The sequence below is a fragment of the Scleropages formosus genome, chromosome 11, assembly GCF_900964775.1.
Source record: "Scleropages formosus chromosome 11, fSclFor1.1, whole genome shotgun sequence".
Lineage (NCBI taxonomy): Eukaryota > Metazoa > Chordata > Actinopteri > Osteoglossiformes > Osteoglossidae > Scleropages > Scleropages formosus.
The window spans coordinates 9,916,609-10,060,787 of NC_041816.1; the positions used below are offsets into that span (position 1 = coordinate 9,916,609).

A 144,179-nucleotide genomic window follows, 5' to 3' on the forward strand; every position below is an offset into this window, starting at 1 on the left:
GAGATGTGGGATCGCTGTGAGTCACATGTCGCTGTGTCACGTCCAACCTGAGCCTCCACTGTACCTTACTGGGGGTCTTTACTACTTTCTATTACAGCTGTCTACTACTACTAGTGCTGTCTCTTGTTTCAGCTGCAGCAACATTTTCCAATGTAATTTTTCGCTGTTAGGAGCTCTAAGAGAAGAACGTGCATTTCCATTCCCCAGCACGTGCACCGTCTGTCTCCAGCGACAGGTTCTGTGCGGCGGGGGGGGGGGCGACCGCGCGTTCCAGTCACAGAACAGCGCCCGACACACGGGCTGTTGCGCCGCCACTCTGGCGCAGGGACTCGGTGGCTCCATCTAGCGGTCATGCGTATTGTGACAACGCGCCCAATAAATACCATTATGTGTACAGCAGTTTACATTTACTGAACCCGGAGCTTTTCTCCTAAGCGACTTACAATGTTCAAGTTACAACTATTTACCCATTTACACAGCTGGGTAATTTTACTGGAGCAATTTAGGGTAAGTACTGTATCTTACTCAAGGCACTACATTACCAGGTGTCCCACGGTACTGTACTTCACAGCACAGTACTGACCTCTGACAAGTTTTAAAATATCACTCTTTCACTGACCTTACGGTAAGACCAGTTATAGTTAATCAAAACATTCAGTGGCTTAAACTGCTACCTTAACTACCCCATTTACTAGAGAAACTTGGAAACTGGAGGAATTTCAAACTGAAATTCTTTAGAGTATTTCTGAAAACTTAATGCAATCTGAAAAAGAATATGTTATGTAAATATTGAAAATATGTGCGCCAACACAGCTGACATTGGGGCTCATTAAAATGCTGTCAAATAAATGTTAATACATTCTTTCTACAATTACACATTTATTTAGCAGACACTTTTCTCCAAAGCGACTTCCATTGAACTCTATGTAGTGTTATCAGCCCACACACCTTATTCACCAAGGTGACTTACACTGCTAGATACACTACTTACAATGGGTCACTCATCTATACACCAGTGGAACACACACACTCTGTCACTCACTCACACTTTGCATGGTATTAGCAAAACAACATAAAACTTTACAAAGACCACACTCGAGGCATGTGGCCTGTTGTGAAATCTAAGGCCAGTTGTCCCATCCTTTCAGTACTTTTTCATTTTGACAATGTGAGAAAACTCCGCATAACCACACATACTGGAAGTTATACACCAAAAACAGTTTTTATTAGTTCATGCACAGATTTTTGGTGATGGTAGGTCAAATACTGTGACCATTCAAATCTATATATGAGTGACAAACGATATGAGCTGTGGTAACAAGAAATATCCACATCTGAAGGGTGGGCCTGAAGTCCCCCGCCAGCAAAAACAAAGGAACAGACAAAGCTGCTTAAGAACCTTGGTCCAGCTCCAGAGAGACAGATGACAAGAGGAGACAGCAGCCAAGATGAACCTCCTTCTACAGGACCACCGTGCTTCACATATTCACATGTGGGCTTCTAACAGGCGAACAGGCACAAAGGATGTCAACACACAGCCACAGTGGGCTCTGCTCCTAAATGGAAAACACTCACTTCATATAGTGGCCACAAATCACTGCACTGACAGGGATCACACCAGCTTTCTATTGTTTTCTGAGTGCATTATTTTCATTGCATTTATTCACTGTAATTTACATTTGTGTAATGGGAGCAATTACTATTAGCACAGCACACCCCCTGGAACTGTTTTTACAGTATATACAGTACCAGTCAAAAGTGTGCATCCATCTGGGCAAACTGGGCGGTACTGGTATGGGACAAACTGGATAAAACAATGAAAGCAAAGCACACAACACACATCTGTGGGAACTGCTGCAGAAGAACTGGGAAGACATGCCTTTTCATTTCTTGACCACACTTGTTAACCTAGTGCCTCTGTACTCTGTATTCCAACGTTGACTGGTACTGTACAAATACACAAACACACATAGTTGGCTAGTGAGACAGAGGTCACTGTGCAATATCTGGTTGTCAGACATGTGTTTCACCCTCATAAAAGTTTGCTTGCAGACGTTACAACACATTAAACATAGGCCACAGACTCCATGAGAAGTCAGCTTATTATTCTGATTTACACTGCCCGTAAACCAGAATGGAATCCAAACTGTCACTGGGAAGACAGACGGTGAGAAATTGTTACACCCATACACACCAGCACGCTCGCACACAGTGCAGATGTTCCAAGCATCACAAATTTAAGAGATGAGTTCTGGGATTCATATTAGTCCGTTAATTGGGCTAACAGGGCTGATGTCACGAAAGAGATATGTCCAAAATACTCATTGTGAGGAACTTTGGAGAGACTTTGCTATAAACCACACAAATTAATGTTGAGTTAAACAAAACCAGATGGCAATGGTAAAATATACTTAACAGCAAAGAGTGACCATGTTTTCAAACTGTGGAAAGCTGTATTACCTATGGTATTCAGATATGTTTTCAAATAGTATTTATTGTGAGGAAAAATGGTTTTCTCAAGGTTGTCTGGTGTCACACCTTTCTTGTATCCTTGCATCAAGATACAATGCAATTATTAGAAAACTTACATTATAATGGAACTAGACAATTATTGCAGTACAAATTCAAGCTTTCTGAAGAGCTTGATAGAATACTTTATTTCTTCCTCTCAAAATTGCCACTCATTTTCAAACTCTAGCATTGTAGGCCTGGATTCACTTTTGTGCATCTCCTGTACTCCCCCAATATACCCATTAACTGCTGAAAGTCCTTTAAAAAATTTTTTTTTTTAAAAAAAAAAAGGTAAATGGATATTTTTTCCTGTCATGAGTACAGCTCTGGATTTATCTAGCTCACAGACAATGAAGTACAATGAATACTACTCATCTTAGGAGACTTAGCTGCCACTTTTGAGATGCTATGTGGACACTGAAAGCTATGAAGGGTAAAAACAGTTCACTGTCTGTAAATATGCTTCCTTCTACGAGATTCCATAGCAGTGACTATAAATACCTATGATTAATATCAGTTCTTGCCTTCATGCTAGAAGAAACACATTGCATCTGTTGATCAAATGGTCACAGATGTGTCACTGGAGATGACGTGAAGAACCCACTGTAAAGATAAGACTGCAACTTGAAAACAGTATGCTGCTATCACACTTTATTAAAAATAGAAACATGTCATCTTCCATAGTACTTTTTATGATACAGACTAAAGTGGTCCACCAATATAAATTTTAAAAAGTTAATTCGGGATCTTCCATTACATAAATTGCACCCTTGTGGAGAACTTATGGTTTGGCCAAAATTTGCTTCAGCAGAGTCCATGGGGAAGAAAAAAATATCCTAACAGGATTGTTAGCTTCAAAAGCACATTTCAGCATTGGCAGAATACAACATGGTACAAGAAATGGAATGCACCCATGAACACAGTGTAAATATGCAAAAGGGGCTGAGGGGGCGGAAATCACATTGTGACAAAATGGGCACAAAGAAAATAAAGGGGGAAAAAAGAACAACACATGTTAAGACAAAGAAATGCTCATACAATTTTGTTAAAAAAAAAAAAAAAAAAAAAAAAAAAAACATGGCACATTTATTGCTACATAAATGTTATATACATATTTTTCTGTTACAGGCACAGAAAAATTTCAACTTCTTGTGGCTGACTTTTTGATGTGCATCAACGATACCTTGATTTTTGACACAGGTAAAAGTGTTATCAACCAACGGTGGAGACTTGTGACCTAGGTTAGACGCACACCATCTGGACCATTGAGCTTGTACAATACCCCATACAAACTAGACTGTAACTACAATCCTACTATGCTTTTAGGTTGCTATTTGTAAATTTTTGATAATAATGGATAGGTTATGGTAAATAACCCTATACCTTTACTACATAATATAGTAAAATAAAGTAAGAAACTTTTTTTTACTGAAAACTTTCGATTTCAAAAATCTAGAAAGAGTAATATTTAGAATTCAAGAAACTTTCTTACAAGATTATTGTATAAAAGACTAACTACAATAAAAATAAGCCAAATGTTTTTTTTTTTTTAATTTTTTTTTTTTTTTAATTTTCAAGAAGGAAAGCTTGTGTGTATGTCAGACTAACTTATCCAATAAAACAAAAACAGAATTAAGAGGGGAAAAAAAAAAAAAGGAAATGAAAGAAGTGACAGGGCAGGCAGTGGAGTGGAACCTTCCAGAGACATTTCAAAGCTCAGAATACTGAAGTGTAAAACAAGGCCACATATAAAATCAGGGAAAATATATCATTACTTCCCAGAGTGTGTCTGCATGGGACAGAGGCCTAAACAATATCTTGAAAAATAAGTGTTTTGTTCATGTTACCTTGATTACTTTGGATGAGGCAGCCTTTGTCTAAGTGAGCAAAAATGGAAGACAGCAAATATAGACAAACTTCATTGAAAGTAAAGTGAAAGTTGAGAACAGACAAAGAGCCAAATAAACAAAGGATACACATGCACGCACACATTATAAAACCAACCACTCTTTACCCTCAAAGAAAATCAAAAAAATTGTTCAGTGCTGCTTTTGTTCAATTTTTCACTGTCTGTTCAAGTGGGCAGCTAATTCTCTGGTTCCAATGCCCCACACCAGGGAAGGAGGTGGCATTATATGCACAGGTTACCCATTCCTCACTTTAACTGTATTAAGTACTTTACTCTTTGGAAGAAATAAGAAAAAAAAAAAAAAAAAAAGCCATCCATAACTTAAAATTCCCCTCTGCTTATTCACACTGGTCAACATAAGCTTTACTAATGAAGCCTAAAAATAATTTGCAGATGATTACAAATAAAAGTGATAACTTGTATTTAGAATAATGTACTTTTGCATGTTTTACACTTGTTGACAGGAAAAAAAAATTATGCAGTAACACTTTCATTCAGGCCAGATGATGTTATGGTCATCGTTTTGATTATAATTCCTCTCAAAAGAAACCTCTGATACCACAGCAAAATAACATAACATACGTACTTCAGAAAATAAGTTTAAAAACAATGACTACAGCCAGTCATGTAACCAGAAACAAAAAAGTACACATATAAAACAAACTGCAATATCAGAAATGCCTTTTTTTACACTGAACACTATATGGCAAAAAATAAAAAAGGTAGAGAGGCTCCTTTACATCAATTAAGACAGTAATACAAAGGTAGGGAATGCGAAACTGTTTGCTCTCTCAAGGTTTCTCTCTGTAATGAAGCTGCTGCAAGAGGCACCTAGGGTTGCTCTCTAAGAGAAAAGGCCTGGGAGTGTATGGTTGGATGTGCTACGCTGCCAAAACAAACTTTCCATGGGTAAAATCTGAAATGCAACAAAACATTGTTAAATGGCAATACTAGGACAAAGTAGGGGCTTTTACTCCCAAAGAAGCAATTCTGAAGGGTTACGTATGACATTCCAGACTGCAGATAATCTTTTCAGTTGATCACATAGCAGAACTACAGTTTGCCATTCCTCAGACACTTCAGTCACAGAGATCCCAGGCTTGGACAGTCCTAACTGCTGCTTCTGCACTCCACAGCATTGGCCTTTTGCTCTTCATTCTGACTCAGAACACAAAGCACAAACAAAACCAGACAGACAAAAATTCATTATATTTGGTTATTTGCTGTCATCTGTGGAATGAATTTAATTATTTACTTAAAAAAGCTTTGTTTTCCTGAACTAGCAAAAGCAATAAGCATTCCTTTCTGTTCATTCTAGATGCATTCAGACTGGGATGAAGAAATTTGCATGTGGCTCTGTGAGTGAGACCAGGGCTCTGGCAAACTGGAGTTTAACTGAAGCACTATTAGCCTCTAAAAGTAATGTGTTAACGTTCCCTTTAGACAGACTGTTTTTAAGTTCAGTAACACAATAAATAACAAAAAACAGAAACAAAAATCAAACAAATGTGGTTACAATGCATTTGTCAATTCATTCAGGCACAGGTCCACTCCTACACACGGAGTGGAGAAGACGGCCTCAATCTCCGATTGTTCAGATGCAACACACTTGTCAAGAGTGATATGTGTTGAATTTTCTTTTAAACTTGTGGGCAGAAATTCGCTGATCAACACAAGGGAAATTGTCATAGGGACCTGGATGCCAGTTTTATTCAATCTCAGGATTGCTTTTGCTGGATTTTTGCTTCAAGTGGTTTGTCTTCTCAAATTTTTGTCACAGATCGTGAGTCCTCTCTGTCCTCAGGAAGCAAGGTCACCCATTCTTTATCAAACGGATTTAGATGGTTTCATCTAGGTAAGAAAAAAGTTTTGTTCACATAAATGCGTTAAATTCCTAATGATCAAACTGTAAATTCACACAACTGATTAGACTGTAAATCACACATTCTTACCCACAATACCCACTACTTAAGACATATCAAATTCTAAATCAGCTCAACTTTTAGACCAACAGTATATTATATTCCTTAAGTGGTAATTTTAAGAGGGTGACCTGAGATAAGGATGCACCACAATACCTGTGGGCTGCTCACAGGTGGCCCATGGGATTGGCTGTGTCAGCCAGGCCAGGATGGACTGCTGAATGTGCCTGCTGGGGGTCCACCGACACTGCTGACACCTTCTCCTCCTCCCTCCTTTTAAGACAGGCTGCTTTGGGGTTTAGGTTCCGTTCTGTAAGATGATCAGAAATAAACATTCATCACTAGCCATCATGAAAAAATAAGCCAAACCCAGCTAGGTTCAAACTTCAACCCAACCATCACCTTTTCCTCTCCTTTCACTCCCACTGGTGAAATGTATACTCTGAGAAGCAACTGGCCCAGTCTAAGATGCCTGTGCGCCGAGCTGATGGACTCACCTCGGACCTGCTGCTCCAGGCTCAATATTACAGCGACAGCCTGGTGCAAGATGAGCAGCTTGGTCTGCGGCTTCTCACTCTTGAGGTGCAGCTGGCACATCCGGCCAAGCTCCTTAAAGGCTTCATTGATGTCTCGTACCCGCAGCCGCTCCCGGGCGTTGTTGGCCATCCTGCGCTCACGCTCTCGCTCTGCTTTCTGCTCCGGGTTTAGGTCCTCGTCTTCATTGATGCTGCTTCAGGGCGGGCAGAACGGGACAGGCATCAGTCTGCAGCCAAGGCACAAGATCACAGAGAGCGCTCTAGTGAAAATGCAGCTCTACCTCGTTCGAGTTCCTCCTCTGGGAGTCTTGACATCCCTCTTGTCGCTTTCATCATCGGACTTAACGTCATCAGAAGAGTGATTCTCAAGCAGGTCATCCTTCTCCTGGCTCTCCACCTTCAGCTCCAGGGCACCTGCTACTTGACTAGGCAAACCAGCGGCAAGACCTACAGCATAGAACACCACATTAACCCATTAAAGAACAGTCAGTGACTGTGTCAGTGACCTTCCTGACAAACACCTTTATTTCCACTTTTATCTCTAATACTGTAATATTATAATTATATAAAACAAACCCCTGTAAATGTCACTGCCAATATTCCTATATATTTGTGAAACACTTCTGCTTGGTCCCATGTACATACAGTGCTTCAGAGCACTAAGCCAAAAAAGATCATGCCAGAGACCGACCTCTGAGACCATCTCCCTGGTGGTTGAGTTCTGTGCTCGGAGTGGGCCCAGAACTGGACAGTCCTGTATGGCTGGAAGATTCATCACGATGAGCTCCAGTCTGAGGGATGATGGGAAATCACGAGAGTGATGACACAGTGGGAAAAATCCCAGCAATAATGATAAAAAGTAACATGTTATTGATTTCACTGCAGGGAAATACAAAGCTGAAGGTTTCTTCCACCAAACTCTATTTCTTTATGCAAAAGTTGTATTTATACCATTGAAGCAAAGATGATCAAAATGAAAACATTAAACAGAGGAAACTATGTCAACGTGATCTCCAGCTCCAAACATCAAATTTAAAACAAATAAGATGAGCCAACTGCACGTAATGGACCTCCTGGAGGACAGTGTTAGAAGACTTATAAATGATGGATATGTTCATCTTATTCAGTGCGCTGCACAAACACTTGGGGGTGCTTAAGTGCCACGGTGCATCAAGCTGCTCGTAGGCAGTTTCTTACACACCCAGGGCAACCAAGAGGTGGTAGTGCTTAGGCTGCACTCACTTATCCAGCACACCAATACTCCAGGGTGTCAGTGAATCACTGTCTGTCTCACCAAGGAAAGTTGTTTAATAAAAAAATACATATTGTAACTTTTAAATACGCTTTATATAGACATATGTACAATAAAAAAAAGACTATTACATAAATAACTTCTGAAGTAAGTTAGTTACATGTGGATTTAACACACCCTGCATACTGCTTTATCATGCTCAATTTTCTGGTAGAAATACTTTTATGCCGCCAGTCATTTTCAACATTATGCGAACATACAATTAGTCGTTATTCTGATTTCATCCTTTAATTCTGCCCTTTTCTAAACACAACTACAACACAACTTCCCTTACAAAAGGAGAGGAAAAAAACTCGCAGTGCCATGTCACTCCACAGTGGGGTTTATCATATGTCCTTCAGCGATCTCGTTTCATTTTTGGGAACACATGGAAGTTTGAAAAGAGAGACGGTTGCTAAAGGCCCGTTCCTTTCTGCAAAGGAATTTGACTGCAAGTCACTGTTGGCCTCTTAACCTCAGCGACCCTCCCATCCCCCACCTGCCTTCAACACACTAATCTCTTCTGCAGTCTCAACAGGTGTCCAAACAAGTGTCTTTGTGTCGAGAGGAGGAGTAGGAGGAGCGTGCAGTCTGGGGGCAAGAGAAGGGTACATCAGGGTGACGCTCTGGATAGCTAGGAATGAACACACTGCCATTTTAGTAGCTGAAATTCATTAACATACAGCTGAGGACCTACACAGTTACAATACTGGGTGGAGACTGTGGCTTCATTTCCAAAGTCACCAGAAACTGTTTCAAAGGCAGGGAATAAAAACAGCTTCAGTGAAATGAAAAGCTCAGGCTGAGGAGCTCACAGAATCACAGAGGCATCTGTCTGAACACAGCCTCAATTCCCACAGGCCATGTGGCCACCGCCAAGCTCTGTGCTCATTCAGCCGCCACCTCCCCTGTACGGCTGCCCAGGCATAACCAGTGCAGCATCCCTTCAGGACAACTTCTCCGCCACCAAATGTCTGCAAGAAACCCTTGCCAATAACTTTTCTGACTACAGAAATTAAAGTAAGCCTAAACGGTTTATGTACAACTCACTCCTGAAAACAGTAAGAATGGGCAATAATTAATAAGTATAAATTAAATAAAAATAAAAGGAATGACTCCTCTCTGCTATTAGAGTTCACACAACACAATTTTTTAAGAAAAGGGGATAACAATTTAACATGCAGGTAATGTCTTCGTACCATCACACTGACGTCACTTGGTACAAAAATGCGTTAAACAGGTATTCTGATTGATGAAAATGAGAATAAGTACGAGTATATGACCTTCCTAGACTCTTCACTGGTCCTAAAAAATAAAGCACATCTGTAATGAATATAAACAGCTCTGGTCTTGTGTGCTGCTTGACCAGAAAACGAACCCACTGCGGGTAAAATGACCAGACCCAAGTTTTCAGACACATAATTACATTTACATCACAGGCAAGCCTGGGCCTCACTCTGCAGGACCTGCTGCCTGAATTTTCAGCTTTCATGATGAAGACGTTTAAACACCCGTGCATAAAGGTCTCCGTGAGACCAGCAGGTGTCCATACCAGCCCCCCTTGTTCCCAGCCAACTTCTGAGAGGATCAATTTTACTGTCAAATCGCATTTAATCCAAAGAGATCTAAATCTAGCTCCTCTCCCATCCTAGCCTGGCCTTCTCTCCATGACTGATTTCCACATTTCAGGAAAAAGAAAAAAGATGGGCTGAATTATTTCATAACGCTGAGGGATTAATCTAAAAATTGCTCCCTAAGTTGCTACTTCCACTACAGCTGTGCAAAAACCCTCTTTCTCTTGGAGAGAAACAGGGCTGAAATGGAGGAGTGTAAACACAATGCATAGTGCATCCAACGTTGTGTTCCGCTACAGCCAGCATTGAAAACCCCTCAGGGTTTTTGCACAGCACACCAGTGTTTTCCAGACCCCAGTGAATGAAACTTTAGCCGTGCAGCCTGCTTTTCCCATTTGCTCTGTATATTCTACTTCTGCTTTGAGGAGAAAATGCTCTCTGCCAGCCGTGACACATGTGGAAAATATGCAAGTATGAGCTGAACTGTTCTTCATAGAGGAGACTGTTTCTCCACATGGCTATGGCTCCATTTTACTAGCGACAGATTTTATTTTCCTACAAAGCACATACAGACACACACCCACAAAAGAACAAAATTACCCATCAAGTACACACCAATGTACTTTTTTTTTTTTTTCTTTTTTAAAAAAAAAGCTTGGTAGAAAACTACATGGTCAAGATTTTTAAATGACTTGGTATTGTTACTCCTAATTTTTTTCCTTAGTTGTCACCATTACCACAGCATCTGATGCATTTTAACAATTGGTTACTTTTACTGGAGCAGTTCAGAGTACTATAGCAGTAAAACGGAGAGGGACTGAGACCAGTAGCCTGCAAATCTATGTCCTTACCTCCCACTTCTGATGCAGATCACACTTGCTATTTTGTGTTTTGTATTGAATATTTTCGATATATAGTTGCATATACAGTACATGTAAATAACCTGAATATACAAAAAATATTTCAAATGTACGTTTGGAGCCAAGAAAACTGTTACAATAGACCCAACAGAAACATTTTTCTATAACACTCTGAATAAGAGGGGTAGTCACCATAGCAGGTGTCCGACTTGGCACGAGCGCAGACGCAGGATAGTTTGCGCCGATGGCAGCCATGGACCCACTATGCGCTTGTCCAAGAAGGCCCTGGATGTCACTAGGCAGGCTGGAAGTTGAGCCTACGGCATGGTTCCGTAGCACATGGATGGCATCATCTAACCGGTCCAAACGATCTTCCATTCGAGACTGGAGGTGGGAGGGGATTTGGGGCAGATTAGCATGAGCAAGTCAAAAGGATGAAAAAACATTTAGTTTTGAAGATGATGATTACAATTGACAAAAATGGAAGTAAAAATAAAAACAGAAACCCATGAAAAGACTTCAAGGCACACAAAAATATTGACGAGCAAACACTTAACACTTTTCATCCCGAAAAAAACAAAGAAAAAAAAAACACCTGACCTCACACACATTTTTAGTACACAAGAATTACCTGTTTAAAAAAAAAGTCATGTGGAGCACTATGACTACAGTCACTATAGAACCATTGACTTATAAGTGCTTAATGCTTATTAGTAAGCTGAAATAGAAAAATAAAATAAAATTCTTCACCCAAGTGGTAAATTGTGATCAGGCAAATTTGTGAAAATGGAAAAAGAAAAGATATGGGAATGTGTAAAAGCAGGCATGAGTGAAGGATCATCTGAAAGCCAGCAGTACCTCGCAGACATCCTTTAAGAAAGACATTGCATCTTGGAGATGCTCATGAAGCTGCTGATGGACTCGGTTTTTCTGTCAGAAGTGGGACAGGAGCAGGACAGGAGGATACAAGCACACATTTAGATTACCGAGAAAGGAAACAAGGAAAGCCAAGAGGTACACCAGCGCTGACATGTTAGTCCTGTTAAAACAACCCAGGAAGCCCAACTGCTTTTCATACCGCCAGCACGATTCATTCCTCTTAATATTGGTGAGGGCACAATAAATAGAAATTAAAGTGCAACTCCCACGGGCAAAGCCAGCATGTAAATATTTATCCTCACACACAATAGTGGGAAGGCATGCTGAACAAGTGGGGAAAATGGGGTGTGTGTGAATGAGGAGTGATCTCCAGCACAGGGACTTCTCATCCCCAGCAATCCCAGGAATCTGGGAGCTGAAGCTGGTGGGTGAGACAGGGGGTGGGGTGGAGAGAACAGCAGCTGTCTCCACAAGGCCAGGCAAGAGGACCAGGGACTAAAGGAACAGATGGTGGAGACACACCCAGAGGGCCAGGTATTGTTCCGTCTATGTAACGCTATCCTGCCATGCACCCCCGTTGTGCCCTCCATTAACCCAATCCACTCTTGTGGCTGTCCATTAAAAAGTGCTCAGGAATGTGGTGTGGAGACGGGGTGTTTGGCTCACAGAGAAACAGAGCAGTCTTACCAGGGGGTGCAAAGAGTTCTCGAAACCTGGGGATGAGGGGGTCTGGCCAGCAGCGCGGGGCCACTGACTGGATCCTGCAGAGAGAACAATTCCCTTTACAATTCAGGTGGCTTCCTTCCACAAGCAAATCATTGGCCTAATCCAGTCAGCCTTTTGTGGGAAACCAGAAACAGAACCACATCAATTAACAAGATAATGAGAAAGAACGCGAGTGCAACAATGTGGGCGCAAGTACGGGGTTCGGGCTCGGTTTGCCAACTTTCTTTGAGGAGCTCCATGAGTGGGCACTTCCCCACTAGCGCATCTGACTCACGTCTGGATGAATCAACATGGGCTGGACATAAACATCCCCACAAACAATTGTACACAGCACAAAACGCAGCACATAACCCGAGTTTTGTACACCAGTTTCAAAACAATATTCAAGTAATAATAGAACTAATGAGCTGCAGATGAACCTCAAGATATTTCTCACTATTAATAAATTCTCTATCAAACTTTTCACTTACTGGGTATGTCTCACTCACGAATCAAAACTGTGGACAGTGATGACCCGTCTCAAATATGGAGTACTGGATCTTCCAATATGTCACACCTCATCTCTTCTGAATTAAGCAAAAATAGAAGTATGCACATCTGGAAGTCACACTGAAAATTTTGATGTCAAAGGTTTCCTCAGTGGGGAACGAAGTGGGATTACTGCCAAATATAGCTGTATTGCTCCAACTGGAAAAACACAACAGGAAACAATGCATCACACAGAGGCTATGGTGTATATAAAAAGTGTGCTCAAGTGTGTCTGCTGCAGCCCGACGATTCATAAACGTTCTGCTTATTTACACAAAGCCGTGTCTGTGGGCCAGTTCTGGTTCCCAGTCCCCATCAGGGCCACCCGCCCTCCATTTCTATTCCATTGGAGTGATGCCAGTTCCTCCTTGCAATTACTGTAATCTACAAACACGAACTTTGTTTAGGTTGTGGGGTTTTTATTTGGAGTGGTTTCAAGGTTGTTAACAAGTAGTTTCACAGCCCCACTCCGTTTCAGACAAAGTTCCTCTGAAGTACATGGAGATGGACTTGGAAGGTCTTTGCAGGGCCACTTCTATTCTTTGCTACCAGAGTACAAGTAGAACCCACATCTGACAAAATTTTTCTCCACCACAACATAAAAAAAGGCCTTTAATTAAAAATCTATTAAAAAATAATTTTAGGATTGGGTATGGAGAGTTTACACTGTACTGTATCAAGTTTTTCATTGGATGAATAGCAATCTTTAATACCTACTCGCTTACTGGGTTACTGGTTGAAAAATAAATCTGGATTTCTGGTAAAGATTTGAAACTGGAGTTTCTTTAAACACTTGGCAATGGTAAAGAGTAATTATGACTGTATTAGGGACCCAGCCCCAATGAACAGATGAATGCTTTTAAGATTAATCTTTGAATCATGCCAAATTTTGCAAAATATTATAAATATGGCTCAGTATTCATTTGCAAACAAAGGATACAAGGATTTAAAAAAATCATAATATTACGTCAAATTTTAATCGTTGGCATGAAAAACAAAGTAAATGGGTGCCTTTAACGATGACTCAGTTTCCCTTTAGTCCAAATAAAGCCACATGTATAAGCTTATTTAGATTTATTTGTAGTTACTTTTGTAGCACAAAGAATTTTTGGTTTTCTATTCTGACCTGCAAAGGTAGGATCTTTTTTGTTCTTTATATGAAGAAAAAGTATTCCAGACTGGATATGGACTTTTCAAAGGAAAGCAATGTTAAAGTTTTTTTTATCCCCTACCCAAAGGGGTGGCTCAGACTGAGCAAGTGTAGAGGTACAGAGACAGGGAACGCTACTCCTCTCACACAAGCTTCTTTATTACCCAGTTTGGCCTGGAAACAGCACAGCTCAGCAACACTGTCATGGCTCATTCCTCCTTTCTTCCCACAACTGTGTTCTCAGTGTAGCATTAATAGTCACATGACCATAGTAGGGTCACATGACCATCAATACAAGAATACTGGTGTGTGTGTGTGTGTGTGTGTGTGTGTGTGTGTTGGCTACAGAGAGAAAGACAGAGGTACGGAGAATGAGAAAATGAATATTGGACAAGGGATAATTGACCACCACTGTGCAAGTTTTTCAGTTGGGGGCATCAGGCAGTTCAGTCAATATGCTCCCCTAACAAGGCTTTTGCTGAACCTGAAAACATTCTCGACCATCTTAGAAGCATCTGCAACTAAAGTGGTGCTCAGTCCTCGTAGAGCCTCTGCTAGGCTTGACCACAGTTATGCAACATAGAAACACATCTTAAAAGGTGCTTTAAATAAGCAGTTGCTTGCTGTATTCATTTACTGTGTCCATATTCCCCTGAATACCCATTGCAGTCAAGCTATAACATCTAATGCCAACCAAGACAGCCAAAAATACTGTGGCGGGAGGCTCCCACACTGTCAGGTCTAAACCCTAAGAATGTCCACTGGCTAACACAAGCTGTGCATTACTCTCTGCCACATCTCCATCAAGAGGATCTGTACTAAAATCATTCAATGCAGCAATGCCATTGGATCCCACAAAAATAGTCAACAGTAACATTATGTACTTTTAATTTTTGGGAAAGCAGATACGTGATCCATTATTAAAGAGCTGGGTTTGTGTTTTATTAACCCAGTTGATGCATTTGTGCAGGGCATGTTAAAATGTTAGGTTTGGATACAAAGTTTCTTACAGTTACGTACCCATTTATACAGCAGGGTACTCTTACTGGTGCAATTCAGGATAAGTGTCTTAATGTGCACTACGACAAGAGGGTAGATTCGAAACGGGGACAATCCGGTCTGAAAGTATTAGCTCTAACTACCATGCAGTTACATTACTAAATAAAATAGGTAAAAATTTGTATATGAAAAAAATAAGCATGAACAGAAATACTGTAATTCAGACGTGTGGTGCAGGCTTGTGCAATGTTGTACTGTGTGCTGAAAGAATGGACAACCATTTCCTCCATAAAATCACTAACATATGGAAGTTGAGATAACCCCCATGCTCATCTCCATCGGCAGAGCGTCATGCCAACAACCCCCACCCTGACTTGGACTCTCAGTGGAGACGGGGCAACAGCTGAAGAGAGAGCTACACATGTCGCAGCAGTTGTCACCACCACATCACCTTATGTAGAGAATCAACTCAAAGGCTTACAAAGACAACATGATGGGTTTTCACTACAGACTTTACAGACCACAAGTAATTTCAACACTCAACAGAGTGATAATGTGTTTCTATGCTGCCTTCTCACTCACTCTGCCAGGGTTTGCTGATTGCCAATTTAGTGCAGCTGACCACGTAAATATGCAGATAACCTGCCTGGGTTGTGACACAGGTCAAAGGTAGAAGGCTAACAAGTACAAGCATGGTGCAAAAGGACCATTAAAGTCAACATGCTGAACACAGAAATAAAGTACAACCAGTACTTTGATCATTATTTCATCGGTAACAGACTGCTATTTCTCACATTAATGAAAAGTAGGGAGATTGAGTATGTCACTATCACCATCTAAAACACAATATTTATATTAAGTATATGTGAAATGTATACAGGTGTATTTAATACTTAGGAATGGAAAGGTTTAATATTGGTACAGAGAGACACAGTATATTTATACAAAAGCTGCTACTTTAAGATCTCTCCAACCAAGTCTTTCAGCTGGGTACAGCAGATAACCTGCAAGGAATCTCTGCACCCCCACTTGCTCCCTGGCCCTGGCAAACACTTCAACAAGTGTCTACCTGCCCGTCTATGAGGGGCACAAGCGCTCACCCCTGTACCTGTTGTGCCCACTGTTCCAGCGAGGGGAGATGGCGAGCCCACAGGTGTGGAGGGGTTAGATGGGAAACTGCTACTGGTGTGGTCAGGTGAATAAATCTGAAATGAAGAGGAAAAAGAGGGAGATGGAAGACAAAGAAAGAAAGCCATCAGTCATACAGTGCATGAGGCCCATAAAGAGCAACTTGTCACTTCTCGATGCCTTTAATAGTTGCCACTATCGCCCTTCAGCTGGCTTGTAGTCAAAATTGGCTCATCAATTCTAGCCTCTTTGCTTCGGAAGAGCCTGCAAAGACGCCCACGGCATACAGATGGGACATCTCAAATGCAGGGAAGTGCCTCCCTACAAGGGCTTCAGAATCCATGTCACAAAAACTCATTGTTACCTAGTCACATGGCCTCTATCCCTCCTAGTCACCACTGCTTTTTTTAAACATTAAGAGTGCTTTTGAAATCACAGAGCTTGTTTTTCCTCCCACCCATGTTTCTCCAGCAATACCATGCCAGCACCAAGAAGTAATTTTTTTGTCAAATGAAACAGCAGAATTGAAAACATAGTAAATAATATTATCACTTCAGTAAAACTGGGAACATACTGCTGATTACAAAACTCCTCTGTTGTCATCATGGTATGAAAACCAGTTTTAATCTGCAATTAAAACATGGTGCAAAAATTAAATTATTTAGTTGTAGATAAGGGTGGCACAGCGGGTTCAACCAGTGTCCGCTGTGTGGCAGGTCTGGGGTTCGAGCCCTGCTTGGGGTGCTTTGCTGTGGATTGGCGTCCTATCCTGGGTGTGTCCCCTTCGGCCTTGTGCTCCGTGTTGCTGGGTTAGGCTCTGGCTCACCGCGACCCCACTCGGGACAAGTGGTTGTAGACATTGGTTGGTTGGTTGGGTTTGTTGTAGATGAAGAAAGACGGGTGTTTGTCCAACTACGCTCTGTGGTGCTGCTGTTGGAACATCCACTAAACTAATAATGATTCTGAAGGGCCCCTTCTCAATTTATCACTCCAACTACCATTGATGTGCTTCTTCCAAGCTAAGACAATCTGAAGTCCAATAAAACCACAGGCTACATAGGTTGGTGCTGATGACAGACCAACAGCTAGCTGTGCAGGACACAGAATGAAACCTGCCTTGTCCGTCACCCTCCACATCCCAGAGTGAGGTGCCCTGGAGTGCTTCACGCTTTTACAGTGAGAAAACACCAGGCATCAGAGTTGTTGCCTGGAACTCAAGAGGCATTCCGTTAAAGCTGCCCAGTCTGACAGGCGTACTGATAAAAGCTCTCCTGATTCTACATTTGATAAAAGGGGGATTTTGCCACACAATGGACGACATCTTATGGAAACCAGGGCATTACACTCTGATCCACCTAATTAACTGTAGGACAAATAGCACAGTGAATGGACTTTTCACTCAGCTAAGGCAACAGGTGACACAGGAGGGACAGGAACGACTCACAGAAAAACAAAGCAGATTGCCTACTTGAGTTTCAAAAACAGAAACATAGTTATTACTCATAATCTTAATTGATCCTGGAATTCTGTGCATCAGTCGACCACGGAAAATGCTGCAGAGAACCTAATGACTGGAGACTGCTGTTACGCAATGTCCAGATTCTGAAATGCTTATTTGAAAATGTTAACTGTAACACTTTGAAATTCAGCTGGACATATAGCATGGGTTCAGCTGGTCTCTTTCCATGTCCTCAGCTGTATTCAAACTGCAACACCACTCATTTCAAGGCAAACAGAGAGGCTCCGCCCCTCATTGGTAACGCTCCGGCAAGCAACAGGGGGCCAATAAGCAGAGCTCATTGAAAAGGGAAGCTCACAAAAGCTACACAAAAGGCAGCCTGCGGAGGCGAACCGCAGCGCTCGTAAATCCCATTCCCCACCCCCCAACAACACCCTCCCCCCGCCTTCCCCAACCCACCGTGTCCATGTCACAGCAGCTTTGTCATGCTAATGGTATTGAGTCTGAGAATACAAAAAGACTTAATTTGTGATTACCATGGCTCCCCTCTCCTCCTTTTAACGTGTGTGCCAGTGTGCACACTCTTGCCTGTTCCTTATTAGATTTGCTCTCTATCTTTTTTCTCCATTGTGAAAAAAGGAAAGCCATTAACAGTTTTTTTTCTATCCAAAGTGAAATGCTTGTTGCTGTACACTGTATTTGAGTCTTAAGAGGTGAAAAAATTTAAGACTTAATCACAAGAAACAGTACCAAATGACACGGTGTACTCTCCCCGTTTGATGTATTACAGAAACTGGACCAAAGTCTGCTTCATTCTGAAACCATGTGAAACCACAAAAACTTCTCCGAACAATATCTTGGACCAATAATATCAGAGGAACTGCTGTCACCCGGTTGGTGGAAAAGGTGAAAAATTTCTTGTTTTCTAACAAGATGAATCAGTCAATAAAAATTTAGGCAGAAATTATAATTTTGTGAATTTTTTTCCAGAAATTTCATCTTTACTCAGACTACAGTTATTCAGACTTTAAATTTAATCACACAGTGTTGGGTTCAGCAGTTAATAGCAGCCTTAACAAAGGTCAGCACCTCTGAAGTCGGAAGCAGGGCATTATTCCACTGTGCGCCTCCGTTTCTAGTAAGCACTATCCAGAGCTTAAACTGCTTTATCCCAGGAAATGTGTAGCCTGCTGTTTCTGTTAAAAAGATTGAATGCCTTTTTAGTCACACTGAGGCACTCAACAAAAGGGCAAAATAACCTCCCATTAATTTTTTTTGACATTAAACAGTTTTGAGAGATCAGCTTATCAGCAATAAAGGATCTGTGTTACAGAATCAAATGCACAAAATGCAGTCTGTTTCACCAGAACACTGTACATTGACACTTCTGGTTCTTCTATTCTCAAACACTGAACCTATGCATTTACCATCTACCAAGAGTCTGTATCACTCTGGTCTTCTAACCTTCCAGAAATGGTGGATGTTAGTCTGTACTGATTCACAGAAAAGAAAGTAAAGCAATACATCAACAGCTGTGCCTGCATAGAACACCTATAAAGAGATTCATCTGGTTTTCTAGAGCAAGCACAAGACAGTCAAAATCCTGCTGGTCTAGTAAACAACTGTGAACCACCGCAGCCATCTCTCATTTTGTCCAGACACCTGCATGGTTTCTCTATCAAACCGGTGACATAAAATATTGTGAAGAAAGTAACTGCTGAAAGGTGACAGAAATGACTGTGGATAACAGTAAAGAACTGAAGACAGTGGTACTTACAGAGGCTAGGGCTTTGCCCAGAGCATCTCCAGTCTGTGAACTTCCAGTGGCATTCCCACGGTTCCCTGCTGCAAGAAATTATTACAGCAAAAATTTCTGTGAATATTTTTGTGCTACTGCTACTACATCTTCAAAGAAGAAGTTGTGATCTTGTCAAGTGTGTGTTCAGCACAGGCTTGTGTCCTGCTGGTCAGTGCTGCATCCTACCCATGACACTCTCAGCACCATTGGGAGGAGAACTGTGTGACACGGTGACATAGGGCGAAGTGCTGGTGCTGCTGCGGTGGAAGCTGGACATGGGAGGAAGACTGGCGCTCACGTCTGTTGGGGAAACCGAGTGTGGAGGGTAGTTCTACAGAAGAGAGAGCCAAGGATTAAAATCACATCACATGTATATTGGCAATTATTTCAGGAAGGTGTGTTAAATACAAGTAACTGACGTAGAATTTAACAATATGCTCAAAAAAGGACAGAGCTGGACGGCAAAGATGCAGTGTGTCAGAAAAGCCTTGTTTTGAATGGCCTGTCTCTGTAGGGGGGCTTAGTGACAAGTATGTGGGCAAAGGAGCCAACAGCTCTATGTCTGGGTTGAGCAGTTCCGCTGACAGAGCAGCTGCAGCTGCCATTCCCCAGAGCCCCTCTCCAGCCAAAAGCACTAGGGCAGATGAGACACTGATACACACAGGAGGCCTGGCTGTAGCTCGTGTAGATAATAACCAGACATGGTTGTGAGAAGGAGAAAGGGAAAGGACAAAGTGCACATGTGATAAAGGTCTACGATATTCCCAGAAGTTTTGCCTCAAGGAAAACAGGGATAGCAATCTGCACTGGTGATACATTTAAACTGGAGTATGTTAAAACACACAGACACAAATATACAGACAGAAGTTAATTCATGCAAACAGACACCAAAGCAGATTAAGGAAGAAGTACACCTGTATGGGGTTGTTTAACAAACACAGACTGAGAAAGCTGAACCAATCTGTTTCCCAACTGTAGGGTAAGTAAGATAAGCAAGCACTGTAAGTAAAGTAAGTGCTATGAAGTTGAATTTGACTCATGGTGACCAGTTTGTTTTCTTCTTCCAAACAATTTTCAATTGTGAACATGGGGACAACATACAAACTCTGCAGTCCTTGAGCCAGAATGGAATCTACAGTTGAACGTGCAGCTCAGATACTCTCCGGCACCAGCGTTACCTGCTGTGTCACTGTGACACACACTCAACAATCTAAAAAAAAACTTCCATTAATAACAGCAACAGCTACTTGATTAGTACAGATAACCAGATCTGGGGTAAACTGACCATGCACTCAAGCTCACAGCAGGTGAAAAACACTAGTTGCAAACTTACCAGTCGCTCATGTGAGTGCAAATTGCCATAGTTTCCTGACTGTGAGCCCCCAAGCATTCCACCATAGCCAGGCTGGCTGATCCCGTTAGATGAGTTCCAAGGGTCAGGGGAATTGTGAGACCCGTCTGAAATACAGAAATACATATATTTAGAATTTCAAGTACACTTCAAAGCAGAAATGTGTCATGAACTGTTGAGAAAAGGTTTTGGCAGAGAATACTTGGTCTGTAAGTCTCATTTAGGAAATAAATAAAAAAATAAATAAATAAAAAAAAAACAGAAAGTGATTCCTAGGTACCACACAGACCTGTACTACAGTCCAGGGTTAGAGTAGATGCTATTCTCTGTGGAACCCAGGCGCAGAACTCAAATGCTTGATGCATCCCCAAAGCAGCTGAAACAACACTAAAGTCTCAGCCCAGGGAAAGGGTTAGGTCTGAGACAGTGCAAAAGGGCTCTGTTTCCATGGAGACTTGTTCAAATACCATCACAACTGAACTCTGTCTGAAACGTTATTTCTTTTATATAGTACATATATGTAAATGTAAATTAAAATTGCTTAATATTCAACACTGCACAAAATAATTATTAGAACTATGCAGATATTATTTTTGGACTCGCTGACAAGTGTAACAGTGTTAACTGTTCACCTCCTCTCTAGCTAATGAACCTTATGTTGGGAGTCTGAGCTCTAGAATTTGAGATGGATCACCCTATACAGAGATCACCATGGGAAACAGAGAGCACAGAGAATAGTCAGACTTCAGCACCAGTTTCACAAACTGATGGTGGAGGATAGTTGGACAGCCATGGCCTCTTTGGTGCCTCAAGGATTTACAAGGAAGAAAGAATGGTGTAAAGGACTGACAACAGAGTCTCTTCTTCATACCAGATGATGTCTGATGAACAGATTTTCTCTCACTCACCAAAGAAAGTGCTTCCAAACATACTGCTGGGAGGTTTGGGAGATGGGAACGTTGGAGAGTCTCTGTTGAAATCATCCGAATTTGGAGATGGTGCATAAACCTGATGGAAAGATATACAATTTTGGCAAACATGCAAAATTATGAGATAATTTACAGCATTTCTGCAAATGAGGGCAAATATTTATATAACTAAATAGTGTTTTTAATGTTTACTACATGTTTAAAAATTAATTTATTCTGAAAGCAACTGAAGTCTCAGTAAGGGAACACACACACAGAAAACAACGCTGAAAGGAAAACAAGTGTATGCACCAGAGGGCTCATTCTGAACAGAAAGATGACAACTTAGCTGTCTGCCACTGGGTCAGAATTTAAAACAATGCACAAACCTTGGATCAAAGGAAAACTAGAAAATAGAGAAACACATAAACAGCTGCATCGAAAATCTCATTTTGCTAGGCTTTTTCCATAGAGAATCTTGTCAACCGGAAGTCATGCTCCGCAAAAAAGTGAATGAAGTTGTGGTTCACAAACTTTGGTACAGACTACAGTCATGAAGGCAGGGCTACAGCTTCAACAGCAAAGTCCTGTACAAAGCACTCTCCTTTTAAATTCATTCACACAATGGACCATGAGCAAGCTGAGTATGGCTGCACTGAAGCTTCTGGGGGATGTGTGGAAGTAACAACAAATGATGCAACAAAGACTACAGATACCATAGTCTGTGGGCACTAACAATTACTTTATTATTTATAAATAATTTATTTATTCACCTATTCAAAAACAACAAATTTGGGCAATACAGTAACACCACTAGAAAATATCTTCAAAGTTAGAGGTTCAGACTGTTCTGGATTTCAGTTTCTTTCTGAATGTTCCAGGCACATACTGGAATATTACAATAACTCGTATCTGTGAATTAAGCACGGAGCAAAGTGAACGAAGAACAGACCATAAAGAAAGAAAGCAGAAGCACAAAGAGCCTGTGGTGCTTTAAGTGAAACGAAACAGAAATGCGACTGTGATGCTTGCACGCGCGTGGACGTCAGGCCGAGTGGGGCGGATCAAAGGGCCCTGTGCTGGAGCACCAGTGCGCTGGGCCGCGACTTCACTCGCTCCAGATGGAGGCGGGACAGCCTCCCTGCACCACAGAGGGAGCTGCTCTCTCTCTCTCTCTTGCTTTGGGATCAGGGTGTAGCACAAATTAAAGCCAGAGCCCTCCTTTCGCTCCCGCTGTAATGACCTAATTTTTTGTCCTCACATGTGTGTGGGATGGACACACAGTACCACCCATTTCAGCTGCGTAACACGAGCCACTTGCAGTAAATGATGTTCTTCCAATGGCCTTGGGAAAATAAACTGAATAAACAAACCGAGAGTTTTACACAGACCAGGAAACTGTACTCAGGGTTTTTTTTTATTATTATTATTATTTCTAAACCAAACCATATGAACACACCTGCAATAACATTTTTTCTTCCGTTCGCTCCATTAACAAGCATTTACTGAACCAGTCCTGCATAAGCTCAAATGGTATACAATGTCAGAGCACTCATGATGAGTCTAAAGTTATCCGCAGCCATCATATCTGCGGCACTATAACAACACAGAAGCACGCACATGTATACATCTGCCTAGCATGTTATGCACCTGCCCTCTGTCTTAAGGCTTTGATGTGGTCATGGAAATAAACATGCGTGTTGGGATGTGTGGGTACCTGAGCTGGTGGGCTGTAAGCCTTGGTCAGCACAGATAATCAGCTGAGGGTATGACTCACATGACGATGGAAAAGAAAACTCCCATGGCAAGCGGGGGCAGTCCCCAGGCAGTAGTCCCCAAGCAGCAGCCCCAGCTTTGCCCTGCTCCAAGGCTAAATGGGCAGCATATGGCAGTGGATAAAGCTAATTGTCCTGCTTAGCCTGGGCTGACCAGCAGAGCCATTAATGAAGGCGCCTCAACACCAGGCACCCCTGAGATGGGGGAGGGGGTGGTTAAGGTGGGGCCCCATGCGCCGCCTCATGAGTCACATCATCTCAAACCTTTTCTAAACCCAAGAAATACATATTCTGCTTTCAGTCTGCAATATAGAAAATTTGAAATTCACCATAATTTCAATTTCATTTTTTAAATATCTTTAAACTCAAAGGAGCAATCTGATTTACCTACCATATGAAACAATGTATATACTATAAAAATAATAAACAGGGATTTTCAATGTCATTCCTCCCTGTCACCCCAACAGCAACTTACCCACACCACTACCAAACTGGATAATGAACAAACAAAGCTAGAGAAAACAAACAAGGTTGTAATATAGTACCTCTTTACTTGTCTGAAAATGGCTCAGAGTTCAACAGTACATGAAAATTTAAGGAAATAGTTTAAAAACAATGCGCTGCAAGTGACAGCCACCTCTCTCTCTCTCTCTCTCTCTCTCTCCCTATGTATATATATATATATATATATGTATAATATATATATAAAATAAATGTTAAAAAACAGCTGCACCCTAGCAGTCCATCACACTGAAACTGTATCTTTACCAAATTAGACATGCAGCACATCCAGACCTGGAGCCTGGATCTTTAAACAATAAATCACTTTAATAAGGTGATACCAGTGTCTTCAGGCACAAGACAAAAAAAAAATCTAGCTATGTTCTACATTTAATGCAAAGATATCAACTTGTGTATTTAAACTTTACACACAAAATTTATATTTCAAACAAATATAACCATTTGGATATGAAACAGATTGCAGTGATGTAATCATAGAGCTTTTTTCTACTTAGCACAAGAATAATGTAAACTTTTTCATCTTACACAATAATTACAAGAAAAACCTTTATTTAATGAATCACTAACTGGAGACAAAATAAAGCAGTTAAACCATAAAACTCCAGAAGTTGGAAATATCAGAACCATGTACTACAGACTGTAAAACTGTAGGCAAAAGCACAGCAACCAAAGATGAAAGTGGCACCTGCATTTTGACCACTGCTTATAAACTTCCCTCTGAATATTGAAAAAAGAACCCAACATAACTATTTATGGTGTATTTACCAACTACCCCGGGTCACATGGTTTGACTCAGACCAGTTCTGTCCACATGCTACCAATTTTCTTCCGTCTTCCTGTCTGTGATACATGCCTGGAAATACTTAATATAAAAAGATCAAAGCAGTCCTTTTGTAGTGCATGAACAAAGAGAACTGTCACAAAGCAGTACAAGAAAGGATAGAACAGGCTTGTGTGAAGTCATTCCGCCATTAAAACACACTCACACTGGACATCAGGTACAGCTTTAAGCTGATGTTTAAGCGATGCAACCAAAATTAGACTGACTCAATATCCATCCACATTTAATATCATATTAAAAATTATTCATTAATTCCACAAATTTATGCAAGAAAAACAAACTGATTTCCTACCTAACCCTTTCAACCTCCCCCACCCCCAAATTCTTTTTTTCCGTAACCACACCCCACATCAGGCAAGATGTCATTTCACAGACACACTAAATAAAAGGTTTATCTCCATTAGCTTACAGCTCCATTCCCTCTCCCATCACTTTAAGCATAGGACCAGTGTGGGCGCTGTCCCCATTTCACTCCATGACACATTACAGGTTCTACACCTGGCCTCTCCACACCTGTGGCTCATTGCCGTTTCTTCATGACAACCAGAAAGGCTGCTTATGGACACACTGCACACACAGTCTCATACACAGGCGCACATGCACAAAGACCTAGAGGCACACACACAACAGTAACTGAATGAAGTTTTCAGAAGACAGTATCAAAGAGAGTGTTACTAAGATGAGGAGAAGCGGTACTGGGCTGCACGTGGAGTCAAGAATGTTGATTAAAAGCAGATGGAATAAGAGCAATGTTTGTGTCTGAACCCAGCCTGCTAAGAGGAAAGTCTAACCTGAGCAGGCAGCCTCATTCCCATAATCATTTCCAGACTCATGCTTGTTATTATTTCAATTTAGCCTCAGTGCTAACAAACCAGCCAACCAAAACAAAATCAAAGCTACGAAAACTATTTTTTCTCTATTCCACTGATTGACGAAGTCTAAAAATGGTGGGGGGGGGGGGGGAACTGTGGTAAACTTATTTAAATTCATGAGATCAACTTCTCCAAATCAATGGATCTTGTCAGCAATGTAACTTTTCAGAGTCAAATGACAAGTCTGTACTGAAGGGCTGTCAATTTTTGTTTAGTTTCACTTATCAAACAATGTTGCCTTCAATCAACTTGACACAGGGTTGCAGAAAGCCTTCTTCGGTAAGGGTACAAGAGGAGAAATGTCATAGCCAATGAAGAGCAAATAAAAACAAAAGAAAACATCACAGAGTGGAAACCAAAACATGAGAATACAGCTAAACCTGTAATCTGCTGCTGGACTTGAGATGGAGGCGTGTGAGACTCCTGACACAAGCGCACACTCCATTTCCACAACTGAAACTCACGCAGAAACATCCACATGCAGACCGGCACTTTACAAAAAGAAAAATCCACTCACTGATTTCCCGTTGTAGTAATACATCAGAGAGTTGCCGCCCATCCCAGGCACAGGGTAGGCACAGTACATGGTGGCTTCAGCAACTGCAGTGACAACTTCAGCAGGTTCAGGGCAACAAACACAAACAGCCCTGCTCCCAAGACACACATCCAACTCGTTCAAAAAGACTAATTCCTTTAGTCCTGGCCCTGCACACATGGATCTACTCAGAGGGAACTTATGCAAATCAGGTCTGAACCATTCCACACAGCAGTTGGGGGGGGGTGGCGGTTCGAAGGAGGGATTTATCTGTCAGATCCCCCCCCTTCCTAAGCCTCATAAGTGCTGATGCACACAGGAATAGGAGGAGAGCAAAGAGAGACACAGGGAGGGAAAAAGCACAAAACATACAGCTGGATTTACCGTAAAGCGGAAAAATGCTGATTTTCTGGTAGAAGTCTTGAAGAGATAGAGCTAAAATTATCCGAATTAATGAGCAAGCTATTATTTATTTGCTTTTTATTAAAACCCAACTAAATGGCTGCCGTGTGATAAATGCACACACAGGCTTAATCCCGGGCCATTTAATCTTGTGTTACTGTTATAATTAGATCAGAACAGTGCTGGAAAGTCCCACCTCGACACTGCCATCTGGCCTGGTTTTAACTTGCCCCTAACTCCACAAATTTTCCAATTAACAACTGATCAACAATTGAACACCATGACCTCTAAATAAGCAAGACAAATGATAAATGAGGAAAACTAGGTGCCCCACCTCTAATCTCAAGTTTATCATAAGTGTTCCTTATTTACTTTAATACTGTATCGTTTGGGGGGAAAAAAAAAAAAAAAAGCTGCAGTATACAATGGTAATATGGGTTGTACTCACACTGCAGCAAAATGCATACTTTACGCATACTTGACGTTTCACAGTTTTATCATTTTGATGTCTTCGGCATACATGGAGGAATGTACATGTGCATGCATGAGAAGTATCCCCACTGCGTTAGCTATGCTATGTTTCCTACTGCTTGACTGCTAACTTTTGACTAGACCAAGGTTGTCAACACAAAGCTATGAGAAACGGACAGCAGCTGATGTTACTTTCTCTCCGTTCTCAGAGGTTCTTTCAACCTGGTGAACGTACTGGACGAACACACTGGTATCACTTTAAAACTGAATCCTTTTCTCATCAGTGCTTTAATGAAAACAGCCATGGTTAAGATGTTTTAAGAGTAAAACAGAAAGCCCAGATAACTGAAGCAGAAAGGGGACAAAAGCCAAAAGGGCTGAAGGCAAACTTGATATAAAAGACAATTCCATGCATCTGAGCACAGTATTAGTACAAAAATAAAAACAGTATCCTGAGTGCAGGAACAAAAAAAGTGGAGATTTGTATTTTGTATTCTGCTGTTGAATGTGAAAAAGTGGTTTTGCTCTGGTGTGGACATGTGAGAGCCAAGCTCAGCTGTGCCTTTCTGGGACAGAAGACCTTCCTCAGCTGCCTCAACAGAGTGTCTTTCCTCGGCCCTAGCACACACTAGGCAGCCGACACACTATCATTATCCGGTTCAATTCTGAAACATACGGAAGAAGAAGAAGAAAGATGTTCCCACCACATACAACACCCCTTCTTTTTAACAGGCTGTAAAACACTGTAATAATGTAATTTTATTTTCAGATGGAGGTAAGTAATATTTAAGACTACAGCTTGCTGTATAAGTGATTATATGGTTAGCAAATGGGTTTCATTAAGTAATGACAGCTCACATATTCCTTGAGACTGCGATCATGACACAGTCCAAACATGCTCTTTAAACATACACTAAAAGCCACCTACAGGGATATAAATATCAGTAACTTGTGCATTAGAACAAACTACTTGCAACAACCAGATGAATAGCCTGTTCATGAAGGATCAAAGAATTTCTCAAAGGGGGGTCTGCTGGCACCACAATTTAGACCAGGCACTCAGCTCTCTGCTCCACACCCAGCCGCTCTGCTGAGGTCACCACGCTGACCATAGCACCTCTGCCTTGTGTAGTACTACTTCAAAGAAGGTCTGGTGAACTGAGCTTGCGTTCCCTCTAATTTCTTGCAGCATCCCTGGAGTCACTAAATCCGACATTACATAAACCCATAAGGCTGAATTGGAGAACTTCTTGTGTGTTATACAGCCAGTTTTCAAAATTAAGCATTTACAGAGACAGAACATATGACTAGATTTAATAACTAGATTTATTTCAAACATACAGGCTATTTTTATGTTGGAAAAAGGGGACAGGGCATCCAACTTCACAGCCTCGTATACATCTGAAGGAGTTCGATGGTCCTCCCTTACACCACATGACCTCATTCTCCTAATTCCTGAGCTCTGTAGTTCAATGGCCAGGAGAACATTGAGTTTATTTATGAAGCAGTCTGTCTGGGTCTCCACCAGTCACACATACCCATCTTCATCCTATAGAGGAGTTCCTACCAGACTTAATCCCCTACTTAACATCTGCTGGCCTGGCTTTCTGGCTTGCCTGGGCTGGAGAACAGAGCATGAGGCTCTGTGCTAAGACCCCCCACCACATGCACCACCAAGTTGGAAGGTCACCCCCACAGTGCCCCAGTTCTGCTAGTGTTTGCTGTGGAAGTTCCCCACACAGCAGGCGCCCTCTTCTCGTCACTTCACAATGCGGTTTATCCCAGCCCCCACTCTACAGGCCATCGGCTCAGACAGGCTCGTCATCGTCTCCCCAACTGCAGTCTCCCCCACTGGAGTCCGTGTCAGCAACAGCACCAAAGCTTTGCTGCTCTATTTAAAAACTTTTTTTTTATATAATAGTAATAAGAGAGTTATACTCTTCTATAACACACACATTTACCCAAAACAGCAGGTACAGTAGCCATACCAACTGTCACCTGAACATGCCCTCAGGACAAACAAAAACACAGGTTTTGTACCTTGAGAAACAGCCATACTCCTAAGCGTTAACATTTTTACATGTCAAATGCTTACATTTGCGAGAGATTTAAAAAAAAAAAAAAAAAAAAAAATTAAAAAAAGAATGTAATATTTTACTGTCATCTTTTCCTCTCAGAAACACAAGGCACACAAATATATAAAACAATACAGAAGCTTACTGTTGTCTTTTTAGCTACAAACAATAAAAACGTGTTTACATGTACCTGTTGAACACAACAGAAGAAAACACATCCCTTAAAAATTATGAAAGACTTCCACATCTATAAAACATCTGTGTTCTCACACCAAGTGCTCAGCTAAGGTAAGAGCCTGAAGTCCACTGGCAGGTGCCACTGCAGACACCGTCTGTCTGGCACATCATTGTACCAAGAACTCAAGAACAAAATCCCCATTTGATGTACCCTGTACACCAACATCTAACAAAATTAGCTACAGTCACATCTGACTACGCAACACACTGTATTTACGTAAGCAGTAAATGTTGACGCTAAGCAGAGGAGGTCTGCTCTATGGCTGTCTGCTCGTGCCCTACACTGATTTAAACCAAGTGAAGTCATTTACAATTGCTTGGAATGTGAGCGTTTAAATCCATGCATTCACTTCTTCCCACTACTCTTTTAGCTCTTTTTCCAAGATGAAAGCTAACCGTCTCTCAGTTGTTTACTTTACCTGATTGGTAATCTAAGCCATTCACATTAACTGTACATTATAAAAGGCTAAACAGAGGGAGACCCATGGGTCATCACAAAGAGCCTGTTTCTGTTCAGCATGGTCTGAGTCAAGATAATGGACATCTATCTAATCAGAGATCTCTAGACAGCTGAACTGCAATCAGAGAATAAGCTTTAAAAAAAAACTGCCCCCTGGTGGCAGATGGGCAACCTGTAGAGCTGCTCTCACATCTGGCTTTCAGTAAGGGAGCCTTTACAGAACTTTCAAAAAGTACAAGGATTTCATTAAATCATTAGACAGAAAATACAAAATGAAAAGAATTGGAACTTTTTAAAAGCAGAAAAAATCTATACCAAAATCTTTGTTGGAAAGGGTTTTTATATAACATTTTTCTTGAAAAAAATCAGTTTTTTAAATTGTTTGTGCATTAACTTGATTATATATTCCAAAGTTTTTAAAAAAAGAAAGCTTGCGCAAGAGAAAAGTATAAACAAGCAGAAGGACAGATCACTTGAGCCTACTTATTAAAGCTGCATTAAAAGCCCACCTTCAGTGGAATTAGAACACAAGTATGTTGTCAGCCTTTTAAGTCAACAAATCCCTTGTCCACAAAAAATGTTCTCCAAGTTCTTGACCTTGCAGTATATGCCAAAACTTGAAAATAACCACCAAAAAGGAGGTTATCTGCATATGCTTGTGTGACCTATAGGTGGCTCTCTTAATCAAAACCCACATTAACCTGGATGCTGAATGAAAAACCCAAGAAAGAACAAGGACTGTTTTGGTTCATTACACACATTCTCATAAAATAAACATTAGCTATATGTGTCATTCTGTCTGTGTTATTTGATAAGACATACTGCAAGCATCACCTCTGGTCACAGGAATCCCAGATTTCCTCTTTTGGATGCCCATGTCTGTCGTAAGTACAACTCACAGAAAGAGTTTTGTCTGAATGATGTGTCAAAAGCAAATGACAATCTTTTTGTCATTCACAGCCAGGGTTCTCGCGTCCCTCCGGGGAATTCTGGTCCCTCAGCATCCATGTCTCCCCTGTAGCCTGCCACCGCTAACCGAGCAAGTGTCACATAAAACCACGACACCAGTGACAAGGAGAGCAGGTCACCAAAAAAAGCTCAGCTATTTCCAAACCAGTCACTCCCTCCCAGCTAGACATGAAGGCAGCAGAAGGCAGAACTTGCTCCCAGAATGCACCATGGGTCCATGGCCCCTGCCACCCTGTCAAATGGCACTTCAAAACAGAGGCACACAAGCTGCCTCTTTGCATCCTCCTAGTGAGTTTTTCCTCAGTTATTTTTATTTCTATTCCAGGTGAGAGAACAAGAAAAGGCCGAGGGCCACACAAACCTAACACTGAAACTAGGTGACTCTTTTCTCTAAAGTGACTTACAATACTAAGCTACTTACAATTGTCTAACCAATTATACAGCTCAGCGATATTTACTGGAACAACTTTGGGTTAAAACATTAATCAAAGGTACTACTGTAGGATGTGGCATTCGAACCTGGGACCTCTGCACTTTAATCACTACATTACCTGCTGCCCCCATTTAAAGTGTGTTGACGGGAATTAAAGAGTGGACTGCTATTTTGTAATAGACGGAACAATGCGAAGAAGCCCTTTTGTTATTTTGAACAATTTTATGTAAATCTTTGTTGTCTTAATGTTAATTAAACATTATTCATTTGTATTTATTATTTCAGAGTGCTGAATTAAATGGTTTAGTCATGGATATTAATGCAGAATGCTAACATGTATGTAAATCATGTTAAACACATTTTCAGTGTAAAGGCTTAACACATTTCAGTGTTTCCCATGGTATCAAATGTGAATATCCAACTTCGTCTATATGGCTGTGAACCGGGGGGTCCTTGAAAGTGTCAATGAAGTAACATTATTTGTGGGTGGGACCAGTGCGGACACAGTTCTTCACAAAACCGCAAAATACATTTTCTGACTGCTGTTTACTTAAAGAAAGGGGACAAGCAGATGGATTTTTATTCACAGCATGGTTTGCCAGTATAATGAAACACTAACAGCAGAATCCTATGTATGCCATATTTATAACTAATTACAACCAAGTCACATAACCGTAGCTTGAGCAATAGCGGTAGCTTACACATTTTCCTGTACTAACCTGATGAATGCTTCAATTGCAGGGCAAAAAGGTGCTATTCACAAAGACACATATCTGCATGTGGCCTATGCTTCTGACAACATGCGTGCATTTACAACATAGCTCTGTAGCAGTTTAAAGACACAATAGGAAGACGACACAGCCCCCTTTCGCCTATTTATATTTTCGTCAGCGACTGCGGAGCTCTCTACATTCAGGTCTGTATGTGCAATGTGGACCCTCAAGGACAGGAGCTAATCAATCTTGAATTGGGCTCATTGTCACTGAGCTGATCAGCAATGCCTTCACACTGGGAGAGGAGCGAAAGCAATATTTCTCACTCACTGACTCTCACGTGACAGCAGCACTTGCACAGCACTGCACTCCTCACAGATGCACGTCTCCACAGCTTCCCCATACCAGTCACCCACAATGCATATAGCGTACATAAACCGCTTCCACAAGGCATGCATTTAAACACTGCAGCACATTAACAGCAAATGCCAGCTGGCCTCTCCTGATAGCCTTCACATATCTTCCTATAGAGGGCACGGATTTAGTAAAGGCATGTTGTGTCTTTCCAAAGGGATTAACACAAATATTTTCAATCTACATCCATTATCACATTCAGAATCGCATAAGTACTCAAATGTAAATTGCTGGAAACTATTTTTATGTCTGGAGTAAGAAGAAAAAAAAAAAACAGCCCTGAAAAACAGATAAGTTTTCCTGGTCTGGGAATAATGATGAGAAGCATTGTGTTCATTTTGTTTATCAAGCACTTACTGAAAGCTGTGGTGGCACCCAGTGCTTACGCAAGCAGAAGCTTTCAGGAGTGCCTGCAGCTGCATTCCTGCCTACAGGTAGGCTGGAGGCTCCGCACACAGCTGACAAGCCCAAGAGAAGGTGATGGGCGGGCGGGCACATTGGCCACACCCAGCCTGCCGGGGCCAGATACTCAGAGCTCTTGCGCGACATACATCCCTGTGTGCCATACCTGCGCTTTAGCCAGACTTTGAGAAACGAGCAGCGGTTCATTGCCTGCTTCAGTGCTGCACCATTCAGGATTCTGATGGTCTGAGTTAGGAGTCACAGGAGCACACCTGCACCTATGTGTTAGGTGCTGACAAATAAAAGCAGTGCGCCATTTCCACAACAAAGAGATGTGTCCCGTGAGGCACACAGGCTCTCCGGAGTCTTTCCACTTGCTTGCTTAAGTGGGAAAAATACTTCACTTTCCCCTGACAGAGGGATTCACATCCAGTCTATTTTTAAAATGTAATCCAACATAAATTCATGGGATTGTTTCTTTCCCCCTCCACCCATTCACATTCAGTAGTGTGCCACATTTAATTCCTCAAAAAGTAGATACAATAAGTCAATAATGATTTTCACTCCCAAAAGCAAAACCCTCTCATCAAAGCCCTTTTTTGTTTTCCGAGGATGAATCTTCCAGCAAAGTATGGGATCTCCACAAACTAGTGCTTTCAAAGCTTGCTTTGGTACTTGAGCAGTAAAGTTAAGGCAAGGCTTAATAAAGGCTTTGAGAATGCACCAGGGTATAGGGGTCGAACAATATGACTGAATGATTTATGCATATTAATAACCCCCAGCCCGGGCGGTGGTACGCTTGAGCTCCTCACTTCCTCAGAATCTTAATGTCTCTAGCTCTGCTGGGATTATTACACATGGAAATTTTTTAGATTCCTGCCTATTAATCTCTGTCTGTCCTCCTGTTCAGTAACATAATGACTAATTAAACATCAAAGGGTCGGTGCAGGAGATCCGCTCTGGCAGTTTAGGTCTCTTCTCCTCCTTTTCCATCCTCCCAGGGGAGGCATCAAGGAGGCCACATTGTGACAAAGGCAGAGCCCACAAATCACTTTCTCCAAACACACTCACAGAGACGTCCCGGAAAACAATGCTTGATGGGGGGCGAAAAATAGAGTCTGCACATGTAGATGTGCACTAGAGAGACAGACAGAAGCCTTTGTGATTCTATGCAGTGACACGCCACATGGCAACTCCTATGGAGGTGCCATGAAACACTTAAGGTGTTGTGACACCGAAGATGGTAGCCCCCATTGCGAATGTGGGGTTGACTTCAACATGAGAATGGGAACATGGAAAAAAGATGTTTCACTCACAGATGACGGCAGCCCAGGGGGAACCTTGCGTATTTTCTTTGTTTGTAAAGGATCTGCAAAGAATTTAAGTGAAATTCAGGCAATACAAAATATCTTATGCATAAAAATTCACAGTTCCTGAAAAGGACTGTACTGAACTGGTTGAACATACTTCGTATTCCATACAGTGGTACTGGAAAAAACAGCAGTAGGTATTTTGGTGTAATCTCTATTTCTGTAATTGAAGTCAAACTGTTATACCATTCTAACACACTTTTAACAATGACTTAGCAAAGAATAAAAGTTCAAACCAAATCAGTTACTAAAATAAAAGGTAGAAATAACCATATGAATCTGTATTAAATTATGACTTAAAAGTTTGATAACTCTTAATAATGCAATTTTTTTTTGCTTTTTTATATGTCCAATCTGATTAAAACATCTTGCATTTCAAGCAAGCAACCAAGATCTTCTCGAAATCTGATGAGATGATGAGAAACTGGCTGATTCTGACCAAGTGGAGTTGATTCCTGAAGAGGCCGCCTTCTTGGATTGGTGCCAGAGAAGGAGAAGAAGGGAGGGGCAGTCTTTCCTGCTGCGGCAACAGGGGTGGGACCAGACAGCCCAATATCTGTGCGAAGACCAGACTGAAAGACATAATGGGTCATTAGAACACACAAAGACATAACTACTGTTCATGTGGCACAGTACAGGCTCTGCCGATACCAATAATTATATCCATCATATGAAGTAATTTCACAAGCATGACTAACGGAAGCACATGGATGTCAGTTGGCCCCCGTGTCACTTTTTCCAAGGCGTACCGGATCTATTTTAAGCAAATAAATAATGCACCCCTCTGTCTGTGTTTGTTTGCTACTTCCTGCTGAAACATTTTCACTCAAGGCAATTTTTAATATTATAAACTATGTACTATAAAGCAGAAAATAGATGGGTTTAATCATAAGGCATCATCAGATAGGTTTTTTTAACGGAACAGTACTAAAACAGAAATGCAATCAAAGTGCCTTAGAGCCTGGCTGGCAAACTATGAATAAATTTATACCTGATGATTAATACATTGCTGGATCAAAAGTTATCCAGTCTGTTTATCCATATCACTTCTCAAACTAGAATAGTGAGATTTACAATTATAAAAGTCAGTGTATCGTTTCTACAAGTATTTTTGTTCAATAAAAATGAAAGCACCACTATATTCAAGACCTGCACTTCTGCAATGGGCCACTACTGCAGCCCAACACATTTATAGTAACAAAATCAGTTGCTTGATATCTCTGCTTCCTACAATTGTATGACAGTGAATGAATGACTTCTGCAATGAAATTTTTCACTCGATACGGAGTCTTGTTTTATGCTGAACAGAAATTTACCCTCATGGCCTATTTTCACTAAATTTACAATAAAATTACAATAACATTGCAAAAGTGTGGATGAAAACTGGATTCGTTAAGACATTCTTTGAGCATTTATTAATCTATTTACACCACAGCCAGTCCGAAAGGTAGCATTACTGTAATGAGTCATGGAGATGTATGATGGTAATGACAGATGTTTTTCTCTGTGGCTTCATGGTGAAATTGGTTGGATCAGGTCCTTGTGTACGGTTGTTGCAATATACGCATGGGATTTAACATCTTGTCCTGTGTATGTTGAATGCATTGCCTTATTGAGTAAACGCAATCATACAAGAGAGACATATGAAAAATAGCACATAGGAAGTAGCAGAAGAATGTCCTATTTTAAAGACCCTGTGTATGTGCTCGCGCATCTTGACTGAGACACACAAAGAGTCAGATAGGGTGGGTAAGAGTAGGGCCAAGCAAGGTGAGGGCTTATGACACCATCTGATGTGTGGGCTGATGGTGCAAAGGACACTGATACGTCATGGGACAATGAATTTACTATACACCCAATGGGAGCTAACCGGCCACTAGACTGCTATACCTCCATCTTCTCAGCAGTATCTAATTACTAGAGAAGCAACTAGGAGAGGGAAAGTAAGCCCTGAACAATGTCCGATAGCAGTGGATTAGTAAACTAATCCAGGTATGCTGAAGAAAAAAGCCTAAGTGCATCAGCTCAGCATGTTGGGACAACCTCGGGAAACCTAACGGACCTCTGACCCATATCCACTCAACTACTCAGCCATCAGCAAACTGGGTTAGTGGGGCAATTAAGGCTCTGTCTTAATTAGTGCAATCATCTGCTTGACCGACTATCCTAAATGTGACTGACAAGCTGGGCAGAGGAACAAGAAAGCATTAATAGTTCTGAACTTCACACCCACGGATATAAAGTGAACTCAACAGGGACGAACTGTCCACAGCTGGACTTCAGAACTAGGCTACTGACATCTAACAAACACCAGAAAGGACATAGTACATGTTGCACTGAATATCTGCAGGCCAGCTGGAACCAAAAAAATGACATACACCATACACAAATGGGCATTGAATATGGGAAGAATGTTTTCAAACTGTTATTCAAAGAAGACATTCCAGACAAATAGGACACAAAATGGACTTAGTGGACAACTATATCTACTAACAACACACACTGATTACCAATCTGATTATAAGTTTGATGTGGATCAGTCTGATCTTACTTTTCTCATCAAGGTAAATACGAGTGTTGACTAAACATTTTTCTATGTGTATCAAAGAAAACACAGAGGGAGAACACATAAGTAAGAAATTTATAATGTGTGTGACACCCTGGTCTTAATCTTGCTAATTAACGCTGATTAAGAACAAAAATGCTTATATATAAAATAAAGCAAGATAACTTGATCTAGAGGGACTTCCATGGATTCATGTAAGGTATCGTGTATGGCTGGGTGACTGGGATTTTAGGATTATTTTTCTGCCCCTTCTATTGCTTTTTTCCAGCCCACACACTCTAACTGGTAGCAAATTGGTGGCAGTGTTACTGTGCCGACTGAAAGCAAGTTCTGTTTCAAACAGTTGACTTTGCTTTGTTGTTCCCATATAATTCTTACAATATCAACATGTAGCGTATGCCATTTAATCATTTTAACATACTGTAAAAATTCTCCATTGGTTCAGACAATTCTCATTATCCAAACCGTCACTGATATTCAATATGTACTTGTAACCTCCTTTAACCTCATATAGATGTAACAGAAACTAATCTGTTATAGCATGAATTCATACTGTCGAAAAATAAAGTTAAACACATGATAAGCACCACAAAAGCCATACAGTATAAATCAATGTCTTAAATGGGAGAGGAAAATCTAAAGCTTTAAAAGCAGATTATGAACACATACCAAACACCAAATATCTGTCATATATTTAATGTATTCCAAATTATGGCATATATCTGCCATGAGCTATAAAGTATTTTGTAAGAAAACATTACTAATTCAAAACTTAAAATCAATTTCAAAATCAACTATACAAAATCTACAGGCATGTGACAAAATTAGTTACTGGTATTCTTCTTAAAGTTACTGACTGAATACATGTAAAACCAACAGGAATTTTAACGATTCAATCTGCCAACGCAAAATAATGTGAAATTGTAAACTCATTAAATTTATGAAATTGAATGTGATGTGATAATTGCATATTGAGATTGGCAGTTGCCTGAATTAGTTGGGATCAGATTAGAAAAACTTGGATTTGTCACAGCAACAAAGTTTACATTGATACTCTGTGGCAACATGACCAAAATACACTCTTATTAGATATTTTTGGCCACTGTTTTAACAAAACCAATATCCGTGTTAATGTCACCCCCAGCAACATCTCAGGAGCTTACCAAAGGTTCTAATATAGATATATTCTACATCCTTATTTAGTGGCATTAGCATGAAGCCTATCAACTTGTGTGAAAATCAGACTGAAGCATGACTGCACAGTCTGACAAATAAACAGAGAGACAGAACAGTTTGGAGTGACAAGCTGTCAGAGAAAGTACTATACTGACACTGACAGCCCACGACAGAGCGGCTTGCCCCACCTTCGCTTGGGGCTGTCAAGTCCTTGTAGCAAAGGTAAATGAAAGTCAGTGTGATTCACCAGCTATCAATATCACTCCTTTCCCAATGCCTTCTAAAATCTCACAGTGAAGAAGTAAAAAGAGGGATCAGAAGTGCCAATTAGGAGTTTAATCTACACACATTAAAGACATTTTACATTCTGATAAGCTGGGTCAGAATTATTATAGTGTTGATTAAACAGATTTTAAATCAAGAGAATCCTAGTTAAGGCTCATGCATAATTGGACTGTGGTTCCATGAAACTTAAACCATAATCTTTGATTCATAAAAAAAGGAAAGGGAAACAATAAATGTTTCAGTGAAATAAAGTTTAAAACTACCACCACCGTGTCTGTTACAGAGGACATCAGCTGCAAGCAGAACCCAACTGCCTTGAATGACAAAGCAGCATAACATACCAGACCCCAATACTGAATACAAGTGACATAAACAACAAAAACCTCCTGAATCACAAGTTTTTGATGAAAAACCCTGACTGAATGATCATCTTTTGCACCAAAAAAGCCGTGGAGGCTCAGGGTGATAACGGGAGTCATCTGTCAAACATTTCCTGTCACAGCAGCTGAACAAGACTGCCTCAGAAATAGCAGGAAAAGCAGCTATAGAATGAAGCTCTGACCCAGACAGCTCCTCTCTTCACACCAGACAATCTTATTCCCTCCTTCGAACTGGGCGTTCAAGTTTTACATGCACAGTACTCCACTTCCTGAACACTGCCAGAACCCTGAACCACAGGTCCCCAGACAGCACATACATACAGACAATGCCACTTTGTGAACATTTCACTACATAATGGACGACCAGGTTTTACTTTAAAAAAAAAAAAAAAAAAAAACCCATTACGAAAATCAATAGCAATAAAAAAAATGTATTTTAAGGATACTATACAGAACAATACTTGTATGCATCACATAATGTGTATTTGTATGTGCTAATGTTTGTCAGAAGCACAAAGCGTCCGGGAGAATTTCTACAGCTGGCTGGGTACTGTACAGCACTAACATTCAGCAGGAAATCAGTGAACACATCTTCCCAGCTCCCCCGCAGCAGTTTCCAGAGACATACGGCACTTGTGGATTGCCCTTCTTTAACAATTCTGTTCAGTTTGCCCCCCCCCCCCCAGTGTTGTCCAGGCTGCACACATGTACTCAAACTTTTGACTGGTACTATACATCTCTCTGTAGCTGCACTAAATACTGGCTTACGGAGGCTGGTCTGTGGACGTGAACACAGTGCAGGAATGGGTGCTGCAGGCAGTGGAGGGCCACAGCTTGCTAGAAACTCCACATACCTACCTTAATAAGACCTGTCTCCCAGCATGTTCACATGATAGAATAATGCTGTTGAACCAGTCACCTCGCCTTAATGTAATGACAGGCCTATAACGGATGGCTCATTCTGCAAAATAATCTGAGGCAATTGTGTTGCTGTGAACTCTGATAGATTGCATGTGCGCAATTCCTATTCTTGGTGTAAACGTCTTTTTCCTGCCTTTTCCTTATTGAGTTTCTTGGGTGGATCATTATTTCCAGCACTGGTGAAGGTTATGAAGCCAGTACAAAAGATTCTTTAGCTCATTAAAAGATAAACAAGGTCGATAATCTTTCCACCTGAGACAGTTTTGCAAGGCTGCTGTGGTATGACTGTGAGAGTTCAGCTGAGTGTCTGGAACACAACTGAGGGGATGGCGATGACGACCAGCAGATTTATACATTATGAATATAACGCTTTCATGGTCTGCATTCCTCCCATATTCCCTCTGAAGGAAAAGAACATTTTCATCCTTGCTGTTTTTTTTTCCTGCAACTAGACAAATGGTGTCCTAACCAGGCTTAGATCTCAGTACCTGCAGGATTGTAGAATTCCCCTTTCCCACACCAAATGTCTACAAGGAATTGTACCTTCTGAAGCAGTTTCATAACTGAAGAAGAAAGTATTATTTTTTTTAATGCTTCAAAATATTATTGTGCTTTTCACACTATCTGATTCCAAAAATAGGCTTGAATAGTTTTTCATGTTCATTAGAACTCAAAGTTGTGGCACATTGACAAAAACACAAGCAATAATATTAGAGCATGGTGAAACTATTGGTCATCAAGCTCAAAGTTTCTGCAGTGCTGTCCATTCACTTAATTACACCTAAAAATACAATAAAAGTATTATACCATCATTATTCACCAGTACTCTGCTTTAGATGTCAAACCAAGATAAAAACTAGGTGCAAGATAGAGAAAAACCTGGGAACAGTTGGTAGTGGAGTGGTTAGTACTGCTGCCTTTGGACCCAAAGGTCACTGGTTCAAATCTAGTCTCTGACTGTAGTACCTCTGAGCAAGGTATGTACAATGAATTGCTCCAGAAAATTTACCCAGCTGTATAAATGGGTAAATAATTGTAAGTACCTTAACATTGTAAGTTGCTTTGGAGAAAAGCATCAGCTAAATGAAAAAAACGTAATGTAATCAGTGACAACTTAGGCACACTTGTGTACAGGGATGTACTGTATGTATCAAAGAATTTCACTTTTCATAATTTACTATAATATTTTTTCAATTACCTTTTTTTCTTTTTGGAGAGGTACTAAATTACCGATAAAATTTCCTGGGCGTACTTCTAAAGCAAAAATCATATTAGATGGCAGGCAGTGCCATTCCACTCATGAGTTGAAAGTGCATTTTGAAAAAGAGATGCAATACTTACTGAGCATGTCGAGATGCTAGGCTCCCGGCCATACGCTGGGAATGAAGCGCGTTCTGTTTTACCTGTAGAGACATAAGGAGGAACAAACTCAGACTGGTACCAACATGATAGGCTCAAGTCCCAGATTAATTCCCAAATAGCCTTCCCCACCTTAAAAAAGCAATGTATTTCTAAGGTGAATTCTCATATCTAAAACACTAATAACCATTAGTTTCACTGGTAAACATTTAAACATTTCTCTAAACCTTAAAATTGACATTTATGCCAACATATCACCAAAACCCTTAAAAATGCACTCAGTTACTTCAACAGTAAATATAAGTTATCACAGTACAAGGCAATTTTCCTTTAATTACCCTATGCTAATATATGGCTGTCTTATCTATACTTTCAGCTCCTTCATAGATGAATTTTGATCCGATTTTCTCCACAGTCCAGTGACATGATTTTCAGCAGAACTGGTGACCGAGTTGCCCACAGTATGTGAACATGTACATCACACTGTTCCATGCAAAAATGCCAAAATTGTCTCCTATACTGTCACTACATAATTCTTACAGTATGCGCTTAGGTCCTTGTAAATGCAAAGAAACTCCTCGCACAATGAAGGAGGGGTATTAAATGAACTTCATTATGAAGTCAAATTCCTGAAAATGGGTGAATATAAGGTATTACCATATACTGATGAACATAAGTATATAAGCATTGCTAAGAAGATTTTGATAATTCATTCAGAAATTTGCTCTGTATGCAAGGATCTTATCACATACAGTATTTTGTGTTAAATCAGAACAAGCAAAATCCTCAACATTAACCTTATACACCTGACAGAAGGCTATCAAAACCTATCATTTCTTTATATAGACACCAAAAGGCCACTATAAGATGGCTGTCTTTCCTGTGTATGGAAAAACATTTAATCTGTGTTTTCTTCAAGCCATGCACTAATAGAGTATCAATCTTGTTAACGAAGGCCTCTAATGCACTGGGCAATGGTTCATTGCTCCCTATCGTCACAAAGATCTATGGAGTGGCCTTATCGCTGAGATATTGATTGTTCTAACAGATCTCACTGGCAGACTCCAGGCGGAAGCGTTCCATCAATGTCAGGCATCCCAAGCGTGTTCTTGTAGAGTAGAGCCTCCAAAAAAATTATGTAAAAATACCACCAGGAGGGCAAATAAAGCTAACTCACGAGCATGAATCATGCTCCTCATGTTATCTAAACTCAGCAGTTTTACTCCTATGGAAAATATGTGAATAAAATGATAAACAACTTTAACAACATCATACGTTATTTTTGTCAGATTTTCAAACATTTCTACAGCACATGGAGCATTGATAATAGTGTTTACTCTGAGGAAAGGTAAATATTTTACTTAGTAAAAACATGGACAGCAAAGATTGCTTCACCCTTTGTGATCATAATTTATTTTAAAAAAAAAGGGAGAATTATTTATTGTGATACATATATACAAATGTTTCTGCACGTTTTTGAAGTAATAACATTTGTTACAGCAACTAAGTCCACAACAAACGAGACAAACGAAGTCATAACGTCTTTAATTAGAAATGGTTTTATTCATGAACTCCACAGGAGTTGGTACTTTTCATTTGCTTCTCATGCTTACCCACCCACACATCCACTGCAATGGGAAGAGATGCGGCCTAATACAACTAAGAAGGTTAGAGGAAAAAACCTTTTTTGTTTCTTAATCCACCCTGAGCAGCTCTTCAGCACTATGTCATCCTAAATTCGTATCAGCTCCATTCATGCTTTTCCCTCCAAAGAACCGCTGCTGTCAGCCCATGAAATATTCATCCAGTGCGTGTGTTTTGTCACAGGCTAACACACTGATGCTCTGCCTCTTCATGGCTCAATAGTGAATAATTCATTGTAGGGTTTTTTGTTTGTTGTTGTTTGATTCAGGGCCAGGGCTGCTTGCCTGCCCCTCTCTACAGGTTTCCAGGTCGCTTTAGAGCAGCCAAGGCCTTCCATTTTTGGGTTGAACCAAGCCAGCAAGCCACACCTTATGAAATGCCAAGGGTCCCCTACACAAGCTACAGCCTGCCCAGAAGCCTAAGCAACACAACACTCAATTACCTAAGGAATCACACAGCAAACTATAAGGTGTGCCAGCAAGTATGAATGCACAGAGAGCAAATCATGCAGAGGAGTGATAAGATACTCACGTCACTTCATTACAGGTCAGTACCCTTGTACCTTTTGTTACAAAGATTCAAATTTAAGGACATACAAAACATATACCAGTTTGTTTTTTTATTATACTTTCCTCAACATTTTATCATCTAAAATCTCTGCGCTGCAAAAAAGAAAAAAAAAAAAAAAACCTGACCTGTATTTCTGCTTTCTGCCATTAGAGGGCAGAAAAACATATAACAGAAACTCAAATGTATTCCGGAAGCGTTATGTATTACAGTTATATACGAAACTTTTACAAAAACTACACAGCAGATAGAGGTGTGTGTCTATTGTTGCATTTCTTTGATTGGAATGTGAAAATGTTCATATGTTCTCTTCCTCTTTTTCCATGGCACACAGTAGGCATTTAAGGTGACACACTTTTTAATATGTTCTCTCCATATCATCCTCTATTACACTGTAACTCACCAGCCTTTCTTTTATTCTCCTGTGCTGATTAATACACAGGAATCATACAGCACAGTCCATCTTAAATAAAACAGAATAATCCACTGAAGTGGAGGCTGTGGAAATGATTTCTGTTTATTTTCACTTATTTTAGTGTAGACAGTTGCTTCATATTGAAAAGATAATAAACAAGTACCCACTAAAGGTTGTATCCTGTTTCATGCTGTGGGTGTCCAGTAAAAAGGAACAGAGACTCTGCACTGTATGAGTTATTGATGAATGTTAATAAATGTGACTTAAAAATAAAACAGACAAATATTTAAGCAATTTCAGCTTTATCTGATGATTTTAACCAAATGTAATCCGTGGAGGGGTGTTGAGGGATTGAGCCCTGTTATTAAACTTATTATGATGTACTGGGTGGACTTACAGACAATTCTGGTCCCAACTGCTTCTAAGATTAACTACAAATGTAATCACAAGACCTGTTCAATTTCAAATAAAACAGCAAAATGTAACAATCCATCTCAGAAACTGTCATTTAAAATTTAGATCGTTGTCATTTGTGAATGTTCCTAAATTATAATATATAAGCTGAATTTTCTCTCAATTATTCTTCGAATTCCAACTTCTTAAAATACATAAACTTCAGAAAAGTTAAAAATCAACACCATAAGACAGCCTTTGAACTCCAGTTGCATTTTCTTTAGGTGTCACTGGCAGGCGTCTGTGCCAGGCAAGCAGGCTGTGAGGCTTGTGCCAGCAGGCGCAGCTGCGAAGCCACTGCCCCCTCCCGTGACACTCCGCTCCCACTCCTCCTCCCCCCAGCCACACTGTCCTCACGGCATGCCAAATGACTCATTCAGTTAAGAGGGATGAGGCAGTGAAACAGGGATGCACCAAGCTGCAGAGAGGACAGAGAGTAACCTCAAGGTCCAACTTAGAGGTGGGCAACTAACAGGTGTCTCCAGTACTACAACACCTTCTTCTACTCTCCGTGTCCATCCTTCCCAGTGACCTGTTCTGCATTCGGTCTGTGTGTGGAGTCCACAAGCCCCTCATGAACTGACCTGCAAGTTTATAGGTCTTATCATTAGGACATGGCCCATAACATAAAGAAAGGTATGCAACTAATGGTGTAAACTTTTTTTTTTTTTTTTTTTTTTTTAAAAAACATGGTGCCGGCACAAGGCGACGTGTTGATTGCTTCTCCTCGCAGACTTGTTAGTGTATATTATTTAGTTTGTGTCACTGTCCTTCCAGCCAGTTTATTCTCTTATTACTTATGACCGTCAAACACTTCTGCAAATACGTGAAACAGTGCGATCAGACGCAACTCTTAGCGTTAGAGAGCTGAACTCGCTACCTTCACTCTGCCGTGAACAGCATCATGACCGCGACCCACCTGGGACCACTCAGAAGACGAGAGCTTGGAAACAGGACCGCAGGGCCGGCGTACAGGTGAGAGCAAAACGCCGTGGGCTACGACCTCCGATGCCCAGCATTTTCCTGTCCAACGTTCAGTCTCTGGACAACAAACTGGACGATCTCAGAGGGTGACTTAAATTCTGAAGAGACTTACAGAACTGCTGTGTTCTCTGCTTTATGGAGACGTGGCTTGCCACCAGCACACCGGACCACGCGGTCCAGCCTGAGGGCTTCTCAATCTACCGCGCAGATCGGACTGGTACATCGGGGAAAAAATAGGAAGGGGCGTATGCTTTCTTATTAACGACGCATGCTGTACAAATGTGGTGAGTGATTGCACAGAACTGCACTACGGACCGTGAATACCTTCTGATCAAATGCCAACCGTTCTACCTCCCCGGGAGTTCTCGGCTGTGCTCATGGCCGCAGTTTACATCCCACCCCAAGGGAACACACACAGCGCTCTGAACGAACTGTACCACGTCGTCACTAAGTACGAGAACAAGCACCCAGATAGACTGTTCATTATCTCTGTGGACTTTAACCAAGCCAATTTCAGGATGTGTACCCAAAGTACCATCAGCACATCTCCTGTCCCACCAGAGGTTCAAATACCCTCGACCACTGCTACACTTCACACAAAGGTGCATACCGCTCCCTGCTGCGTCCACACCTTGGGCAGTCAGATCACGCCTCGATTCTGCTGCTCCCGGTCTAAAAGCAGAAACTGAAGCGAGAGGAACCTGTGACGCGCACTGTACAGCGCAGAACACCAGAAGCGAAGGAAAGGCTCCAGGACTGCTTCGACTCTGTGGACTGGGAAATTTTCAGAAACTCATCCTCCCATCTGGGCGAGCATGCCACAGTGGTCAGAGACTTCATCGGGTACTGTGTAAATGTCTGCATACCACATAAAACAGTCCGCTCATTCCCCAACCAAAAACCGTGGATAATAGCCGAAATCCGAAATAAGAGCAGCGCGCGAACTTGCGCATTTCAGCCCGGAGACATGGACGTGTACAAGAGCAGCAAGTACGAGCTTCGCATAACCATCGCAAAACAGGAATACAGCAGAAAGGTGGAATCAGAGTTTAACTGCACTCAAGATGCACGTAGGCTGTGGCAGGGAATCCAAACATTAACAGATTATAAACCACAGATGCAGACATTGGCAGGTGCCGCTCCATCTCTCCTTGACGAACTGAACGCGTTTAATGGCCGCGTCAAGTTCGAGAACAAAGACCCCCCCCAATGCGAATTCCTATAGTGCTGAATGACCCCAGTGTCACCGTCTCTGTGGCAGAAGTAAGAAAAACCTTCAGCCGAGTCAACATCCGCAAAACTACTCCGGATGGAATTTCAGGACAAGTTTTAAAAACATGCAGTGAACAACTGGCTGCTGTCTTCATGGACATATTTAACAGCTCCTTAAAAAGCTCAACTGTACCCACTTGTTTCAAACACACCACCATTATCCCAGTTCCTAAGAAAAACAAAGTGAGCTGCCTTAATGACTATCACCCAGTGGCAATGACCCCTATTGCAATGAAATGTTTTGAGAGGCTGGTGCTGGGACACATTAAGGACACCATCCCAGACACTTTGGACCCACTGCAGTTTGCCTACCATCACAACAGATCCACTGAAGATGCAATATCACACACACTTCACACCATTCTGTCTCACCTGGATAATAAAAACTGCCATGCAAGGTTATTATTTGTGGACTACAGCTCGGCATTTAACGCTGTCATCCCAACCAAGCTGATCCGCAAACTACTGGGGCTGGGCCTGAGTGCCACATTGTGCAACTGGATCCTGGATTTCCTCACCAACAGACCCCAGCGTGTGCGGCTTGGCAGTAATACCTCCTCCCCACTGATCCTCCACACTGGCACTCCGCAGGGAAGCGTCCTGAGCCCAGTGCTGTACTCCTTGTTCACACATGAGTGTGTGGCCAGTCACAGCTCCAACACCATCATAAAGTTTGCTGACGATACCACCATTGTGGGTTTGATCAACAACGATGAGACGGCCTACAGAGAGGAGGTGAAGCTCCTGGGAGAGCGGTGCCAGGACAACAACCTCTCTCTCAATGTCAGTAAAACTAAGGAGCTGGTGACTGACTTCAGGAAACAGGAAACGGTTCATGCATCCATATACATAGGAGGGGATGTTGCAGAAAGAGTCAACTGCTTCAGATTCCTAGGGGTCACCCTCACTGCCAAACTCACATGGACTGATCACACAGCATCAACCATCAAAAAGTCCCATCAACGTCTCCATTTCCTTAGGCATCTGAAGAAAGCCCGGATGTCCACTACAGTCCTTACCACTTTCTAGAGGTGTGCTGTGGAGTCCATCCTCACAGGGTGTATTACATCCTGGGGTGGCAGCTGCTCCATACAGGATAAGAAAGCCCTACAGAGGGTGGTCAAAACAGCTCAGGGAATCATCGGCACACAGCTACCAGCAGGCCAGGACACCTATACCACACGCTGCCTCAGAAAGACGATGCGCATCATGAAAGATCAGAGTCACCTCAGACGGGCACTTTTCTCTTCTCTGCCATCTGCAAAGCAGCTCAGGTCTATTCAAACCCGCACTGCTAGGTACAGGAACTGCTTTTACCCCACTGCTGTAAGAGTATACAACACTAACCAATGTGCCACCTTTAGTAACTAGAGTTGGACTGCTCCTCACAAGCACATTGGTAAATTACACTGTCACTTAAGCATTCTCATTCTCACTCTCTCATTCTGAATTCGCTGGCTGTCAACTGGTATTACTGTTATTACTGTTACCATTATTTATTGCTATTGCACTACTCACTGTCTTTGTCATTGTTTTGTTTGTGCAGTATTTCTATTGTGTCTGTGTTTGTCCATAGTCTGTGGGGAAGCATTCAGGAGGAATTTCATGATACTTGTACATGGTATTTGTATCTATGACAATAAACTTGAACTAACAGAGGTGCAAACACACATGCACATACATAGAGGCACACACAGGGTTGCATGCACATATGTGTGCACACATTTTTGTGGCTGATGCAAGGTGTATTTGGGAAATCAAATTCACTTCTTTACTTGAATGAACATCCTTTGGGTTCGTCACATGATACTGCTCCTCGGCAGTAAACAGAAGTAGAACTCCACACATAACCACACCTAATTAACATTCAGTTCACATGGCATCAGGGGAAAGTGGAAAATAAAAGTAAATATAGTGACAAGCAGAGTGACTTGGATTAAGGAGAGGAAAAGATAAAGAATACATATATTCTAATCAGGGTAGGATAATTGACAACTTACACTTACTTTGGTCTCCCAAAAAGTTTAAAAAAAGGGGGGGAATCATCCTTCTATTCCAAGAATGTACTCTAAATATTCTTAGAAATGTTTCTTAACCTGTCTAATATAAGAAGTCATGACACTGACTAATTTCTGTATTAAGCTCCTTCCCCACAGAAGGTAACAAGTAATTAAAATGTCATTACAACATTAACAAAAGCACTAAGTAACCTGCTTAATATCCCTACTGCCAAAGTACCAAGTCTTGTTTCATTGCAGCCTGAAAAATAACTTAAATTACAGTTTTACACAAAAATTAGTCTTAATACATAAAAGTTAAAAATGTATATATCATGAAAAAGAGAAATTTTTTGTCAAGAGTCTATGAAAAATAAGTAATGAAATTATGAGAAGATGGTAGCTTGTATTCCAGCTGTTTATATTAACTTGATCAGTATTTACTTCAATAAGTACCTTGGTGTTGGTAGTAGTCGCTCCATTTGTTTATCTAGCCAAACCCATAAATTGTGTATGGTCCTAGGAAATTTTCTGGATACAGACATGGAAGAAACCACAAGACACAGGTTATCCACTCAAGAAAACCATGGGTCTTTAGTTTAGCAGGGCACACAGTTAAGCTTCTTGGCAATTACAATGCCAGTAGGTGCTCCTCACAGTTTCTAGTGGGCTGTGTAATATATACACATATATATACACACACACACATTATATATATTATATATATAAATAAAAAGGTACTTTGCACCAAGACCTTCCCTTCTTTTCTTGAGAATGTTGACTGCTTACCCTGTCTAACTACAGGCTCCTGCTGTGAATCATGCTGTATGTCTTCCTTGCGGTCAACAAGTTTCCACTTCTGCTGTTGACCAGTTAGGATTCCCTTTATTACAGGTCATGCTTGATTTAGGACATATGTGACTTACAGTCTCAGTCAGTGTTTGGGTATTTAGCAAGACTGCAATTTACAACATGTCTTTGTATTTTTACAATTTGTATTTTACAAATTGCATTTTTGCTGAGAGGTATGTCACTTTGGAGAAAAGCATCTGCTAAATGAATAAATGTAAATGTGTACAAAACTTTTAGTTTAGGATTTTCATCATGTTATTTAATTTAAAATGGCTAGCAAGCAGCTTATGAGTGTTGTGGTGCTGAGAAGAAAAAGCAAAAGGACAGATTTAGAAATTAAAGTGAAAATGATACAATACAGTATTAAATTTTCGTGCGGTATGTTATTGTATATTATTATTTTATCAATGTGTGAAATTAGAAAAAATATATAGCAAAGCCCTATTATAAAATGCAACAATCATGCATGTTACATTTTACACATGGATGTCACACAGAAGGTGATGACTACCTGTACCTTGAACTGATTAAAGAGCTCACTATAAATAGTCATCTGCCAGTCCTGGATGCAGACAACATTATTGACCTTGCTAAAGGCTCACAACTTAATACATTTAAAAAATGAGTCTGTATACATGGGATTGCATAACTGCTCATACTACACATAAATATTCTTCTTTCCACAAGTTAAAACTCAAGTCTTCTGAATGCCCAAGTTTCTTTAATAAACCATGTTTAGACAGCCAGAACAAGACACAAGCCATTAAACTGTAATTGTCTCTTATGATCCACTGAAGTCTGAAATGAGCCTATCCATCAAAGCCAACTAACCTGCTGCAAGAAAAATCATTACAAAAAACAAGAGACCAATTTCAAATGAGCTGCTCCATGTCTTGTTTATTACTGCCTAATGCAGGCCTACATTATCAGAGCACTGAATTCTGAAGAGCTTTAATAACATTACCGCTGTCCACATTCGCAGCAGGTGCAGCCAGGATAAATGAAGCAATATTCTCCAACTGCTCCATTATGCCATTCCTTTCTCTGACAGTTTTGGTTTGCTTTTTTAATGAACAGCCAAAAAATTTCAAGCAGAATGGAAACCTTGAAAATGGCTTCATGGTTCTCTCAGCTAGGGGCACACAAGAGCGAACACACTGGACAAGAGCAGCACTGGTAACTACTGCAAACTTCCGACACACAGCAATGCCCACTGAAAACAATTCAGTTCAATTACAGCCACTATAGGAACTGATCTAGAAAGTGTTTACAAGGACAGAGCCCTGCTGAGTAATTGACTCCGATAACCTAGTCAGTTCAACTGCTAAATATCTTCACATTCCTGTTCTTTTGATTTGGGAAATGATGCGCTTCAGACTACCACAGAGACTCATTACAAACTAATAGGATGGATAAAATTTAATGTTGTCCAACAAATGTAAATAAAGTCATAGTAAGAATCCAATTTTAGCATAAGCTTTGAAGCGTTTTATTTAAAAATGTCTAATGTACAATTAAAGTGCCAATGACAAATCAGACTTGTTTTAATTATAACACACATTTACATTTATTTATTTAGCAGATGCTTTTATCCAAAGCAACTTCCAATAAACTCTATTTAGTGTTATCAGCCCACACACCTTATTCACCAAGGTGACTTACACTGCTAGATACACTACTTACAATGGGTCACTCATCCATACATCAGTGGAGAACTCTCTCTGTCACTCACACACTATGGGTGAACCTGAACAGTATGTCTTTGGACTGTGGGAGGAAACCTATGCAGACATGGGGAGAACATGCAAATGCTACACAAGCTGAGCTTGGATCAAACCCACGTCCTCTCACACCATCCAGGCACTGTGAGACAGCAGCCCTACTCACAACTTAAAATTGCCACTCATTGTTAGTGGCCATAAACAGTAGACATGACAAAGCACTGCTACACTGAATGTGACATCATGGTGCTGTTTTGATACTGAGGCTCAATGTTCCAGGTTCCTCCTGGGACCAATTCATTACCCAGGCCACAAAAACAGCCAGCTAGCACACATGTTCTATAGCCTAGCAGCAATACATTCCTTTGATATTTGCTCGTTGGCAAAAAACTCTTCTCAGAAAGACCTGCATTCCATGTCTTAAAGAAAGGACACAAACTGATGAAGTACAACAGCTATATTCATAAAGACCTTTTTTTTTTTGTTCCCATACACATGAACCCAGCTTGGGCTCACGTTGGTGTGCTGCAAGATCTGCAACCCTGCCACAATCCATTACCCCTGTCAAGTTAATGTTCCATGTTGGGCCATATGGCAATGCTACATGCGCAACAAAGGAAATTCCTTCAACTTGTTATAATCAGCAGTTTCAGCTGTCCAAAAAACTGACATAAACAGCTTTATTGTGTTTGGTGCATTTTCTGTTAATATCCATGGCAAAAACAGGAAAGGGGACAGGAAAGGGGGGAGGAGTGCTGCTTTGGGTATTCTGATAGGACAACAAGGCTAGCACAAGAGACACACTGCTGCAGTCTCATAGAAGTTTCTCCCACACAGACATTGTGTTGCTACTCACCATACTGGGCAGCAGTGTCATGCTGGACTGCCACTTCATGTTCGAATCACATTCGGCATAGCCTTGTCATCTCTCCTTCTCCAAGTAATCACACCACAGGTGTCCTTTAGCCAGAGCTGCTGATGTTTCAACAGGTCATCTACTTTGAGAGCTAGTTGGCTTGGAGGAAGTATAAATGCTTGTACAGCCAGTTCTGACATACCCCACATAACTGTCTTCTTCCACTGCCCACATCCTGTTTGCATCAGGAGACTGGCAAGTCTAAACTGAGATGGGTCAGGGTAGGAACTCCATACAACACCCAAAATACCATCAACTCACATAGAACTTACCATCACTTATTAATTATAGCTTTGTCAGCAATATGATTACTCAAACAGCTCATGCAAATGTTAATGAGTTCTTATTTGCTTATTTTTTTTTTCCTTTGTTGAAATGTCATTGATTATTATATTTTACAATGATGAATGCTACTGCTGATATGATACACAATTAGTCATTAGGTGGAATGAATAGATCAATTAAACAGAAAGACTGGGATTAACAGAAATCAAACAAGGAAGGACCAAAGAGGAAGAGGGAAAAAGCACAGACTTTTAAAGGTGAGTCACACAGTTTATAAAAGTAAGAATAAACGGTACAGCTGCCTCCGCCCTCTCCCCCCATTGGAGACCTTTGCACACAAAAAACCAGTATCGTATCAGGTTTCCAGTAATGACAGTGATTCTATGCGTTGTCCAGGATCAAAGACAACCTTGGGTATAATACACATAATTTAGCCTTGAAGCATGTCTTTTAAAATCAAGTACAACTGCCCTCCCATGTGCTTCAAAGGACAGCAGATTTTGTCTTCACGGCTGCTTGTACCAGATCAGCGTTTTTTCAGTTTTAAATATTTTGCCTTTGTGGACTCAGGCATTGTGCCCTAGCCTATTCAATTCCCAATACTGTTTAAAGAAAGAAAAAAGAAGAGTAGGGGGTGTTTTCATTTGGCCTTTGTGGTTTCTGAGCTTAAGTATCCTCCAGCCAATACTTGCTATTCAGAGATTTTAAAATAAATAAATAAATAAATAAATAATAATAAAAAAAAAAACTCACATTACTGCAGACCAGATGGGAACATTCCACATGACCAAACCAATCAATCACCTTGGTGGGACGCAGGTGCAACACAGCCACACGGCAGCGCACCATTTCACAGTCTATCGGGCACAAACACATGGCCACCAATCAATGGCCCCCCCGAGGACCTACGGGAGGGGGCAGGCTCTCTCGAGTCCCACTGGCTAACGGCTGATGACTTCATAATCACACATCCTGGGTCTCACCGTAGGACACTGACCAGCCGTCTAATCGTTAATGTGTGAACACTAAATGTGTTGTGGTGGTAGTGACAGCACGCTGGTCACATACGGACTTTAGTCACATGCAGGAGCAAGACTGCGCCCGTGAATCCACTGAATGGAAAGAACAAGAGGACAAGGACAAAAAAAAAATCCAAACAAAAAATGTACTTAAGAGCCTTGGAGGGGTACAAAAGCTTGCCTTAATATCTCCGGAAGGATATTTCAGTCTGCCAAAGATCAATGACAACATTATTCACTGTGCCACATCAAAGATCGTGTGCTCAACTGGTATCCACAGCATGGCAATGGTTCAACAGCAAGACATCAGAGTGCCCAGATGAAAGATGAGGAAGGATGAGAAAAGGTCAGGAATTTTGATCCTGCCCTCTGTTACGAACCATCACGGGTGTATTCTCTTACACAAAAATCCCAGACAGCCACACGGGCTGGGGAAAGACGGCACAATCAGAGTTCTGAACAACGTGATCAAAATGCGAAAAAGCTAATACAAAAGCAAAACAAACAATATTGTCAACAGCAACCACAAGTGAGGCTGGCATGCATGCAACGACACTTTCATAGCTCGTGGAATAATCAATATGGGAAAAAAAAAAAATCATGGAATGTTTTAAAAAAATAAATTCTCTGTTTTCATTAAGCATTTAATCCCCCCCATAGCCCCCCGCAACAAAGCAAGGCCCCAGCAGAGACCGTCGGGTATCAAATGAGCTGCATGAGGTACTCCTTGGATAACACGCTGCTGAGTGACAGAAGCCTGTCCCCGCCTACAACCTCTGCATGGCTTCCAATTATGGCATACTTAATAGCAGGTCATTTATGGAAGCACTGCCTTTATCTTCCTCCCACTCTTCCTCTTAAGTACCAAGCAACCCACCAAATCCAGCTCCCCAAACTCATGTAAACACCAGACAGGCATGATGCAAGGAGAGCTGGAAGAATACCAAAAACAGAAGAGGAATGGAGACAGTGTTTGGAAGGAATGAAATATGCCAATCGGCTGAACATGGACGATGTGATACAGGAACACGTGTGGCCATAAATGTGGAAATCAGACCAAATGAAAAGAGAAAAAGATAAATGTATGTAAACATGACTCACAAAAACATAAGGCTTACATTCAATTAAACGCCAGTGCCCCAGGCTTAGTAGGGTAGTAATGAATAACAGAATGCACATCTAATAAAGATTTGATATGAATGAACAACACAAAGTGGAGGAATTAGGAGGTACTCAGGGGAGACATGCTAAACCCTGCAGGCTGTGTTATATTACACGGAGAGTGGCTTCCGTGGATTTCATCTGCATGACTGCAGAAAAAACATATTATAATGTTTATATGTTGCTTCCGGGGCAACCGTTAAGAATTTATAAAAAAAAAAAGAAAACAATTATGTTGATTCATTGGCTGCACTCATTGCATTTTATGAATCAGAGCAAGTCATTTATAGTGGCACTGCAGCCATCAGGCATGCACCTTTCATCAGGTGTGTGGAGTTGGTAAGCCTGAGAGGCCAGATCCACAGTGCTGGAGCAAACACCTGCAGGACTCACCCCATGGGGATCCCCAGGGTCTCAATGTTCCATGAAACGTGGGGGAATCTACAGCTCTGACATCACTCTCACTGCAGCCTGGCTACTCTGTAGCACAGCCACATGGCCACACCACTCTTGGACTGGATCCATTAATATACAGGATTTCAGTAAGGATTCACAAAATATTACTAAGGTTGTCCAAGGCAAATGACAATTTTAGGTTGTTATTCTGTTACTTAAAACAATTTTAGCCATTTACACAACTGAGTATTTTTAAATGTGACGAGTCAGGGTAAATACATTAATCAAGTCTACTGCAACAGGAGCAGCGATTCAAACTTGACCTCTTCCAATGACTAGGTGACACACTAACCACATTCTACCTCACAAAACAACAACAAACCTTCTAAACTGTACAGACTGGTTACGCCTGGTCTAAAAGATAGTTAGTGAAGGTGCAAAGCATGGAAACAACAAGAAAAAGCAAAGACACACTCTCCCCATCTGTGTAAAAATCACTTCCCAATCATTGGGAGATAACTTGACTTTGACAAGGCCTTCTGGACAAAGGATCTACGTGCTCCAGGGTCAAATCCATAGGTCCCAAGCCCAGAAGGCCCAAAGTCTCTCACAGTGGGAAGAGGTTACAGCTTAGTTCTCAGTCCGAGGGACACTCTTAGGCAGGTGTTCCACACAAAAGGAGTTACAGCTAGCTGCCTCAGATGTCAAAAACAAGCAAAGACGATTCATTTGTTCCATCAGTACAATTCCTTCCTAATGAATCACCGCCCTTCGATTCAGAACTTGAACAAACGTGAACAAACGCAAACATCTTTATTGGCATCAGCTGCCAGTAAGTGCCAGGCTCTCTTCTACTACACAAAGAGGTCACTGCTAACCTGAGTATGTACTCCTAACTAAAAAGACTGGATTCCTTTTGTTTGGCCTGCAGAAAAATACTGCGGAAAATGGTTACACTTTGTTGTAATTATCTAAACAATACCCGTACTACTACAAAAATCCTTCCTTAGCATTATTTAATATTGCCACACATGCTGTCGTGAAAAGCTTTTTCTATTTTAATAGAGACACAGATATTAGTGGGTAGGAGGCCTGCTGTTATGGTACTGCTTTAAATTAACATGGTCTGTATTTGTTGCTGTGGATACAGATTAGACACAGAGAAGAGAACAAGCAAACGAGGGATGCAGCAAGGAGGGGCACTACTAAGCCTTTGGGCAGATGTTTTCTGGAAATTCCTGGATTCTTTTCCCCTTTTAAGAACTAATGAAAATATGTTCCATTGCTATAATTACTGTTATTTCTTTCTGTTCTCAAAGTGTGTGAAGATACCCGTGCTTAGTATGGTTCCACATTTCAGAATGACTACCCTCAGCTGTGGATATGGCCAAGCAAGCCTGTTCCAGCAGAAGCTACGACATCACACCATGGACGAACTCCAGCAAGCTCCACACCCTACTCTCTCAGGCACTGGACAGTCTAGCAGAACCTACGGTGAGGATCTGGACTAAACAGGACCTGCTCGACCCTCTGAACCCCACCAAGACCCAGGTCACCTTAGTCCTGCATAATGAGTGTAAGGCAGGAGCATCAACTGACCACCGCACCTGCAGAACCCGGGGTGCTGCAGTCAGCTTTCTCTGGTTTGGCAGCTGTGCTGCAGCTGCAACAACATCGTGAGAGACCAGCAATACAGCTTCTATCGCTAAATTTAACAATTATCGGCACTTCATGTGTCAATAACCTGTACAGCTACACAAGATAAATGTCATACACAAAAAAATACTGTAACAGTTGGATTCTCAGTTTGAATACACACACACACACCATATGGGTGATGCCACTCTTGCTGTCAATTAAGTTGTCACATTGCACAAGGAAAAAGTCTCATCTTGTGCTTTTCTGCTGCTAGACCTTTTTTAAGTATTATTGATCAAAGCAATACATTTTATGCAAAGTAAAAAGAAGCAGTTAGTGCAGTTACAATCATACACTGTACAGATATACTGCATATAAAATACTGTAGGTCAGTTACACTCTGTTAAACTTGTAGGATTGTGACCTCTCCAGTGGGGACAGACTAGACATGGGTCCAGAGTCTCAGCACAGGAAGCTGTAGTTTCCTCTTCCTACTCTGTGTAGCCTCCCTGGGAGCGTTGTCAAGGGCAACACTGGGGGAGGGGCTAGGCGCAGGCTGTTTATGTATGTGGGAACAGGAACATCAGGCTGCAATGGCAGCTGTGCTGGAGACAGGATGGTAATGGGGGAGAATGGGGGAAGTGAGCACGAATGCTGGAAGAACCCAGAGCAACACCTGAGACCCACACACCAACATACAAACGGTGAGCACACCTGAGCTGCACCTGACCAAAATCACTGTCACAGTAACACACGAGCAGGGGAGGAGGCATGAGGGCTGCTCTCAAGGGAACACACAAGGAAAATAATGCAAGCAGACACATGCTTAAGCAAAAGAGCACGTCTGTGCAATGTGTGATTTGCTGCACTGGAAATAACCCTTAAGGAACAATTATAAGGACTAAAAAGCATGCAGAAAGTCCTGAAAGGCACCACATTTCCCACCCCAAAGGGCTGTACAAAAAGCAGGCAAATAGAATCTGTTGTTGCCACTCCCCTTCTTCAATTATAAAACCCAAGGCTATGTAATGTTCTACCTACTTTGCATGGTCACAAAAAAAGCTGCATAATAAGATTTCTAAGAAAACCCATTAGTACATATGCGTTTGCTGTGAATTAGGAATAAGTATGAAGACAAACTATCACTTAGTTGCTAAAATTATGAAAGCCATTATTAGCATTTATGGATCATACTGATTAAAATTTTTACATAAAATTAAGCACACCTCTGTTTCCCCACCCCCCCAAGTGCATATACTTAAAGACACAGCTTTCTCCACAAATGCATCTTTTGTTTTCATTGGATGCATGAAATACAACATTAACAAAAACAAAATTACAGTAACTTTTTCCATTATTCATCATCCGGTATGACAATCAATATTTCTATGATTACAATCACATTAATGATCTCATTAATTCATGAAAGAAATTAAATATTTCACCCTAGGAGACCTTAAACCCTGATGTTAGGCTATATATGGCTCTAGCATCTTGACTTATGTCTGCAGAAGTCTCTAAATTTTTACCAAGTAATCAAAACAAAAGCAGTCTAAATGTATGCAGAGTTTAAAAAAACATGCATAAATAGAATCCCAATTAGAGAACTAAGGAGTCCTACTGTCTGACATGTCTGCAAGGCTGTAGAACACATTTTAATACTTTTTTAACATGACAAGCCATTAATCAGCAAATGAAGAATTAGTGTTCCATGTACAGTTCTAAACACAGATGAATATGAATAACTTAAAAACAAATGATGCCCAGTGAACAACTTGAATATCTTCAGAAGTGGCTCTGCAAAAATTAAATAAAATGATCAAGGCACTAAGAGAATATGACTTTTCTCTATGACACCACATAGTTACCAGAGCAGAGCCACAAGATGCAAAGCAGTGGCACAGCTATCTAAAGGACACCTGTGTGTAGCATTACCTTCTCTATTAACCAAAGTCAGAAATTTCATCTGCTGGGGGAAACTGTGGGCATTCAAGAACTTTTCCAATTTGATCATGGGCACCATCTTCAACAATTTGTGGAGGGACCCTGGCCATCAGTGTGTAAACATCCTGCCAAGATGAGCTCAGCCTAAGGCTACTTAGAATGTTAATGTTCTAGGTGTGTTTTTTTAGGATCGTGATGTACAGAGTCATGGAAAGTCTCATAATTTAGTAAAGGTGAACCCTCATGTCTTGAGATCAACAAGGGCAGATTATACTAATACAAAACACCAGACGCAGGTCTGAGGAATGTGTCCGTGTATAACTACAGGTCAGCAGAGATAAAAATACACGGGCACGTGGGCCAAGCCAGCGGACACACATTCATCTTCTTAGTCGGAGCTTCTATTAATTCACCATGGAACTGACACACACGCACACACTATTACATAACACTAAAATTAGCATTTCAAGCAAAAAATATGCTGCAATGAAAAGGAAAAAAAAATAGAGACAATTCTCAGCAAAGTTCTCAGATGCCCTTGTAAAGACATCTGCTCCACTTTCTTCCTATGTTTCTCTATCTTCTTTGATGCAAAGTCATCAAATCCACTCCATATTAAACTTCAGACTTGGAAGATGCAGCTTCAGGGCCAAGGCTCCAATAGCACTGCCATTTCATTCCAGAGCAGCAGGGTTCTCTGAGAATCTAAGGAAAACATCAGAGTCATTGTGGATTTAGTACAGAAGACATGGCAGTGCACTAGTGAGGATGGAGTGGATCTATGATTTTTTTTTTTTTTTTATATGCCAAGGGTAAGGCAGAGTCAAAAAAAGGAAATTTAACAGTAGGTTCTTGTTATAATAAGAAATTACCATCCAATTAGAGATGCAGCTAAGAATTTATATGCAACATACTGTACATATATGACATCCTGTCTTAGATCCCAAAAATTATAGCAGTACCCGACATGCAATGCCTCTGCCTCTCATGTCCTATGTACACCATGCAGAATAAGAACACTCCCACAGATCACGTCCCATTGTTTTTCGTTTTTCATCAGTGTTCAGCTTCCCATGGGAAATACTTTTCACTGTTATTACTGCCATCAACACAGGACTGTTTAACAAAAAGATCAGAGATTAAACAAAAAAAGTGCCAATGATGCTCACGTGTCACACACACAGAGAGCATAGGAATTTCCCCAAAGGCAAGTTGCAAAATTAATATCCTACAGGTCATTCGTCACACTGGCTCCAAATGGCTTTCAGAAACCATGAAATAATAGAGGACTTGGAGCACTTTAAAAAATTAAAACGGAAAGAAAGGAAGGAGCTCAGCTGGTGTTAAACACACCTGTGCTGTACTATAGGTCAACAGCTACCATTAAGCACTAAAAAAAGAGCAGATCAACGTAGATGAAGTGTTAAGAGCAACTCATTGACAATGAAGCCCAAAATATGTTGTCTGTTGTGCATCAATGAGCACAAATTACACAGTTCCTCACACTGCTGTTGAACCCAGAAATTCAAAGAGTTTAAAGGCTAATATATATTTTGTTTTTATTCCTACAAATGTATTTATGCATTTTTAAGACTTGTAAGAAGGCAGAGGTACAACTTGCATTAGTTCTGAACATTCTTTTTAGTAGTTACATTTTGGCACTTTTTATGTCTTTTATATACCCACAACTCTGATCTAGTGCTATACTGCCACAGTGCTTTAAGCATGGCCCATTAAATTGTACCAGCAACTACACTATCATGGAAACCTAAAACAATATGTGTGTGACCATAATCTGTTCGACTGCTAAAAGCTACATTTGCTGAAGAAGCAAGATTTCCTGTCTGTGCGCACATTCCTCATTAATCTAAAGCTGGATTAAATCTGATCAATACAGCTGCAAAACAATGAATCACAGTAATCGTCACAGTGCACCGTACAGGAAGTGCCCTGCACGTTTTAGACACTGCCTGTGGTTTTAAATGAAGCGCAGTTCTCTAAGGATGCACGTCCCTTTCAGGTGCACCACATTACAGCTGAGAGAGGCAGCAGCAGCTTGGACCAGCCAAGGTCTTCTGTGTGATGCCTCCCCGCAGACAGCACATAGCACCACGGGGTTACACATCCGCCAGCAAGCAGACGTGTGGGTCACAAAGGGCCAGGCGTTGGCAACACGTGCCGGGAGCAAGCTGACTACTGAGCCCAGGGTTAAGAGGATTGGAACAGGGCTGTGGCACGTGGGGACAGACTGGATGACCCCTTAGCCAGTGGTGGCTTGAAACAAGGCCTCCAGATTTGCCATGGAGGGCAAAGGCTCACAAAAAGACAAAAGCTTACAAATGATACTTAAAATGAAGTAAGAGAATAAATTTTGTTGAGTATTTGATACAGTATAAATACCTGAGTGGGTGTTGTCGGAATGACTCATTTCATTAAATATAAAAAAAAAAAAAAAACCACTCACTATTTCAATGTGAAAATTTACTTTGCCAAACCAACTTCAAATTTTTTTGTTTGCAAGCCCTAAAATAAATTTCCCTCTTCACAAAAGATTCAAGCTTGACCTTTACATAGAACCACCATTCTTCAAGCTGAGTAGCACTTTCTAGTACCAAAAGCAATTAAAATATTGTGTCAAATAAACAGTCATTACATACCATCTGCTAGGCACTCAGGAAAAAAAACAAGTTCATTAACACACACAATGGCCGACCCTGAGTAACCTCAAGCTGTTTTCAACATGCTATAACCCTTCTGATTATGTACCCAGGCCTAAAATTTCCATTCTTTACTGTTCACATAAAAACAACAAAATGAAAAAAGATGCCATCACAATGGCCAGCAGGTCTCACTAAGAACTTCTTAAGATTTCTTATCTGAAGCAAAGCTGATTTGGAGGTTCACTCAAACACTGCAAATGTTGTCACAGTGCTTACCAATTCCAACCCTCGAAGTCCATAAAACAGTTCAGTGTTGTTTACTTTTTGCTTTAAATATTTTGCCAGTGATTTGTAATGTGGTCTTAAGAGCAAAAAAACCCATAAAAGCTAGGTGTTTGATTATTCCAGAACAGTCTTACGTTCTCAAGTAACTCTTAACACTATGCTGTGTGTTTATATGTATCTTATATTTCATATATATATATATATATATATATATATATATATATATATATATATATATATAATATATATATCTTAAACGAGCTGCTTTCAGCTTGCAGCACTGAATTCCTGTTCAATGCAGCGCTATCCCTTGGACACTTTACACCGTTTTGAGAAACATTTCTCACAGCAAAACAAAGCATTAAAATTACACAAAAGCTTTTTCCTTAACTCAAAGAACTGCAGAGGCAAAATTTATATTTAGGTAATCCACTTTGATTACCATGGTTCTGTCTTAAAACAACAGCAGTGAGATCACACAGAAATGGGTCATGTGCACAACGGCTTCCGGGTTTTTGCTGCAAGTGCCAGACATGATCGTAATGCTTAATCGTATTACAATTTGTGCACAGGTTCCACCTCTTTCATTACTCAATAATAACCTTTAATATTTAATTTAATACAGCTGCTCAGGAACACATAATTCCATTTCAATCCCAGATCTTTCTGCAGCAGCTCCTTTTGATAAAACCAAGAAGATTGCGCAATCTAAGCCTGAAATAAGCTAAGGCAATTTCGAGGCAGAATCAGATAGTCCAATTCCTCAATCACTGTTGTGGAAGATCATTTGTATATTCTGTTATTTAAAGGTATAATTAGATCAAGAGCTAGGAATGTAAAGAAGTCAATCCACGCTTCATAATGTATGCATGAACATACACATCTCAATACTGAGAGCAATAAAAATAAAGACAAATTTTGCCTCATTCATGTTTCAGCACTGGCAGCCATCCATAATATAAGCACCCTGCACAGGACCCCTTTCAAGGGAAAATGCAGTAAGAGTAATCAGCCCATAAGACTGTGTGGGATTCAATACAAATGTCTGTTGAAACTGTGCTAACAATAAATAGTCTCAAACTTCAGTAAGTAAAATAATAAATTTTTTCCATGAATTCCATTAATAATATATGCCATCTACATCAGATGTTGCTTTTCAAATTACTTAATTACAGACAAGCAGTCACTTGTCACCTTTGGCAGGTGACATCCTAGGGGGTTCAGGTGACCCAGGTGTTCTCCATGTACATGGAAAGTCCTACATCCCTGTCATACACCACTCGTGAAAGAACAACCTTGCCGGGTTTTTCTCTGCAGCTAGCAATGGGTTCACTTGTATATCCAGTGCCACTGACGAGTAGGCAGCTAGCAGGAAATTTAAATTTCTCTGATTTGACAAATTTCCACAAAAACATGTTTCATGGCACTATACTATTCAGAATGAGAGGAAAGGAATGGTAGAAGCAAGGGTGCAAGATGGAGGAGCACATGTCCATCTGCTGACCTGCACAGCAGGCCGTTACAGTAATAAGAGTCAGACAAAGGAGTTGCTACAATCTCAGTAGAAATGTGAAACTATTGTACTGGGGCAGAAAATGGCAAGGGATGAAAATTCAACAAACATGTACATTTTCTGTAAGATTAGGTCTCAGCCAATATACACTATAAAACCTTATCAAATTACTGAATGAGGTCAAGGACAATAAAACAGCATGAAATACAAACAAGAATAAAACAGTCAAAGAGCCTTTATACAGTTGTCCCCTTCAATAATTTTAAGCAAAGCTTCCCGTTTACAACAATACTTTAATGTGTGAATAGTGAAATAACACAAATATAGGGTGGAAAGCTCAAAATCTTGAGGAAAATTTGAGCTTAAACAGACTGCACTCACACATTGTTAACTGTTAGATGAAGAATGCTATCTTCTATAGAGCTGGAGTTTCTCAGTCATGTAGTGAGCAAAGAGCCTTCAAGGCTAACATGTGAGCAGGCCGCATGACAGTGTAACATCAGGTACGCTAATTTAACTGCTGCTCCAACAATTGATAAACAAAGCCCTGCATGTTTCACATGTAAGTACCTAAAAAAGAAGGATGAAAAATCACAAAAACTGACACTAGAAGGCTCTGGTGTCAGATGAGCTCTGCTTTATTTATTAACCCCCCAAAACCAGCCCCTTGTAAAGACTGCCTCCCACAGAGACTTGCTGGAAGCCAGTCTTTTGTGATGGAAAGTTTTACTGATGGTGCGACTTCTACCCTAGGGGAGGGTCAGCGTCTGAAGACTGTCACCATGGGAAGGAAAGGATGAGATAGAGGGCCGGGGGAGCCAGAGAGAGACAGAGATGGGAGTTGGTGGAAGGAAGAATACACCTCATTACACATTTCACATTTCTGAGGAAACTGAAAATTTCCAACAAATAGAGGCTGCGAGGGCTAACTTCACAAGAATTACCTACTTACCCATTATGCTGGAGTTCATAAAAGGTGTCGGGGACAATCCTTCATGGGACACTAATCGACTTTCATTTAAGTGATCACCATAATGAGGGCTGTCTGCAAAACCCTGGGGGAAGAAAGATCACAGAGCATTAAACACATTATTAGACTCCACCACTAATTGAGCGCTATGACACTCCTCTAATTACCAAGAGGGGGACCGCCATTGGTCAACTATACCCTGAAGTCAATTCTCTCATTTGCATCGTTAAAAAACAGGCAACTTAATAAACCTCTTTTTTTTTCTTTTTTTTTTTTTTTAAATGAACAGGCAAACTATCACCCTGTAGATCAGACACACAAACATTTAATTCCAGAGATGCAACAGATACGTTTTCTTAAACTGCATAAATGTAGTTTGTGTGCAAACATATACATAGAAACACACATTGTGTGACATGGCTCTACTCTGACAAACGAACCACGATCAATATTTCAGGGCCACTGATACACACAGACAATAGTGGAGCTACCAATTTCAAAACAGGGGATACCCTCACTATTTCACTGTGGTTTGAGTCAGATAAATCCATAAGCTACTCACTGACTCATTGCAGCAATTTCTAATATTTAAATTACCATAATGAAAAGTTAAAGTATATGTGCTTATTTCACAGATGAATATGAAAGATGTTTAAAAATGTACATATAAACAGGAATATTTCTGAGATGGAAGCAAAAAAAAAAGAAAAAAAAAAAAGACTGGTGGAGAGGTGCCTTTTCATTTCAGTTATCAGCTTTGTGGCTTTGGTCTAAATATCGGTCACAGTGCGGTCCTTCAGTACTTGGGCTCTCCTGCTATAGAAGCAGCTCTGCAGCAGACTTAATCCCAGGGCCTATGAAAATGTGCCTGCACTCAAGTCAAATGCATTTCCAAAACTACATTAACTCCCATCAGACGAAATGCACAGCTGTGGGCCTCTATTTCTATAAGTTTTTACCAAAAACTCATACCTTCATAAACATAAAAAATAACATTACACACACACACACACACACACACACACACACACACACACACACAGTAAATGGATGACGATGGCATAATTTCCCAGGCAGCTGAGTGATGGCCTGCACTGAGGCAGCTGAGTGATTGCCTGAATTGTGGCAGCTGAGAGATTGCCGGTATTGTGCAGCTGCCAGGCCCAACATTTCTGTTAATATTGGCACAAGTTGATTTATTATTTGATCACATAACGCCCCATTTGAGGAGTTTACAGGCAAGCAGAACTAGCACCCAAAGTGGTTAAACTATGCTAATGCGGATGGGTGTGCTCTCACAACATATTGTCATGTTCTTCTAGTAGCAAATGATATAAATACTGTCTCACAAGATACATCGCCCATTCTTTTTTCCCCTGACATTGACTGCCAGGAAGCTAGCAGAACATGACAGGGAGGATAGGGCAAGACAACGAAGGGAAACGGCACGGAGTAATGAACGGCCTGAGCTTAGGGAGGCATAGTGCTGCATGCTGACTCCTCTGGGACAATTAGATTATCAATCTCAGAACATTCATCATTCCTAAACTCCACCAGCTCTTGTCCAGGAAGACAGTTATACATACTGTCACTGTGACCAGAGGGCGACTTACCACCAGCTAAATAACTGTCAAATCGCTGCTTAAGGTTGCATGTCACACAGCTCCCTTTTTTATCCACTCCCCCGCACACCACCATTTAAAGTAATCTTTCAGATGGAACTAGGTGTCCCAAGCAAAGCAATGCCACAGTTTAAGGTGTGGGGAGGGGAAAATACAAGCCCTGATTGACAGAAGCGTGGGGTACTGGTAACTCGTGTGCAGCACAAACAGCGGTGGACAGAGGGGAGGGTGTCCTACAGTGATGTGGGCACAGGCATGCCTGTCAGACAGTCGGCCAGCAGCCATGGTTGCCCAGGACACACAGAGGCATGCAGCCAAGGTCAGGCTGGCTGGCTGGAGTCGGCATCCACAGCCAACTGTCCACCCACACACATATATACACACAAATGCACATACACACACACATACACAAGGAGGGAAAGACAAGCCTGAAGCCTTGATTTAAATTAAAGAATAGCATAACAACAAATATAAGAAATCAGATTACTCAACAGGGCCCATAGTAAATACTATACTATACGCACAACAACTGGAAAAAGAAATAGAACGTTTATTTAATTCCAGAAAAATGGTTCAAGTACAGAAAGAAAAAGTGGCTAGAAAAGAAGCTGGACCACAGATGTTGTATTACACAAGTAAATGAATTTCTTTTTTTAAATCCAAATGTACCATTGATCACATGCTTGAGACTCATCCTTACTTATGTCTCATCAGCAGCACAAACACTCCAAACGGAGCAGATGATTAAGAATGATCAGTTAATCACAGACACCAAATTCAGCATGTTTTGTGGACATCATATATTTCGGTGGGAAACAGAAAAGCCTGAGAAAGAAGAAACTACTTCCCAGAAGCAGCCTCCTCTCTAGCTTTTGCTCATGCCACGAAGGGGCGCCAACATCTGTCCATTTACAGATGCCTTTCCCTCTCAATGTCACACAGGCTGATTTATATGCACCTGAAGCAAAAATATCAAGCGTCTCAATCTTGCAATTCAAATCATTCTGCCTGAGGGGCAACAGCCCGTGGATGTTCGTCCGGGAAGGGCACTAGGAAAATAAACAAGGTAACATCGGCTGCGCTGCCCTGACATTTCACTGATATCTGATGGAAAGTGACAAGAGATTGACATTTAATGAAATTCATACAGGGCAGCAATAACAACCAATGTGTAAAAAACAAACAAGCAAGCAAGCCAGCAAACAGGGTGACAATGTTGTCACATTGGAAGACCAACTACTTTCTGAAAAATTCACAGCATGACTACACAATCACTAAGTGAATATTAGCCATTCCTTTTACTCTCCAGAAACACATTCATACAACACATATACCCCTGTACACATATACACCTCATATAACAGGGTTCTGAACAACAAAAATTTGCTATAATGTCTTATGAAAAGAAATAACCTTGCACAATACAATGGGCTTTATTCAGTAGAACAGCATTTCTGCCGTTTTCTCGTATGGTCATTTAACAACAGCTATTTTATTCTGTACAGTGGCTTGAATCAGATGTTTTGGGAAAGGATTTTATCCCTCAGGGTGTCAATCTGGCTATTTTCTACCAATTTATAAGAAAACCAAGCATATCCTTGAGGAGTACACAACCTCAACCAGTCACTATCACCAATGAAATATAACTGAAATAGCAGGGTCAATATTATTATTAGTAATTAATTCAGCTGACATGCACGCCCCATACACCTTCAACCATTTAAGAATGTAGCTATAAAAAGACAAAAAAATAACAGAGCATACCTACACAGAATCAAATTGGAATGCCATAATAAAAAAAATTTGGATATAACACAATCAGCTAGCGCCTTTTTTTTCCTAACTGTAATGAAACAAAAGCTTCAAAGAGAACTGTAACTGTCAGATCTGATGCAGCATTCTCTGTCCAAAAAAAAATAAATAAATTATCCTGGATCATCTAGCTACCAATCTGGTCTGCCCTGGGCCTTAAAACTGGTGAGATCTCTCTGTGAAGTTAGAAAAGAGGAGAAGCTCAGAAGCCAAACCTGCATTCTTGAAGGGGGAAACTGGTTTACGGAAGGTCAAGAATGTTTATGACAAAGTTTTCATTTTGAGCTTTGATCGCCATATCAGCGGAGACAAAAGACTACGTTCAACATAACGGTTAGCAAGACTGATTCGAGAACATACACATTATAAAGCAAGTTCTTATGTGTAGGGAAATCCACTCAGCTGAAAATATTGCTGGAGGCACATGGTTACACAGCCAATAATATTTACTGCTGTAATGGGATCAGATCATGCTTTAAAATGCAACCTGATAATACCCTCACAACAAAGATCGTCTGTCCCACAATGACACAATTTTGTCTTAAATTTTTTGAGCCCCAATTATTGTTTGAGCAGTTCTACTGCAGTCTGTAAGCAAACTAATGAATTCAGCATTAAAACATACAATATTAACTCCACAGCTGAAATTTCAGAATGACGATGAAAGAGCGTTCACAGTTTGAAAACCAGGACCAATTTTATGAGCACAACCTTCAGGTACAGAACTGTCAGTTTTAACACAAAAAAAGGCTAATTTTAATAACATATCTGTTCCACATATTCAACAGCCGACTAAAAGATTCCACAAAATGTATTTGCATTTTTTTATTTAACTCTTAAGACGTTCATTCCAATGTATGGATCAAATATAGAGCACATTTAAGTATATTTACGATTTTAATGGATAACATCTCTGAAGATATACAGAATCAGTACTTGGGGATTAAGTAATAAAGAGTAAGATGCACAAAAAGTAGAATGTTAGCACTCCCCTGAATCTTTCCTTTCCATTTCTTTCCACAATGAGGCAAAGTGCCTTCGCCAAATAAATGTTTGTGGATTAAAGTTCCTACAGGAGGAGTAGGATTTATCAAATTTTTACTCTGAACTGAAGGAGTAAGAATACCCTGCTGTATAAAAAGATAAAGCATTTCAAGCTGCTGTATGAGCATTTTAAGCAATCTTATGCAAAGGTATCAGGTGACTAACAACTTCCATTGTGTTTTTTAATTGTAATTTTAAAACAGTGAATAGAAACAGCAAATATTGATTTTGCAGGTTAACATGTATTACTGCTAAAACTCAGTGTCTACTTACAATTCTTTACATTTGTACTGCTAGACTTAAAACAAAAAGAGCAAGTCAAGTTAAAGTTTGTTTGCACCGAAGAAAATTATCCTTAAATTCAATCTAATAAAACATACAGAGGATAACACTAAGTGATATGAGACTTACAAAAGGACCATATAATGACAACAAATGAGAATAAAAGGGTCTTTTTTTATGGGGGGCGTAGTGGGTTGGACTGGGTCCTGCTCTCTGGTGGGTCTGGGGTTCGAGTCCCGCTTGGGGTGCCTTGTGTCAGACGGCATCCCATCCTGGGTGTGTCCTCTCCAGCCTTACGCCCTGTGTTGCTGGGTTAGGCCCCGGCTCCCCGCGACCCCGTATGGGACAAGTGGTTCAGATGGTGTGTGTGTGGGTCTTTTTTCTTGTCTAAACCATCTTATTGATGACATTTGAAAGTCATGAGTGACTATCCCTAGAGAAGATGAAGAAAATGAAGTGGAACATTTTAATACCAATAAAACAAAACATCTATGACGGCAGTTTTACATTTACTCAGTTCCTCTTTCTTTGTTTTGCTCTTGACAGCAACCGTAACATACAATTCCGGGAAATGCTGCAGATGTGCCAGAAAAAAGTCCAAAATATATTAAACAGCAACCATACTTAAAGTTGACAAAACAAATCAACATTTAAGAAAATGCAATTTGTGTGACAAAAAATTCTGACATTAAAAAAATGCATTTCATACAAGAACAAAAACAAGAGGTAGCAGTCATGGACTTAAAAGCTAAAGTTTGGCAGTTCCAGCTTCTTTTCCTGAAAACAGTATATTGCTGTGTTTAAAATGGATCTGCAGACTGCGTAGTGATCAGAGCTGATGCCTTGCATTCGCACCCGACTTCCTGCTGGAGTACCCTTGAGCAAAGCATTTACTCTAAAATTGCTCCAGTAAAAGTTGCCCAGCTTTGTAATGGGTAAAAAATTGTAAGTCAGAGAAAAGTGGGAGCTGTAGTGTCCTTGAGCATTGTACTTACTCTGAATTACACAATGAAAATACCCAGCTGTGTAAAAGGGTATAATTTGCCTGGATAAAAGCATTAGTTCAATGAATTAAAATAATCATCTTTACACATTTCTAATGCATACATGTTCAGATATTTATATGACGACTAACAAATTCATTCTAGTCAACATTTCAACTTTAGTAAAATAAATTAATCTTGTACTTAACACATACTAAACCAAAAAATGTAATGTTTTGTAAAGACAAATCAGAACAAGATAAGATGCACAAGTAATGCAGACTGTGTGGTAAAATAAAAAGCAGTCTCAACTGCTACGCAGTTTGTACAGAGTTTTTGCCTCAACGAAACGGGGACTCTTACCCTGGAGGACTCATAAGATGGACTCGACTGGCCACTTGTGCCCCAGGTCGTCTGGCTGGTCCTCTCCTCCATTCCTGAAAAGGGGGGGGGGGGGGGGGGAAAAAAAAAAAAAAAAAAAAAAAAAACACACACACAGCTCATGTACAGAACTCCCAAGAACAGCTGCCAGAGCACCCCTTAGACAGAAACATGAGAACATTTAAATACAGCTGTTCTTACAGGACTTAAAACTGTGACTTTAATGCATACGTAAGGATAATTCCCCTCGGAGAAAAATTCTGTCCTTTGTGTCAAACAAGTTTACATCAATTTTTTCAATCACTACTTAGAAATGATCTTTTTGCAGACAAGTTTTCACACCTTCCAAGGTCTACCACTTTATTACAACAGTCTATCTTAAGTGATCTTCATCAGTTAGAGAGGAGATGGATAAGAGCTGCAATTAAATTGACAGAGAAAAAACAGCCATAGTAGGAACTGGCAACTAATCACTTGGATATCTTTTCAAAGGCTTTGCTTCATGAGCATGAAGCCAATGAGCTGTGTGTCATTTAGTTTGGGTTGCATGCTTTGGAAAGAAAATTTCCAAGGTTAAATTTACATTTAACAGCAACACTGACGAGTTAATCTGGTAGCCATTTGAAACACCTAAATCTTCACTAAGTGGCAAAATAAAAGAAAATGCTCCAGTGTTTTAAACAGTCTAGCTTGTGATCACACAAGTTAACATTGTTTTGAGTCTACACCCAGCCGCATTGCTAAACACAGCCTACCAACTCAATGTATTTGCATGCAATTGTGGAACAGAAATCTCAGAATGGACGCTTGAGCTTAACCTGCAAAAGATGACCCACGCAGAATGTGCAAGGAAGACTGTGGCCAAACTGTAAGGGGCCATCTTCAGGACCCCTGGACTCTTCAAGAAGTACCAGTTCCTCTGCTATATTAAGTGGTTGGTAACTTCAGTTGCACACAATCCTCGTTCAATGTTTGTGCATTCTCCTGTCACCAGTGTGGTGGCAGGAAGCATATATTTTAGCATATCAAACACCTAGCTGTCTAGCTAAGGTTTTAAAAGTTGGTAACAGTAAACCTTGATATAGAAGAACTGAAAAAATACTTCATAGATGTGACAGAGCAGGTCTGTCTCAGTTCGGGGTGAAAAGAAAGATCACTTCTTCATTGCACAGTTAAACTAACGTAGTGGGTGCACATACTGACTTGGTTATATTATTTATATCATACCCACACATTTAGCCCACCCCAGTAAGCTTTTGGGTGACCTTAAATACCGCCTGTTTTTGGGGTGGCCCATCCCCAGGAAAATGGAGAAACAAATTACTATGGAAGGTTGTGTTTTATGAGAAGGACAAAGGACAATATAAGGGAATATTGTATTCATTTTAACTAGACATCTGTACATTTACATTTGCTGAATTCCTGTCATTGATACTCCCTTTATATTGGTGGAAATGGTTCAGTCCTTCCTAAAAGGACCAAACAGAGGCTATTTAAAGGTTTCTCTTTGTGTTTTAGAGAAGAAGTGTAGATATGTATAATGTGTGCTGCTGCTGGCAGCAACTGAGAAGTATTGTGGACTTTTGTAAATATTGTGTATAGTTCTTGTTTTTCACTTATTTGGGCACTTTAGTAAACACCTTTCACACTAAAAATGTTTGTTGACCTCCTGCCGTTTGAAGAGAAGAACCAGAGGAAGCACATTTACCCCAAACCAAGATGTCAGGTGTGACAATGGATAAAACTGTACTCAACCACAAAGTCAATGATTATCCAAACAAATGACAACAGAAGGTTCTGAAACAAGAACATTTGTGTCTTCATAGGTTTTGTTAATGGGATGTCACATTGCCTCCCCCATCTGTAGGACGTGTCAGACTGCTCAGTACACACTTATTATGACCTCACAGAGATCAGGTGTTTCAAAGGGTCACATGGGGGAAAAGCCAACACAAGCCCATACAGAAAGTAGGGGCAATTACATGTCAAAGGATAACACACTAAATGCCACACACACACACTGCACCCTTTGCAGGATGCTGTGTGTTCAATAAACACACATTGAAGGCAATACCCTTTAAACCCAAGTTTCATTTGTAGTAGAAATTATGAAGCTCTGTTTTTAAACAATCTTAAATTTCATTTTTAAAATTTAAAAACTAATCAAAACACGTGTAATTAAATGTAACCAATGGTTTAGAGAGAGAGACATTTTTGATTGTACTGGTGCTGATACTGCACTGTAGCACTCATTCAAGAGAGATCCCAAAATAAAGACAGACATCCCTGGTGTCATAAAAATACAAAGGCCAGCTCTCCAGTTAGTTAACCTCCCACAACAAAGCAGTTTTACAGATATTCCAGGTTCTTCTTGTTTGCTGGAGCTCTCCAACCCCCCTGCCACCCCATCACTGAAACTAGCACATGGCTAGCTCTGCCCTTCAAGACTAGACCAGGAACCTGTACTGAGTTGTGTGAAACTCAGTCAGCTGCATATCCAGTTTGTTACCACTTCTACAAGGATGACATCCTTTTGATGTCAATCATGTTAAATCGATTTGCAAAGGAGTGAATGCTCAAATCAAACTAGGAGCCATGTGATTTGCCTTTTCCTGCTTCAAATAGCATTACATAAAACATATTTATATGCAGCATCTGTTGAGCAGACGATCTGAATATAATTTTAACTGTGGCAGGCAACCAGTTCTCTGCATGCCATTATTGTGTTTACAGCACCTTCACATAACAGAAACTTCATCAACATCAGAAAAAAAAAAAAAAACCATGTAGGCAACAAGAAAGCCAATCAAACAGACCAAATCAACACAGTGGGTTGTATGAAAACTTTCAGCACAAAACCACCTGTCTCTTATCCTCTGCAGAAACTGGAGGCCTTGACTGCTCAGCAAAAAAAATAAATCTATTAAGAATTCAAACATCTCAGCATTTTCACAGAAAACTTTTGATCTGATATAAAAAGTACAGAATCAAATTTGTCATCAAGAAAATACTGAAAACTACCGTTTAAAATTTGAACCTACAGTACAGGTACTCCTCACTTAACGACCTACCTGTTTAATGACCGAGCGGACTTAACGACCAGCTCCCCGACCAGTCGGTATTGTACACCGTACAAGAACTTTGGTCGTGGAAATGGCAAAGCAGGGTCTCAGTGTCAAGCATCTCATCTCGCATCACCCTTTCTCAGTCTCAGTATCGTTCCCACAGTCGGTCAGTATTCACTACACTAGCGTTCGAAATCTCCAAGACCACATATTGAGATCGAGAAAGACGGCTACCATCCGCAACAGATCTTCAATGTGGATGAAACCAGACTTTTTTGAAAGAAAATGCCGAAAGGTCCTACATACATAAAGAAGCTAAAAAAAAAATGCCCGGTTTCAAGCTTTTAAGGACAGGGTCATGTTGTTGTTGGGAGCAAATGTCGCTGGGTTCAAGTTAAAGCTCTTCCTCATCTAGTGCTCCGAGAACACACGTGCATTGAAGCAAGTTAGTAAGTACACGTTGCCCGTTTACTATCGTGCAAATAATAAGGCATGGATGACGCAAGCTTTATTTAAGGACCGGTTCATCAACTGCTTTATACCCTCGGTCAAGCATTATGTATGTATGCATACGGTATGCTTGAAATATTGGTAAGGGGCGGCTTCTCGCTTATCGACCAAATACGCTTAACGACCTAGTCGTAGGAACGGAACTCGGTTGTTAAGTGACGAGTGCCTGTATAATGACTAAAAGCTAACATTACAGTTTGCTAAAGTTCTAATCAGTACGGATATTGGAGAAAAAAAATGCCCTTTTCCTCTAGTTATAATCACTCCTTTTAATAATTAGCCAGATAACAGTTTATGTCATAGTTGCCAGAGGAAGCAATACATTTATAATTTCTCTGTAATAACTTTGGCAACCAGCTGATGAGTTGAGAGCTACAGTTAACTTCTGTGTGTTAACCTATTAACATGAGTGCATTATTGCTTATGAACAATTTATAAGCTTGCTTTGGAATTTGTGTGTCTTTGCAATGTGTTGGATCTGCATGATATATCAGTACTGTAATGCAAGGTTTCTTTTCCACTTCACATACAAACTGCACTGACTAAATGAAAACACATCTAAAAAACACAGTAATACAATTATTTGTATTACTCTGTACAATCACATGACAAATCACATGGAATAAATAACTGCAAGCATATGCTAGAGTTAATAACAACAACAGAACATCAGTACAGGGGCCACAAACTCTTAGACACAGTAACAGTGTTTAGGGTATAGAAAATAAGACTTTCATCACAACACATTCCAGCCAGCAGAGAGCATGAAGTGAAAGGGTTTGTCCGAAGCACAAACAAAAGGTCAGCTGGGAGTTCTCTCTCTGCACCAGTGAAGCATGTACATCAGTACAGAGAAACAACACTGTCGGCCTAATATTTATTTAATGCATCTGGTGAGGCGTACGTTACTAACTAAGAGGAAACCCATATGCATACCTTAAAAATAGATTATATCCAAAAAGAAAAAATGAGTATGGCATAAAACTGTTTAGCTGTATAGACAAAACATATTTGGAGAGAACACATGCAAGACACCTACAATGTTGTACGATTTTGATGAACTCCCTAGTATGTCCTTTCCATCAATCTACCTCAACTGTGGTGGGAGCAGCAGGGAGAAGCACATGCCACACTGCTGCCAAAGGGCATCAAAAGAACCAAGTTACCATGTCCTCAGCATCTTCCAAACACACGATGACGAAGACAGCACACACTTCTCCTTGCCATATCTCAAGTTCCCAAAAGGGAAAACAGCAGAGCTCTATCCCCTCCAATAAACACAGGATTAAAATTTTCCTAAACAAGCACACCTTACAATTCTAAAACCTGCAGACAAATGACTCGGAAAAACTCCTGTCTTTAATTGTGATCTGCAAGCCACTTGCTGCAGCATTGCTGAGGAAACAGTTTCCTAGAGGTGACATTATCAGGTCACTTTTTAACCTTTGCTTTGTTCTGTTTTGATTCCCCCCCCCAAACTGTTAAGGCAGAGCAACATTTTGTTTAAAAGCCAAGCTATTTAAGGGCACAGAGATCCAAGAAGGCAACCTCATATATCATGGCACCTCTTGTAAGGCCAGCTGAGCAAATGCTGCACTGTCTTCTTGGTAATATATGGCTTCACCAAACAGTGGCAGCAAGGAAGTAAGCAGTAAAAGAGAGAATGTAACAAATATAGTACATTTATATCTGAATTTTAGGAAACACTAGTCTATAAAACAGCTGTTAACCTGAAATCTAAGAAACACCATGAATTAATCCAGTATCAGTCTTTGTACCTTAAAAAAACATTTCACAGCAATCCTTTAAATTGTACAGTTCATATATGTATTTTTTGAAATGTACATGGGGGAAAAACAAAAGGTATTGGAACAAATCATACTAATCTTACATCTACAAACAAATGATAATACATATCAGGGATGACTAACTGAAAACAGGGACCCTTTCAGAGAACAGTAAAGTTAAAATAAAATAAAAAAAATTGGCTTCCCCCAATGATAACCGTCTGATATGTCAAACATTGAGAATTTCCCAAATGACACGGCACAAACAGCAGCTCTGACAGGCCACAAACGCGACGGAAGATTTGGAAGTGTGGGTACAGGCTCGATAAGGCTGCGGTGGGGTTTTGTCAAATTGGAGTGGCGGGTGTGCATGCGCCAGAGCTCCAGCGCACCTGGACTGCTGGAGGTGGGTGGTGTCAGGTCTGTCAAGGTGTCTTCATTAGACAGCTGCGCTGCTCCAGAGCTCAGTCATCCACAAAGTGCTGTCAGGAAGAAAGAGACCTACAGCACCAAACACAACCACGCTACTTGAAGCATTACACTACAGCCAAGGGAAACAAACAGATTACTGCAACATATACAAGGTTCCACATTTATTCAAATGTGTCACAGCGGCTTATCACCAAAAAATAAATAAAACATCAAAGACACCAAAACAGGTCAGATACAGAGCACAGCTTGGGGTTATTCTGCTGCTTGCAAAAATAAAGGCATTTCATGTTAGCTCCTCAAAGCCTCCTGTTACTTAGTCATGTGATGCGAGGAATGACTGCCAGGAGCTACAAGCCCAAACTGAGTATGCCATCAAATACTACAAATCTGTTAATATTTCAAATAAAGGAGAATACTAACCATGATAACACTAGTTCCACAAGAAAACACTTCAAGCGAAGGGTATAACATAAATATATGCCAATGAAGTGCTATTCAAGCAAGGAGTGAAAACTGTCTCTTCTGTGGTTATCAGCAGCAGTAGCACAAACTGTATTAACTTTTTAAAGTCTGCTCATCACAGAGGCTATGGAGACATAAGAGAAATGCAGTGTACATTGTCAATTTGTTTTGTGAAATTCACAACACAACAGAAAAATCAGTTCTCATTGTTCGAAACTGTAGCAGGAAAACTGTAACTCTTACCAAAATCTCCCTGAAACAATAACAGACAGGCAGGCAAGCAGCCAGTCAGCAACAAGTTTACTCTATTATGATTTACTGGCCATCCGAATGACTGAAAACTCAAAACGCAAAGGGAAAATTGCACTTGGCCACACAGTTTCTAAATGAGAGCAAGGTGTCAGACTAGGGAAAGACTAGTCAACCATCAGAGAAAAAGCTGTCACAGACTGCTACACAGACCGCCATCATGCCACGTCAAGCAGGTACGACACCCAGTGCTGAGGCTGTGTCACACTGCCAAAAAAAGAGAAACATTCTAGAACTGGATATATATAAAAGTGGAAAAACCAATTATTATACAAAGTACCAACAGCTCCCCAATACCTGAGTTGATGGACAGGCTACCAAGGCACAGCTCTAACCATCCTTTCAAGCTTCCCAGCAATAAGAAGCACAGAAAATTGAGTTTAATTTTTGTCTTCCCATCTGTTGTGATGCTCCTTCCTGTAGCATGCTTTGGACAGCTTTGAGTGGTCCAGGCAGCATGGTTCCTCTTCCGTTCTTTGGGTATCGCCAGTTCAGACACATTAATCCCAAATTCTCATTCCCTGCAATTTTCACAGTTCCTTCCTGTGCTGCGCTGCTTTGCCATAATGCCCCGACCGTTTGTGAGGAGAAGGCATGCCGACAACCCCCACATCCATCGCTGCAGCTTAAGCAAACAGGCTACATGCACAGGACATTATACAGCTCCATCTCTCTAATCAAGTCTCATTTGACTCTTTTTTTGATGCCAGCCACTGTGCCTGCCAACACTCCCACTTCCTGAAACTAAGGACATCAACTACTGGAAGCAGCTCTGAAGTCCTCTGTTGTCAAAAAGAAAAATCAAGCCATAGGTGCTATAACATGCTGACATTCATGAATCAAATCACTTACTTGTGCACCAGAACCCCTTCCTACGTGAAAGGAAAAGCCCATAGAGTACTAGAGAACAGTCTCGGAATCATAGGTATACGGATATCTGATCAATACAAATGTTTATCCACAAAAAGCTCTTTGTACCGAGGCCATGTATTAGAGGTGCTAATCGGAAGAACCATAACAGGTAATTATTCTAACAATAACAGCAACAACCTCAACTTGAGCTCAGGTGCAGCTATAAAGACAAGCCTCCCCCCACGTGCACTTCCCTTCACCTTTGCCAGGGACAAGTGAGGCTTCCAGCTCCACACTCACAGTATCAAGTGGTAGGCCATTTCCAAATCAATACAATGCAATCAGATATTCTCAATGGTGAAAATGAGCTACAGGTTGTGAGCCACCAGCAATAAGGTACATGTATGATGGGGTAGGGACATGCTCTATTCTGTTTTAAAGACCCAGCTGGACATGCCAGACGAGGAGGCTGCGCTTAAGCCTTGCATGAAATCCTCCAACAGCTACCCCACCTTCACCCTCCCATCATTACACAGGCGACCTGCCAAAGCCTGTGACAGCTTCAAAGAACGTGCAACAAAGCATTTGGGACAGGCCTACACAGTCTGTTCTGTTGACACAATGGGAATAAGGTTCCCAATCAAACACCTATAATTAGTAATATCATTAAAGTCAGACAGACCGACCATCTCTACTGGCATCAGCTACTATTTCGCTGAGCAGAGACACTAGATCAACATGAGGTGGGTGCAGCTTTTGTTTGGTAAACAGCTCCAAATTATTTAAGTCATTCAAAAGACAAAATGGTAACACACAATAATCCAAAACTAAGAGCAGAATAAAGTTAAATTTGAATAGCACACAGAGCGGAAAAACCCCAGACCTAAAAATAACCTGCCAGTTAAGTGTAAATGCACCAACAAATGGGAGTTCTAGGGGGGCAGAGAGAGGCTGAACCAGCCAGTGCTGGGGATTAGGCCAACACAACAACAATGGCTTCTACTCATCAGCATTTTCTATATCTGAAATGTAAATCCTGATAAAAGTATCAAGCTGGCAGTCACACTCAGCTACACACTCCTCTCAGCCCACTTCGCAAACAGGCTGCTATACCTCAACTGTGGTTTGTGCCGAGGGAAATGAGAAGGGAATCTTCTAAAACAATGTGCAGCTACTTGCCCCATCCTAAAAGCTATTGCAACAATTCAGAGTAATTTAAGCCAAGAACACAAAAAAATTTCAAATGGAAAAGGTTATGAAATCTGATGATCTACTTTTACATTAATCAGCTTTTTTTTTTTTTTTTTGGCCAAGTCTACCTATACTGCACCCTGCAGTTTCCTCCACACACACACACACACACACACACACACACACACACACACACACACACACACACACACACACACACCTCCTCAGAGTCCCATCAGAGTTTCACATAGCTTATCTCAGAGGAAAAAAAATCTTGGGGGGAGAAATACCAACAATCAGGCTGGCAATCTTCCCTTAATGGCAGAAAAAGGAAGCACATGGCAGCACCTGAGTTGTGGCAGACACAGAACACCACCCAGCCTGGATGCCAGTGTGTCACAGTGTGGATGACTCCCACTCAGTCCACAGGAGACAGAGAACCCACATACACCAGTGACCAGAAAGAATGCTAAACATACTCTGCACCATGTGGAGTGCTATCACTGTGATTTTTATACCTGTATGTTAATAAATGCATCCGCCTAAAAAAAAAAAAAGCACAATGCAGCATCTGAATGGTGAAGGGGTGGTCAGCCTCTGCACATACAAAGACAGTATCAATGTGCATTTCTCTGAACTCACCACCTCGTTTTACGCAACTAAACCTGAATGCTCTGGCTGCCAGCACAACAATAGTCATGGGTCATCATATGATTGGATAAGGGTAAGGGTAGTAATTAGCTGTAACCGCTCACAGCATTGAGCCATGGTAGATGGGGACTCTGTGCAGCTGACATCTAGCTCTTATCTACCCAGGAGATGGGAGGGGGATTTATCCAAGCTGGGATTCCTACAGACTACCTACATGCTGCCAATATCTGACACATAACATAGACAAGTCAAGTTGGAGTGGTACTGGTGTACAATGATTAATATGCTGCTGTAAATTAGATATCTAACACAATGCTACAGCAAAAAAAGTTCACTGACTAGCAAGCAGATGTATTGGTGATCTAAATTCACTCACTTTCATTAACTGCTTGTCCTTAACAGGGTCACGACAGTGTGGAGCTTATCGCAAAATCACAGGGCACTAAGCTAGAACAGGTACACCCTGGATGGGATGCCAGTCCATCACAGGGTAGTAAGACGCACACACAATTATGCAGACAGGCACACACTACAAGCAATTTAAAGCCACCAATTAACCTGAAACATGTCTTGGACAATGGGAGAAGAAAAAGACACACAGAGCGAACCAACGCAGACAGGGGCAGAACACACAAACTCCACACAGCCTGAGCTAGATTTGGACTTACACCCAAACAGTCCAGATGCTGTGAGATGGCAGCACAAACCACTGTGTCACTCATAATATAAAACTCCTTGCCAAAGCCTATATTACATGACTGGGTAGAGCAATTTTTACTTGGAAAACATGCATAAATAAAATATTCACAAACCTAAAATGTATGCAAATATTTAAACACAAGAAACTGATATTTACTGCAAACTAAAGATTTACTCAAAAATTGTCTTTTAAATCCCTCAAGTAAATGTCTGTTGGCATTGAACAATTTACGATATACACCTGTACAACGCTTTGCACAAAATCACCTATTACACAAATTTAAATGCAATTGAATACCTTACACATGCAAAAGGATTCTGAGGTTAGATTTTTATTCCCACCCAAAACATCCAACATGTTTGCTATTTATAAGGCCACACAGTAAGCAGATACAGGTGTGCAGATCTGTATTACAACAGAGCAGTGCCTCACAAATGGGAGCCAAGACTCTTCTAAATCCTTTGGTATTTTATTGCAATGTAGAATTTGGTTATCCATGCCACAGTAACAGAAACAAAGGTTAAGGATTGAATAAAAATTAAGACATTACACCACTTTATAATGGACATTTATCATTACATTATTCAATTACTGAAATGTGTTGTTTTAATTAAAACCATGAATATGAAATTAATACCAATTTCCTTTTAATTTAATATCTGCCACTGCTAACATTCAGTTTAATAGCATGCACATGAAGGAATTATTACAAGTGTAAAATACTGACCCAAGCCTGTCTTTTCAGTACCATTTCTGTGCTAAATCCTCTTACATAGAACTGCTGGCACAACAGTAACAATTAAAATTTGGCAATGATAGAGACAACTGCTGGGCTACACATCCTGCTGTCAAAGAGCATTCTGTCCACTTAAGGCAGGGGAAGTCAACTCAGACACTATGTCCTTCCATTTACACCTTTGACCCTTGTTATGATAAATTTTGGTATTGATTTCTAGAGATTTCCCTGTTAAAAAAAATAAAAAATAATAAAAAAAAAATCTACCTTGAAATTTAAGACATGCCCTTTCATAGGAAGAAAAAAACTGCACATCAAGCACCTTTACCCAGTCTGTCAAAAGTAAGCTTCTGGTGTGGGATTGGTGTTATGGGGTTAAAGACCTATGCTACTGACGTGACAGAAAGAGACAGAGCTGTACAGTCCTGCAGACAGTTATTACTACAAGCCCATAGGGGTAAAACATGCCTCTGTGCACTTAATCTGAGGACCCATCAATGTTAACCGTTTAAACACCAGAAAACCTTTTTTACTCTAGTGATTAATGATAAGTAATTTGTTCAAAGGCACAAGAGCCAGGTCCCTCTTGGAACTTTAGTCAAGAACCTTCAGCTTATACTTTCCTGTCCTTACAAAGCTAAAGGCTTTTTAGGAAGCTCCTACACTTCCACACAGAAAGCCAGGAGACAGTCACACCAGGGTTTGAAGCTGTGCAGTTCCTAAGTCAAAGTCTACAGGGAGCAGCAGTAATAGCTGTCTGAAAAAATACAAATGATATCCCACGACAGTCTGATCATCTGCAAAAGGAAGAGACAGGCTGGCTAGTAAACAACATTCAGAAGGGTCAAGGGATTTGGATCTTTGCTAATTTTGATGATGCCCCTTGACTCAGTACTAGCAGATCTTAAGGGGTATTTTTTGAAGATTCAGCAAGATCCCCCAAATTGCCTCAAGTCCTGCCAAATGACTATAATTGTCCCTATTCATTTCCTTTATTTTCACCTAACCCTCAGCATGCCTAAGTATGTTCACAATCCTAAACACTTTAACTTACTCTGCAATACCCAGTAAGGGGAGGAGGGCTTGAGGACGGATACGTATCTATAATGACCTATATTCCCCCAGCCTCTGGCAGCAGGGCAGTCCAGCTCATAGCAGGTGGTCCAACTGGGCTAGGTTGCTTCTGCACTCAATGACACAGTGTATGAGTTCCCTCCTCTTGTGCCCCTCCCCCCCATCCGCCTCTGCTCCCCACCTGAAAAAACTTCACCTCTGGCCTCATGGATCTCAAAAGTTTATAACTCCACCAGTGGTGAAAAACACAGATGTGGAAGTTTGGAGTAACCCAGCTTTGTTTCAACAGGAGCTGTGCTGAGCCAAGAGAAGAGAGTTATTTTCGTTTTAGTGCCAAGGCAAACTTAGGACTTTCACAACTTCATTTAGACAGGAATACACAAAATCGCCCAGTTTATGTTAGTAGCGCTTATACACCATATTCTGTTCACTAAACAAAAATGATCAAATGTTTACAAGGTACAGCTCTGCATGTTTACAGAAGTGAGTGCTTCTGGTAATAGTTTTATTCCCAAAAGCACCAAGTCAATCTGTACATACAAAATACACATTTTAAATATTTCAGTTGAATGGATAACATGCGTTTTAATGCTTATATAGATTTATAACATTTCGGTGTACAAAAGACAAGTGTACTGTACTTTGATAGCCTTCTGTCTTTAACTGTGAGAAGATGCAAAAGCTGTGCCAAGTAACCTGTCTTCAAAGGACCTTCATTGCCATGGCAACAGAAGGATTCTCAGTAACCAAGTCAGGAGGTGACCTGTAATATATAAATGAAAGCTGTCCAGAGTGAGTGAATCCTCCCTGCAGTAGTGGTCTCCTTTTTCAGAGAGAAGGCTCCAGTTTAAGCTGTTGGGATTTCAGCACCACACACAGACACACGCGCGCACATATGCACATGTGGACACGCGCACAAGTGGCCGACAGTTCACAGAGCAGAGTACAGGTTATCTAAAAATAAACAGCTGCCAGGGGCACAAAGGAAGCACCTTCCTCTATACAGCAAGACTCAACAAATGAAGGTAGGCTTATCAAACAAAGGTTCCAGATAGCACAAAAAAAAAATGCATATCTAAAGGTTTGTGCAGAGGCAAAAAAAACATGCAGTGGAAATTTTGTATGAATTCAGCAATAAAAGGTTGTTCAGTAACATATCAAATTAATTTGGTATTTGAAGAAATATTGACAAACACACAAGAAAACTAAAATCAGAGAAATCACATGAAGCTGACATGTCACACATCATCTACAGAGCAAAATGCTTGCTGAGGGGGGAGAAAAAGTTTAAGCTGAAAAGGAAGAATTTAAGACCCCTATTGAAACGAATAACTTGTTATAAATATGGCATCTGCACTTTGAAGGAATTCATTTTTAAATTAATGCTTAAATGGCAGGAGAGACTTAGCGGATGTTTTAAACAAAAAATACAAATTTGCAAATCCTTCAGAAAGGCTTTGAAGATAAGCAGCACTCAAGTGGAGTTTTGTCACCTTTCATATCTTCACACATTGTGCCAAGTACTGTACAGTGTAGTTTTATTTTTGTTTTGTGCAGAAAAATTATCTGAAAATGCACACAGTACTTTTTGCCATTTTACAAAACAAAAAAGTAATCTGGCTGCAACTTAAAGATTAATTTTGAATAATACTTACTAGAATTTTTCCACAGCTCATTAATAATTGATCAGCGGACAAAACCATTTCCTAATCCACACAGTTGGGTAAAGGAAAACCCAGACTGATGTCACAGGCATTGCGTGCCTGAACATTAGATCCAACAAAAAGAACAGAACAGAATGCCTGAACCCACATACCAGTATGTTAAAAGGAAAGATTAAAGGATCTACCAAAAGCTCTGGACACAGTCTTTCTGGATTCCTTCACTTTTTTGTTGCATTTTGCATCAATAATCTGTTCCACAAACAATGAACACATGTATCCTAGAACTATTCTGTTACTGGCTTAAATGTAACATTCAGGAAGAAACTACACTGGTTCCAGTTATTTTAAAAAAGCAACAGAACAATATACCAAGGATGCGGCATCCTTTAGACAGTATCTGCAGCTCTTTGGTCAACAGCAGTAAAACTGCCTATTACAGATGACACCCCTATCACTTGTTATGTACTGACCTTTCTGTTCAGTCTCATATAGCGGTGATGCAAAAATCATATCCAACCTGAAGATGGTGGGTGTACGAGGATAACTGGAGACAAGACACCTGCCCCTAAGATAGAATTGAGAGACCATCATGTGCAAACACATGCATTCACCTATCATTGGGGAAATTTAGTCTGATTTAATAAATCACTGTCTACAACACACACAAAAAAATGCACACACACTAACTATTTAACAGACCTTTCTGAAAAATGCCCTAAAACATACACAAACACAAGTCAGCCTGCATGTCTTTGGGGAGGTCCCACTTACGTGGCAGGAAGCAGAAGCCCCAGTGGAACCAGATGCAAACACTGGCAGAACATGCAAACTCTACATACAAACCTACATGCCAGTAGCCTAGGATCAATCCCAGGGAACTAGCAACACAGGACACGCTAACCTCAGCATTTCCACATAGCCAAGCTTACTTTCATAATGATCATTTCTCAGTAGACACGCATCTCACAGTGTTTGTACGTCACCTGAGGAATATTAATTTTCCTATATAATCTGAAAAAGTACTTTTAAAAGAGGAATAGTTCATGTATAAAACTACAGAAATTGTAAAATATAAAAAAATTCTAATGTATGACGATAAGAGAAATATAAACCCAAAAGTGACAGTCTGATAAAAGAACACTTTCAGTTTTTTTCTAATCTCTCTATTGACAGTAAAATAGCAAAAAATACAGTACTTCAGTATTGACCAAAAACCCAAGGCTAATTCCTTGCAAAAGTACTTAAGACTGGGAACAGCTTTCATGCTTTTTCAAACATGTAAAAAGGCTGCCAACAGGCAATGAGCAGTGGTAATATTTTGCCTGTCTTTTGCTTGATGTTGTATATAAATCATTAAATGCAACAAACCACAGCACCAAACTCACATGAACAACTCTGTAAAACGCACACAGAACTTTAATAAAGATCCTCATCAATACCTGTTAACTATGCAGCAACAATAAGGTTGTTTAGACCCAATTACATGTTACTTGACAAAACATGAAAAACGTATTCATAAAAACATGAAAAAATGTTATAATAAACTTGAAAACACCCTTGCATTAAAAACCTAGTCAAAATGTTATTTAATAGTTGCTTCTATTTTAAGAGACTGAGGTCATCCTAACTGGATTTTATAAAATACAGCAACCATTCAAATTATTCACTCTTAATGGAAAAGGAGACAAAACACAATGTCAATGCAAAAAAATTTAAATTTGAAGACTGAAAGTGTGCAAAATCCTGATTTAATGTTAAAGTCCAAGTAAAGCATGCAAATATATACACTGAGAAATTGGTGCAGTAAATCAAACCACTAACTCAACAATGTCTTTAATAAAAAAGACTAGTATTTATAGGCAAGGTGCATAAAAACTGACATTCAGTTATACGAACAGAAATACACAGGTAGTATACATATGCATATGATCATACCCATTATATGCTAAAATATTTGATAAGAAGAAAACCACCCAATAATGACAGCAGTAGGACAAGCAAGCAGAGGGGGACAGCAGGGACATGGAGAGAACTGTGTCCCATCCAGGGAAGATGGGAAGGGAACTAGTTAAGGAATCACAGTGCAGCAGTACTCACTAGTGCTTGTATTGTGTTCCTGTCAAAGGTGTGTTCTCTAGCTCTATTTAGCAACAAGTAGCTAAACTCACAGTATGGTTATAACAGGTTTATGAAATTAATTGCCAGGTTTCTCCAGTTGTCACAAACCAATGATTTGCACATGTCCTTACAATTTTTAATAGACAATATAAAAAAACTAATATGAGCTGCCAAGAGACAGATACCATCATGACTTTGCTACAGCAGATAGCACTGGTGTGTCTCTCAGAGCCTGGACAGTGTGATAGGAAATGGGTTTGCACCCCACTCAGTCTCTGTGGAATTTGAATGTTCTCCCCATGTTCTAATGGGTTTCCTCCTAGAGCCAAAAGCCATATGTTTAAGATGAAATGGGTAATCTAAGCTACCTGTAGTGCATATGTACACGTTACATTGTTCTGTTGCATTTGTAAATGACTGTAGGGAGTTTACTGTACTGTATCTAGCATTTTAAAGCAGCCTGAAGAAAAAAGCAGTGCCAGTTGAATATTAGTGTTCCCTTTACTTTGGAGAAAAGCTTCTGCCAAATGAATATTACATTTATACATCACACATATACATTTACCTTACATTTTTATTTAGCAGACACTTTTCTCCAAAGCAACCTACATTTCATGGAAAATACAATTTGTGCATTACATTAGGAGAAAGAGAGCCAAAGTTGCACACGTGTGATTAAGTACATTTGATTTGTTTCTTTCTACCAAATGCACCATATACAACCACTTTATTACATTCAACCTATTGTAATGAATGTAAATACCAGCTTGCCATTTGCGAACATTTGAGCCTTTCTGCATCTGACGCAAAACAGCACCTATCCTAGAGATGATGAGTATGCAACCTATAAACAAATAAGCTATAACCATGCAAAGACAGATGGAGGATGATTCAAACAGACTGAGATTTCATTTCAGATTAAATAAGACAAGATAGCCAGCTTTATTTTTCAAGGGTGTGTACCATTTTCTAGAGGAACTTACCTAAAAGTACCAAAAACAGAGGCAATTCTTCAAGCTAGCAAGTGTGTATCTGTACTTTATTTGGGAAATGAGTTGACATATAATTTCATCTCACCTTACAATACAGAGCAATTGCAACAAATATTGTGTGGAACATCATCCTCCCAGTTATGAAATATTATGTTTACTTATTTTAGTAAACTATATTGTGAAACAGGAAAGTTAATGGAGAGAATTCATTTCCAGCCAACTGTAATATGCTGTAACAGTAGGTGCATCATTTTGTTGTTAATAAGACACACTGGAATAAATCTAGTAAATCTCTGAGACAACAAATATACAAAAGAAAAGTCCTCTTCAACAAGCCTTAATTATGCATCTTGGGATACAAAAAACCATTTTGCTTCACCTACAGAACTGTTCAATTCTCCATTGAAAAGAATTAACTTTATGTCAAAAATAGCTTAAGGTGTGTTTTAAACATTAAAACATTTATTGAAGTGACATAATAAATAACTGATGTCATGCTACAAAAGGAATTTGTTGTAGGTCCTGGAGTACACAAACTAATGAGGCACCCCCATTAATACAACAAATGCAATATTTGTGTTCTGGAACCATTAAAAGATTAAAATCAACCATCACCTCTTGCACTTTAATCTATCCCACCCCAGAAAACGTGTAAGCAAATGGGGGTTGTACGCTTCAAACTGCATATTTATTTGAAATGTGTTAAGACCCCAAAGATGGCATCATTGTTGGGGAATAGAGGCAACAGGAAATCCCCACCTACTCAGTTGTGCAGCTCCCCAAAGCGGACACCGGAGACGGTTAGAGAGGAAGTACTCTAATAATTATACAAATGTAACAAAGGCCTGGAAACATATTTTGTGAAACACACAAACTAAACCATTCCGAAAAAAGCCCCTCAAACTTTTTTAGAAACATGGAAAACAAATAAAATTAATCTTTACAGGCCTTCATAACAATCACTTTATGAATGTCAATGTGACGCTCATTATAGATATTACAATATTCAGATATACTTAAACATAGGAATCTTCAGTTTAACAAAGAAACATGGAAAATAAATTTCTAGAGAATAACTTCTAAATTATTTTTTAAATTGTTTTGTAAATGTGCATGTTCTCGTAAACACATTACATACCAGCAGAACTACTTACTACAATAATTATTATATCATTTAATAAAAATGATCACCTTAAACTCAAATACTACAGTAAATACTAAATAAATTACAACAGTTATAACTGCCAATTTACCTGCATCTCTCAAAGTTTATGATCACTCCCAACTGATAAGGTCAATTAACCATCTCGCCTTTATTGGTCATGTAAAACGGTCTTTATTTTCACACTCTGAACATCAATTCTGTGTCATTTCGAGGGGATATACAGTATAACGCATTTTAACTGCTACATGTATGATGTTCACGCATGCGTTTTGACAAGAAAATTTAAACTTAGGTGCAACATATGAATACTTATGAGAACTTTCTACTTTACCTTGTCATCAAATGAGTGACATCTGAAGATGTACGAGAAATGCATGTAAATATAAACTATACATATCTGTTGGTGGTTATTCATCTAAAATAAAATCAAAAGAAATGTACTAGTGTGAAAAAGCCACAACAATGCAACAAAGACATTTCGTAGATGAAATCCTACCTGATGCATTAAACTGGCTGCTGCCCAGAGTAGTCGGCCTGTTCTTCCCACTGTTTACTGGTGGAGAAAACATCTGGAGGGAAGAAATAGATGCTTTTACATCTTAAAATTTTGCTCAGATATCACCATACAGTAACAGCTCTTCAGAAATTCTTTTGATTCTTAGCTATCTTTCTTATACATTTCGTTAAGACAAAATAGTTTCTGTATTCACATTTGCATGAGTAATAATGAAACAGTGGAACACATTTTAAATGCAGGAAAGCTGGGCAACAAGGGCCCACAACAGCTACTGAAAGCAGACTAAGGGGAACAACCTGGACATCTGGTAAATAAGTGTGTGTGAGTGAGTATGTGTGTCTGTGTGAGTGTGTGAGAGAGAGAGAGTGTGACACAGAAAGAGAGCGAGAACTCGCACCAGAAGAGAATGAAAACATGTGTCTCAGTGAGTGCGTTGATCACTGGAAAACACATACGAGGGGCTCAGAGTCTGAATCAAAGTTTTTTCCTCATCATGACTCACTAACCAACAAGTGTAAACTACACACGCGGCTGTCACACGTCCGACACATGTCACTGAAGGAGACATGTTTGTTAGACATAATCATGATGATGTGCAAGGCGAAGGCTGCCACTGCTGGGCTCGTACCGCGCTGAAGTCCAGCAGGTCGCTCAGCTCCTTGTCCGTCCCGATAGCGGTGATCCGCTGCTGAGGGTTCATCGTGAGCGCGCTTCGCTACGGCTGTAACACAGCAGGGAAACAAACGGATTTTCTCCACCTCACACACACCGCCCGCCGTCGAAAGCAAATCCCTGACTGAACAAGCCAAGGCCCACGACGGCGGACGACCTGCCCGCCGGCGTCGAAAGTGCAACCTTAAGACTTAAAAGGACGAATGTACCAGTTGTGCTGCTAAATCTGCTAACATCCAGAAGCACGTCCCTCGCTCCAACGGGGAGTATGTATCCGCGCTCCCGCCGCCGCACGAGACTCACTTCACATTCATTGTAGCGGCGCCGAGAGAGGCCAGCGAGCGAGAGCGGCGCCCAAGAGCCTCAACGACCGCGCTGCCTTCTCCCATTCACTACAAAACACATTCGTGTACGTAACAAAATGTGGGAACGTGTTTACAATACAACCAGGTGCTGCCCGAGCATCACCCACACAGGCGCCACACTCACGCGCGTTAATAAACGTGGCGTGTGCCCGGAGCGACCGTTCGTTCCACGCACGGGACCGCTCGGCTCGCAAAGTAACTTTTCTAACAGTTTCCACACACTTCCATTTCACGGAGCGCCGCTCTTGTGTAACTGTCTCGCACATCGCTGCCGTAAAATTGCTCCGTGGACAAAACAAAATGTAACACCTAAACATGATGTGAGGCCTCAGTGCACAAGCGTTAACACTGTGTGAGTAACTACATATTACAATTTGTAGTACGGAAGGAAGGAAAAGCAGGAGCGCGCTCCGACTCGAGCCCCTCCACAGCAGCTCCACAGTCTTTTCTTGTATCCCAACTTCTTTCACCCACTCCCCATTATTTTTTACCTTTTCACGTATAAAAATCCAACTAGGGCGATCTGACGGGAAAACGGCGACCTTGTTTTCCTTCCTCGCACCTGGCAGAGTTTGGAAACGACGCGCTTGCAAGTGATAATTTGCTAAATATTCCCTGAATGTAACTTGCGAGTTTCCCTTAGGCAGACATTTTTGCTAAGCAAACCTCAGCACCACGCTGACGTTCGATGTGATATCCCTCCGCCGCAAAGAGCCAAAATACACTTGTTAACCCCTGAGAGCCCGGTCCGAGCACTTGTGGGGCTGTAGCGTCTTGTCAGCCGGTCGGTGCAACGCCGTCCGTTTCGTATTTGCGACGTAACGTGGCTGACCGGTCGTTTCATGTCGGCGATATCCATTACGTTCTGCAATCTCTATAGTATTTCAGTTACGTAGTCATAAAGCTGCCTCGCGTTCTTAAGAGCGAAACCGCTCAAATACATTTGCACGAGTAATATGCTACACAAATAGAAAGCTATAAATGTATCAAGCTGCCTGATGATGTCGTTTAGGTGATCAACTGCAGTCGTAGTTAGTCTTTGTATTGTAAATTAGACTGTTAATTCATTAATTGTGTTCTATTTTGATATCGTTATACATAAGATACATTCAGGTGAAGGGTGCAAACTAGCGGCTTTTAGCAAGAAATATTATCGTAGTGCCAAATAGATGCATTATTAAAGATGTTCAAATTATTTTGTTTAATAAATTTGTTTTGACGGTGGTTGGTGAGTCAGATATAGTACTCTAATTCTTCTGGTTAATCAGATGGAATTTACTTAAGTATTATTAAAAATACTGGAATTGCACATAGACGCCTTCTATTAAAAGTATTTTAGAGAAGGTATATTTGGGTCGCATCTTGTTTAAATCTAGTAGGCTTAAAGTTAAAATTTCCAGCAAACCTGTAGGCATCAGTTTCGGAGTCTGTTTTGAGACCCTAAAAGTTGACATTGCAAGAATTTCTTTCCTTAGTTAAATTGCATATTCAACCCAAAGATGAATAAAGGTTCGAGGGAAACAGTTATATTGAGGTTATGAATGTTCCCAGGAAAACCGTATTACAAAAAACGAACAAAAACCTTTCCTGAGAAATATTAACAATGCACTGGGACTACTTTTTGTTCCGCGGAGTAGAAATGGACGGAAAGAGCGGCGTGCTGCGTCCAATGTTTTGTTGTCAGTGAGTGACAGCAGATTACTAGTTGGTTTTGTAACGCGACCGCATCCCTTCATAAACTCTTCGTAAATCCGTCACGAAAACCGTCGTCATGTGTAATAATGACCAGACAAGATGACATACGAAATATTCTTACTGGATTAATTATACCCAACAAACTGCCGTCCATATTTTATACACACAACTTTTTTTTTTACCGAATAGCCACGAACCTTTGTGAAAAGAATTATACATACTATGTATAATTCTAACTTAAGTGACACTATATGATAATAGTATATAGATGGTAATAATATTCTTAACAAGTCCGCAGTTCTTCTTTTCCCTGATTACATACTTTTGTATGATGTGCACATTCCCTGTTCTGTTCTGTGCTCTAAACTAACAAAGTCCCACGCATGTAGTATTTGTTATTCTGTTTGTTATTACTGGTGCCAAATCCATTACTTAGCATTCGACTGTTAAAACTTTGGTTGTGCACCTATTTTGTCACCGTGCTTTTCACGTCTTCCTGTTGGTTATACACAAACTATCCAATTTTATTGTGTTTCGCTGAGATCGACGATTTAGCGGGCTAATAATCGAAATAAATTCGGATCTTTGCGAGAAGTTATGTGATAATGTGTAGAGTCCTGAAAGTAATAGTAATAGTACATCAGCAGCTGTGCTTAAGTTTTCTTTCTTCACTCCTGTGCAAATAACAGAAAATACAGGAGTGTTGTTTCACACCTCGTTATTGCTTTATGACAGTACAGTAATATAATCTCAATCAACATTATTTTTATTATTATTATTATTATTATTATTATTATTATTATTATTCGTTATGCCACCTGTTCGATTTGTTTTTCTTTGCGTTTTATCATCCTCCTAATTTAGTCCTGAGCAGCTCTTATTATGTTCTCATGTCAATGATGGAAGCACTACACCCACAACAGCTGGTGAAGAGCGAACACAAACGAATACACACATAGCCTACACAGAGAGAGAGTATGTCTGTGTGTGTGTGTGTGTGTGTGTGTGTGTGTGTGTGTGTGTGTGTGTGTGTGTGTGTGTGTGTGTGTCTGTTCCACGTGCGCCCAGCGAGCCTCCTTCTTCTTTCCTTCCACCGTCCGCCGCGTTTCCATCAGAGGCAGAGCCACAGGCCGGGAGCGCGTTGTATCCTGCAGGTGTCACTATGAGGAAGAGGAGCGACACCCTGGCATTTCACCCACTTGAGGGAACACGGACCAATTTGTATAGAATGGCATAAATCACGAGTCAGATCACTCTGTCTGGCTCATCACTATCATTTATATACTTTTTTCCTGCAACAGAATTGTGCCTGCTTCTGTCTAAATCATGCCGGGTGTCACTTCTCTCCACCGCAGGAAACATCTGCCAGATCTGCGCTGCTCATTGACACCATTCAGTATCTTAGAAAACATCACTCTCCAGCTCTCCTATCCTAAGGCGATTTTGCTCTCCGACCAGGCCCTGTCTTTTCTTGAAAATGTCACATAAAGCTCTGATTTTTTTTGTTTTTACCTTGCCAGGACTCCTACAACTTTACACATACTGTACTTCACAATACCACAATCATCTAGGTTATTGGGAGGAATAATCTGCCATTCTGCCTTCACAGGTTGGCCTATATCATATTTCCTCTGACTACATTATTGCCTTACAATTGCACGAAATAAAAGTTGCCACATTATATTATTGTTTCGTTAACTGCACTAGTATTTGTGCAAGCATTTAAGATCTCAAAGTCTATACCCCCTCTCAACCAAATTATCTCATTGTTGTCACCCCTACATGCTACACAGCCCATCTCCTCTCAACTACACCCTAGCTTTCTTTTCCGTACTCTGTAAAACTGCCTACTGTCCGCTGCCAACTATTCCTTATCCACTATCCAACTAACCACTTTCCGTAACAGTTGTGAGAAAAAGCCTCTGAACTCTTTAGAATGATCTGGATTTGTGCATGAATGACTTCTAAGATGTGATCTGATCTTCATCTAAGTCATAATAATAAATGACGACAGCCTTAACAAAGAACACACACAGCATTCCATACTTTACTGAACAAATGGTTTAAATAATCAAGGTCAATGAAAGTATTTCATCCTCGAGGATTACGGCATCTTAAAAAGAGGGTCGTTTGAGTCAGATATTCTAGGCAACAAGTCAGGTATTACAAACAGTTTAGGTGTGGGTTTCACCTGCACTGCTGTATAAAAGACCAGATAGTTTTGGATATCTGCTCTTCACAACACAAATCTGCAGAAGTGCAACACGTCCCATTTTAAAGATATTTCAGACAACCGCAGAAGAGGAGTTGAAGCTCATAAAACTGGAAAGGATTCCAAATGGATCACTAAAGATTTGTCCTCCATCAGTCCACAGTTAGATTATTTAAAAATGGAAGAAATTCAGTGCTGTTGCTTCGCACCGTAAGAGTGGGTGTCCTACAAAGATCTGTGCAAGAGCCCATCATACAATCCACAAACAAGTGACAAAGAACCCAAAGGTGCTAAGGATATGTCGGCATCTCTTGCACCTGATAGCAGAAGAGTTCATGAGCCTAGCAAAAGAGAAACAGTGAATAAGAGTGATGTTTATGGGAGGTTACCATAGAGGAAAGCACTGCTCTCCAAAAAACACTGCTGCTTATTTCAAGTTTGCTAAAGACCATCTAGGAGTTCCACAGCACTACCGGAACAATGTAGTGAGCACAGATGTGACAACAGTTTAGCTTCTTGTAAATTTACATAGCACTATGTCAGGGTGACTGTGATTTAAAAGTCAAAAGAAGTTTGGCTATGAATTATGGGAAAGCTCCAAAACAGATGAGTGAAATCAACAATGGAGATGCTGAAACAGGAGAAATTCCATATTTTAGAATGGCCAAGTCAGAGTCTTGACCGCAGTCCGTTGAAATACTGTGGTGTGATCTGAAGCAGGTCATTCAAGCAAGAATATTTACATCTATAGAAAATATATGTGACTGAAATAGTTACCTATAGAGATATTTGGGCAAAATGCCTCCAAGATGCTGTACAATGCTGACTAGTAGTTACAAAAAGCATTTGGTTACTGCAGAAAAAGGAACTTCCACTAATTACTAAATATGATTGAAATACATTTTTTCATTAATGAATTTGACTATTTAAACCATTTATATTCACTGAGGGGGATGCGGTGGTGCAGCGGCGCAGTGGGTTTAGCCAGGTCCTGCTCTCTGGTGGGTCTGGGGTTTGAGTCCTGTGTGGGGTGCTTTGCAATTGACTGCTGTCCCGTCCTGGGTGTGTCTCCTCCCCCCCCAGCCTTACGGCCTATGTTGCCGGGTTAGGCTCTGGCTCACCGTGACCCCACTCGGGACAAGCGGTTTCAGACAGTGTACATGTATATATTCCCTGAGAATCACAAATATCACTGAACATGTTTTGAAAGGGGTTGAAGATCTGTCACGTTGCTGTACATCCAAGTTCAAACATTTGCCACATTCTGACTCAGAATTCTATAGAATTTTGATATTTTTCAGTTTTAAATGCAAGTATTGTTACATGATTTTCTCTTTTTTTTTGCTCAGCTGATTCTCTCTTCCCGCAGCAATGGTCATAGCCAATATGACAAACATGTAGTATTGTATAGTGATTTAGCTGATTAATGATTTATATTTGTAACTGCTGGTTGTTGCATTATATGACATGTATGGTTATCTTATGGTCATTCATCAGTCATTATTCATTTATTATCAGTAACTGCTTTTCCTAATTCAGGGCTGCAGTGGTAAATGACAATGCGTACATCCTGGACAGGACACCAAGGACACCCCATTACAGAGCAATCATACACACTCATTGAAATGTACACACCTGGGGCAATTCCAAGCTACCAGTTTTCCCAAAGCACAGGTCTTTTGTGCGGGAGCAAACCCACATGAAGCCAGGGAGAACATGCAACCTTCACACAAACTGAGCCAATTGCTGGACGTTTTCTGATATGCTACTCGCCACTTTTCCATGCTCAGGTGTTTTCTCTGGGTTTGGACGGTTTCTAGTCTGCGCTATATGGCTCTGCTGTTTTCCTCCCAGATTTCTGTACACTGTTCAGGTGACTGCTAAATAGCTTTTTCCTTTGCGCAGCGTTATACATATGGATGATTTCTGGTATAATTTCAGGTTAAATATCTAAACTTACCATTCTTAGTTCAGTAATTATAAGGCTAAATGAATTCAGGACTGAATTCAGGCTCCATAAAGCAGAACACAAGACAACACACAGTAGACAAGAGCAGGATACCAACATGTGACGTCTTGGGTTTCATGTCACAATGAAAGAGTTTGGCCTGGTGATGGAGGCTATTCCCAATGGCTCTGTGACTCTACTTAAAGAAGCCTCTTACCCTAATGTTGTTTCTATAGTGAATCCGGTCAATACTCCTTGTGAAAGGATCTGTTTCTCATGGTCTTTTAGAAATAATAACAGAGCTGTTTGTTCTTTGTTTCAGAAGGAAGTTGCCACCTTACCTTATGTCACTGCTCATTGGAATATCTTTGTTAACAATGTCCCATGGGAGAAAGTTCGGCTGCTGACTCACAAATACTTCTTAACAAGCAAGGTTAAGGAAATTTCTTTTAAGATTATACACAAATTCTACCCTGTAAAGCATTTTCACAGAAAATTCAAGGATGGGATAGATATTGATTGATCTTTTTGTAACCTGCACCCAGAAGCAGTGCCTCACCTTCTCTGGCACTGTTGTTATACCATAAAGCTATGGAGAGATGTCTCTAAATTTATTATTGATAAACCTGTGTAAGGATTTTGTTTCGCACTATGAATATGTACAGTTTGGATTCTTATATTTGATAGAAGTACAGAGAAACAGGCACATATCATTAATTTATTAATTCAACCAACCAATGTCTCCCGCCACTTGTCCCAAGCAGGATTGCAGTGAGCTGGTGCCTAGCCCAGCAACACAGGGTGAAAAGCCGAGGGGGGGAGAGGACACACCCAGGACTGTACACCAGTCCGACGCAAGGCACCCCAAGCAGGGCTCGAACCCCAAATCCGCCGTGCCACCACACCCCTCCTTAATTTAGTTATCATTTTAGCCAAATGTCATATACACAGGTCCAAATCTGCTAATAAAAAAATTATATTCTGTGTTTTTCTTAAAGAATTTAAGCAGTATATAAATACTATTGACAAATGTAATAATAATAAGGCCATTAAGACTGGACATTTTTGTAATTTTTTTAAATGTTGACGTAATGTGTCTGGTTATTGGAGTGTTTTTTTTAATTTTTTGTGTTTTTATTTTCATTCATTTAGTTGTTTCTTTTTGTTTACTTGGCCCTGGCTAGGTTTGATTGTTTTGGATTAATGTTCTTGTATTGTGAGTGTTCGAATTGTTTAATGAAAAAAGTTAAAAGCAAAAAAAAAAAAAAAAAAAAAAAAAAAAAAACAACATATGACGTCGCGTGCGCCACATCACGTTACGTCATTTTACACGCAGGCGCGTCAGCGGCTACGTCCGGGGATCGAGACGGAAGGAGTTCTACAGACAGTGGCGCGTGCAGTACCGAATTTTTTTTTTTTTTTCTGTGTTTTACCCACAATGCACCACACAACACTGTAATTTTTCCGGCGAGCGGTCCAGGCGAAGATGAAACAATGCTTTTAGCCTGAAAAGCATTTGCTTCACACGGTAACCTCGTGTTTAAATTACATTCAGCTGTACAGTCCCGCCTCTGTGCCTAGATTGGATTTTCTCGTGCGCTTCCGGCGCAGTAGTGACTAAAATGAGGAGTGGAAACAGTGTGTTTGGTGGACGCCATGTTTGTCGGCTTTTGAGGATGTTCAGGGGATGCTCTGCTTTTTAACTCTTGTTTATTGTGGTGCTAGCTCTGTAGCTGTAGCATGGGCCATGCTGCGTGACCAAAGGTCTCATAACTCCTGTTTCCGGGCATTCTGAATGCAATTTGTGTTGGCAATAGCAAAGTAGAAGTGTACTTAGTTCTGCATCCTTCTCAATTCGGGTTACAGAGGCAGCAGCCGGCGAGCCGTCGTGTCTCTTTATTCCGGATTCACACACGATCTGGCTGGTGAAAAACATTTCTGACTGGATGTGGAAGTGTTGTGATTAGAAATCTGCACTTTCATCACAGAGTTTTTATAGTACTGTTCAAAGTATGTGTTGCCTTCCCCCCCCTCCGAATAACACTGTGTTTGCAGCATCATGTGTTGCTTGTCCTAACTAGTTTTGTTTAAAAAAAGATAGTTATTGCAGTTTCTCTGTCTTTTCTATATTATTAACACTTTTACGAGCAACTTTTCTTGAACACGGATTCATTTGCACATACACAAACATATTTGTATTGTATATGTGTCTATGTAACACTGTTCCTTGCGAACATGTCCAAATGAAATTGAGTGCTACCAGAATGAATAAAGTAAATGTAGCATGGTCAAGTATTGTGGTGTTTGGGGCCCTGCAATCTGGAGGTTTTCTGTTCAAATCCCATTACTGCTGTAGTAGATTTGATGAAAGCATTATGCTGTATACCTGGACAAAAATATTATATGTTTGTCTGTCATTGTGAGTCACCTGGGACAAAGATGTCAGATAATTGGTGCATAAAAAGTTATGGTAACAATAGTTATGTTCTGTTTTTAGCGCCAACATGTCTGAACTGTTCATGGAATGTGAGGAGGAGGAGTTGGAACCATGGCAGAGGAGAATCCCTGAGATAAATTTGGTGGATGATGACGATGATGATGAACCCATTTTTGTTGGGGAGATCTGTGGTTCCAAGGTGTCTCCAAACACCAGGCCAAGTATGAGTTTATCATTTCGAATACTTCTTTCTGCTGGCATTTCTCCTGTGGCTTTTGGATCACTAATGACACGTTCATGAGACCTCGGGTGGTTTGATTTTAGCTGTAAGCTGTATTGCTGATGGCTTGGCACAGTTTATTTCAATCATGCAGTTCGTCTTTTAATTTTTTGGTGCTTAGGTGCCGCTCCAGTCCTCAAAGTGGTCAAATCTCCCAATCAACGACGTACACCACCCTCATCAGTTCGCAGTGCAGCACCCATGTCCCCTGGACCAAGATTTGTGAGCGGCACGGTGACAAACCCTAACAGGCCTCCACAGACTTCTTCCAGCACACAGTCAGTCTCCTCTGGACCCTCTAAGCTCACCATCAGAGCAGCTCCACAGCCGGTCACCAAGTCCTTACTCATCCCTGTGACTTCCCAGGCTGGCTCCCTGCCTGTTGTTGCTCAGAATGTGTCCCACACTATAACAGCAGTGACTCCACAGCCTATCATTATTAACAACCAGGTAAACATGGGGCTTGCATTACCTCTTGTTTTTCTTGCTTATTCATTCTTTAGTGTTAAGTGCAGTGTTTTATTTTTTTTTCCTGATCTACCAGGGGTATATATTGACTTCTCATGAGACACCAAATAATTCTGCATTCATTGCTTCTCTTGGGAGTCAGTATTCAGGTGGAACCTCCTTCACCGTACTTCCAGGTACAAATTAAATTAATTTTTCTTTTCTGGACTTGTTTATATTTCCTGTAGTGATAAACTGTTTCAACCTTCTTTTGCTTCTTGGGAAATGAGTGTTTGAGATTTTTGAGTTCCTTGCCTGTTGAAATATTCTCTTGAATGAACCATTCGTCTTTGCTCCTCATTTTTGGTCAGATGTACATTTGTTCAAAACAGCAAGTGTGTACAAAAGTTTTACTTTTTCATAGTTTGAATAGTTCTCTGTCCCACTGGAAGGTGAACCTTCTTCCAAGTTTCAGTTTTTTGCAGACTAAAGGAGGTTCTACTGCAGTATTTCCATGTTTTGCTCTGTGCATTTTTCCTTCTGATTTAACAAAGTCCTCAGTCCTGGTTGATGAAAAGCAACCCGCCAGCCTGATGTTGCCACCACCATAATTCATTTTTGGCATGGTGCTTGTAGAGGTATGGACGGTTTTAGGTTTGTGATTGATGACCCTCCTGTGAGGTGGGAAAAGGTTTTGTGGTCAGATGAGACCAAGGTAGAGCTTTTTAGGAAAAATTGAAAGTGCAAGTGTGGTGAAAACCACAAGTGTTATCCAACCAACCTGAAAAATAATGGGCCAGATTCACCATTTTTATGACATGTTGTTCAGTTTCTGTCCTCTGCGTGTTGTTTTGTTTTTGCCTCTGCAGCAGGACCACAGCTCTTGCCTCAGGTGACCGCAGCCAGGACCATGTCCGGGGTTGTTCACCGGCCTCAGGTTCAACTGGTACAGAACAACATAGTAACCCTTGCAAACATGCCGAGTCCTTCGCAGCACACGCAGCCATCTGCACAGTTTGCCTCTAATGACTTACAGCCCATGCACATGAGCTCTGCCATGCTGCACCCAGTACAGGTGGGCAGCTCAGCTCTACAAAGCAAGCTGGGCACTTCACCAAGACAGCAACCCTCACCACAGCCTTTGCCAGCACTGCATACTGTTACTATGAAAGGTACAGCCTCAGACACTATTCCAGGAGTGTCACAGTCATTTTATTAGATCTTATTGTAAGTTTGGTTGTGTTTTATTATTTTTCTTTCCTCTACAGGCAACACCAGTGGAGTTAAGCGGGATTTTCCTTTGGACTCTTTGAGCCCTGCTAAAAAGACAAAGCTGGAAAACGGTGTGCATTTTCCCATAATGTTTATCTCTGCAGAGTCAACTATGGAACTGTCAGCAATTTGTGGAAATATTATTTTTTTTGTTTTTAAACAGTTATAGGATCCTGCGATGCATCTGGTAACACACAAAATGGAACACCTTTCAGGCAGAAGTGTCCAAAGTGTAACATTCAGTTCAACTTACCAGATCCCATGAAGAGCCATATGAGGGTTTGTTCAGTCTTTTGGTGCTACAGCCATTTATGTTATAATTGTACATGGTTATATGTGATACGCTAGCATTTAAATGTTTGAAATCACCCAGACATTTTTATGTTTTTGAAAGATCAGATACTTTTTCTGTCAAGGTACTATTAAACGACATAAAAAGGTAGCTAGGACGTCCTTACTAATGTTGCAAATGGCTATTACTTCTTGAAATGACTGAATTATAATTTATGATTCTCATTTGACTGAAAAGCCCCATTTTCAGAAGCCAGTACTTCAGTGTCCTAATGGTAAACTGTAATGGTCTTAATGGTAGAGAAACCTTTGTAATTGTGTTAGCACAGCTGAAACCCACTATTCTGGTCAAGATAGCAAGTAAATTGTCTTTCCTTGGGTTGCAACGTACTGTAATTCCTAAAGCTAATTTCTGTGTTCAAAAGCATTCAAAAGGAAACAGCATTCCAGGCTATTGTTGTCTTGCGAAATGGAGGTTATTCTATGCTAGTGTATGTTAATTCTTTCTCTTTTTTCACCTCAGTACTGCTGCTATCATCTGATGCACACAATATTCCCCTCAACCCCCATGCCTGGCAAAACCTCCAATTCAGCACAGGACTGGCAGGGAAAAAAGGGCAAACTCATTATGCTGGTAACAGAGTTTTATTATGGGAGACATGAGGGCGATGAGGTCAAGGAGCAGAAGACCAACACTACTTTCAAGTGCAGCAGCTGTCTTAAAGTCTTGAAGAACAACATCAGGTATCACTTTTGCTTACATTTCTTAATACTTAATTTTGGTGTTGGGTCTATAAGCAGCATCTGTTATGTTGTACTTACTATGAATGTGTTAGGGCGTACGTAAAAATATTGAAGTACGTTATCTGTCAACAAACTATTGAGTGGCTATGGAACTAAGTTGTTAATTGTAATGGCATTAATTTAGCCTTGCTTCACTCAGACTGCCTTTCAGTGAAGTTTTTTCCACCATTGTTTTCATGTTAATATGAAAATTCAGATTTTCAAAATCCAGAATCTGTTGTTTAAAAGAGTTCCAAACATGGAGCCAGCACAACAATTGACTTGTGTGTCTGCTGGTTTCAACACATTGAAGCCATAACATTGATAGTCCTGCGTAACCTCTGCCCCAGCCACTTTATGATCCTATACACTGGAGGTCCAAAGGTTGTTGGTTCTGGCATCAACATGGTGGAATGATCTCTATCACTCAGAACTGCTGAATCCCTTTCAACATTCAAAATTATGTAATTTGTCAGAAATTCTTTTGTATTTTGTATCTGTTCTGCTATTGATGTATTGTTCTCTGTTTTAAAAAATTGTCCTCTGCCAATTGTATACAGAGTTGCTCATGTAATGCATACTTGTTTAAATGGTGACATGACAGAAACAGACTTGACTCCCAGAAACCCATGTCTGCATTTATATCTCCCATATGTTGGTGAAATGCACTTTTGTTTTTGCCAAGTTGTACGTTGCTTTGGATAAAAGTATCTGCTAAATGTAAATTTAAAAATAAGATTTCCATTGTAAGGGTTATGCTGGTAGGCATGTGGGACCATGTGGAAATTTAACCTGCAATGTAAAGGAAATCATTGGCACACAGCTACCAGCAGTCGAGGACATCTACACCACATGCTGCCTCAGAAAGACGATGCGCATCATGAGAGATCATAGTCACCCCGCGCGGGCACTTTCTCTTCCCTGCCATCTGCAAAACGACTTAGATCTATTCGAACCTGCACAGCTAGGTACAGGAACAGCTTTTACCCCACTGCTGTAAGACTGTACAACACTAACCAATGTGCCACCTTTAGCAACTAGAGTTGGACTGCTCCTCCCAAGCACATTGTACATAGTACTTGTATCTATGACAATAAACTTGAAACTTAAAGCAAAAACAGTTATTTGCAGGCTATATAGTGGCCATTATACATGTGCAGAAGGTGATTAAGTGGATGAAAATAGGTACATTTTAAAAGGTTCCCAAGTGTGTCCATGTGGGTGCATTGCTGTTGTTGTTAGTCAGAGTAGTACTAGTAGTAGTAGTATGTGTAATAAAGAAAAAATGTTTGTCTGATTGAGATGCTGTTTCATAAAGTATTTAAAATGCTACCAATAGATTGCTGTCTACATGTTTATTTTTATTTTCTGAAATTTTGTGCATAAGCATTATCAAATGAGAAGAGTTGTATGGCTGTTGCAAAGAGCTGCTGTCTGAACAGAACATTCTGTGTAAACATTTCCAAAAATACAGGAGATAGAAAATCTGTGAACAGTTTTCTGACATACTTTCTGAACATTGTTGTAGTTCATCTGTTTGCATTTGTGAACAGAAGTTCTGTTTTGTGAAGTACATACCCCTTACAGTGTACGTGCTTTTTCTTGCTCTGTATCATCTGCAGGTTCATGAACCACATGAAGCATCACTTGGAGCTGGAGAAGCAGAGCAATGAGAGCTGGGAGAGCCACACCACCTGTCAGCATTGCTACCGGCAGTATGCCACACCCTTCCAGCTACAGTGCCACATTGAGAGTGCACACAGCCCCTACGAATCCACTAGTACGCAAATGTTGTGCCTTCTGCACCCGGCTCTCTGACTCCCTGCACTTCGACTCCCATTCTCTCACCATCCCTCTATTGTCATTTACTATGGCAAAGGAGCTGCATGCATTTGTTTTGATCATGTGAGAAGTTAAATGCATTTAAATCAACTTTTCTTAATCCTTTATTAAGTATTTTCCTAACATTTACTTATGTTTTCATCACTGTCAGCCATCTGTAAAATCTGTGAACTCGCTTTTGAAACTGAACAAGCCCTCCTCGAACACATGAAGGCCAGTCACAAGCCAGGCGAAATGCCATATGTTTGTCAGGTAAACAGTGAAAATCTTGACTCAGTGTCAGTGTTCATGGTGTTTCTGTAGCATTTGTAATGGTGAGTTTTATTTGATTTTAGTGCAGAAAATGGCGACAGTGCACATTTTTGTTCTTCCTGTATCTCCTCATAGGTTTGCAACTATAGGTCATCATTCTTCTCTGAAGTGGAAAGTCACTTTCGAAGTGTGCATGAAAACACTAAGGACCTCCTGTGCCCCTTCTGCCTCAAGGTCCTCAGGAGTGGACACACGTACATGCAGCATTACATGAAGCATCAGGTGAGAGCAGTTTGACTTGCTGTCACCTGAAATGCTTCATTCATTGCTGAAAGTGTCTTTTTTTCCTGATTAAATTTAAATAATAGCTGTGTTTACAGAGCTATTTGGATTTCAAATTGATGATTGGGTAGCTGTGAAAATGATGGTAGTTGGCTAAGCTCTGCTTGTGAGTCTTGCACAGGCCTTAATGTATCATTAAAGTACATGTGGGACAGTGTCTGATTTCTCTCCATAGGAGATGATTTTGCTTTTCAATGTTTATGTTTTGCTTTTTGTCTGAATGGGTTATTTTATTATCCAGAGACTGTTATTGTACCCCACGGTGTGTAATGGATTAAAGGTGAAGGCCAGTCTCTCAATTCTGGGTGTGGCGGGAACATCGGGTGCTTCTCGGATTAACATAATCAGTTAACACATTCCAGGATGAATTACTGTATGCCATATAGTAAAATGTTTATAGTCATTCATACATTTGAAGTTGTCATTTTTGTGTTTCCTCTCCCAGAATAAGGGGATTCATCGCTGTGGTAAATGCAGGTTAAATTTCCTTACTCAAAAGGAGAAAATGGACCACAAGATACAGTTTCACCGCACCTTCAAGAAACCTAAAATCCTAGAAGGGCTTCCTCCTGGAACCAAGGTTCACATTTCCCTTCCCGATGAGTGACTGGGAAGCACTGAAGTGGATTTTAGTAGCTCACAATCCAACAGTTAAGGAATGGGAGCCACTGTACAAATCTAACGGGGAGTTTTGCCGTTTTTCTTTAGGTGACAATCCGTGCATCTTTTTCGGGAGGGTCTCCCTCTTCTCCGTCTTCTCCCACTTCTCCCAACAATTCTGCCATCAGCGTCATCTCTTGCAGTCCCCCGGCCAAGCGGCTGGGCAGACCTCCGCTCAGCTCAACCAAATGTAAGTCCACACAGAGCTCTGGTACAGGGAGACCCAAGGGCCAAAGCAGGAAACAAGACCGCCACCAGCAACTGCAAGACAAGAGCAACCACATGTTGAAGACCTTAAGGTGTGTATGTTAGGTCCTATACTTATGGGACTTTAAGGTCTCATATTAAGTTGTGAACCCTTTGGAATTATCTACATTTTTGCATGAATGGCTTGTAAAATGTGATGTAATCTTCATATGAATCATACTAAATTTTTTGTTATAGGCTGAATTTTTTATACCAGTATGTTAGAGATTTTGATGGTTGTTTAGAATAACAGTATAAGTACAGACAGTACTTGGCATCAATTTTTTAAAAAATGTATGCTGGTCCAGAGGACCAGTACATTTTACAGTTTACCTAGTGCGACTTTGAAACATATCGGAAATACCAACTTTAATTGTCTGGTTTGGAAATATCCTTCTTAAATGTTTTCGGTGAGGCAATCAGTATATCACTAAAATGAAGCACGCTTACAAAAAGCCTCCAACATAAAAAAAAATTGTCAAAAATAGCAAGATTCTGGGGCTAGTTCTCTTTATTTGGATAATTTTAGGCACTTTTTTGCGCAAAAACGATTTCAAAACAAAACGACCTCATGGTTTCTTTATTACAATGGTGGTTGTTTTACTTTGCATTTCTTAATATTTTACCTTTATTTATTGTCTATCTGTCAGGTATCAAAGTGATTCTACTTGTATGATTTTGAAATTCTAAGCAAATTACTTGTCCCGGACAGTCGGACAACCCTTAAAATCGAGCCCTGACAGATGTGACGTTACAAAATTACAGTTTAAATGTTTTAAACTGTGGGTCTTTACTCTAACGTGAGACTTCTTCTCCCTAGAAATGAATCTGGGGTCCAAACATGTATCGAGTGTTCTACTAAAATCAGTGACTTCTTCCTGCACTTTCCTGCAACGATGAGTTGCAGTGCATGCAAATATCAAACAAGCTGCAGCAAGTCATTTGGAAATCATATGATCAGGTAATTTTTGATCAGATTGTCCCTATCATGTGGTACAAAATGTGTGAGTTACCTCCATCTTGTTGCCAACAACAATTTTGAATTTGAAATGGTTTCTCCTCTTCAGGTTTCATAGTGCTGTCTCTTGGGATAGACTTCGAAAGATGAGGAAGCCTCAGAACAGCATGCGGTATGGCAAGTTTAAAACCTTCCTCTGTTTTGTTTGTGTGCTTCATAGACAGCCAGCTGACTTTTAATTGCTTGATGTTATATGCATTTTTTCTTTTTACTATGTTAGCCAACAAAATATATGTATGTTCAACATGGCTTCTGTGTATGTGAGAATAAATCATTGTTTTATTGTGGCTGTTTTGAATACCCATTTAAATAGTTGAAATACTCAGGTCACACTGCTGTTGTTGGTATTAAAATGGTTTTCCATCTTGGGGGAAAAACCTTATTTTCGTTTATTCTTGTTCAGTGTGGAACTTAAGTCACTCTCCTTAACAGGAGCATGACGCTGGTTTGTCTTAATTGTGACTTCCTGGAGGATGCAACAGGCAGTGACCTCATGACCAAGCATCTCGTTGACAGACCACACCACACCTGTCAGGTCATCATTGAGAAAGGTAAAAAGGAGCTCTGATATATTCTAAATAAAGCCTTCTTTTGATTGATGGAAAAAGGTTCTAGGAGCCATCTGAATATTAAGTATGATATGTGTTTGTTTTTTTTTTACAGAAGTTTGCAGTGGTGCACCCACCAATACACAGTAAGCAAATGCAGATTTCATTAAAAGTCTAATCACCTCACAGTTCAAGACAGTTATGTGTAATTTTTGTCATCATTAGGCTGATGAACATTTGAAAATTGGCTTAACAACCTAATTGTTTTGTAGTTATAATTCTGTATGGCAGTGACAATGTTACATAAACTGTAATAATTAGAATTTCAAAGCCTAGAAATCTGTTCTTTGTTAGAACTCAGTCTGAACAATGTACTGGTTAAAATAACAGTATAATATACAGTACTGCGCAAAAGTCTTAGGTACTTAGATGCTTCACAAAAATATTAGTTTTAGACGTTTATTTAATGCCTTCTGTATTAGTGTCAATGGGAAAAAGCATATTTTAGACTTCCAAGCATCCCTTTTGCAAAAATTTACAGTGTTACAGTAAGGGTTTTGTATGTCATTAAAGAAAGAAAGTACACACACACACACACTGTCTGAAGCTGCTTGTCCAGAGCGGGGTCGCAGCGAACCGGAGCCTAATCTGGCAACACAGGGCACAAGGCCAGAGGGGGAGGGGAAACACCCAGGACAGGACACCAGTCCGTCGCACGGCACCCCAAGCAAGACTCGAACCCCAGACCCGCCAGAGAGCGGTACCTGGTCAAGCCTGCCGCGACCCCACTTGGGACAAGCAGTTGTTGACAATGAATGGTTACTAATCTTTATAGGAAGTTTATTAAGAGCATTATTTTTGGAAGCATTTTCACTTTGCAGCTTTTTTTTCCCTACCAGGTACCTAAAACTTTTGCACAGTACTGTGTTTTTATGTGGGTCACACACACGCACACATTTTCTGAACCGCTTGTCCCATACGGGGTCGCGGGGAACCGGAGCCTAACCCGGCAACTCTATGTGGGTCATTTAGGGGAGAAAAGATATCTGATCATTTGACAAGCTTCAGACTCCATCAGTGGCTTTGCAGCATAAAAACAGCCTTTTCTTTCTTTGGAAACATTAAGCTTGACTGAAAGTATGAGTAATCTTTGAACATTTAAAAGTTTAAACTCCTTATTCATTTCTAAGTTTTACTTGATAATTTTAAAATAATTTCAAGCACTTGTGACTCTAGTGTATATACACTGCCTGGCCAAAAAAACGTCACCGCCTGGATTTAACTAAGCAAATAGGTAAGAGCCTTCCATTGGATAATTACTGCAGTGATTAATATGTTTCAGCTGGCAACAAGTTATTTAACCCGAACTGATGGAGTGAGTAGCTTCTCATTTCTTAAACAACCATGTCGGAAGACATGTCCTGTGGTCGTGGAAAAGATGTTACTCTGTTCAGAAGGGTCAAATTATTAGCCTGCATCAAGCAAAGAAAACAACTAAGGAGATTGCTGAAAGTACTAAAATTAGGTTAAGAACTGTCCAACGCATTCTTAAAACCTGGAAGGATAGTGGTGAACCATCATCTTCGAGGAAGAAATGTGGTCGGAAAAAAAAATCTTGAATGATCGTGATCGGAGATCACTTAGATGTTTGGTGAAATCAAATCGTGAAAAAACAACAGTAGAACTCACGGCTATGTTTAATAGTGAAAGTAAGAGCATTTCCACAAGCACAATGTGAAGAGGACTCAAGGGATTGGGACTAAACAGCTGTGTGGCCTTAAGAAAACCACTTAGCAGTGGGGCTAATCGGAAAAAAAGGCTTCAATTTGCTAGGGAGCATAAAAATTGGACTCTGGAGCAATGGAAAAAGGTCATGTGGTCTGAGTCCAGATTTACCCTGTTCCAGAGTGATGGGTGCATCAGGGTAAGAAGAGAGGCGGATGAAGTGATGCACCCATCACGCCTAGTGCCTACCGTAAAATCCTATGGGGGCAGTGTTATGATCTGGGGTTGCTTCAGTTGGTCAGGTCTAGGTTCAGCAACGTTATGTGCCCAAAAAATTAGGTGAGCTGACTACCTGAATATACTGAATGACCAGGTTTTTCCATCAATGGATTTTTTCTTCCTTGATGGCACGAGCATATTCCAAGATGACAATGCCAGGATTCATCGGGCTCAAATTGTGAAAGAGTGGTTCAGGGAGCATGAGACATCATTTTCACACATGGATTGGCCACCACAGAGTCCAGACCTTAAACCCATTGAGAATCTTTGGGATGTGCTGGAGAAGACTTTACGCAGTGGTCCGACTCTCGCATCATCAATATAAGATCTTGGTGAGAAATTAATGCAACTCTGGACGGAAATAAATGTTTTGATATTGCATAAGCTTATCGAAATGATGCCACAGCGATTGCATACCGTAATCAAAGCAAAAGGCGGTCCAACAAAATATTAGAGTGTGTGACTTTTTTTTTGGCCAGGCAGTGTATATTTTTTATTTTCAGTTGGTTTTAAGTATGTGTGTTCCCTCCTTATAGACTCGGATGGGAGGCCCCCGTAGAAGTAGACACTGTCAGAACTAAGGTTTGTATGATTTGTTGAACTTGAAGCTGAAAGTTGTTTGTTTTGTTAACACAATATAATTCTAAAGCTTTTAACATATACTTATTTTTCTGGTGATAGGAAGATGAGTATAAAACCAACTTGTGTGGCCATCTGGATTCCTCCCCAGACACTGAAGGGTAATCCTTGTTTAAATGGCTGCAGATTATTAGTTTTTTTTCTCCCCTAACAATTTGTATATGTGCTGCTATTTTCAGGACCAAGAAAGCTGACGGTATTCCTGATGTCAACAATAAGTTAGGTGTTTTACAGACCAGTGATTGTGAAGCACCTTGTAAATCTTGTAAAGAGGAAGATGCAGGGGAAGTGAAGGCAAGCGAAGGTGGAGGGCAAGCAGAAGCTGTAGAGCAGGGTACGGGGGAAGTGCCACATTTGACATCGAGCCCTGTAGATTTTCCACAAGATGACAAGAAGATTTGTGAGGCGTTTACACAACTGGGTTCTGTGAACAACGGTGGAGTAAATGGGGAAGACGGTGGTCTACCTGGGGAAGGTGTCCCTTTTGAGGAGTTCCTCAGGAGAGCAGACAAGTCAGAGTCCACAGACTTCAGTGGCAGTGAGCAGAACAGCATCCACCTGGAGCCCCTTACACCCTCAAAGGTCCTGGAGCATGAGGCCACAGAGATCCTGCAGAAGGGCAGCACATCACCCTCTGAGAACAATGGAGGCGCTGCCCCTGGCTGGGACTGCAGCAGACCCTCCACTCCTGACAAACCAAACAATACAAACTGATGAAAAATACATTAGTAAAATGCTGATGGTATTGTTCTCTTTATAGAAGTTTATAAAAGTTACTTTGTTGTGTTGAGGGAGGGGCATGAAAAATGCTTTGAAAAACTTGTATGAAACTTGAGTCTTATTGGGTGTGTGAATGTGTATAGACACATTTTCCAAACATCTGAATTAGGTTGTGTTCCTACAAAGTTATCATGAAATACACTTTCAATGGAAAGTTGTAACACTATTTTGAGTTCTCGTGTTGTGAATTTGTTGTCAGGTAGAGAATTTGCTGCTTTTTTAAGTTTATGTTGAGAGCCTGCAATAGTTAGGACAAAATACATAAGAACTGGCCTCCCTGGAAAGAGGTTAATGGTTCTTTTTGCAACCGGCATGCAAAATTGTAAGGATTTTGCCTTGAGAACAGTTGCTGTAAATGGCTGATAGGTATGTAGCAGAAGATACAGTACAGAACAGTACAAATGTGAGGGACTCCGTCCACATGTGAGGTCTCCACGTGGTAGGCCTGCTGTTACAAATTGCAGGAAAAGAACAGACAGCTGAAAAAGCCTAATCCTCTTTTGCTGATGGGTTCAGGATTTTTACATGGTCTTGGTGCTCTGTGTTGGCAGTACATACTATTTGCTTAATGCGCCAAAGTCGTCATCTCCATGTTAGAATATTGCGTGTCACACCTTTCACCACATTTTGGGGGAAGAACCAGAATGACACAAATGATTTTAATGGAACTGTAAATAAAGCCTTCTTGATACTTGTGTCAGTATTTTTTCAAGCAAGTGCCACTATTTAGAACAAAATATTTGATATTTTTTTTTCTTCCTTTTAATAAATACTCATTTGTAGCATCTTCTTATGAGCCTCTGATTCCAGGTCTGGAGCCTAATACTCATACACTCTGGTGAAGACCAGTTTTTTTTTTTTTTTAATTTTCCTTGAATTTTTATCAGTTTTAATCCTTTAGAAAATGTTCAGTTAAGGGGCTGTGTAGGTATTATTTTTACATTGACATTTAAGAGCAGAACAGTCATTACGTGAGTTTCAAATAGATTTCAGAGGTCAAGGGCATGCAACATAGCTGTTTTGGCAACACATAGGTGATGCATCAAAATTAAGAATATAGTATATCACCTGTGGTACAAGTGAGAAAGTGGGTAGGGTGTTTTAACATTTTAACCAGAAGTACTTCTAAATATGAAGATTATGAAGAGGGTAAATTAAGGTATTTTAGGTATATCAGCTGATATGATTGTATTAACAGCATGTTTTCTATTCTATATAGAAATTACAAGGCTTAGCTGCACTTCAAATTTTATTCTATGTTCATCATTACAGGTATTAGTAACTAAATACACTATTACTGCCCCCCCCCAGCATTTAACATGGATGTATTCATGGTGTTTTTCACATTTGGGACTTGGCTGTTTGTGTACAGTATTAATGGTTATACTTAAGGACCTTTTTTCTCCTCTTACTCTGCCAAAATTACTTCAGCTCTTGCAGAAGTACAGTCTCAACCTGTTTTTTGTGGTGCTCTGGCTCATTCAGAGTGGTTATCAAGTAATGCAATTGCTCTTGTATTTAATCAACACCAGTTCTAATTACCTTTATTTTGAGGTTTCGCAATCGCAGCAGAATAAGACTCCTCCTGAATCTCAGAAGGATGGGTCTACAGGTGTACATTAGACCTTTATACAATTCTACATTACCGGTGGGACAACTTTCCATGCAGGTGGTGACTTGATATCTGAAACATTTACATGCACAGTTTGAAATGTACTAATGATGCCAGTTCTGGTTACTGTATACACATATTTAACCCCATGTCTGTTAGGGGAATTAGTGAAGCACCATCTTTGACATGTAGTGGTTAGAGCTGCTGTTTTTGGAACCAAAGGTCACAGGTTCCAGTCCCTCCTGTGGCTGTAGTACCCTTGAGCAAGGCACAGATTAACATAGTAAGTTGATTTGGAAAAAAGGGTCAGGTAAATGTTCCCCTTTCTTACAGGCTCTTTGAAATAAATTGTACTGATAACACTAGACTGATGTCACAGGTATTTTACACGCTCACAATCATTAACCACTTGTTCAAATCAGGGTCACCATGGTCTGGAGCCTATGCCAGAAACTAGTCTTGCTCCAGATAAGCAGAAACATATCCATGGTTCTTCCACTCAGTGCCCTGTCTGTCCCTGTTTAGCACCTCAACACTGTACCTTTGGGCCTTCTCCTCCTTCTGTGCTTTATTTACTTTGAAAGATTGGAGTCTTTTATTTCATTATTCTGTAAATTCATTGCACATAACCTGTCTACAGCATACTGTGGAGTTCACTCAAAGTGTCTTAATGAAATTGTGCCATATATTTATTACTGTTATTTTACAAGAGGAGACCCTGTTCCATTCCTGAGGATTTTAAGAGAATGTTGTAGGGATGAGATCCAGATGTGTATTTCCAGGGTGGGAATGTGGCTGAAGATGTGAACAAGAAGTTCAGTGTGTTCATACATCAAAACACTAGATGGCAGTCCAGGGTAAGCAAGACACCAACTGACATCCTGCCTTCCATCTATTGATAATGGCCTGTTCAATTCAGGGACCAGGTGGTCCAGAGCCCATCTTGGACGCATAGGGTGTAAGGCAGGACACCAGTCCATCACAGGGAAATCACACACGCTATGAGCTGTTTAAGATTCTCCGATCTATCTGGAACATGTCCACGAGTTACTGTTTATAGTAATTGGTACACGTCGCTGTGGGAAGAGTGCCACAAAAAATGAAGTCATGCGGAAGTCAGCAATCCTTAACATAATGACTAAAAACAGAAAACAAGCTTTTCAAATTCATGCAATTTTTTTCATACTTTTTCACCCTGTATTTCTTCACATAATTTCTGTATTTTTTAGCTCTATGTCCCCCAGTCAAGAGCTTTCATAAATTCCTCTTCGGTAAAAGACAACATCTTTGCTGCCTCAAAATGCATCTGTTAAAGAAAAAAAAAAAAACAACATCACTTGTAACATATAATAATAAAGCTGTCATTCCTGCTGCCTTTTAGAAATGTGTAAATGTTGCATCACCTTTTGTCGTTTGAGTACATCGATTAGTTTGAGTTGTTTCTTAAATCCTCCTATAAGTTCTGCCTTCTGTTTCTCCAGCTTCTTGTTCTCAGCCTGCAGGAGTTCCACTTTCTGGTGTTCCTGGTTGGCAGCATCCTATCAGAAAGTCGTTTTACTTAAGACACCAAATAAACCGAAGCAATGGCAGCATCAAGTAACCCACTTAAACATGAACAAAACCAAAGGGTAACACAGCTGGTGCTTTTTAAACCAGTTCCATAGATAGAAGCTGAGCCAAGCTTTCGTTTCATTTTGCGATGTGAAAGGTTTGCACGACTTCTCTGACTTGCTCATGAAAACGAGTACAAACAATTATCACACTCAAGTAATAATTCACTTTGTTAAGGTCCATGTAGAAGGTACCATGAGCAGTTATTTCAGTGACTAATACCAGACCAGCTTTGATGCCTTCAGACTACTTGTCATCTTTGGTTACTAGGAATACTTTTATTGGCTGGTGGACTCTGAACGCTGCGCTTGTGCTCGATCCCAGGCTGTCAAGGACTCACCTTGCTGCTCTGCCTGATCTTGTTCAGCTCCGTCCTGCACTTCTCGGCTTCTTCCAGCGCCCGGTTCAGCCTGACTTCTGTAGCGCTGTGTGCGCTGGCAGCCTGCTTCTGTGCTCTCTTCAAGCCGTCGATTTCCTGTGGAAGTTCCCCGAGATGCTGGGAAACAGTGTCGAAGGACTGCACTGCTGGCTTACAACCATCCAAACAAGGTACAGACACTAATTCAGTTGCAATTCATTTATAGCCACAATCACATCCATCCATTATCAGTAACTGCCTGCTCAATTCAGGGTTGCCTTGGTCTGGAGCCTATCCTGGAAACATGGGGTGTTAGGCAGGCCGCACTCTGGATGGTGGTTCAGCCCACTGCAGAGTTACAGTTGCAATCTACTGTAGTTATACTACTTTGTCAAATTTTATACAAAACATTAAAATGAGCAGTGTTGTATAGTGAGGTGAAGTCACTTCTTCATTAACCATCTTGCCTGGTCAATTCCTTCTTCCTAACACATCAGAGCATGATCAAGGGCTTACTGCTCTGGAACCCAAGTGTACATTCTAACATATTTTCATCAGTCTTAGAACAAATGCTGTACACATTTGATATACATTCCTGGGTAGAGCTTTCAGAGTCTCTACCCCTTTGAATATCCTGACAGTGACATTTACATGTGAGTATTTACAGCACAGTTTTTGTGTTTCTTTCCTTCACTGACCTTCTTCAGAGTGGCCACTTCCTGCTGCAGCCCCTCGCACTTTCTGCTGGAGTCCTCTGCCAAGGCTTTCTGCTTCTCCATCTGGGTTTGCTGAACGCTGGTTGTCCGCTGCAGCCTGTTTCGCTCCTCCTCTACCTGCTTTATTTTGGCAGTCAAACTGTCATTTTCCTCTTCCTGCAGCAAACAATAACAGCCCAGACATTAGAAATCCCTCCTTCGACCAAACAGCACTACTGTTTATCCAGCTTCCCTTGCAAGACCTTTGTACCTTTTTGTTGTTTTCATAAGACAGTCTATTCAGTTCCTCTTGGAGTACTCGAAGTTTTGCCTGAAGGAAACGAATCTGAGCCTCTGGAAAGACATCAGTAAAAAATCATTTGGACTTTCCAATAAATTATTGTGAAACACTATGTAAGATTAAAGGGGGGGAGCATGATGGCGCAGTGGGTTTGGCCTGTGCCTGCTCTCTGGTGGGTCTGGGGTTCGAGTCCTGCTTGGGGTGTCTTCTGACGGCCTGGCGTCCCATCCTGGGCGTGTCCCCTCCCCCCCCCAGCCCTGCGCCCTGTGTTGCCGGGTTGGGCTCTGGGTTGGGCTCCAGCTTGCCGCGACCTCGCTCGGGACAAGCGGTTTCAGTCAATGTGTGTGTGTATGTAAGATTACAGTGAAATGTTGCTATATCAAAGTACTGTGATACCAGTGCTCACTGGCTCACTCACACACTGTAGAGGTAACCGTTTGCCCAAGTCAGGATGGTGGTGGTCCAGAGCCTATCCCAGAAACACAGAGCCCTACGCCAGCTAAGGGTACACACAGTCACACACTAAGGGTAATTTAAAGTCACCAATCCACCTGAAACACACATATTTGGACTGTGGAAGGAAAGAGGAACACCTGCAGAAAACCCACACAAACACAGCGAGAACATACAAAGTCTACAGAGATTGAGCCAGATTCAAACCCAAGTGCTATGACCATGCAACCCTAATACTGACATATTAAGAAATTACAGCTCAATTTTTAACACGTCTTTATGAACGTTACTTTTTGCTGCTGAGAATTTATACAAGTAATCTGTAATGAAAATTTTGAAAAAGAAGTGAAATATGGCTTACCAGAACTCATTTCTTCTCCAACACTGGGTATGACTTCATCTACTACGTCTTCGTGTATCATACCTTCTTCTAGTTTGCTCTCAATATTGCTTATGGTCTTAGCCAGGGAGAAATCTAGGAAATCTGTATGAATCGCAACATCATCCACTGTACTGGCTTTTGTTGTTCTGAGACAGACAAGAAAACAGATTGCATATAGACACAGACAAACAGGTTCTCAGGCTCTACATTATACTGTATCATGTACTCAACTCCCTGTTATACATACGTTCCATTTACTCTACAGGGAGATGCAAAACATAATACACATTTTATCACTATGTTAAATTGAGGTTTTAAATATAATATCCCAAACAGCATATTCTAATAAAGTTTCTAAGTCAACCAAAACACACACGCACATTTTCAGAACCGCTTGTCCCATACGGGGTCACAGGGAGCCGGAGCCTAACCCAGCAACACAGGGTGTAAGGCCGGAGGGGGAGGGGACACACCCAGGACGGGACGCCAGTCCGTCACAAGGCACCCCAAGCAGGACTCGAACCCCAGACCCACCGGAGAGCAGGACTGTGGTCCAACCCACTGCGCCACCGCACCCCCCAACAAAAACATAATATGCTAATTTTGACTTAAATTTCTGTTACTTCATTTAGCAGATGCTCTTCTCCAAAGCAACGTCCAATGAACTCTATGTAGAGTTATCAGCCCACACACCTCATTCACCAAGGTGACTTACACTGCTAGATACACTACTTACAATGGGTCACTCATCCATCCATCAGTGGAACACACTCTCTTTGTGTTACTCACACACTAGGGGGGAACCTGAACAGCATCTCTTTGGACTGTGGGAGGAAACCAGAGCACCCAGAGGAAACCCATGCAGACACAGAGAGAACATGCAAACTCCACACAGACTGAGCGGGGATTGAACCCACATCCTCTCGTACCACCCAGGCACTGTGAGACAGCAGCACTACTCACCGTGCCACCGTGTTGCGCTTAACACTGACTTCCTGTGTCAGTATTAAGTACTTTATTTAATTCCAATACTTTTTGCAAACTTTTCACTGCTGCTTTACCAAGAGTAACAGAAGTGGTCTGAGTCAATAATGAAGTAAATCTGTATTAAAGTCATATTCCTCAGAATATTTTGGGAAAAAAAAATCTTTGGAATATAAAAATTGTTTTAAATTGTACCAAAATACCATCTAAAGTGAAATAACTTACTTAGAGACTTTCTTTCTTTGGGCTGCTGATGAAGGCCTGCTTTGTACGGTGGATTTCACCACAGTCTTTTTATTTGCTGCCTGCAAGAAAGTCCAAATCAGCAGCTATGCATTCTGATCCCAAAAAGTTCTAACATTAATTTTTGTTTTACTATTCTCAGTAAGTGGGGGGTGCGGTGGCGCAGTGGGTTGGACCACAGTCCTGCTGTCCAGTGGGTCTGGGGTTCAAGTCCCGCTAGGGGTGCCTTGCGACGGACTGGCGTCCCGTCCTGGGTGTGTCCCCTCCCCCTCCGGCCTTACGCCCTGTGTTCCCGGGTAGGCTCCGGTTCCCCGTGACCCCGTATGGGACAAGCGGTTCTGAAAATGTGTGTGTGTGTGTGTGTGTGTGTGTGTGTGTGTGTGTGTGTGTGTGTGTGTGTGTGTGTGTGTGTGTGTGTGTGTATTCTCAGTAATTATTAAATATAGTGCCAGAGACTGAGACTTTCAATGCTTCTTGACTAAAAAAAACCAACTGCAATAACCACTTGTCCCAAATAAGGACGCAGTGAGCTGGAGCCTATCCTGGAGACATCAGGAACAAGGCTGGGGGGAGTGCAAGGGGCACAGCCTGGACAGGATGCCAGTCCATCACAGGGCCACAACTAGTTATGCAGGCAGGTGAAAGTACTGGGAGCAATTCCAGGGCAAGCACCTTGCTCAAGGGCACCAGAGGCAGAGACGGGGATTGAACTGGCAACCTTTGGAGGCAAAGGCAGCTGCTCCAACCATGGCGCCACCAGCTGCCCCTTGATTAAATGCTGCTACATTAAATTTATAGCATGAGACCTAATTTTCCAAACATGTTCAAGTACTTTTCCAATAAATTATTTATATTGGCAATGTACCTTTGCAGATGTCTGGTTTTCAGTAGTTGCTGAAGGGCTGGGGTTTCTGACAAAAGAGCAATATTGTATTATACTTGGAACGCAACAAACTAAAATGACTTCACTTAAATTACATGTATTCATTTAGATGATTCTTTTCTTCAAAGCAACTTACAATGTTAAGCTATTTACAATTATTTACCCATTTGTACAGCTGAGTAATTTTACTGGAGCAATTTATGGTAAGTACCTTGCTCAAAGGTACTACAGCTGGAGGTGAGATTCAAACCTGCAACCTTTAGGTCCCAAGATAGCAGCTCTAACCACTACGTGACCAGCTACCCTTACTTGTTCTTGTCTTCTGATTACGATTACCTCTTTTATTCTGTTCTGTCAATTATATCTGTACCAAAACAACCTGTGTTGCTTTAGCCAAAAGCATCTTTGAAACAAATGTTTTTTTTTTTATTGGCCTACAAGTAGTGTTTTTTATTCTTGTGAGTACTAGTCCCACAAGTCTGACAATCTGCCACAAACTGCAAAATACTGATATGAATGACATCTGATTTCTTTTTGTAAAATTACAGTGATGCTGAGCACCCATTACCTAATTTCCTCCTTGTCAACCTCAATGTCAAGGTCAGTGCTGAGATGAGAAGAGATCGCCTTGGATAAAGTTTCATTTTGCTCTTTGTTCTTGGGGAGTGAAAATGGAATTAACAGCTTAATTAAACATTCACAGTAGTCAAATCAGCTGACAACTTGACCTTAGTATCACTGTTAGCTGAACGCTGAGCTTCACATTTTCTTTGCGATTATTTCAGTGCTGTTGATGAACTAATGATGCCACAGTAACAGGTGGTGAAACATCCGCAAAGAAAATGACAAGCTCAGAGTTCTCTTTACAGTCAAACTTCTCTCTTACCTCTAATACCTTGACATCAGTAATCTACTAAAATGGAAAATATTTAAAAAAGGATATATGGTGTGTAAATAAGGCCTTTCCACATTCATACTCTTTAAGGAACTACTGTACTGAACTCTTAAATGTCTTGTGCTAACACTGAAAACACATTGTTTGGGTATTTCACCCCAAGTACATACAGTAAATGGAAAAAAGATCAATTATCCTGTTATAGAAAGTGCTTTGTACTTTACCATAAGTTCTTCTGCTTGCCGAACGATTTGAGCAGTTTTTGCCTCCAGCTCTGCATTAAGACGCCTATAAAAGTAACATAATGGTACTCTCATTTGCATTTGTGAAAAGCAATTGTTGAGTTAAGGCTAAACTTAATCAAATCCACTTCAATCTTAATCATTGACCACTGAGTTTGTTTACAGCTGTGAAACAAGTAGTCTTACTTGTATTCTTCTTCTTTGACAAGTAGATCCATGTGAGGTGTTGTTCCTTGATGTGCTGAGAAAGGACCATTTATGGACTTGGTTGCCTGAGGCTTCTCCATTCTTACCAGCTGAGCTTTCTTGAACTAACAGAACATATATTATCTTAATCAGTTGCTTTAGCAAATTCCATTATTCCAGTATCTAACGCATAACACTCTTCAACTAAATATACAGAAATTTATTTAAATCATTCATATATGTGAGTTCAATCATGGAACTTGCATGGAAATTTTTTTAAACAAAAAAATTTTGAGTTTCTGTTTATGGGGACTACAGGAAATATTTCAAGTATATTTAAAAAGTTTGAAAATTACCAATTGCCTATGAAAAAATGTAAAAATGCATCAGAGGACAAAACAATACAATGTACACCAATACTAAAATGTGAAAACTTAAAGGTTGTCCAAGGTATTTGAAGCTAAGAATGATAATGCTGGGAACAAAGTGGTATCTAACTCCAGAGATGTCCAAAGGTCTCCAGTTTAACTAAGATGTTGATTCTGCAGAACTATATTGTCACAAAGGGGCATTCATGATGAAGAATGTCCAGGAGACAGGGTGCTGCCAGCTCAGACAAGAAGCTGAGAAAACTGCACTAATGCAAAAAACCATGAGGCCATGAGCCACAGCTGGATTTAGGTGGGCTGGTATATAGTTAGTCATGATAAAGAACTGCTAATAATGTACTGTAGTCCATGGACACTAGGTTAGACATTCATGCAAGTTAGATATTACTTTACAGGGTCGGGGTACTCAAGTCTCTTTCCTTGTTAAAACAGAAATTCACGATCCACAGGCTTTAAAAGTTCTACATATTATCACCAGCATATTATACAATTTAGCAATCTAAACAGTTTCTTTCTGCAACCATATATTTCTCTTACTTCCAGTGCCAGATATTCTGTTACATTTTCTCTGCCACTAAATGAACACATTATACTGGAAAAGCGTCAGCCAGTTAGACTGGAGACGTTTCAACACCTAAAGGGTTTCCACACATAAATCCTGATCCTTAAAATAACCAAACCTTTTAGATTGTAAAGCTTCACGATCACGTCACCACAAAGGCTGTCAAACGACAAATCATGCCTCGTTTATTTTTTAGGAGCAGAAACATCTAATGAATGTGTAGATCTTCTGAAACCCACGCGGTAACCAGCCTGTGCGTGAACCGGCTGGCTGTAAAGGATATAAATATCCCTAAAGCACGTTTATAGACTACGAATGCATAAACAGGATGTAGAAATAGGAAAAACTTTCAACAAAGTGCGTTTGAAGCGGCCTCACCGCTCGAAAGGAAGAGCTCCTGGTTTCCGCCATTTTTCGCCAGCTGCGATGAAACAAACGCTTCAGTTGCTTAGCAACCAGCAAGTAGTCAACTCTCGCGACATGACAATTTAACTTTTTACATTTTAACATTTCTGACATCGCCTGTGTCATATTAGTTTGCACACACACGTTATTCTTCGTTGGTGTAATAATATAATATGATACAACCTATTAATAACGTTTCTTCCTTTTAAAGTTTAAACTCAGTTTTTTTCTCATCAATAAAATGAAGAGTATGCATGATTACTTGCTGGCAACAGTATAATATTCACATTCTGCATGTACGAATTTTCGATCTTTTACCATCTGTATATGAAAACAGAAAATTATAACAAACTCAGCATATGTTTTAATTATATAAAATTTTACATTATAATTATATAGAAAACTTTACATTATCAAGTCTTTTCTACCCAGTACTAGTACTGTGCCCTGTCTGACTGATCTATCTCGTTTCCTTCGACCAGCACAGAACTGGAGACGGTCCAGTGTCTCCTCTACCCTGTGCTGTACGCTTCTCTGGACTATCCATTCTTCTCCACCCAGTCGCTGCGCTCCTCAGCTCTGCTGTGTTGTGCTGTGCGCTGCACTATCAGGTCTCCTCCACCCAGTCCCGCGCCGTGCTCTGACATGCATCGTCTTTGTAACGTTGTCGCTGCTTCAGTGCGCATGCGCTCCACTGCCTGGCCGCAGTAGCAGTAACACGGCGTTTGCGGGCGTGCTGGTCCTTCGCTGGGCTGCAGCGGAATCCTCTTCGACGCAGCGTGTTTTCTTCTTCTGTCTCTGTATTTATTGCAGTTTTCTATGCCATCGACGTGTCACATGGTCGCGGTCCGCAGTGCTGCGCTGCCGTTCCGGCTGGCGGATATGGGGTTAGCGTGAGCGCTCGGGTGGGTCCGTGATGAGCCTCAATCGGGGAAGAGCTGCTGCTTTCTCCAGGTCCGGGTTGAGGCCTACTAGTTAAAAGACCCCCCCTCCCCTCAAGTTCCTGTCCTCTTACTCCTCTCCTGAACCTCATCGCAATGGCCGAGACTCCACCGCAGCCTGGTCAGCCCCAGCAGAAGCCGAGCTCGGGAAGCGGACCGCTGCCGGTGCTCGTGCCGGGGCTCCAGGGGACGGAGGCCAGCGTGCTGCAGCACAAGATCAAGAACTCGATCTGGTGAGAGCGCCGGACACCGTCGCGCACGTCCACACACTCACTGGCAGTCTCGGGCACATACACCGTCATGCTCGCAAACCTTCGTAGAACGCGAGTGAGATACGGACAGACACCCCGACCCGAGGCACCTCCACGGAGGAGCGACGCAAGTGTGTCTGTCTGTGCGTGTTTACTGGAGGGTTTCGCTGCCCTGCCGGTTCTCAGAAGCAGGAATTGGAGGCGGTGATATGAGCCCTTCGTCTTGGCGTACGTTTAGCTGAAGTGTCAGCTTCAGGCTTGTCAGTGCACGGTCACGGACACAGCTTCTTCGACTGCTGTGTCGTAAACACGCGCTCCCGCAGCCTCGCGAGTCGCGTGGCGACAACACCGAGCTCCACTGATTTTAAGCCAGTTTTCGGGGTTAACGTAATGGGCGATTTATCGCCACTTTAAAAAGGCTTCAAACAGGAAAACTCGAGGAACTCGGGCAGTTGGTTCCGGTCGAGCTCGCTGTTAGCAGCGTGGTTGTGTCACGCGGTGCTGCTTTGCGCTCCGGTGTCCTCGCGCACGTTGTTGTTGTAGCCTATATATTAACGCAAAGGAAAACGATGCGGGAAGAGTCAGAGGTGGTTTGCGGTGCAGTGGCCGGGCTGGTGGCCCACGGGAGGCGCTCGTGCTGACAGAGACCCCGCCCTCCTGGGGGGGGTCCCGGGGGCTCCGTGTTCTACACCGAGTCTTAAGCCCAGCTGATGGTGTGAGACATGTCGCGCCGTGTGCCCGAGGTGTGTCTTCTTGTCGCGGTCGCCGAAACGGTGCGAAATCATGTCTTTCCTTGCGGCAGTCGTGGGAACCTCCAGCTTTTCTTTAGTTAGACTGTTTCATGGAAGACGTGTCGTGTACTTCTACAGAATTTGCATACGTCACAGGGTTAGTTGGAAGCTGCTAAGCTTTGGTACCTGCAATGGGAGCTCAGTTGGACACAAAGCCACTGTGCTCCGCCGAGCTTTACAGCTGGCTGTCCTGACGCTGTGTGTTACTGCTACTGCGGCCAGGCAGTGCACGTCCAAAGACATCCATGATGCTGTTCAGCTTCCTATAGCGTGTCAGTGACAGAGAGAGTGTGTTCCACTGCTGTGGATGAGTGTAAGTAGTGTATCTAGCAGTGTAAGTCACCTTGGTGAATAAGGTGTGTGGGCTGATTACACTGCATAGAGCTCGTTGGAAGCCACTTTGGAGAAAAGCATCTGCTAAAAATAAATAAATGTAAATGTATGTCTTGCTACAGCTGTTGGGGGTGTCTTACTCAGATACAACAGCGGCGCCTCCTGCTCCTTGACCCGGCACCCGGCTTTCTGCCCGGTTTCTTCAAAACTCCTCTATTTTAACACTTCTGTGTTTACTAGAGGGTGCAGCTGTCTGAAACGTCGCCTTGCAATCTGAAGGCCCTGCCTTTGAATCGCCCTGCTTCTGCAGTACCTGTGAGCAAATTACCCTGTATTGACAGAAGAACAATTTCCCCACCATAGAAATGAGTACATCGTTGTATCCGATTCCTCGCAACATTACACTCAGTCGGCTTGGGCAAAAGTGCCAGAGTAGTATTCAGATACTTAGGGTTAGGTTGGTTATGTCTAAGAATCCAAATGGAGATTGTTTTGGTGAGCAGTCGACATGTGAGTTTCGCTCTTGGGTGTAACAGTTGGCATGTACTGCTACTTCACATGGCCGTTTAGTTTTCTTGTAGTTCGGTCATTGATTTTATTAATAGTTGTTTAATGTGTTTGACTACTAATCAGTTTATGTGCCTCACTGAAGGAAAAGTATTACTCACTGTTATATATGTTGTTTTTTTAGAAGGTCTTCCTGTATGTTACATCATTGCTTTGTGTGACGACATGAGTTTCTTCTATAGAAAAAAAAAATGAATAGGCCTTTTTTTAAAGTGTGTTTGGTAATGGTAATATCATTTTAAGTTCTGAGGCTTTTAAGGCATTGCTGATCAATACTGAAAATGGCAGCAGTTTCATATGCTGATTTTTCTCCCCCGGGGGTTGTTTAAAAGAAGCATGGACCCATACATGTGTATGTCACATCAGTGTGTTTTCTTGTAATTGGTACAATAACTTTCTATAAACACAGATTGCTGTATGTTAACATCTGTGTTACACCACTAACTTGCCAGTGGGAAACAGTTGGCAAAGAATTGCCCCATGGGGTCTGACATGTATTTACGCCTACAGGGCTGTGTTTGTCTCTGCTGTGTTTATGTACTGCATTGAGGTATTTTAATATATTGAGGTTTTTCAGAAGTATTATCTCAAAAAAATCTTAGATGTTTTTTTTGTCTCATTTCTTTTATATTGTGATTATGATCTTTATTATTCATCTTCATTTAGCTGACATCTGTGTCCAGAGTGACTTTCAGTGTTAGATGATCAACTTTGCTGTGGTTTACCCATTTATATGGCAGGGCATTCTTCCTCTATCAGTTCAGGGACCAACCCCAAGGGTCTGACACCAGGACTTGAAGGAGGATTTGAACTGCCAACCTCTTGGTTGTAAGATGATGACCCTAAACACTATGCTTCCTGTTTATTAGTTTAACTCAAAGGTCACATTGCTTTCGCAGCCTTTAGTGTTGATCTCCACGTGAAAGCATGTACTGTGTTTCCCCTTCGTTTATCCGGAAGTTTTTTTTAGCATTTTTGAGTGACTGGTGTATGTGCCTAAATTGTAATTTCTTAAAATAGTCTGTAGTCTTTATTAAGAACTCAAGTGTGGTTGGTTCTTCCTGTTTGAAACAGTTGTTTTCTCATCTCATGTTTCATTTATATTGGACACCGTCAGATTTTCAGACTTTTCACTCCTGGTGTAACTTTCACAGCACGATTCACACTTGGCACTTTTTATGGTGATGTGGAAACATGTTCAGCTTTTGAATCTGCTTGGTCGTTTAAGTGGATTATATTTAGTCAAGATTTAAAGGGCACATGAGGTGTTTCCAGAAAAATTATACTGCTGCCTAAACCAAACCCTCTTCAGTCAGATGTAAACTTTGTTTTTATATATATATATACACACACACACACACAGTATATATGTACATAAATGTAATTCTTCATCAAAACATTTAACAGCAGCCCTCCAGTGGTGCCTATCAGTTTGTATATATGTACACCTCTTCTTGCCACCTTGTTTCTCAATGCCCAGTGTAATGATTTTAATTTACACAGTGCAACGATCCAGTTTTCATTTTGTAAATGGACAAAAGTCATTGAAAAAATATTTGTAGACTTTTTTTTTTAAATTAATTCTATTGGTTCTAGGGAAATATATATATATATATATATATATATATATATATATATATATATATATATATATATATATATATGCGTGTGTGTGTGTGTGTGCGCGCGCGCATATTCTGTTGGGTGTTTCTGACACCCTGAATAGTGGTTACATCACACTTAAGCTGTATCTGTGTCCAGGTTTTGCTTGTAACTAGTCACTCTACAACTGGTTACTCCAACCTGAATTTTTCCTTGAGGTGCAGTGCAGTGCAGAGTGGTACTGTTAAACACTGTATGGGGAAGTCTGCATTACAGTTTGCAGCAATTGTGTGAAACTCAGCAATGCTTTCTTTCAGTGATTGCACTGTGTACCCAAAATAAAACATCATGTTTAAACATATAGTCAAAACAGCACCAAACTGAAATATTTGACCAGTGTGACTTTAATGGAAATGAAGTTGCGTGGTGGGACACATGAGTCAGAGACAAGAAAAGATTGTAAGAGAACATGGACTACACTTGTGTAGGCCCTTTCCTTGCGTTTTAGCGAGAGCAGAAAACACTCAAGTTTGCAGATCGAGGAAGCTTGTGGTGGTGCTGTCTTTGAAGCCAGGACTGTGTTAATCAGCTCAAGGTGTAAACCAGTAATTTAAAGTCACTAATGTAGAAAATAAGCGGGAAAAATTAGCTGAAATCAAGCTCCATGAGTCCTATATTACTGACTGTGGATAAAACATGCAGCATCAAAAAAGAAGGATTGCATCTGAAACGGCAGTGTAGTCTGCAAGTAAGGTTTGAAAAAATGAGTTTCTCCCGTGTGCAAAGTGAGAGAATAAATTTGAACTGTTTGGTTTTAGGTGACAGCTCACCTGCAGCTGATCTGCGTTAGATCCCCCCCCCCCCTCCCCCGAGTATTAGTTTTCAGGAAGCTAACAGTAAATTTCTCACATGGTTTGGTGCACAGACAGGTTTTGTTCACTAGGCCTCTCGATTACACTGTTGTGAGTTGTGTGGTTTTGGCAAAATGCAGCAATTTGTATGAGCTCATTCTGAATTTAGAAGCCACCATGCCTAAGATTATTTACCTCTGTATTGGCAAATCTCTTTAGGTGCTGTCTCATAACTTCTTTTTTTTTTTTTTTTTTTTGCACCAATACCCTTGTGTAAGACTGACTTAGTTGGGTGTCTGGCTCTCTGAACCAGCAGAGATGCTGGATCTCACGGGTGTCTTGGTCAAGTGTCTTTATTACTGAATTAGCCTTTGCAGTCGTTGCTTTCGTGGCTGTTGCAGCCCAGATTATATGTGCATTATTTTTTTTTATTTTTTTTTTTGCCTGCGAGGTCATGTGCTTTCATTGTTTATCACCAGAACTGTGCTTCTGTACCACACTGTTTTTGCTGATGTGGCTTCTGTATATACTTTGTCACTTTTTATCCTGGTTTTGGGGCAACACAAAGGTAGAATTTAGAAATTTCACCAAAGGTAAAAGGGTGATCATTTGGAGTCAGTCGGTAGCTTAGTGGTTCGAGCTGTTGACTTGTGACTCAGAGATCACACGCTCAAATCTCACCTCATGCTGCTGTGCTCTTGAGCAGATACTTACTCTGATTTGCTCCAGTAGATATTACCAAGCTGTATACACAGGTAAATAATTGTAAGTAGCTTAACATTGTAAGTCGCTTTGAAGAAAGCCGTCAGCTAAATGAATACCTGTAAATCTGAATGAAAGGTTTAACTAAGACAGAGAAATGAAATTGATGAAATGGTGTACAATCAGTATATCCTCAAAGTTTTATCATTTGAAGATTCATATTCTTGCTTCAAACTTAACACCCATAAGCCTTTTAAGGTTTTAGGTGCAGTTAATTTTTTCCAAAGCCTTTGGACATTTTCCATGTTTTCTCACTGTTAGAAGTTCACACATGGTAATAAACCACTTTAACAATTTTGTACAAGAATGTTAATGCCCTGTTAATATCTGGTTAAATCCCAGTTTGTAAAAGCTGAGGTTACCAAACTTTATTAATGATTAGAGGTGGCAAATTTGTCTGAATCGCCACCCGTTGCAGTGTGTGTTTGTGTTGATAGTTTATTTGTAAGGGATAGGTTGATGCGGAAATCTAACAATCCTTTGTCTTTAATTTTGATAAATGTTTCTTTAAATATATGTTTAGGGTATTTTTTTCACATTTGTGCACTTAGGCTTGCGGTGTTCTTAGGTTAGTGCTTTCATGGAATGAAAATGGAGGCTCCTTTGCTTTTGATTTGCTCCTGCAAAGTCTGAAGTGGAAACTAATTTTGGCAGAAGTGTGTGTGTTACAATGGCAGTGAGGAAATCAGATCAAATAGGAAGGAGGGGATAAAGTCGCAGCACAATGTGGATGAATATCTTCAAAGGAATTGTAAATGAGCTTTACCATTCGCAAACATGGCGTCCATGTCCTAGCACGTTCCTCCAGCAGCGCTGCTGTTGCCAAGGCAGACATTTTCTTCCTGATTGTTTAAGTTGTTGCTATTCTGTCGGTGTCAAGTTGTTGGTGGGTACAAAGAGATGGGATGTAAGACAAGTGTAGGTATTTTCTTATGCAAACAGCTCTATCTTGGTTTATCAATATCTGTGTGTTTCTGTTGTTTTTGAAATGGAAGGAATTGAAACGTGGATGGGCTAGTCTGCCTCACTTCTAATTGATGGCGTACCGAAAGCGCCGGGCTTACCTGCGGTGGATGGACAGGAAATAACGTGTGTTCCCCATTAAGTCTAGCCGAGCCTTTCGGCTATTAATTCGGTTTTGCCCTTAATTTCAATGAGCCGTACAGATGAAAGTCCATCATGGAGGTGTGTGAAAGGAGCCCTTTGATCACGGCGCTGTGGAGACTCGGCGGACTCCAGCAGTAATGTAGCGCACATTCAGATCCGGACGCAGAGCCACAAAGCAGGCGCGCGGAGCTAGACGCCGGCACAGACACGCAGCCTGATCACACAGCTCCAGCAGCCTTCGTGGCGTCCCTTTCAGGGGCTTCTCACTTCTCTGGCGAATGCCTCCGGAAAGGTTTTATGTCTGCAGTGGTTTGGTTTTGTAAGTGAAAGTATAAAACCATCAAGCTGTTCATCACCTGGGATAAAGGCATTGGGTACAGGACGAAGTCAGAAGGAGACGAAGCAGCAGTTCCGTCTGCAAACATTGGGGACCACACTCGTTTAATTGTGCAAGTTGACAAAAGTGAAGCTCTTGACACTTGTTTCTTTTCCTTGTACCAGGAATGGTTCTCCTCTTGTGCCATCTTGTTAAATATTGAACAAGACAAGTCTGGCCTTTACCTTAAACAGTCTCATGAGCATCAGACTATCCCTTTGAGATCGCGCACTACATAAGATCCTTTTAGGAACACACCATTATTGTCCTTTTTAAAGAATTGATAGTGTTGTTTAATCTGTTTTTTTTTTGCAAAATTCAAAATACAAAAACTTGCAAATAAATGAGTTATTTAAGTTTAATGGGAAGCCCTGCTGATGGTGGTTTGTAATGAAATATTTAAGGATGGACAGTAAATATTAAACAAATTATATCATTTCATGCCTTAATAGGAGGCTCAATACAATAAGTAAAACCTTATAGTGTATATGTCACATATATACGTATTTATACACTCAGGTTGCATATGTCATGTGTAGTAGTATGTACTGCATACATGTGTTAACAAACTAGGTTTGCTTGAGACTTTCATATCTGCAGCTATGTCTCCTTCACTTAATGTAATGCATAAATTGTACTTTTGCTGAGATGTACATCTCGTTGGACAAAAGCGTCTGCTAAATGAATAAATGTAAATGTGTGTTAGATGCCCTGTCACACCTACCATACTAGATGTCCTCCTCTTGTTGATGTGGTCACAAGTGCAGTGGTGCGTCACACGTAACCTCTTCTGTGCCCACTGCATTTCCGAGAAATAGTGACAGAGGGTTCACAGGCTTCTCTGTGTCCAGTGCGGCTGGTTCGTGTGAGAGAAATGATCGCTTCCCCTTCAACAGACGACCTCATAACACTGGTGTGATTTTGCGGCGTGAGGGGAGCACTGAGGAAAAGCCATCCTCCAGGGCCTGCTGTTTACTCTTCAATTCATTTTATTCCGCAGTGGGGAAAGCGTTACTTTGTCCTGCCCTACTGGGAATACAGTCACCTTCTTGGAGGTTATACTATTGCTGGGGTGGTGTTTTTTTTTTTTTTCTGTTTTAATGTGAGTTGTCATGGTGTAGAATTGAAGTTTAATGTCTGTTTTCATCACCTCAGAACAGCGTTTAACATTAGTTTACTGTCCTGCATTTGGGGGTGTTTCTGCTCTTTAGTAGGTTGAAATGATCTATTAGTTAATGATTGGAAAAGTGTGTCTGATATGAAGTGTATAAAGTTGTCGAATGCCCCTGGTAATACACGTTGATGGGTACACCAAAATGCACTTAGACACGGCACTCTTGTTAAAGCTCCAGCGAGCACATGGTAGAGCATTCAGGCTGTCATAGGTAACTCTGTCCTTGTCCACGAAAGGTCGCAACTGAACATTGACTGCAGACAAGCTGACTTTTTTTAATCTTTACTCGGTGAACCATGGAAATACAGCCATCCGTCAGCGGTGCTGTTTAATGTGACACGTAGTGTTTTGAAAATGTTTACAATGGAAGACTGGGGCCTTAATGACCACCTGTTGAGAGAACGAAGGTGGTGGGAATAATGTCCTTTGGGGCGCTTCTCGAACTTGCCTTAGTGCTTAGTTTCAGAGCTTTGCACCTTTTTCTGGAGGAGTGACTTGTGTGCTGCTTTGAACTTAATGAGTTGGTTGTTTTAGTGTTTTTTATTTAGATACATTTCTTGTAGTCTTCTACAGTACATCACTACAAGAAGGGGAGCAGATGGCATAGTGGCTGGTGGCATCTCCTTGGAAGTGAACGCTGGAATTCTGCCCCTGTTGTTGTACCCTTGAACAAGATATTTGCCCTGAATTGCTCCAACAGAAATGACCTGGCTTAGTATAGAAACCTGTCATTGTTACTTGCTTTGGAGGAAAAACATCAGCTTTAAAAAAAAAAAAAAAAAGTATGCCTGTGGAGACATGGACACAGTACACTTTTTGTTGAACTCTGAAAATGCTTTTACCTTCAGTGACTTGCTTAGTTGTCTAATGGCTGTCTGGTTTACCTGAAGTCTGAACCATGACACTCATTTTCAGCGATTCCCCAGTCTTTTTCTACCTCACAGTTCTTTGTTCAGCCCAGCTGTGTGACACACACAGGCAAGCGCATGTTCACCCGGCCAACACACCATCTTAATTCTTCTGATGATGGCAGAATTGGTTAGGATGTCCTTTCCATGCACAGTTTGGACATTTTATGGCTATGACATTTGACTGCAGCATCTTCAAGGCGGCCATTTCATGTACACTTCAGTTCCAATCAGCTAATGTAGATGTTGCTGTTGTTACTCTAACTCTGCATATCTGCACAAAGCAAGCTTTATTTTACATCATTCAAGATACACAGGAAAAGATGTTATACCCCGTGCGTATTTTTCAATGGTTGTACGCAAGGACCCAGTCTAACCACTAACCTGAAGCCACAGAGAACACCCAGCATAGCCAACAAACATCTTCATGACCTGAGACCAAGAAGCTTAACTGACTTCTCCAACCCACCCACTAAACCAAAACTAATTCCACCAACCCAACCAACAAACCAAATCTAACCCACCAACACAAAAAAACCATCAAACCACACCTACCGACAAAACACCTAACCCAAGCCTAACCCAACGAAAACCAGCCATCAAGCCATCCCACTAACAAAAAACCAACCATCAAACCATACCCACCAAAACAGACCAAGTCTCAACCACCAAGAAACAAATCTAACACACTAACTCAAAACCATCAAACCATACCACCAACAAAACCAAGCTAACAAACCAAGCTTAACAACCATCAAACCAACAAGCCAAACCTAACCCACTAAAACAAAAAACCCAACCATCACACCAAACCATCAAACCAACCCCACCAACAAAAAACCAGATCGTCTAACCCACCAACACAAAAAAAACATCAAACCACACCCACCAAAAAAACCAAATCAACAATCCAAGTCTAACCCATCAACAAAGAACCAAACCAAGGCTATCCCATCCCCATCCCATCTTCTGTCCCGCTTGTCCTAAAAGGGTTGTGGTGGCAGCAGGGAGAGCAGAGACACTCAGCCGCCCCTGTCCCCTGCAACTTCCTCCAGCTCAGCCTGGGGGATCCCCAGCCGTTCCCAGGCCAACTGTGAGATATAATTCCTCCAGTGGGTCCCGGGCTGACCTCGAGGCCTCATCCCAGTTGACCGTGCCTGGTATACCTCTAAAGGGAGGCTCCCAGGGGGCATCCTTATCAAATGCCCGAACCACCTCAACTGGCTCCTCTCAATGTGGAGGAGTAGCGGCTCTACTCTGAGCTCCTCCCGGATGTCCGAACTCCTCACCCTGTCACGGAGAGCGAGTCCCTGCGGACAAAACTCATTTTGGCTGCTTGTATCCACGATCTTATTCTTTCCGTCATCACCCAAAGTTGATGACCATAGGTGAGGGTAGGGACATAGATTGACCGGTAAATGGAGAGCTTCGCCTTATGGCTCAGCTCCCCCTTCACCACTACAGTCTGGTACAGCGACCGCATTACTGCTGCCGCTGCTCCCACTCTGTGGCTGATCTCATGCTCCCTTCTTCCCTCACTCGTGAACAAGACCCCAAGATACTTGAACTCCTCCACCTGGGGTAAAAACTCTCCCCTTGCCTGGAGGGGGCATACAATCCTTTTCCATGAGAGAACCGTGGACTCAGACTTTGAGGTGCTGATCCTCATCCCCACTGCTTCACACTCGGCTGCAAACCGTTCAAGTGCATGCTGGAGGCAACCGTGTGACGGTGCCAAAAGGACATCATCATCCACAAAAAGCAGAGACGTCACCTTCCGACTCCGACACAGAATGCCCTCCTGACCTCGACTGCACCTTGATATGCTGTCCATGAAAACCACAAACAGTGGAGACAAGGCACACCCTTGGCGGAGTCCAGCACCCACGCTGAACAGGCTTGACTTAATGCCGAGTATGCGGACATAGCTTTCGCTTCGTATGTACAAGGACCGAATGGCCTGCAGTAGTGGCTCCGGTACCCCATACTCCCGAAGCACCTCCCACAGAACTTCCCGGGGAACGCGGTCATAGGCCTTCTGCAAGTCCACAAAACACATGTAGACTGGATTAGCAAATTCCCATGCCCCTTCAATTATCTGTGAGAGGATAAAAAGCTGGTCCACTGTTCCACGGCCAGGGCGGAATCCGCATTGTTCCTCTTCAATCTGAGGTTCAACTATCGGCCGGAGCCTCCTCTCCAGCACGCTGGCATAGACTTTCCCAGGGAGGCTGAGAAGTGTGATGCCCCGATAGTTGGCACACACTCTCCGGTCCCCTTTCTTAAAGATACGGACCACCACCCCAGTTTGCCAATCCAAGGGCACTGTCCCCGAGGTCCATGCAACATTACAGAGTTGTGTCAACCATGACAGCCCTGCAACATCCAGGGCCTTAAGCATTTCCGGGCGGATCTCATCCAGCCCCAGTGCTTTGCCACTGTGGAGCTTACCAATTACCTCAGTGACTTCCATCAGGGAAATGGACTCTGACAACCCGAAAGCCTCTGGCCCTGACTCCTGTAAGGGAGGCATATCACTCGGGTTTAAGAGTTCTTCAAAGTGCTCCTTCCGCCTCCCGTCAATGTCCTTATCAGAGGTCAGAGTTTCTCCACTCCTGCTAAACACAGCTTGAGCGAAACTCCTCCGACCCCTTCTGAGCTGCCAGATGGTTTTCCAGAACCTCTTTGAAGCCGACCGATAGTCATTTTCCATGGCCTCTCCAAACTCCTCCCATGCCCGAGATTTTGCTTTTGCAGCCGCTGCTGCCTTTTTCGCATGTCGGTACCTGTATGCTGAGTCAGGAGTCCCCAGAGCCAACCAGGCCCTAAAGGCAGCTTTCTTCCGCTTGATGGCTTCCCTCACCACCGATGTCCACCAGTGGGTTCTCAGGTTGCCGCCCTGGCTGGCACCAACAAGCTTTTGGCCACAGCTGTTCCTGGCTGCTTCCACAATGGAGGTTTTGAACAGGGTCCATTCAGACTCCATGTCCCCTATCTCCTCCGGGACATGGGAGAAGCTCTCCCGGAGGTGCGAGTTAAAATCATTCCGGACAAGGTCCTCTGACAGTCGTTCCCAGAACACCCTCATTAAACGCTTGGGCCTACCGGGTCTGTCCATCAGTTTTCCCCCCTATCTGATCCAACTTACTACCAGATGGTGATCAGTTAACAGCTCAGCACCTCTCTTCACCCGAGTGTCCAGAACATGTGGCCTCAAGTCAGAAGAAGCGACTACAAAGTCGATCATTGACCTTTGGCCCACGGAGCTCTGGTACCAAGTACACTTATGAGCATCCTTGTGTTTGAACATAGTGTGTGTTATGGACAAACCATGACTAGCACAGAAGTCCAATAGCATTTCACCATTCGGGTTCAGATCAGGCAGGCCGTTCTTCCCAATCACCCCCTGCCAGATTTCCCAGTTGTTGCCAATGTGAGCGTTGAAGTCCCTCAGCAGGACTATGGAGTCTGTAGGTAGGGCCCTGTCCAGAACCCCACACACCTTCTCCAAGAAGGCCGATTACTCTGAACTGCTGTTTGGTGCATAAGCACACGCAACAGTCAAAGTTTTCTTTTTTGCGACCCTAAGTCACATTGAGGTGACTCTCTCGTCTACCAGGGCAAACTCCAACTGTGTGGCAGCCAGCCGGGGGCTTGTGAGTATCCCCACACCTGCCCGGCGCCTCTCACCTCGTGCAACTCCTGAGTAGGAGAGGGACCACCCCCTAGCAAGAAGTTTGGTTCCATAGCCAACACTGTGAGTGGAGGTGAGCCCAACCATATCTAGTTGGTATTTCTCAACCTCCCGCACCAGTTCCGGCTCCTTCCCCCCAAGTGAGGTGACATCCCACGTACCAAGAACCAGTTTCCGTTGCGAGGGGCTACGACACCATGCGCCACCCTGCCCACTCCTGCCGCCAGGCATACATTGCACCTGACCCCCATGCTGGACCTTGCAGGTGGTGGGCCCATGTGGCCCCCCCACGATGCCTTTTCGGGCTGAGCCTGGCTGGGCTACGTGGGCTGCCCGGCCACCAGGCGCTCTCCTAGGAACACTCCCCCCAGGCCTGGCTACAGGGATAGGTCCTGGTGACCCTATTTCGGGTGGGGTAAACGATCTCCTGTTTACTTTTCCAATGGAGGTTTTTGGATCGTGTTAGTCTGGATTTTCATTCCAGACCTGTTCACCTTGGGAGACCCTACCAGGAGCATAATGCTCCCGACGACATAACTCTGGAGATCCCTAGATCACGCAAGCCCTTCCGCCATGCCAAGGCCCCGATCCAGGAAGGGCAAGGCTAACCCACCAACACAAAACAACCATCAACCAACCCCAACAAAGCCAAACCAACAAACCAAGCCTAACTCACCAACCAAACCAACAAACCACACCAGGCGGGTACCAACATGAGTAATTCATTGAGGTTATCAAGTGGGTACTTTCCTTCGTTGGTGTTTCATTGTCTGCCTCTGGGGCAGCACCCCACAACCGCTGCAAATAGCCAGAGCCAAACCTTGCCTTCCCTCTCTGCACGTCCCCAACCACGTCCAACAACATCAGCGCCCCTTTTGCGCTCTGGACTGCATCTCTGGGGTTTCACCCCCTACCTGTCCTCACTGACGGCACCACCTTCCTCACAATCTCATCTTCTGACTCTGTTTAGAGTCAGCTCCAAACCCACCTTTGCACACTTGTACTCCTCCACCTAACTTGACACGCTCAGCTCCAACATGCCCTTACCATATAACGCTACACTACTTAAACAGCGTAGCACTCCCAGCCATCTTCTTATTGCTATACTAATAACCCACTCGAGCTTCTCCACCTCCCGGACAGAAAACTCATATACCGTAAGTGGCCACCTAATACGTGGCAAGAGCCCGAACTGCAGACACCACAACTTTAACTTCCCAGGAAGGAGAGATGCATCAATGCTCTTTATGCCTTCCACAACCACCTACCTTAGTGCCACAACCTGCTCCTTGTCTCTTAACACAGAACTATACCATCTACCCAAGCTCTTCACAGAATAGAAGGAATTACTTCATCGATACAAAAGTTCTCCTGTACCACTTTCCCACCAAAAATTGAGAGACTCCCCGATAAAGTAAATTATTCTGCTAAATGGTTAATGTATTCTGGGACACGTCACATATGTCTAAAGCTTTTATGGGACACATTTTGCTGAATCTCTAGCGTGCTTTGCCTTATAGACGAAAACAGACCAATGGTACTGCAGCCGGAGGTAAGGCTCGAACCTGCGATCTTTGGGTCCAAAGGCAGTCGCTCTAGCCTTTGGACCCAAAGGTCACAGGTTCAAGCCTCACCTCCGGCTGTAGTACCATTGAGCAAAGTACTTACCCTGAATTGCTCCAGTAAAAATTACCCAGCTGTATAAATGGGTAAATAATTGTAACCTTAACATCGTAAGTCGCTTTGGAGAAAAGCGTCAGCTAAATGTACAAAGTTAAAGTTACATTGTCGTTCAGTTGTCGCCAGGGCAGCTGACTCAACTGGCAAGGTTTCAAGAGGAACCCGCGGTAGCGGCAACGCAGCTCTTTGCAGATATTGATTGTTTCACATGTCTGAGGATGTTTCAGAGGAATGGGAGAAACACGCACAAACACACAGCCTGGGAGCTGTGCGCTGAGCTGTGACATGTGGAAGTGTTCTGTGGTGTCTTTCTCATGCTTTCTTGTGCCTTAACTTTACGAAGTAATATTTTACTTTTTACTCCCCAGATAAAGCCTTTATTCAGCCAGTACTCTGGCATTGTATTTGCTTGTTTGTGTATCTTAATATTAAAAAAAAATAATTGGTAGGAGGGTATCAGGATTTGTCTATCCTGTGTTTTATGCACCTACTTGAACGATGAACCTTGGTGCAGCAAGTGGTAGATAACAGACTAGGTTTACTTGTGAGTCACATCTGCAGCCATGTCTTTCTCTTAATGTAATGCATAAATTGTACTTTTGCTGAGATGTAAATCGCTTTGGACAAAAGTGTCTGCTAAATGAATAAATGTAAATCTACTTTTAATCACTGGTAATCTATCACTGGTAATGACTGGTAATCTATTGAGCGGCATGGTGGCACAGTGAGTAGTGCTGCTGTCGCACAGCACCTGGGTGGTGTGAGAGAACGTGGGTTCGATCCCTGCTGTCTGTGTTTAGTTAGCGTGTTCTCTCCGTGTCTGTGTGGGTTTCCTCCCACAGTCCAAAGACATGTTGTTCAGGTTCCCCCATAGTGTGTGAGTGACACAGAGAGAGTGTGCTTCACTGATGTATGGATGAGTGACCCATTGTAAGTAGTGTATCTAGCAGTGTAAGTCACCTTGGTGAATCAGGTGTGTGGGGTAGTAACACTATGTTGTATCTGTTGTAAATCGCTTTGGAGAAAAGCGTCTGCTAAGCGAATAAATGTAATCTAATTGAAATCTGTTTTTTCTTTTTGGGAACTTTTCTGTTGACGTTTTAACTCAAAACTGTGTCCCCAGCCCCCCCCCCCCCCAAAGAAATGTAATTACGTGGTAAGTAGTGGTTTATCGTCAGAGTCGAGTAGGTAATTATAAAACAGCTATTTTTCTAGTTTGAAGACATTTTACTGTCTCACTAGTACGTGACTAACGGGTATAACTTCACTGTTAGAATGATATGGGTACTCTTTGTCTGTGGTTTTTACTAGGGATACCCTGCTTGTTGCAGGCAGGTGTTTCTAGTCAAAGGACCTAAGGACCTGACCTGTGAAGCTGCTGCCAATCTCCGCCTCCTTTTTTGGGTTGTGTCCCGCATTGTGCCACTCACATATGCATTGGCACTGGTAGTGAGTGAGGTGGCAGTGTGGAGAGAGAGGAGGGGAGCACAGATGCAGAGAGTCCAGCAATAAGGTCCTTTTTCCTTTCCTTTTTATGTTTGTCCACAGTTATAGTGGAGTCCTCAAGCTGCAAAGCGTCCTTATTTCCCTGTGGTGGCCATACTGGGGAGGCCAGACCTCATGATTGTTTCCTCAATATTTACATGCTTAATGACTGATGCGGAAGGGACCAGCTGGGGCAGTGGAGGGGCCGGCGTTCTGTGTAACGTTGGCGAGCCTTGGGGACTGGCTTCCTCTTCCGAAATTAGGCCACCCCAAAAAAAAAAAAAAGCGCTGCCATGTGCCTGCTCGTTTTTCAGCAAGAGGTAATTCCACACTGCGCCTCCAAACACCATGGAGACTGTATCTTTGTACCACGATTTTTACTGTTTGCAACTTCATTGCTGTAAAACATTTTGGTTGTGTCAAACCTTTTTTTCACTTTCAGAATGTATAGATTTATATTTTTAATATTTATATTATGGTGGTCAAAAGGGGTTGTTTCTCTGTTCCTGTGTTTTTCGTGAAAGTCAGGTCTGCCCACTAAGACGCTCTTTATAGAGACCGGAAGTTGCTAAAGCAGCTTTATAATCCGTCTTCCCATGTACGAAGTAGCAGGAGCGTGGAGCACATGGTTATAGAATTTGTGAAATGGCTAATAGGAGGCCCATCTTGCCCATATGGGCCGTGTTTCTGCACACGAGAGCTGAATAAAACCAATAAGGCCAGTCGGCACAACCGAGAGCACAGTTGGACAGATGGAGTGGACGGAAGAGGGGGCTGCGAGTCGGCATTAGAGATTAAATGTTTAGCTTAAGTAAAGCGCCCATCAGATCTCAACAGTATGTGATCAGAGCGATGTGTTTTGCTGCTGTGGAGGGCTGCAGAAAGAAGAGAGATGGTCTCGCGAGGAGGCAGTGAAAGGTGTTCAGTTATCATGGAGCTTTCCTGTTCTGTGCTGTGGGAACGGTAAAGTGAGGTTTGCTGTCAAATGTGGTTTACCTGGAAATGTCTTTTCCTGTGGTTTGCCAAAGCAAAACCTCACCTTGTAGAAGTCAGAGCAACCCTTCCTGCCCAGTCCGGTCTCCCCTGGTAACAATCAGATAATCCTGGCGTACTCCATCACTCCTAGTAACAACCAATTAATTCTGACTTGGCCAGTGCTGTCCGGTAACATCCAATTAAATCTGACCTGCCTGTTAGTACCAAGTACCAACCTATGAAAGTGTGTCTCATGAAGTGACAGCTCTGTTCGTATCTATACACGTATAATATCCTAGAAATAGTGTGGTGAATGTAAATTGTCCGTCCTTTGTTTATACTCAATAATGTAAACAAATTATGTGGTACTGCATAAGAGCATGCTGCTTTTTTCCTGACTTTATCTTGTGATACTTAAGCATTGTCTGTCTTAAAATGATGTTCCATCAGTGGCTTTTAAATGTTGTGTTGAATTGAGCAGCATGAGTGGGAAAACATGCTTGATGGAACTCACAGATAAACTGTATAAGGAATAAATTCTTTCCAATTTTGTCTTATTACTGCAGTTTATTAGTGATAACGGAGCTTTTTTGTTTTTGGTATGGTCTTTAAATAACAAATCTTTGTCTCGTTGTTGCGGTTGGAGTTTTCATGTTTTCCTTGTGTTCGCATGAATTTTCTACCACAGTCCAAAGACGTGTGTTTCAGGTGAACTGGTGACCCTAAGTTGCCCCTAGTGTGTAAGTGTGAGTGAATGAGTGTGTGTTTGCAGTGTGATAGACTGGCTTCCAGGGGTGCACCCTGGCTCTTTTTTTGTGGTTCCTTGATAGACTCTGGACCACTGCGACCCTGTGCCACATAAGCGGTTGTAGATAATGGATGAACAGATGCAGCGTGTCCTCTCACACTCCCAGTTTCTTGTGACTCTGTCAGGTGTTATGTGGAAATTCGTTTTGACAGCAAGGCATGATAAATTATCTGTTTTTACTCTGTTTTGCTATATGAAAATCTTGCGTTACCTTTGGCAAAGATGGTGCTTCTTGGTGACAACCTGAGCTGACCTGTTTTGACCTGACATTTCTGTGGGCTTACATAAAGAATCCAGGTCAACCAGGGAGGGGGATGAGATGACCGAGTTTGTCTTCAAGAGTAGTGATTTCATTACCCATGTTTCTGGACAAGTTTTCAACTGCTGTTATTAGGATAGTGACATAGGAGTTGTCAGGTCATTGCTAAGAAGTGGCTTGTTTGTGGGTTTCAGCTTGTGAGAATTTCAGAACAGATGCACTGGTTGTCGGAAATCTGATGTTGGACACTCTACCCATTGGCCTTGTTTGTCACTCTGCTTCATGGAAATGAGCAACAAGTCTGGGGGGACGTCCACTATGTGGATCCAGCTTTTGACTGTTTGACTTTTGATCATCATTTTGCTATGACATCACAGGTTAAGATGGCTTTGAAATGACAGCAGAGTTTTTTTTAGCGCCTGTGGCCTATATACATCCCGTACCGGTTCTTACCGGCCAGGGCAGTATTATTAGACCCCTGGAGTTTGACACAAAATCCACGCAGCCAGTGACTCTTTTTACACATGACCACCTGTGTTCCACTGTGGGTGAAATATATCTGCTGAGGCCTGGGAGAATGAAGGGCTCAAACTTCACATTCCACCAGTGTATTAATAAATGTGTTTTTAAAACCCGCCACTCAACTCAGGTTACACTTTGGTTGCAAACTGATTTTTTTTCTATTCTCTTTTCCAGCAAATCCGTACAATCAAAAGTGGACAACATATTGGTGAGTATTTATTAAAATACCTAATAAGCCATGTTTTATTTGTCTGTTTAATTTTTAATCTTGTAAATATTTGAATGAGTCTGTTATGCAATGTAGAGTGGTTTTGTTACCTTGGGGAGCACTGTAATACTGTACACTATAAACACTAATTCGTTGGGACTCCTGGATCCCCACAGCCTTATATAATCCACATTGGTCAACAGTCAAATGCTCCTGCTGTGCTCCTGTGTCTCAGTGGTAAATTAAACCTTAAGTTATTTTTTATTAGCATGAGGGCATTACATAATTAAGCAGACTCATTAACCTTCCCAACTGGATGCAAAGGAAAGAAATGGTGTTCCCGGTTAATGTCTTTCAGGTGTGTATTAGTGGTGTTGCCTGTACTTTATCTGTTCAGGTCAGCACCCTTGTGTAATTGATGTCCAAATATGTAAATGTGCAGTGCAATTGGAATGTGCGAGACACGGCAGGCACATGCATATGCAAATGGACCCTGGCAATTTTGTACACTTGAATTTTTTTCTAAGTGCAGCTCTGCTGTCAAAAACTATACCAAATTAGCAGAGTTAAAGAAAATGTTTAATATGGGGAATTCTTTTAAGTATTTGTGTAAAATTGATTCAAAATTCATTCATTCAAGATGTATTTTTTGTGAGAGATACAGCTGAGCATCAGGCTAGAGACACTTTCACATTGTTTCCATGTTCTCCTCATTGACATGTTCTGCTCCCCCCCCGACCCTGCTAACTTATGCCGAGTCCGTGAACATTTTGGTATTCAGTTTAGTCACTATGGTTGTAGAGACCTCTCCTTTCAGGATGGAAAGTCCCTCCTTTGACATGTATGGATTTTTCTAGAACCTTGTGCTACACAGTCAAACTTTCTTTGTGCCGTCCCACCCACCTCCCCATGTCTCTTGTCTCTGCCATTCGGATGGAAGCGTGTTTTCTCATGAAAGCTGTGCATGCCGATTGCGTGGAAATGTTAAAAGTATAGGAGCGTTATTGAATTAGATGGTGAAGCGGCAGAGGGGGTGGATGCTATAGCAACGCAGCGTGAGATCAAAGGCTCTCCGTTTCTCGAAGGGGGGCGACGGCAGTTCAGTGAAGAGGTGAGAGGGGTTGTATGTTGTTACTCCACAAGAAAAAGGAGGTTAAAAATAAACCAGGGTTCACAGGTTTGAGAACCACCCTCTGTCAGCCCTCCTGAAAAGAGTTTTACCTGACTCCGTGTTTAAATAGCACTTAGCAAAGTTGGACACGTTACCCCGTGGCGTGTCTTAATCTTGATGGTTACAGCTCCGGTATGGAGACATTGGCGGCAGGAAAGGGAAATAATGACGGGTTAAACGCATCACAAACACTTTACGGTCCGGGGTTTTTCTTTTTAAGTTTGGTGATGCAGCACTTTACATTCTTATTACCTGTAGTGTGTTCTTACGGCAGTACTGGTGTAGAGTACAGTTTGTTGCTTGGTTACCAAGTTTAAGCAGAAAATGTTAACATGTCTTCCCAGCTCTTGTGCAATGCTGCCCTATACATCTGAGCGCTTGTGTGTTGCTTCACTTTCACGGTTCGGTCCAGTTTGTCCCATGCGTGTTTTACCCTGGTTCCCCAGATGGACATGCGCTTTTCACTGGTACTGTAGTTTATTAGCTGAAACATAACCAAAGAGAGTTTGCCGCATAGACTTTCAGCTTCTGTGGACTACAGCAGGGTCTGCGCTGGGACTTGGACCTGCAGTGGTTTGGATGCAGCATTGTGTCCTTAACCACCCCCTCTACTAGGAGGAGCATCAGTGCCAGGTAGTGTGCAGTGATGAGGCTTCTGCTCTTGAGCACATGAGAAGTAGTGCGGAAAGCCGGAGGAGCTGCAGTGTCTGAGAAGGCGGTGCCCGAGACATTGTGACCTGCGTGACCCCACACTCTTCCAGACGGCCTCAGAAACCCTCGATGTTGCAGCTCTCCACATAGCCTTGCATCAGCACCAGTCTTCACAACTGTTGCCTCATTGTTGTACTCCACCATAGGCTTTTTATTTACACTCCCAGGCTTAAGAAATATTGAAGTGCAGAAAAACATTAGTACCCAGTATTACTACTTGTCCTGTTAAGTGATTGTGAACCAGTTTTTTAATTAAATTTTTTTCTTAAATATTGATCCAGTGCCAGAAAGATTTGAAACATGAGTATAAATTAATAATTAAGACAGTGCCTTATACATCACGTTTGTTTTTCACAGCAATACTTGTTGCCAGACTTGTCCCTGTGACTCTCACAGTGGGCTCTTAGCTACACCATGTAAACCCATTGGTACGCTGATGCAGATCACTTAGTGACAAAATGATGGCACATAGGAAGTATTGCTAGCTCAAACGTTTGCGATCCCAGTGGCCTTTCTCTACGGTTCCTGGAGAAGTGGCTGGCCGACTAGGGTGGTCCGAGTAGGGTGGGCGGAGCAGTCACCGTGCCCCATTTGCAGCTCTAATGGGATGGTTCTCAAGGAACACAAATTAGGGAAACAATGGCAACCTGCTGGGACTCTGCTCCCGACGAGTCACTGAAAACTGCTTATTGTGAAAGTACACAGACCCATACGGAGTACTCTGATCACACGTGCCGCTTTTCTAGGGCATCCTTCGTGCTAAAATGTTTGCGGCTTTGTTGGTAAAGTGCATGCTGCAGGCAGAGGCAGGACTGTGGGAGAGGGAGTGGAGCCACCTGTGGAGAGAGGAGGGGCTTGGAAGCTGAGCCACTTGTGCAATCCTTTGTTTTCCATTCGGGGCATGCAGGTGCTGCTCAGTGTCTGTCCCGTGCCCCATCACTGTGACTCCATTCAGCCTGAAAACTGCCTCCTGCTCCAGGACAACCAGCAGGCTGAGAAAAAGACTGTTGGCAGCCTTAATATTTACTCCCTCCTGCCTTGTACCTCCCTCTCCATCTCATCACTGCACTGACACGTGCATGCGCAAACACACGCACACACATCACGCTACCACTGCTCAGTGGCTGATAGCTTTAGCCATTCATGAGCTCCCGTTCCCCTAGCAACAAAGAAGCAAATAGAAAAGATGGGGTGAGACGTGTCTATTCTTAGAACCCAATTGAAGCGGGTGAGGAGATCCAGGGGGAGAGGAGCGTTGGCGCCGTGTCAGCGTGGCTCAGCGGGCCAGTAGTGCTGCTTGGCCCCTCACTCGGGCAGTGGTCTGACATGTGGGTGCGTGCCCCATACAGCACAGAGAGCTCAGTGGGCATGAGCCATCTCCCCCCCATGCTCTCTGCAAGGTGGTCTGGTCCATCGCGGACATGTGCCGTAACCCGTCTGCAGTGTGGCCAGATGCTGTGTACGTTGTCATTCAGCCACTGTTAATGGGATAAGCACTCCTTAGCTTTTTAGATGTCCTGCAAAGACAATCTGATTTGAAAGGGTTTACATGCTTTCATGGTAAATGTGCCAGGGCTCTATTCTGCTATTAGATGTACAAATATGCCATCCTGTTTTGAGGGCATTATGTGTTTTTTTTCCTTCCCTCGATTTTTGGCTGTCTGTAAAATGCCGCCCCCTCTCGAGTCGCTTCCTCACAGCAGACACCAATGAAGACAAAGGCTTGTTTACGTCGGTTTAAACAGTCTGTTCTGTTCGCCTGCGGATTAGGGCCTTCTCGGATTAATACTACCTCAGATGACATCTACTTTGGAGCGGGTGTGGGGAGTATGGTTGAGCAGGGTCATTGAGATCCCTTGGAGCATGTCTCTCATGCAGGTTTCCTACCCAGGTGTTTCAAGTTTCTGGGTGTGAAGGTCCTCTGGGTTGCTGTCCACGTGCAGTGATGTCCTTTGTGTTGCTTTTCTTGTCATTTACGCTTCTGTGAATTTCTTCCACCGTCTGTGTTTTTAAAAATAGTCGGAGGCTACGCTGTGATCGTTCCATTGCCCATCATCAAATTTTAATGACTGTTTTGGTTGATTCCATGGGCTAAGACGGTGACAACGGCAGGCAGCATGATCCAGTCGCCCTGAAGCGGAGATCCGGATGGCTCTTCTGCATACGTGTCAGTGTGCTGCCTCTGTCAGTTTGGCACAAATGGAGTAACACATTTTCCTCTATTCCCACACAGAAGGAAAACAAATGCTCAGTAAACCTCACACATGTTGTTTATGGGTGAGATGTATTGCCATAGTGCCATTGGTGGAAAATCCTTTTTTTTAAAAATTTTTTATTTATTTATTTTTTTAAAGTCCTTTCCTCTCTCCCTTAGCCCTCCAGCCTGGTGTCGGAGAGTTGTGCCTCGAGCTCTGTTCTCTAGTCTGCCATGTTCTACTCCAGCAGAATTTCAATGGTGTGAGCCCCTCCCCAGCACCTTCTCCATTCCCTTTGAAGCACAGCGCTGGCTGGGCTGCTCTCTGCTGCTAATGCGGAGCTTCTCCAGCCTGCATGCTGGGCTGTTACAGGCAAACCACTGTCGTCGCTCTGGCAGCGAGACGGTCATAGAGATTAGACTTCATTATTCATTACGTCTGGCCTTTTTCGAGTGTTTCTTTTTAATTTATTTTCTAATTTTTATGACTATAACTCCAGTTGGAAATGGACTCCTGCTTAGACTGCTGCATATTGGTGGTGTTCATTTGTACCGAACAGGTACTTGTTATTGTGGCAGCCCCAGGGCGGATGCTTTGTCCCACTTACTGGACCGTCACCAGCATGTGCAGGTGTCAGGCCCTCCCACCTGGCGATACCTGCCATGAAACCCCCCGAGCTCTCCGTGCTCCAGTAAAGCTGGCTGCAGAAGAGCAAGTTCTTTACTGAGCTCCTTTTTACCTCCACTTACATGGAGTCTTTTACTATTGTGTGAGAAGGGTTCACATGTAGGACACCTCTGTCATTCTTTTGTGTCTGAGTTTGTGTGTTTGCGGTTTCTCCAACTTAATATTATTTTATTCCCTTTATATGTGACAAAGAACTGGGTCGTACCTGCTGATTTAAACTCGTGTAACTCCTGTCACTGTGACTGTACACACATCTAGAGTGAGATGAGGGCGATGAAAGGCTCTGCAGCCTAAAGAGTTTGCCCAACTGTCTGCCGCGCAACCTTGAACCCAGTCGGTCGGCACTCCCTTCCTAGGGCTTTTGTTTCTGCATGGCTCCATGTGGAGGTCTGTGTCGGCGGATCTCGCAGGTTCCTCTTCCTTCCTCCGTTCCTGAGCCCCACTCCCCTCTCCTCTGGTCCTTTCGTATATCTCTCCTCCGTCCTGTGTCTGTCCATCTTGTCTCATCCCTGCGTCCTGGTCCCCCTCTCCCCGACACCGTGTAGACCATTTCAAACGTTGTATCGCTCTACAGTGGTGCAGCTGAAAATAGCCACTGGCTGCACCATGGCCCACTAAAATGCCAGTGTGCGTAATCTAAATGCAGCAGACTTTTTTTCACCAGTCTGGAGCCGTATCAGCCTGTCTCATTTGCGGTTATTTATTTACTTCATCTGCATGTCCCTAAAGAGTGCATAAAATAGATTAGTCCTATGATTTGCTTGTGGTGTGTGTTGCAGAATGTGGGGGGAGAAATGGCAACAAGTCGCATACTATAGATGTTTAGAATAGATTCTCTTACAGGCATATCATTAAAATGAGTAGCAAGAGAGGGGGAAAAAAGTTATGTGATAGAACTGCTTGAAAGAAGATTACGTGCTCACACTTATTTTTATTTATTTTTGCACAGCAAGAAGTCGAGAAGTTTACAGACATTGAAAAACTCTACCTCTACCTTAGGTTGCCTTCTGGTCCCAGCAATGGCAATGACAAAAGGTAATTTTGTCATATTTTTCTGAATATTAATATTATAGTATTTCACATGTATGTCTACACACATAGGTGAGAGACTACAATATTAATATAAACATACACTGTGTGTGTGTGTGTGTGTGTGTGTGTGTGTGTGTGTGTGTATATATATATATGTGTGTGTGTGTGTGTGTGTGTGTGTGTATATATATATATATATATATATATATACACACACACACACACACACACATATGTGTATATGTGTATGCATGTACACACATCCAGTGCGCTGTCTGAAAGAGCCTCCAGCTTGGTCTTGTAAAATATCGCATTTGTGTTTATGAAATACTTATTTAATCAAACACAGTTTTTAATTGTCTAAATGATGATGTTATAGCCATATAATGAAGGTAGTTATTTTAATA

General features: G+C 41.4%; 4 protein-coding genes across 15 annotated transcripts in view; 2 read left to right on the forward strand and 2 right to left on the reverse strand.

Moving 5' to 3' along the window:
• Positions 1-4,704: 4,704 nt before the first annotated feature.
• LOC108926742 (transcription factor 12-like) lies at positions 4,705-89,569 on the reverse strand. Of its 7 annotated transcripts, none has more exons than XM_018739651.2 (21): positions 89,277-89,569; positions 88,377-88,469; positions 87,728-87,800; positions 69,506-69,579; positions 63,382-63,484; positions 40,690-40,751; positions 34,460-34,592; positions 33,967-34,019; positions 21,530-21,629; positions 20,604-20,728; positions 19,457-19,601; positions 19,250-19,317; positions 15,994-16,090; positions 12,170-12,243; positions 11,462-11,533; positions 10,796-10,987; positions 7,570-7,669; positions 7,160-7,325; positions 6,840-7,069; positions 6,499-6,652; positions 4,705-6,271 (listed from the first exon to the last, which is right to left on the reverse strand). In XM_018739651.2, the coding sequence occupies exons 2-20, from the start codon at positions 88,446-88,448 to the stop codon at positions 6,510-6,512; spliced, it is 2,082 nt and encodes a 693-aa protein (XP_018595167.1). In that variant the 5' UTR covers positions 88,449-88,469; positions 89,277-89,569; the 3' UTR covers positions 4,705-6,271; positions 6,499-6,509. The 7 variants fall into 7 exon arrangements, with proteins under 7 accessions (XP_018595167.1, XP_018595165.1, XP_029112049.1 ...); XM_018739649.2 differs by having other exon boundaries at positions 6,840-7,072; positions 89,277-89,567; XM_029256216.1 differs by lacking the exon at positions 11,462-11,533 and having other exon boundaries at positions 89,277-89,568.
• Positions 89,570-96,086: 6,517 nt separating this feature from the next.
• Positions 96,087-109,198, forward strand: znf280d (zinc finger protein 280D). Its single transcript, XM_018739572.2, has 20 exons — positions 96,087-96,168; positions 97,138-97,298; positions 97,479-97,807; positions 97,902-98,001; positions 98,674-98,976; positions 99,073-99,147; positions 99,240-99,355; positions 99,891-100,111; positions 101,773-101,930; positions 102,144-102,244; positions 102,380-102,526; positions 103,032-103,166; positions 103,295-103,545; positions 104,313-104,453; positions 104,560-104,622; positions 104,943-105,061; positions 105,174-105,204; positions 107,599-107,644; positions 107,744-107,802; positions 107,881-109,198. Exons 2-20 carry the CDS (start codon positions 97,145-97,147, stop codon positions 108,413-108,415), a joined length of 3,084 nt encoding a protein of 1,027 aa, XP_018595088.2. The 5' UTR covers positions 96,087-96,168; positions 97,138-97,144; the 3' UTR covers positions 108,416-109,198.
• Positions 109,199-109,802: 604 nt separating this feature from the next.
• Positions 109,803-119,262, reverse strand: tex9 (testis expressed 9). 4 transcript variants are annotated; one of them, XM_018739643.2, is made up of 13 exons: positions 119,199-119,262; positions 118,656-118,698; positions 117,327-117,451; positions 117,123-117,186; positions 116,572-116,660; positions 115,986-116,031; positions 115,103-115,182; positions 113,873-114,039; positions 113,029-113,111; positions 112,761-112,934; positions 112,045-112,179; positions 111,497-111,631; positions 109,803-111,399 (listed from the first exon to the last, which is right to left on the reverse strand). In XM_018739643.2, exons 2-13 carry the CDS (start codon positions 118,686-118,688, stop codon positions 111,325-111,327), a joined length of 1,206 nt encoding a protein of 401 aa, XP_018595159.1. In that variant the 5' UTR covers positions 118,689-118,698; positions 119,199-119,262; the 3' UTR covers positions 109,803-111,324. The 4 variants fall into 4 exon arrangements, with proteins under 4 accessions (XP_018595159.1, XP_018595157.1, XP_018595158.1 ...); XM_018739641.2 differs by lacking the exon at positions 119,199-119,262 and adding an exon at positions 119,092-119,157; XM_018739642.2 differs by lacking the exon at positions 119,199-119,262 and adding an exon at positions 119,111-119,125.
• A 270-nt stretch (positions 119,263-119,532) lies between these two features.
• Positions 119,533-144,179, forward strand: part of LOC108926737 (DNA-binding protein RFX7-like) — a 36,105-nt gene continuing 11,458 nt past the window's right edge. For all 3 annotated transcript variants that reach the window (XM_018739637.2, XM_018739638.2, XM_018739639.2), the window contains exons 1-3: positions 119,533-119,856; positions 137,943-137,976; positions 143,690-143,775. In XM_018739637.2, the coding sequence (XP_018595153.2) occupies positions 119,720-119,856; positions 137,943-137,976; positions 143,690-143,775 (257 nt within the window). In that variant the 5' untranslated portion in view covers positions 119,533-119,719. The remainder of the gene's footprint in view (positions 119,857-137,942; positions 137,977-143,689; positions 143,776-144,179) is intronic.

Coding starts and splice junctions, on each gene's coding strand:
- LOC108926742 (XM_018739649.2), bottom strand. CDS start 88,448: ATGAACCCTCAGCAGCGGATCACCGCTATCGGGACGGACAAGGAGCTG. Junction 21,630..33,966: donor CCCCTGGGCTGCCGTCATCT/GTGAGTGAAACA, acceptor TCTTTCCATCAG/GTTTATGCACCATCTCCAAA. Junction 16,091..19,249: donor TGGGCAAAGCCCTAGCCTCT/GTAAGTACCACT, acceptor TCTTCATTTCAG/ATTTATTCACCTGACCACAC.
- znf280d (XM_018739572.2), top strand. CDS start 97,145: ATGTCTGAACTGTTCATGGAATGTGAGGAGGAGGAGTTGGAACCATGG. Junction 102,245..102,379: donor AAATGCCATATGTTTGTCAG/GTAAACAGTGAA, acceptor ATCTCCTCATAG/GTTTGCAACTATAGGTCATC. Junction 103,546..104,312: donor CACATGTTGAAGACCTTAAG/GTGTGTATGTTA, acceptor TCTTCTCCCTAG/AAATGAATCTGGGGTCCAAA.
- tex9 (XM_018739640.2), bottom strand. CDS start 118,808: ATGACACAGGCGATGTCAGAAATGTTAAAATGTAAAAAGTTAAATTGT. Junction 111,632..112,044: donor AGATCAGGCAGAGCAGCAAG/GTGAGTCCTTGA, acceptor ACTTTCTGATAG/GATGCTGCCAACCAGGAACA. Junction 111,400..111,496: donor ATGTACTCAAACGACAAAAG/GTGATGCAACAT, acceptor TTTCTTTAACAG/ATGCATTTTGAGGCAGCAAA.